The 118,773-nt window shown below is 62.3% G+C and overlaps 7 protein-coding genes across 12 annotated transcripts; 3 read left to right on the top strand and 4 right to left on the bottom strand.

Moving 5' to 3' along the window:
* Positions 1-9,806: 9,806 nt before the first annotated feature.
* Positions 9,807-29,906, bottom strand: SIGLEC1 (sialic acid binding Ig like lectin 1). Its single transcript, XM_041122993.1, is given in 25 exon segments — positions 9,807-9,818; positions 10,272-10,344; positions 10,448-10,547; positions 11,446-11,739; positions 12,175-12,432; positions 12,604-12,865; positions 12,867-12,904; positions 13,295-13,319; positions 13,321-13,547; positions 13,858-14,163; positions 15,392-15,646; positions 16,274-16,576; positions 17,309-17,613; positions 18,288-18,600; positions 19,306-19,560; positions 20,256-20,558; positions 21,334-21,588; positions 22,423-22,722; positions 23,283-23,304; positions 23,306-23,538; positions 24,334-24,597; positions 25,049-25,341; positions 25,426-25,786; positions 26,601-26,766; positions 29,820-29,906. Coding segments are annotated over 25 exon segments (5,265 nt in total). The 5' UTR covers positions 29,862-29,906.
* A 13,284-nt stretch (positions 29,907-43,190) lies between these two features.
* On the top strand, positions 43,191-59,029 carry HSPA12B (heat shock protein family A (Hsp70) member 12B). Its single transcript, XM_030021127.1, has 13 exons — positions 43,191-43,443; positions 46,401-46,462; positions 49,593-49,693; positions 50,973-51,097; positions 51,541-51,727; positions 52,199-52,303; positions 52,487-52,603; positions 53,146-53,317; positions 54,923-55,009; positions 55,600-55,704; positions 57,116-57,374; positions 57,575-57,678; positions 57,884-59,029. The coding sequence occupies exons 2-13, from the start codon at positions 46,420-46,422 to the stop codon at positions 58,525-58,527; spliced, it is 2,049 nt and encodes a 682-aa protein (XP_029876987.1). The 5' UTR covers positions 43,191-43,443; positions 46,401-46,419; the 3' UTR covers positions 58,528-59,029.
* A 440-nt stretch (positions 59,030-59,469) lies between these two features.
* On the bottom strand, positions 59,470-72,933 carry C1H20orf27 (chromosome 1 C20orf27 homolog). Of its 2 annotated transcripts, none has more exons than XM_030021140.1 (6): positions 72,863-72,933; positions 70,991-71,103; positions 67,712-67,854; positions 64,958-65,096; positions 61,331-61,453; positions 59,470-60,369 (listed from the first exon to the last, which is right to left on the bottom strand). In XM_030021140.1, the coding sequence occupies exons 2-6, from the start codon at positions 71,007-71,009 to the stop codon at positions 60,269-60,271; spliced, it is 525 nt and encodes a 174-aa protein (XP_029877000.1). In that variant the 5' UTR covers positions 71,010-71,103; positions 72,863-72,933; the 3' UTR covers positions 59,470-60,268. The 2 variants fall into 2 exon arrangements, with proteins under 2 accessions (XP_029877000.1, XP_029877001.1); XM_030021141.2 differs by lacking the exon at positions 72,863-72,933 and adding an exon at positions 71,740-71,864.
* A 1,304-nt stretch (positions 72,934-74,237) lies between these two features.
* Positions 74,238-78,228, bottom strand: SPEF1 (sperm flagellar 1). 2 transcript variants are annotated; one of them, XM_030028767.2, is made up of 7 exons: positions 78,096-78,228; positions 77,834-77,945; positions 77,491-77,647; positions 76,617-76,674; positions 76,305-76,368; positions 75,924-76,035; positions 74,238-74,708 (listed from the first exon to the last, which is right to left on the bottom strand). In XM_030028767.2, the coding sequence occupies exons 1-7, from the start codon at positions 78,202-78,204 to the stop codon at positions 74,601-74,603; spliced, it is 720 nt and encodes a 239-aa protein (XP_029884627.1). In that variant the 5' UTR covers positions 78,205-78,228; the 3' UTR covers positions 74,238-74,600. The 2 variants fall into 2 exon arrangements, with proteins under 2 accessions (XP_029884627.1, XP_029884636.1); XM_030028776.2 differs by having other exon boundaries at positions 76,626-76,674.
* Positions 78,229-85,401: 7,173 nt separating this feature from the next.
* On the top strand, positions 85,402-92,685 carry CDC25B (cell division cycle 25B). Of its 4 annotated transcripts, none has more exons than XM_030008024.2 (16): positions 85,402-85,660; positions 85,849-85,976; positions 86,667-86,718; positions 87,937-87,978; positions 88,143-88,179; positions 88,318-88,425; positions 88,506-88,625; positions 88,868-89,002; positions 89,141-89,215; positions 89,439-89,615; positions 89,733-89,828; positions 90,213-90,275; positions 90,377-90,475; positions 90,774-90,907; positions 91,038-91,149; positions 91,415-92,685. In XM_030008024.2, the coding sequence occupies exons 1-16, from the start codon at positions 85,554-85,556 to the stop codon at positions 91,553-91,555; spliced, it is 1,626 nt and encodes a 541-aa protein (XP_029863884.1). In that variant the 5' UTR covers positions 85,402-85,553; the 3' UTR covers positions 91,556-92,685. The 4 variants fall into 4 exon arrangements, with proteins under 4 accessions (XP_029863884.1, XP_040978056.1, XP_040978059.1 ...); XM_041122122.1 differs by having other exon boundaries at positions 89,117-89,215; XM_041122125.1 differs by lacking the exon at positions 87,937-87,978 and having other exon boundaries at positions 89,117-89,215.
* Positions 92,686-93,605: 920 nt separating this feature from the next.
* On the top strand, positions 93,606-94,742 carry AP5S1 (adaptor related protein complex 5 subunit sigma 1). Its single transcript, XM_030008063.2, has 2 exons — positions 93,606-93,847; positions 94,183-94,742. Exons 1-2 carry the CDS (start codon positions 93,663-93,665, stop codon positions 94,607-94,609), a joined length of 612 nt encoding a protein of 203 aa, XP_029863923.1. The 5' UTR covers positions 93,606-93,662; the 3' UTR covers positions 94,610-94,742.
* Positions 94,743-95,948: 1,206 nt separating this feature from the next.
* On the bottom strand, positions 95,949-98,449 carry LOC115338938 (C-type lectin domain family 4 member F-like). Its single transcript, XM_030008050.2, has 7 exons — positions 98,273-98,449; positions 98,013-98,129; positions 97,796-97,876; positions 97,406-97,462; positions 97,146-97,297; positions 96,422-96,534; positions 95,949-96,339 (listed from the first exon to the last, which is right to left on the bottom strand). Exons 1-7 carry the CDS (start codon positions 98,337-98,339, stop codon positions 96,183-96,185), a joined length of 744 nt encoding a protein of 247 aa, XP_029863910.1. The 5' UTR covers positions 98,340-98,449; the 3' UTR covers positions 95,949-96,182.
* Positions 98,450-118,773: the final 20,324 nt, after the last annotated feature.

Genomic DNA, 118,773 nt, shown 5'->3' with positions numbered 1-118,773 from the left:
GCCCTCCCCCGCGCCGCCGCGCTCCTCTGCGCATCCACCGGCCGCCGGCGGGGCCGGGAGCCGGTGACCGGGAGCCGGCGATCGCAGCCCCCGTGGCGGCGGGGAGCGGGTCGGGAAGGTGGAGGGGGGTGGTGGTGGTGAGGAAAAGAGGGATTTTTAAATTAACGGCCCGGTAGAGACGCAATTTCCTGCTCTCCCGGTCCGTGATACCGATTGGTAAACAAAGAATCCCTCGGCGGCGGCTGCCCGGCCCCGGGAGTGCGGGCAGGGCATGGGGGGGGAGCGGCGGTTCCCGCTCCCGCTCCCGCGGCGGGGGTGCCCTCTCCTCGGGGGGCTTCACCCTCGGGGACCCCCGCCTCGGCGGAGAAGGGCCAGCCGAGATGGAAACGAATAAAGAAATAACCCGGCCCTGGTCCCCGCCCGGCTCTGCTTACCCCCCCCCCCCGCCTCCCCGCACCCCTCCGGACCGGGCGGGGGGGCTCCGGCCCCTCTCCCCCACGTTGCCCCGCAGCCCGGTAGTCCGAGGGTCTCCGGTGCTACCGGAGTTACCGCACCGTGTCCCCAGGATGGGGCAGCGGGGGAGCCCCGAAACCCCCCCCCCCCCTCTCCGGCACAGCCGCTCCCGGCAGCCGCGGCCCCCCCCCCGGGCCGGCACCGGCTCCGGTACCGAGGCAAGGGGCTCCCCGTGCCCAGCCGGGGCGGACGGGCGGCCTCCCAGGCCGGGGGTCCCGGGCAGCCCCCCCCCACTCCCCTCACTCCACGGTGGGCTCTGTTCCGCCGCTCTCTACGACGGGGCAAAACCCGGCGGAGAAGCGGCGGCGATGCTTCAGCTGGGGGGAGCGGGCGGGGGCGGCGGCACCCCTCTTCCTCTCGCCCTGAATCCCCTCAAATCGAAGCGGTTGGAATGACGGTGGATTAAAAATAAATAAATTAACTGTTAATCCAATTGCCGAGAGCCCAGCATCCCCGAGAGCTCGATCCCCAGCGACAGGGACACACCGGGGCACCAAACCCCCCGACACCCACCCGGGCTCGGCCGCTCCCGCGGCCTGATGCTGTCCCGGAGGGGTCTCGGTCCGGCCCGGTTCCCCGGAGGGAGAGAGAACGCGGCCGAGGCAGGAGACGCCCAGCTCGGGGACGAGGAGTTCAAGGCCTCCAAATTTGTCCTTGGGCTGGGGTGGGCCCCGAGTGTCGGTGTCTGCGGCAGCCTGTGCCAGTCCCTGAACTAACCGAAAGAGCGCGGAGCAAATAAAAATAGATTAAGGAAAAAAACCCAACAAAACAAGACAATAAAAGAAAAGGAAAAAAAGAAAAGGGGAAAATGAAGAGTAAAAAAGAAGAGGAAGAAAAGAAAAGGAAGAAAGAAAAGGAAAAAAAGAAAAGGAAAAAAGAAAAGGAAAAAAGAAGAGGAAAGGAAAAAAGAAAAGGAAAGGGAAAAATAAAAGAAAAGGAAAAAATAAAAGAAGAGGAAAAAAGGAAAAAGATAAAAGAAAAGGGAAAATAAAAGAAAGGAGGAAAATAGACGAAAAAAGAAAATAAAGCAAACGAAAAAGGCAGAGCAGGGCGAGAGCGGGCAGCCGGGACGCGGAGCAAGGGCCGAGCCGGCTCGGCGGAGGGCCGGTGCCTCCCGGCCCGCACCCTCGGCTCTGGGGGGGGGCCCGGAGGGGCGAGCGGGGCCCGGCGGCGGGATGGAGCCGCCGGTTCGGGGTAGGAGCTGGCGACGGTAACCGGTTCCCCGCTCCGGGAGCTGCGGTAAGGCCGGGCCGGGGCCGAGCAGCCCGTCTCCCTTCACCCCCGCCACCGGACCCGGTTTATGTCGTGACATTGGCAAAAAAAAAAAAAAAAAAAAAATCACAACGAACACCGAGAAAAACAATCCCGACCCAAACCCGCCTTCTTCCCTCCCTCCCGGCGGAGGCGATGGCCGGCGGAAGGGCTCCGGGCCGTTCTCCAGCCGGGAAGGCGGAGGGCAGCCGCCGCCCGGGAGCTGCTGTAAGGAAATAACCCCCCCGTCCGCCGAGCACCGGCACCGGGCGGCGGCCCGGGCCCCGGTACAACCGGGCGAGGAGCGGCCCCGCAGCCCGGTCAGCCCCCAGACTCCGCCGCCCCCCCCCCCCGGCTCCTTATTCCCATTTTTCTCTTTAGTATAGATCCCTATTCCCATTTTTCTCTTTATTATACATCTCTAGTCCCATTTTTCTCTTTATTATCCACCTCTATTCCCGTTTTTCTCCTTCTCGCTACGGTTAGCATTAGTAACAACGATCCGAGGTTTACTCCGGGTGGGTCTGAGCTTGCGGCGGGAGCAGAGGAAGGGTCCGCGCTCCTCCGCGGGCTGCGCAGGGTGGAGCGGAGCCACGGCAGCCTCTGCCTGACCTGCCTTATCCTAATAAATAATAATAATAGCAGCAATAAAAAAATTATGCTGCTTTTTCTTATTATGTCTCTATTATTGTTGTTGTTGTTATTACTATTATTATTGGTATTTTTGCTATTTTTTCCCTCTCTCTGGGGCCGTGCGGAGCAGGACCCACCCGGGGAAGCCCGGCCCGGTGTGGGGGGGGGCCGCTCTCGCCCGCATCAGCCCCGTTTTCAGCGGCCCCTCGCTGGCTCCCGACACCGCCGCTCGCCCGCTGCCACCCCCGCCGAGCCCCCCCCCGAGCCGCTCCCCCCCCCCACTTTATATACCCCCCCCAATATTCCTTCATTTTGCAGTTTTCTACCCTGGCGAAGGGGCCCGATGGGCCGCCCGGAGCCCCCCGGCACCCCCGGCTCGCTGGAGATGAAGGTAACGGAGGGCCGGCTGGGTGCCCCCCCGCGACCACCCACCCCCCCGGTTCGGCAGGATTCAGCTCGGCTTAGCTGGGCTGGGCTCGGCTCCGTGCGGCCGCGTTTCTCCGGGCCCACGCCGGCCGCCTGCAGGCCCGTGGGCCCCGGCTGCGGTGAGGGGCGAGGGGGGGAAATACGGGGGTGGTGTGCGGGAACACGGGGAAGTGTGCATGGACACGGGGGGAGTGTGCAGGGACACGAGTAAGTGTGCGGGGACGTTGGTAAGCGTGCGGGGACACGGGGGGAGTGTGCAGAGACACGGGGGGAGTGTGCGGAGACACGTGTAAGCGTGCAGGGACACAGGGGGAGTGCGCACGGGCACGGGGAGCCATGTGAAAACACGGGGGGAGTGTGCAGGGACATGGATAACTGTGCACGGACACGCGGGAACTGTGCATGGACACGGGGGAGCCGTGGGTTAGCAGGGGAGAAATGTGCGTGGATATCGTGTAACTGTGCGGGGACAGCGTAGGTGTGCACGGACCCGGTGTGAGTGTGCACGGACACGCCGTAACGGTGTGCAGACACGGGTGGGTGTGCACGGGTTCATTGTAACCGTGCACAGACACGGGTGGGTGTGCATGGACACAGCGTAACCGTGCGCGGACACGGGTGGGTGTGCAAGGGCACGGGTGGTTGTGCACGGGCACATGGTAACGATGCACGGACACGGGTGGGTGTGCACGGACACGGGTGGGTGTGCATGGGCACAGCATCACCGCCAGCAGATGAAGGCGTAGGCGTGCAGGGTGCCCGGCCGGGGTGCACAGCCCGCAGGGTCCCCGCGGGGCTGCACCTCAGGGCGCACCCCTCCGCAGCGCCGCGTTTTGCCACGGCCGGGGGTGGGTCGCTGCCCCGGGGACCCCCCCGGGATTCCCCCCCCGCCGAACCTGGCCGGGCCCCGCGGCTGCTCGCCGGGACAAGGGGGGACCGGGCGGCCTCGGCGGCTGCGCCCGCCCCGGCGCTCCGGGGAAACCGCCGAGGGCGGAGGATGGCGGAGGAGCCTTGGGGGTCCCGGGGTCACCCCCTCGTCCCGGGGCCCTCCCGCGGGTGCCCAGCCCCGACGTGCATCCCCCCCCCCCGGGCCCCCGGCAGCGCTGATTTCGTTGGCGGAGCCGGCTGTCCCTGGGAGTCCGGGGGGGCCCGGGACCGGGCGGGCGGGGGACACCCTTCTGCCGGTGGGGGACACCCCTCCGAGGGCAGCGGTCACCCCCACGCCCCGCCGGGCTCCCCCGCGGGTGGATGCGCTCCCCCCGGCCCGGCCCGCCCGGCCCCACCGCGCCCGCTCGGATAAAACGAAATCAAATGAAATCAAACGAAATCAGGGCGGGCCGGTACCGCAGCCCCCCCGGCACGGCTGCTCCGATACCGCCCCAGTGACCGACCCCGCCGGGAACCGGGGGGGGGGGCCCTCCGGTACCCCGGCCCCGTCGTCAGCACCTCGTCCCCCGGGGCTCCGCAGCCAAACGAGTCCGCAGCGGCGGGGCCACCTCCACAGGGGGAACGGTGGGGTCCGGGGACCCCAGACCCTTCCCCACTCCTGGGACCCCGCTCCCGGGATCCTCTACCCCAGCATCCCACTTTCTGAGATCCCCTCTCCCCATCTCTGCAATCCTGGCTTCTGGGGTGCCCACTTCAGGGATCCCAGCTCCAGGGGACCCTGTTCCTGGGATCTCTGCCCCAGGATCCCTGCTCCCGGCATCCCTGCTCCGGGCAGTCCTGCTTTCGGCATGGTGGTGCGGTGGTGCCGGCAGAGGCCTGGCCCCAGAAAGCCCCCCAGCCCAGTGCTGCCCCGGTCCCAGCCCCAAGCACCGTGCCGAGCTCCAGCTCTGGATAATTAAAAAAATTAATTACTGGGGAGGGGGGCAAGTGAAGAGCTCAGACACGAGGCAGAGTGGGGAGTGAAAGAAATAGTGCTAGCACCCATACCACCCCCCCCACCCCAGGTCCCCACGGGGCAGGGTGGACCCCCCAGAGCAGGGCTTGGGGGAGTGGGGTGCGATGACTTGGCTGCATCCCCCAGCACCCCCAGGTCCATCACAGGCAGAGGCTGTGTTATCGGTGCCTCAGTTTACCCTCTCCAGGTGTGCACAGGACCCGTGGGGAAGGTGGCATGGCTGCAGCCGCCCCCAGCTCCAGCTGCGTCCCGCTGCTGGGGACCTTGGCACAGCCAGTGCCATCCCCTCCACGAAGGCTGGAGGCACACAGGTGTCCACAGACCAGTGTCTTCACTGGAAACGTCCACAGCAGAGCCCAGACCAACAAGGGACATGGAGCCACAAGCTGTGAAGAGCCACCTGGGCACCAGGATGGCTCTCAAAAGGGAAGGGGAGGAGGAAGAGGGCCAACAGACCTCGGGGCTCGGCTGCTCCGAAGCGCAGTCGCAGGTTATTCTGCACCATGAGATGTTGCTCGGCCTTCGCAGGCTGTGGTTTCTGGTTTGCGTGCAGCCCTGCACATCACTCCCTGCCCTCCGGCTGCTCCCAGCCTGGGGGTCTCGCCTGCCCGGCGAGGCAGGCACACAGCAAGGGCGAGCGGGGCTGACGGGACACGCGGGTGACAAGGTGTCGACGCTGTCGGCACGCCGCGTGCCACCAGGTGCGTGGAGGAGGGTGTGATCACAGCCCCGGGGACCTGCTACCATGTTTTGATAACCTTGACCTTTCCAATTTCCCCAGTTCCTGCTCTGCTGGAAACCTCCTTCCCCCCAGAGTCCCCCAGGACACTCACTGTGGATCCCCCATGACACCCACCTGGGGCCCCGCAGCCAGTGTCCCCCCTGGGCCAGTTGCTTCCCAGGAGGGGGGAACTGGCTCCAAACCATGTTTCATCCCCCAGGCACCCATCACCACCACACACAGGCAATTCCACTTAATGAGCTTTAAATTAACATAGTCGGGGGCCTTGTCACGCCTCGTCCGTGGAGCCCCGGGGTGCTCCTGGGGGTGCGGGTTCCTGCAGTGGCCCCGGCTGAGATGATGATCCCAAAAAGCAAGGGGTGCTCCAAGGGACCCCGATAAACCTCCGCTGCTGTCAGCGCTGGGGCTCTGGGCTGGGGCTGGGGATGCTCCAGTGGCCTCCATGGGACAGACACCCCCAGACTCCTGTGGCTCTATGGGGTGATGAGACCCCGGGCAGAGAAGAAGGGAGGGGGGTCCTGGGGAGCTGGGCAGGACACAGCCGACCCTCACAGCCACGGGAGGGCAGAGATCAGCCCTTCCTTCTGGTTCCCACGGCACGTGGGTGTTTGGTGTGGGTTAAGGGGACTGCAGAGGGTCTGTGGGGCTCAGCAAGGCTGGGGCCAGTGACCCCCCATCCCCTCCACCCCACGGGTCCCAGCCCAGCCCCGGCATGACCACAGCCATGAGGTGCAGCCACGTGTGGGGAACCGGGCAGCATGTGTGACACAAGGATAAGGGTGTGGGGGGGTGTCCGGTCACACAGCCACCCCTGCCCGTGTCCATCACTGCTGACTTGGGCCCAAATGGCAGCCCCGTGTGGTGTCCCACCGTAGCCACCAAACCTTGCCACCGCCAGCCCGCAGCTAGCGGCGACCTCCAGATAATTGATGACGATGAAGAAGCAGGATGGAATTAGCAGATGTTACGGAGAGCACTAAACCTCGGGGAGGGAGGACGTGAGAAGCACCAGCGCTGGGATGGAGGAGAGGTGGCCCTGGCTGGGGACACCCTCGGGGCAGGCTGGGGAGGATGTCCACTCGGAGCTGGGAGATTTGGCTGCCAACGGTTTGGGTTTAGGGGCAAACCCCGGGAAGTGCAGAGGCACAAGAAGGTGGGTAGCACGGCGTTGCCCCACATCTCTCGTTGGGGCATAGCGGTGGCACCCCCTCATTCTGCGCCACCGGGACCGACCCACTGGGCTGGCGTTGTTCAGAGCTGATCCTGCTGGCAGGCACCGGGGTCCAGGGAAGGGGTGATGGCCACATCTGCACAGGGACATCACGCCACTGCTCACACGGAGTGGGTGGGCTCGTTTCCCGACCAAACGGGGACTTTGAGCCCGGCAGGCCAGCAATAATCATCGCAAGAGCCATCAGCATCGCTGACGTGCTGAGGCCGGCCGGGCTCACGCTTGCGGACAGCTCTGCCAGCACAAAGCGAGGGCAGCGAGCCCAGCCCTGCGCGTGCCCCAAGATCACCCTCCCCGCCAGCGCCGGGTGCATTTCAGCCGTCCCCAGGATTACTGCAAACAGCAAATCAAAGCGCGCGCTAATTTATCCAAGGAGAAATGCCTAGCACATTTCTGCAAGGTCCTCTGCCCGATGGCAAATCCGTGGCCTCCAGTTCACCTTCTGACCTGCCCTTATTCCCTTGCTCTGCCTTTAAACCATGTGACGGGAGGATTTGGCTTAACGTGTGTCGCTCCAGAAGGAAAGGAGGAGAAGGAGCTCAGAGGGCCCGGAGGTAATCGCTGGCTCCCCACCCGCGGCGCAGGGGCATTCCTGCAGCTGTGGGGCTGGATTAAGGCGGACGTGCACCCCGGTCCTCTCCCAAGCCCTGCTGCTTGCTGCTCCCCACATCTCCGAACCCCTTCGTGTGGGTCAGGGCCGGTGGTTTGCAGAGATTTAGCATTACAGGAGCAATCCCTTGGCTCTCCCTTGGTGCTGCCTGGTGCTCGTCCCTTGCTCCAGGTTGGATGTACGTCCTCAAACTGGTGGGACCTTCCCCACACCCTCTCCTCTGCACCCACAGCACCAGGCTGCACCAGTTGCGCTGCTGGGAAGAGCCGGCATCTGGTGCGGCCGGCCAGTCGGCGGCAGCTCACGGTGCCCGATGTGTGCGTGCCAGCCGGCAACATCTGCCTTGGCCCTCCCAGCAAGCGGCTGGGCACGGCGGGCAGGAGGGGCCAGCTGGAGCTGCCCGGCTGCCCCGGGGGGTTTGGACAAGAATTAATTAACTTCAGGCTGAGGAGATGCAGGAGGGAGGGAATAGATGCGCACGGGGACCCTTCGCGAAGCCCGGGGGCTCGGTCGGGAGGCGGCGAGCAGCGTGGGCGCAGGTGGTGGTGGAGGAGGTGGGTTCGGCAGCGGTGGGGTCGGAGGGCTCTGCCACGGAGGTACCTTGAAAAGGTGATTTCCAGCCGGAGGGATGGACCTGCCCAGGTCACCCCAGCTCCATCCGAACTCGTCTGTCTGGGCCTGCAGTTTAGTAGCTGACGGAGGTTTAACCTCGCTGCCACCAGATGCTCGGAGGGATCTCAGCAAGGAGGCAGCAGCTGCTGCAACGGGCTGGAGAGGGGGATGCCTGTCCGCCACCCTGCCCACCACCCTGCCCACCACCCGTGGGCTCAGCGCCGCTCCCATCCCATCCCTTCCCATCCCATCCCCGTCCCCAGAGCACTCACAGACACAAGCTGAGTCCGTAGGAGCAAAGCCAGCCCCTCGCTCGGAGAGCACAGGGCCCTGCAGGGTGCTCAGGGGAGTGTACCTGGGGGTCACTCTGTGGGGCTACCCCAATGTCCCTGGAAACTGGTGTGTCCATCTCCCAGTGCAGGAAAAGGGGACCGTCCTGCCTGGCTGGCCCTGCTTACAGAAGGGAAGAGGCTGCACCGCCGGTGAGCCGCGGCACTGGGAGCCGCAGCACGGGGAGGATGCACCCGAGGAGGATGGAGGACTGTGCGATCCTGAGAGCTGAGCGAGAGGGACATTAGCTAGAAATAAGGCTGGTAGCTCGGTACGTTTGAGCACGGGGAGCTGGAAGGGTGGGGGGATGGCTGGCTGGCGTGGGTGCTGGCTGTCTCTCCCACAGCCCACAAGGGAACAGCAGCACGCTGCTTCGGTGCTCGAACCGGAGCAGCAGAACGGGGGGATAAGAGGGGATTAAGCACCCATGTGAGCGGAGCATCGCCCCCGATCTGTGCCCGGGAACCTCCAGCTCCATGCTCCGAAGCACTGTCCGGCTGCACACCCGTGGCCGAGCCCCTGTCCGTCGGTGTCCGGCGGCGAGGTGGCCGCAGAGTGACATCTAACGGCAGCGGGCCGAGAGGGGACACGGCCCAGCAGCCACCTTCCTCGCTGGGGGCTGCCACTTCTGCAAGAGAAGCCCTCCCGCGGCCCCCAGCCCCAGCTCCCCTCCGGCAGCACGGAGCTGACAGGATAGGGCTCCTCCTCATCCCCTGCCTCTTCCCAGGCACCAAGGGGACACGTTTGGCCTGGGGACACCTCTGCCCTCCTGTCCAACGGGCAGACAAGGCAGATGGCAGGAAAATGGGGTGCTGTGACCCTGGGCTGTCTCCGAGCATCACATCCCCGATCTCCCACCTGCCCCGCAACCCCGTCTGCAGACCAAGCCGTTGCTCCGCAGCGGCCACAGGCCGGCTTGGGGGGATAATGTGGAGGAGAGAGCGGGGAAGGAATCACACACCAACACGGGGGGGGGTCCCCGGGCGAACCAGCCCTGCCCAGCCCCACGCCTGTCTGGTTCCTCCCGGCTCTCCACCCTTCCCAAAGCAGGGCAATAAAACCCTTCCCAGCTCATCCCAACAGACGCCGGCTGTGCGTTGCTCCAGATTTTATTTCCAGACAGAGGAATAGCATACAGGGAGGCCCCGGCACTCGGGGGCTGCGTAGCACCGCAGCGGGCAGGACCCTGGGACGGTGGGTTTGGTGCGGGGGACAGGAGGACGGTGGTGATGGAGAGGCTGCCCCCAGGCTTGCACCGTCACCAGGAGATTTTTTTTTTTTTTTTTTTTTCTCCTGGGGTTTCACTGCTGGAGAGCAGCTCTGAGCTGTCACAGCTTGCCGGTGCCTGGCACACGCGGCGCACCACGCGCGGTGGCGAGCACAAACCGTGCCCGGCGTGAGAACAACATCCATGGCGGGGAGGGACGAGGGGCACGGCGGGACAGGAGAGGGGCAGAGGGGGCTGGGAGGGGATGGAGATGGGACTGGGTTATCCCCAGGGTGGTGGCTGCCTGGATCCAGCCAGGCCAGGGCTGTGCGCTTCCAGCACGACCTGCTACAGTTGCTCCTGGGCCAAAGAGCCACCGGCTTAGGAAGCTCCATCCATCTGGAAAAGGTTGGGGCTGGTTGGGGAAACCCTGCCCACGGTGGAGCCCGTGGGGCCAGGGGAGCACCCAGAGCATCGCCCAGAGGGGTCAGCACCCGTGTGCGCTGTGAAGCCCCTCTGGGATGAGCTTGCAAGGGGTAATTCTGCTCCTCACGAGGCTCTGCCCCTCCTGCCCTTTCCCCGGTGCCAGCAATGCCAGCCGAGGCTGCGGTGGCAGCACGTAGCAGGCTGGCTGGGCCAGATCCTGGATGGTGTGTGAGGCCGGACCAGCATCCCCCAGCCCCATGCTGGGGCAGCACTGGGATGCTCACCAGCACAGCGCACCCCACGGACCCCCCCCCCCACCGCGGGGATCCCCTGCCAGCTCAGGGTGGGGGGGGGGGTCCTCAAAGCTGGCCCCACCAAAGTCCCTACCCGCGCCTGTTCCTGTTTGCTCCTCAGCTCAAAAGTGTCCTCGGCACCGGACCAGCCCCAAAACGTCCTCATCCTGGAAGGGAGGAGAGGGAGCTGCCACCCCGGCTCCCCGCCATGGGCTGGCTCAGCCTGGGGTCCCTGTCCCCCCCCCTTCCCGTCCCAGCCAGGGACGTTACCTGGGCCACAGCTTCACAGCCAGGAGGGCCAGGGCTGCCACGCAGATCACGGCTATGAGCAGTCCGGCCAGGACGGTGAAAGCCAGGAGGAGGGTGAGAGCTGTGGGCAGAGGGGAGCCAGGGCAGATCCCCCTGGCATCGGGGCTGCCCGCTTGGCAAGACCGGAGGGGGCTCAGGGAGCCCTGATGGGGGGGGGGGGGGCTTCCCCTGGCCCTTTTCCCCATGGCTGTAGCTGCAGTATGGCCCTGGTGTGGGGTCAGTGTATGTGGGACCCCCCCCCAGACCTTGGGGTGCCCTGTGAGGGGTGAAGGGGACCCTGGGGACGAAGCTGTGACAGCCGGCTGCAGGCAAGGGACACCCTTCAGCACCAGTGCCATGTCCCCGGCGTTGGGGACAGCCAGTCGGTGGGTTGAGGACACACCACGGTGGGGGGGGGGGTCACAGGGTGGCACAGCACCAGGTTCGACCCCGCGGGGACTCTTGCTGCCCCTGCCCATGTCACCGTCCCCTGCACTAAGGGGTCAGGCAGGCTGGCACGGTTCTGTGTGTCACCCCGTGCTGGATGGTGTCCTGTCCCCTGCCAGCGCCTGGGGACAGGCAGGGAGCTGGCAGGGCGCAGGGGGAGTCACCCGGCACAGCAACAAGCATCATCATCCTGTTTTGCCATTTGTTGAAGCCAAGCCAGTTCCTCCTCACTTTTTTGATCATTCTGCAGCATCCAACTCAATTTTCTGTGTCCGTGGGCTTTTTCAGCCCTTTCATAAAAAGCAAGCTGGGCTGCTTTGGGAGAAAAACTCCTTGAAAGGAAATACCCAATTCTTGCAATAAACCCCCCCCCTCTTTTCCCATCCACCGAAAGACTCATGGTCGAATCAACCCACTTCTGCCAGTCATCCCCACCGCTCTGAAATCATCTTTCTGGCACAATTCCCCGTTCCCCGCCGAGCCCCACCGCCCCCGGCACAGCACCCCGGGGGGGGGGGGGCAGCCCCACTCACTGTGCACGTTGAAGTAGGCACCGGCCGTGGCGTTGCCCATGGGGTTGCCGGCCACGCAGGTGTACTCCCCCGAGTCCTCCGGCCCCACGGCCCTGAGCTCCACCCGGAGGGTGTTGTGGGAGGGGGACGCGTGGACCCCCGGCTCGGTGGCCGGGGCCAGGCTGGAGGCCAGGAGCTGGCCGCGGCGGTACAGGGTGATGGTAGAAGCCGGGTGGCTGTCGGCCGTGCACAGCACGATGCCCACTCGCCCGTTGTGGTTCTCCAGGAAGGTGCTGACGGAGACGTCCCGGGGGGGGGTCTGCGCGGGGGAGACAGGGCTGGCGGTGAGCCATGGTGTGGGACCCCCTCCCACGCTGGTCTGGACGCTCGCCAAGGGCTGCTTAACGCATCCCTCCTCCGGGCTGGATCAGCTCCAGCCCACCCAGCCCGATGTTGGCCGTTTCACACCCTTCCCCAGCCCTTTGCTTCCCCCTGCCCCAGCTGGAGAGTCCCCCCCCGGCTCAGAGCATCGGCAGCCGCTGCTAGACAAAGCCCCGACGTCCTCTTCCCCGGGTCTGAAGGGAGAGGAGCAGGGCAGGGAGAGGAGGAAGAAGAGGAGGAAGGCCCCCTCGCCGCAGCAGGACGGCGCGGATGGGATGCATGTGATGCTGGGCTGGGTGCACCCAGCATTTCGGGGGCTCTGCGCCCCATCCTGCCCGGTGGCCTGTCACCGTGGGGTCGGGGGCCACTCACAGAGCACGCTGAGGCTGAGCGGGGCCGAGGTGGCACTGCCCCGTGCCCCGCTCGCCCGGCAGCGGTAGGAGCCGGTGTCGGTGCTGGAGACGTGGGTGAGGACGAGGGAGCCGGCCGGTCCCTCCCGCAGCCACCGGCTGTTCTTGTACCAGGTGTAGTTGGCCTCTTCGCCCACCCAAGGGACGCCCGAGCAGGTCATGGTGGCTGTGGTGCCTTCGGGGACTTCTGGCGAGGGCTCAACCGTGACTGTGACGCCTGAGGAAGAGGAGGGAGGCTGGGAAGTCGGGGGCAGCCCAGGACTTGGGTATTCACAGGACAACACCAACCCAACCCCCCCCCCGAAAGGCTCCTGAGAGCCACAGTCCCACAGGAGGACCCACCGGGACGCCGATATGGTGCTCGCCATGGCTCGGGGCCCCCCCTCACCTCCCACGTCCAGGTGCAGGGACGAGGACGCGGTGCCGTAGCTGTTGTTGGCCGAGCAGATGTAGAGCCCCGTGTCCCGCAGCTCCAGCCCCCCCATCTCCACCCGCAGGGAGTTGGGGGCCACCTGGACAGCGAAGCGTGGCTCGGCCGGGCCCCACGTGGAGACCAGGGGTGCGAGGCCGGGACCCCGGCGCAGGGCGATGCCGGAGGGTGGGAAGCTGTCGACGGTGCAGAGCAGGACGGCCTGCCGCCCCCCCCCGGGGCTCCACCAAGGAGATGAAGGATGGCTCCTGGGGTGCATCTGCAAGGACGGGGACAGTGGGGTGTGTGTCCTAGCCCCCCCCCCCCCGCTCTGGTGGCAGGGGACCAGCCACCAGTGGGGTTTTGGGGGGTGACGGGTTTGCTGCTGGCTGAAGGTGGAGGGGGGGAGAAGGGGCGCGATGCGAGGCCCGGGAGCGTTTGGGACACCCCCCCCCCCCCCCCCCCCCGGTCCAGGGGGCCGCGGACTGTCGCCGGCCTGTCGCGGGATGTCACCAGGTGGCGACATAGACCGTCCTCCCAACGGCGCCGCGGCGACAGCGACATCCCCGCCGGGCTGCCCTGGGTCCCCTTTGCCGGCAGGACCCTGTGTGTCCGTCCCCCCCCACTCCCCATGACACCCCCCCCCCCCATGCAGCCGCCCCTCACTCACAGAGCACCCGCAGGGCGGCGGGGGGGGGCCCGGCGGCCGCGAAGCCCCTTCCCCACCTGGCAGGCGTAGGTACCCGCATCCGTGTGCCGGGCAGCGGGGAGGACGAGCGAGGCGTCGAGCCCCTCCGCCAGCCACCGCCCGTTCTTGTACCAGGTGTAGAGGGTCCCCGGGTGGGCACCCACGTCCCGGCAGGTCAGCGTCACGTCGGTCCCCTCGGGTACCTCGGCAGAGGGTCTCACCACCACCCTGACGGCTGGGGAGAGAGACCGCTGGCCCTCACCGGCACGAGGTTTGCCCTCCTCGGCTGCGGCTGGGAAAAGCCTTTCCCGGCTCCGAAGCCACCGTCCCCCTTCGGCGGGGTGCGCGCGCGGGGCGGGCGCCCACCCGAGTGGGCAGCAGCACCCCCTTGCCCTTCCATCAGCCCCACACCGTTCCCGATCCCACCCCGACGCTCTGCTGCCCAACAGCAACACTTATTTGGTCCATACCCCTCGATGCCCACACCAGCTCGCTCGGGGGTCCCCAGCCCCTTGTCCCCCCGCCCGCAGCAAAGCCGGACTCACCCTGCACACGGAGGGGCAGGGACGCGCAGGCGCTGCCGAGGGGGCTGCGTGCTCGGCACTCGTACTCGCCCTCATCCTCCTCGGAGGCCTCCGGGAGCTCCAGCCTCAGCGCGTTGGGAGCCGGGGAGATGTGGCCGCTCTGCCCAGGGTGGTGACCTCCTGCGGGGGGGCTGGAGGCCACCGGCTGCCCCCCCTTGAGCAGGGTGATCTCGGACAGGGGATTGCTCTCCACGGCACAGAGGAGGATGACTGCCATCCCCTCGCCGCTCTCCACGAAGGCCTTCATCTGCAGGTTCCTGGGGGGGTCTGCGGGAAGGAAAGGCGGGGGGGTGAGGCGAACTGTAGGATAAGCAGCGTCTCAGCAAGTCGGAGCATCCCCAGCCTGCGCTGCTCAGGAGGGGCCGGCTGCTCTCACGGTCTGGGCTGCGAGCTGGGGGGGGGGGCGATGCTCTGCTGCCAGACACCGCTGCCTGCAATACAGAACCCGTTCAGGCAGCTGCCTGCAATGCAGGACCTGCTCAGGCAGCGCTGCCTCTTTCCTCAGCGTCCACGGTCCCCTTGAACCAAACCGACACTCAAAACATGGCGCAGGGTCGTTTGCTGAGCTCATTTCTAACCTAAAGCTCCAGCCACGCTGGCTGTGTGCAGGAGCGTGGCACAGCACGTGTCACAGCACGTGGCGTTGCGCTTGGCCTGGCCCAGCTCGGTGTTCCGCTCACAACCCGACCTCAATAAAAAAATAGCCTTTGCACATCAGTGCATGGCAAATCCAACAGCGAGGCTTGTGCAAAGGCAGCACGACTGTGGGTGCAGCTCGGGCCCATAGTGCCAAGATAGTTTTAGTAGCATCCATTTAGCATTTGCCATCCAAAATCAGGAGGAGGAAGAGAAGCAATGGATTTGTTGCCGGGGTGTCAGGCGCTCTGGAGGACATTTCCAGGAGTGCTCCTCCACCCTCACTCCTCACAGCAGATTTATAGGTTAAAGCCGTCTTTTTCTAATAAAAAGGAAAAAACCCTTACATTCTGACTTGCAACTACACTTTTTTTTTTTTTTGCATGTCTTTTTTTAAACAAAGTCTGGTTTTCATCTTCCAAATCAGGAAAAAAAAAAATAAATCCTGCAGTGTTTCCCGAAAGCCAAAGATTGTTCTGTTTCAGTTTGGTACAAAGCATAAGGAAAAACTTGGGGCGCTTGGAGAAGCTTCACCAAAATCTTCTGCAGATGACATGGGGCTGGTTGGCCGGGTCTCCTTGCTGGTGGTCTAACATAGGACTGGGGTATAAAGCTTGGCTTAGTTATCACCTGGGACAAAGGCTAAGTTTTACTGAGCCCCCCAAAACTAAGCCAGGCCTTGCTACCACCCACCCCCTCCAGACCATGCCCCCAGGAGGGTTCCCAGCCGAGGGGACCGGCCAAGGGACAAGTGACACCCCAAGGGACCACCCTGCAGCGCGGCCAGGTCCCTGTCCCGGGTGGGTGCCAGGGACATCCCCCCCCCCCAGTATGAAGCCCCCTGCCCACGGGGACTCACAGAGGACGTTGAGGGTGGCGGGGGCAGAGCTGCGGGTCCGTGCCGGGGTCCGCACCGCGCAGTGGTAGGAGGCGGCGTCGGTGGCAGCCACGCTGGGGAAGGCGAGGACCGGGGCCGAGCCGCTGCTGAACCAAACCTTGTTCTTGTACCAGGTGTAGCTCAGCGCTTCCCCGCGGGCGCTTTCGACCGCACAGGTCAGGTTGACGGCGTTGCCTTCTTGGATGTCCGGGGAGGGGGAGATCCAGACCCTGGCAGCTGCGGTGGGAGGGGAGGGAGGTGATGCTCGGGGTGGGCTGGGGGCCGATGGAGGGGCGGCTGGGCCGGAGGGCGGTGGGCTGCTTGGTGGGAGAGCTGGTCCCACCTGGGATTTTTGTCTGGGGCTCTTTTCCCGTCATTCCAGACAAGAGGCGACGAAGACGCTGCAGCTCCCTCCCTGCTTCCCAACCCTCCCCACCCCTGCGGCGGCCATAGGACAGCCTGGGGTGACGCTGGCTCTGCGAGCACGGCCGGGACGGCGTCATGGATGGATGCGGCAGAGCCAGCCCTTTGCATCACCTCCCAGAGGAGCTGCAGTGCCTTCACTGTGTGCGGGGATATACATGCAGCTCTCCGGGAACACCTCTGGCGTAGCCCTCCGTCCCCATAAACACGCATCTTCCTCCGTTTCCTCTGTTTCTGTGCTGTCTGTCCTATTCCAGCTCCTCTCTGCCCTCCCTTCCCCACAAGCGTCCTCCAGGAGCGCCTGCCTTCACCTCTTCGCCATAACCCACCGTCTCCATCGCTCCCCAGTTTCAGCGCAGCCAGTTTCGGTGGCTCCATCCCACCCCCGTCCCTTGCCCGCATCCTGCCCGTCCCCAGAGGCAACCCCAGCCCCGCACTCACTGCCTGCCGTGAAGTTCGCCGCGGTGCTGGCGTTGCCGTAGGCGTTGCTGGCGGAGCACACGTACTCCCCCTCGTCCTCCAGCAGCACGGGGCGGATGCCGACCCGCAGCGTGTTGAAGGCCGAGGCGACGCTGAGCCGTGGCAGGGCGGCGGGCTGCGGCAGCGCCGTGGAGGCCACCAGCGCCTGGTCCTTGAAGAGAGCCAGCTCTGCCTGCGGGCTGCTGTCCACCGTGCACTGCAGGACACCCCGCTGCCCCTCGGGGGTCTCCAGGAAGGACGTCAGCACCGGCTCCCGTGGAGGATCTGCCCAGGACAGACGTTACACGGAGGGCGAGCAAACCCTCGGTCTGCACCCAGAGCCCCCTGAGGTCGGGATGCCTGGCTCCAGCTCCAGCCCGGGAGGGGTCCCGTCCCCCCGCCCCGGTCCTGGGTGGCATCGCCGTCCCCAGGCTCCTCGGACACCCCGAGGTGTTTGCAGTGGCTCCTGGCACCTCTCAGCCAGCGCCGGGGCGGCAGCAGCAGCCCACGCTTGCAGGAAAGCTTAAGCCAGACTTTTCCTCTCCATGATTTTTCCCTCCATTCTGGAAAGAGATTTCTTCCAAATTGAAGTCTTGAAAAATTTGGGTAATTTCAGGTCGATTGAAACATGTTGTTTCAACAGAACCCAAATATTTCTTATTGCTTTTTACCCTTTCTATGCCACACGCCAGGCAGGTGAGACATGGGGTGGCCAAACCGCTTCTTATCGGAAAGTTCTGCTTACAAGGGGACACGCAGCGTTTGGGGACAGTGCCAGCAGTGAGGGCCATGCAAGGTGCCTGCCCTGTGCCAGCCATAGCCCTGCGTGGCCAAGTGGCCTTGCTCAGCATCCCACCCCTGGCACCATCCCCGGCACCATCCCACCCCTGGCACCATCCCCAGCACCATCCCATCCCCAGCACCATCCCATCCCCAGCACCATCCCATCCCCAGCACCATCCCTTCCCCAGCACCCTGCTCCCCCCCTGCCTTGATTCCCAGGAGGGTCCCACTCACAGGAGACGTGCAGGGCGACAGCCGGGGAGATGCTGGTCCCCGAGGGGCTGCGGGCTCGGCAGTGGTAGGAGCCGGCGGCGGCACTGGCAATGCGGGGCAGTGTGAGGAGGTTTTCGGGGCTCTCCTGGAGCCATTTGCTGTTCTTGTACCAGGCGTAGACCATGTCGTCCTGCGGCTCTCCTGCCACTTGGCACGTCAGGGAGACGTCATCTCCTTCCCGCACCTCCGCAGACGGCAAGACGAGGACTCGGGCAGCTGGAGCACGGAGAGATGACGACGCCAGCTCAGAGAGCATCGCAGCGGAGCTTGGCACCGCCGGTCCCTGAGCAGCCCCAACACGGCACAGGACCGAAACAAAACCCTCATCACTTCCATAGCATGTGTCATAGCGCTGCAAGTTTTGGTGCTCTTGTTCTGACCGGGGAGGCCGCGGACCCTTGCAGCCCTGGGCTGGCACTGGACATATTTATTTTTAAGAAAACACATTGCTCCCTGTCCCCATTAGCTGAGCCCCCTGGACTCCATCAGTTGTGGTGCCCAGGGCTGAGGTGTTTGAATACAGGTGCTTGGTGCGGGGCGGGGGGGTGAGCCAGAGCCTCCGGAGCAGCAGCCGGAGCCTGGATGGGATCCAGCGGCAGTGGGTGGGAGCGCAGACACCGGCTCCCCTGTGGACACCTCCACAGAGACACATTTGGATCGATCAGTCTAAGGACCAGATCCCAACCCAAGAAATGAATTCAGCCCAGGATTCCTGCTGACCCACCGGGTAACTGGGTATGGGTGCGGAGGCGAGAGGGTCTGGGTGCTGGTTAAGCACCGATGCCCACCCACAGCCAGAAACCCCCCCGGTGCAGACCACCGGGTCCCAGCTCATCACACCCAAGCCCCTGCACAAGGACCACCCCCCCCGCCCAGCAGGGACCATCCCACCCGCTGGTGCCGGTCTAAGCACGACGCCGCGCGGCGTCAGCCGGCCGGCGCGCGGCACTCACTCTGCACGCGGAAATACAGGCGGCGGGCCGCGGTGCCGTGCGCGTTGGTGGCGGTGCAGCGGTAGCCGCCTTCGTCCGCCGGCGTCACCTCCCGGACCTCCACCCTGAGGGAGTTGGGGGCTGCCGAGGTGCTGACCCGCGGGCTGGGGCTGCTCCCCGCGTCGCTGGTGGCCACCAGCTCCTCGCCCCGGTGAAGGGCTAGCCGGGCGGGAGGGTTGCTCGCCACCGAGCACTGGAAGATGGCCAGGCGGCCTCTCTCCGTCTCCAGGAATGCCGTCAGGTGGGGGTCCCGTGGGGGGTCTGTGCGGGGCAGAGAACGGCGGTTGAGCAGCTATCGCTCCCCGACATGAGATCTCCTGGAAAGCGGCAGCTTCCCGGGGCCTCCCAGAGAGAGAGGGAAAAGCTGCATCGGGGAAGGGAAGGGAAGGGAAAGGAAGGGAAGGGAAGGGAAGGGAAGGGAAGGGAAGGGAAGGGAAGGGAAGGGAAGGGAAGGGAAGGGAAGGGAAGGGAAGGGAAGGGAAGGGAAGGGAAGGGAAGGGAAGGGAAGGGAAGGGAAGGGAAGGGAAGGGAAGGGAAGGGAAGGGAAGGGAAGGGAAGGGAAGGGAAGGTCTCTGCCGGACCCATGGGGACCACACCATCCCCAGGGTGACCACACCATCCCCACCCACAGCAGCCACCCTTTTTGGGGTGTGCTATACCACGCAGTGGCCCTCAAATGTATACGAGCTTTACATTTAGTACATTTACATTACACATTAAATGCATGCTTGCTCAATAGGAAAGCAAAGACGCTGCAGACGGTGGCACGGAGGGACGGACGCCGACGGGAGGAAGCCCAAGCATGTACGTATGTACTCCAAGGTCCACACATGCACCCACATCAGCTCTGCCCAGGCCCCAGGCACAGCCACACGTGTGTGATCAGAGCTGGGCACTCTTGCATAGACATAAGCTACAAATCCGATATACCAATAAACGGAGCGTCCCCCAGCAGCCCGTACGTACACAGCACGTCCAGGGAGACGGCGGGGGAGCTCCGGCTGCTGCCGTCGGCGGTGGCTCTGCAGCGGTAGAGACCCGTGTCCGTGCTGGCCACTTGCCGAAACACCAGGGAGGCGGCCGAGCCCTCGGCGAGCCACTGCCCGTTTCGGTACCAGGTGAAGTTGGGCAGAGCCGGGGAGTCGCTGCTCAGCCGGCAGGTCAGGTTGGCGGGGTGGCCTTCCAGCACGTGGGAGGACGGAGCCACGGCGATGCTGGCAGCTACGGGCAGGGGCAGAGGCAGGAGGCAAATAGGCTCCAGCATGAACTCAGCCAGGACAGCAAGCACCACCTCGGCAGCGTTAGGGTGAACAACCCCCTCCGAGGCCGGCCAGCTAGCAAGTGACTTTGCGGCTATTCCAGGAGAAGGCAAATGCCGGCTAATCCTGCAACGCTGTGATGGGGACAGCTCTGAGCTGGAGCGGCACCCTGCCTTACCAGCCCAGGGATGATGTACTGGCAGGAGGGGGTTCGTGGGAACTCCCTCAGCAGCGTTTTGCTCAGCATCCCTGGTCGCACATAGTCAGAGGTCAGCAGTGAATCCCTGCCAGGAGCTGGAGCCCTCGCCGTGGCCATAGGGGAGCCCTCCAAACCCACCAGGAGAGGCTGGAGGGGCTGGCACAGCCCTCTCCTGTAGCAGCCCCCACTTTAACCCCGCTCACGCTCCACCCTAGCACCAGATGACTTGTGCACGGCAGCTCTTTCAAGACAGATGCTGTTTGATACCCTGGACTTCATGGGCATGTGGCCTATTTCTGCTCGTTCTGTCCTTCTGCCACCATCACCCTTGATCTCCTGAGCTTGTCTCCTTCCCTGGCATTCCCTTCCCACCCTCCCCTCTCCCAGCATTTTCCCAGAGGCTGCGGGGACGTGTGGCACCCGGCTCTATCCTGCCCATCGCCCCTCATCACACTCACTCTCAGCCCTGAAGTCCACAGCCGCGCTGGCGTTGCCCTGCGGGTTCCCAGCCCAGCACACGTAGGTCCCCTCGTCCTCCATCACCACCTCCCGGATCTCCACCTTCAGCCTGTTGTAGGACAAGGTGGCGTGGACCCTGGGGTTGGGGGTTGTGGGGCAGCCCCACGTGCAGGCTATCGCTTCTTCTCCTCTCCATAGGGTCAGGTTGGCCTCTGGGTCACTCTCAACGGTGCACTGGACGATGCCCAGGCGCCCGCCCTGGGTCTCCACGAAGGAGCTCATCACCGGTTGCCTTGGTGGGACTGGAGGGTTAAAACACCTCTGGTGAGAATATTATGGATTCCTGAGGTTGGGAGAACCCCAAGAACCCGAGGGATTGCTGCATTCCAGTGCCACCTGAGCAGTTCTTGGGCATCCCATGACCCTCCAGCTGCTAGACCCCAGGGTCCCACATCTACCAGCTCTCTGCAAGGGACCCGCATGCCCCAGGCACCTCTGGTGGCACCTCTGTTGTCACCTGGCTTGAGCTCAGGGTCCGAGTGAGGTGCCCAGCCCTATCCCACACCCTGGGGCAGATCTGCAGAGACCCCAGTGTTTCAGGCATCTGGGGGCCAGTTGTGATCCACATTTCCTACCACAGCTACAGAAAAATGCCATTTTGTCAGGACTGAAACTTCCTAATTGTATTTTTTCTGGTTTGGTATCAGGGAAGATTTTTATTTTACAGCACAGAAAGTATTTGGAAGGCAAAATCCAACCGGAATACATTTTTCACAGGGAACGTTTCTTGTTCTGAGAAATTGAATTTAATTTCACTGGACATTTTAAAACTCTTTGGAAATTTTGGGATTCTCCAAATTTCTCCTCCCCCAAATTCACAGATTTACCTGCAAAAGGGAAGTTTCTGCCTTTCCCCCATTTCTGCTCACAAGCTCCTTGGCCATGCTCGGCGGTGATGAGGGAAACCTCGGGGTGGGAACAGCAGAGGGGCTTCCCAGCAAGACCACCCAGCCCGGACCCAGGACCCCCCTTGCTTTCCCAGGCATTAGCTGCGGGAGACCCCCCGGCAGCACTCACAGAGCACACGGAGCGGGACAGCCGCCGACGTGTCGCTGCCGTTGCTGCTGCGGATCCTGCACTGGAAAGCGCCCGCATCCTCGCCGCGGACGGAGGGGAAGCGCAGCGTCGGGGTCGAGCTCTCCCGCAGCCGCTTGCTGTTCCTATACCAGGTGTAGAGGGTCTCCTCCGCCATGCCCCGAGCCCCCAGGCAGGTCAGGGTGACGGCTGCCCCTTCCCGCACCTCCGCCGAGGGCTGGATCAGGACCTCTGTAGCTGGAGGAGGGATGGGAGAGGGATGTCAAGGAGGGAAGGGAAACAAACCTCTGCCGCAAACCTTCACCCTTCCCCTGGCCCTGTCCGGCCAAAGCCCCGCACTCGGTTTCCCTCTAAGGCAGGACCCAAACAGCCCCCTCCCTCGCAAGGACCCGTGGCATCGGTGGCTGCGTCTCTGGTGGGTGATGATCCCTGGGGACACTGGACATCAGCAGGGATGTCTCCACCTGAGCCGTTCACCCTGGATCTCTTCCACCAGCAGAGACAAACGGAGCCTTTCCTGAGCCTTCACCTGCTCTCTCGGAGCACCCGCGTTCAGCCACGTGAACGGGTCCCAGGACAGGTTCGGTCCCCTCTGCCCACTGGTGGGTGATAGGATGGGCTGGACGCATCTTGGCCAACGTGAAACGGACCCCCAGCTAACCACTGTGGCATCCCAGCTCCGGTTTATTTTCTCCGGTATTGGACCCTAAGGTCTGTTTTGGTTTCTTTGGACATCCTAAGGGAGGCTCCTCTTGGACATGGTTTTGGGGGGCTTTCCTCTCCTCCTTTCCTGTGGCTGCTGCCTCTGTCACCCCAAACCATCAAGGCCGGGGGACCCCTCAGGGTGCGGAGGGTTAGGGGATGGGGCAGGAGGAGCTGGTCCCCGCTGTGCGCCCAGATGCCACGCACCGCTGGGGGCTCGCAGGCACAGGGAAGAAACAGTTTGGACAAACTTCGCAACGGATTTTGCAGCATCAGCCCCCCAGAACCAGTCCCGGGAGTTTGTTGGCACCCAAGACCCGGAGCCAGGAGCTTGGCAGCCCCCCCGCACCGGGAGCAGCGGGGACTCACCGCGGGCGTCAAAGAGCTTGGCGGTGCTGGCGTTGCCGTAGGCGTTGCTGGCCGTGCAGCGGTACTCCCCGCTGTCCTGGGGCCCCACGCCACGGATCTCCAGCCGCAGGGCGTTGCGGGATGCGGTGACGCCGAACCGCTGGCGCGGGGCCGCCTGCGACCCGCTGGCCGCCAGCAAGGTGCCGTCGCGGTAAAGGGCCACGGCGGCCGGCGGGTGGCTGTCCACGGCGCAGCGGACGATGGCCAGCCTGCCGCCCTGCGTCTCCTGGAAGAGCGTGATGGTGGGGGTCCGGGGGGGGTCTGCGGGAGGGGAGAGGATGCTGCAGCTCGGGAGGTCCCCGCAGTGCGGCCGCTACCTGAACGGCTGCACGTGGGGCACATCCAGCCCCGATCCGCACAGCTGCTCCTCCGAGCTGCTTTCCCCCTTACGTCAGCGGGTTATATTTACTCACAGAAATGTCAAAGCCAAACCCAGGGCTATTTTATTTTTCCCCTGACTTGCAAAAGCTCCTGAGCTGTTATTATCGTAGCTGGCTCCTCTGTTAGTAACCTCCCAGCAGTTTATGGTGTGTAACAGATTAGTGGAGAAGCGGGAGATGCTGCAATGAACGGACGGATCCCTGCTGCAGCAAATACCACTTAATGGTACCTTCAAATGCAGCTCATGACCAGAAATTGTTGCATTTATAACAACTTCTACCTAGGAGGGCTGAAACCCCCCTGTCAACTGGACCCAAGGCATTTGGGGCAGAGACTTTGCTTTGACTCGAGGGGGTCTGCGCAGCCCCTGGCACAAAGGGACCCGTGTCTGGTGGGGACCCCCCTCATCCCGTCCCCTGGCAGGAGCCGTGGGTCCTCACACGTCACGGTCAGGGGTGACGGCCTGGGATGTGTCGCTGCCTCGGTCGTTGGTCACCTTGCAGGAGTAATAGCCGGCGTCGCTGGCGGCCACGTGGTGGAAGAGCAGGGTGTGCGCCGTGCCCTCCTTGAGCCAGGCGCTGTTCTTGTACCAGGTGTAGTTGAGGTCCTGGCCCTCCCTGCCGGGGACGTCGCAGGACAAGGTGGTGGCCGTCCCCTCCCGCACCTCGGCCGCGGGGCTCACCGAGATCTCTGCAGCTGATGGGGATGGAAGCGCGTTCAGGATGGCCTCGGCGGCGGGAGAGCAGCCCCCCTCCTCGCCGAGCCCCCCGACCCCTGCGGCACAGAACAGAGTCCAGGGAGAGGCAGGAGCCCCTCTACCCCCCCAGGGATGGCGGTGGAGGCGGGAGGCGTTTGGGTTTGCTCCCTGCCACCGGCACTTTCCCAGCTTGGGTTCAAGTTCAGGCTTTAATGCAAAACCCCAGAGGCAAAACTCATGGCGGGTGCAGCAGCGTCCTTCGCCTCTCGTGGTCTGCACGGGGGGCTCTGGGGGGAGCCGACCGGCCCCACCTGCTCCAGGCTGGGGGGGTGATGCTCCCCGTGGGACTCTGACACGGGCAGGCTCCTGGGTGACGCGGCGGTCTTGGGCTTGTCTCTACTGCAGGATCCGATGGAGGACCTTGGCTTCCCCTCCCTACAAACCACCCTGGCTCCGAATCCCCGAGAGCTCTGACAACCTTTCCCCGCAGCGGCAGCGAAGCCTTGCAGCCGGCTCCGCTCCCCGGACTTGGCTGGAAATCCCTCCCTGCCCTGTCTTTAGGGTTCGCCACAGCCCTGCGCCATGAAGGATGAAGGATGCAGGCATGGAGCGATGGAGGCATCACAGTCCTCCACCACGGACTTCCCAGCTCCTGGACCTCCAGCCGGTACCGGCCATCTCGGTGCCAGCCCCTGCCCACCCCAGTCTGGACTGGGTAAACTCCCTCCCACCCCCATGGCCCCACTCCTCCTCCAGCAATGCCCCAGCCTCGGGCAAGCTCCCCTGGCACTTACAGAAGATGTAGAGCGTCACGGCAGGCGCCACGCCAGCCCCGACGGCATTCTTGGCTTCGCAGCGGTACTGCCCGTAGTCCTCACGGCGAACCCCCCGGAGGGTCAGCATCCGCTCGCTGCCCACGGCCACCCCATCCTTGTACCAGCGGTACGCCGAAATGGGGGGGTAGCTGCTGCTCAGCTCGCAGGTGAGGGAGACAGTGTCACCCACGCGGATGTTCTGCGTGGAGGGGCTGACCGACACGTGGGTGTCCTTAGGGGCGTCTGCAGGGAGGACAGACAGACACGGCAGGCAGCGGTGAGGCTGGGCAGGACCCGCGGGATGCTGTCGTAGCCCGTCCTGCTGTTTATATGTGAGGGTCTGGTACGGGGAAAAGGGGAGCTGGGAAGGGGGGCAAAGCTCCCACACCAGCAGCGGAGAGGGGTGGGCGCAGCGGTGGGTGCCACGACGTGCCAGGGAGCTGGAGCTGGCACTTCAGCAGTGTTAATGGGACCAACGCTGGCTCTGGCCACGGAGAGCAGTGGGGGAACAGGAGAGGGGGAGACAAGCAGGAGGACACTCTGCTCTGGCCTTTTGCAAGGAGCCCTGGGAAGGAGGGAAGGGAGGAGGCACGATGGATGGCACGAGGGGGACCTGGGTGGTCTGACCGTGGCAGAGATGCCCCCGTCTCCCCACCCCACTCAGCCAGCCCCCGTGCAGAGCTGCCCCACGTACGTCTCACCCGGAGGACGACCTCCCCGGTCGCCTTCCTCGAGCCGTAAGAAACTTCGCAGAGCAGCTTTTTGGAGTGGTCCTTCCAGGAGAAGGAGGTGGTGAGGGTCAGGTTGTGGCCGACCCCGCTGGTGTCCAGCTGGACCCGACTGGAGACTGTCGAGACCTGGGGGTCGTAGCCCTCCCAGCGCAGGGCGACGTCGCCCAGCGGGCAGACGTAGGGTGTGGAACACTCCAAGGTGGACATTTGCCCCTCGGTTTGCTCTTCGCTGGCGGCAGTGCTCGGTGTGCTCGAGCTCTGGGGATGGAGAGCAGAGGGTGGGATGTCCGCGTGGGGCAGGCGGGCAGGGGGCCGGGGGCGGGGGTCTCGCCCCCTGTACCCACCCGAAATGCTCAGCATCACATCCCGCGCCGCCGACCACCGGTCGCCGTTGATGATCTCGAAGCGGAACCTGTAGGGCCCGCCGTCCTCCGGCGTCACCCCCTGCAGCAGCAGGGTGCAGTTGCGAGCGGCGGGGTCCCCCAGGAGCTGGGCACGGCCCTTAAAGCGAGCATCCACCTCCTGGGCTGCCGAGTGGTACACCACCGTCTTCTGGTTGTCGTAATCCTTGTACCAGATGGCCACGATGCCGTCGCTGGCCGTCACGTCGGTGGGGTAGCTCAGGGTGCAGGGAACCACCACGCAGGACCCCCGGACGCCCCGCAGGGATTCGGGGTAGGTGACCCCCCACGAGCCGAGGGCTGTGTCGGGGTGGGGGGGCAGAGGGAAGGGGGGGGGTCAGGGTGCCAGCCGTGCGGGGGGCTGCTGCGAGCTGTCCCAGCCGTATGGTCCCCAGACCCCTGCTCCCCTCCTGGGACCCACCGGGGCTGCGTCACATCTCCTGAGCTGCCTGAACAGGCAGGAGGTCGTGGCGGGCAGGGAGGGGTTCGGGGCAGAGAGGTGGGAGAGGAGGATGGTGGTGGTGGGTAACACAAGACCCCCCAGGAGAAAATTTCAAGGCGGAGAAGGGGGAGATGACAGGGAAAAGCTGGATCTGTGGGTGCTGCTTTCAGACAGTGCAAGGCAGCAGCCGGATTTGAAAAGCAGAGGCCTAAAAAAACTAGTAAAAAAGGAAAATTTGCCCTCCTGGCCCTCCAAAAGCTTGTTTCCTCACTCCCCTCTCTGGCTCCTTGTCCGTTCTGTCATGCCCTGGCTGTGCCCCTGCCACCCCATCCCGGAGCCCAGCCGCATCCCTGCCCACGCGCACCACGCGCCTGCCCGTCGGGAGCACGGGCAGAGCTGCCATGTGGGAGGACGGTGCGATGCGGCACATGCCGGCAAATCTCCCCAGAGCATCTGCTGTGCCGCGGCCTGCAGGAGAGCCAGGACCAGCCTCAGGGTCCCCAGAGCCTGTCCTGCCCATCCCTTGGGCATCATGCACAGCTCCTGGCAGGACCAGGGTATCAGCGCTCCCACTCCCACCCATCCTGGTGCAAATCCAGGCAACCAGCCCCTGCAGGGGACCGGACCGTGCCGGCGGGGCAGAAGGCAGAAAGTCTTTCCGTGGTACCTTACCTGGTGGGACGAGGCTGGCCAGGAGGACGAGCCACCAGGGCAGGGGCATGGCAGCACCCCGGGCACTGCTGGGGGTCCCTGGGGGCAGAGGCAGGGCAGGTTCACGCCGAGAGGGTGGGAGGTGGCCGGTCTTCGGGGTCCGCGTTCGGCAGAGGGGACCCTGACAACAAGAAGAGGGGGCCAAAACCCTTGAAACGCGTCATACATCAGCACAGCCCAGATTTTCCCACCATGTGCTCTCACGCTGGGCTGGCAGAGCCCGCCCCGGCGCCGGCCAAAGGCAATTCCTTCTGCACTGAATGGCAAAACCTCAATCCCAGCTCCTTCGCGTCAGTTACCCACCAGCAAAACACGTTATTGACCCACGCGGGATAAATCCTGCTTGCAGCAACACCGACATCGCTCTGGATGCACGGTGCTGCCAGCAGCAGTGGCACGGTCAGGGTGGGCAGAGGGATGGTGCGGGGTGAGGGGGAGCCCCGCTGAACTCTCATGGGAGTTTAAGGAGCTAGTCCGGGTTTTGCAGTGAGGTGACAGGATTTACGGAGCTTACTCATGTGCTCGGTGCATCCGTGCGGCACAGGGAGCAAATGAAGACTAATACTGACATGGAAAATGTGTGTACGGCATGGGATGGGGTCGTGCGAATGCCAGTTATGGGAGTCTGGGTTGAAAATAAAAATGAGGGCAAAGGAAAGCAAGCAGATACCTGAAACTAAGAGGTGAGATACTTCTAAAGAAGCACTTTCAGGGAAATCCCTGGAAAGGCAGAAATCCCCCCAACCTGCTCACAGACACCAGGCAAGCTCTGCAGGGTCTGAGCATCTGGGGGGGCACAAACATGGAGACGGAGGACACAGGGACACAGTCGGGCTCATGTTAAAGCTATCCCCGTATCGCAGCTCCGCTGGGCACACAGCATCCCGGTTGCCGAAACACCGGAGACACAAAGGTGCCGGTGCCCCACGGGAGCTGCCGGCGGGTTTGGGGATTCCCCAGCTCGCAACCGAACCGCGGGCTGCAGAGGGCTGAGGGTCAGGTCCTGGAAGTGGGACCGAAGGGCACGGATTTTTAGACTCTGAAGTTTTGATTTCAATAAGACCATCTGCGGTGAGGAGGAGCGCGGCCGCGGCTCCAAGCCTGGCGCAGCCGCTGCCCTCCCCGGGCTCTGCCTCTGCTTTTTGGTGTTGTACATTCAGGGTGGGATGGTTTTAACTAAGGATTTATCAATTTTCAGTAGGTTTAATGGCTTTTTGAAGCTCTAGACCTAAGCAAACTGATGAAATTATTTTTAAATTTAAAGAAATTATTCTGTGATAAACCAGAATTTTTTTTTCTGAATTTTTTTTCATTGTCATGGAAATAAATTAATTGATTGATTTCAATTTAGATCTTTATCAAACAACTTCGCAATCTTTCCATATTGAACGAGGCAGCGCTTTACTCCCTGAGCCAACCTTTTCCTCCTTCAATGATTTGCTGCTTTGCTAACACCTTTTCTTCCAACATATGCTTTGAATTTGCTTGCTGCTAATTTGGTTTAGGGAGGCATTTTAGAATCCAAAGCACTCGTGAGAGCTTTAGCTTTGCCTGGGATTTTTCCTGGCCAAACTGAAGCACCAAGACCAAACGAAATGGACCCTGCGTGACCGTGCACCGGTACCATCGCCCCGGCCCCCCCGGCACCACGGGGCTGGAGGGTTGCCCAAGGGCCGGGGGGAGCCGGGGACGATGCGGGGGCCAGAAATAGCCGTGGGATCGGCGGTGGCCGCCGGGCTCGGGGCAAAGGAGGAAGGAAGCGCCGGTTCAACGCCGGGGTCCACTCCCCAGCTCCCCGCTTGCGCTGACGCCAAGTTTCATTTCTTCTGCCGTGCTTCTCCCAGTTTCGGTTTCTGGGCGGCGCGGCCTCGAGAGGACCTTTGGTGCAGGATGGGGACCCCCAGCTCCCATCCGCCCACCCGCGCCGCGCTGCGGCTGGAGAACCCGGCAGCCCGTGGTGGGGCCCTGCTGCTCGTTAGCTCAACAAAATTAAAACATTTGTAAAGATTTCTCAACAAAAAAGTTTGTAATAGCCTCTGTGTGCGTGTGCACGTGCACAACGCAGTGGCGGTCTCGGCCAGAGACATTGCACACGCCAGAGCAGAACATGTTTTGCATTATCACCTAATACCAACTAGGCAAGAATATTTAGATGTCATGCACTGGAAAATAGGGAGAAAGAGGCGATTAACCAGTGAAGAACCCTGTAACCGTCTCCTCTGCACCCACAGTCACTCTCAGCCTGAGCTGCCACCAGCCCATGAGACAGCCAGCAAAATCCCCACCAGGGCTCCCGTGCATGCCAGCAAGTGCAAGGGAGATCTCTAACTTCTTCAAGCTTTAGTAAAAATCACCTGTTGGCGTAGAAATGCGGCAACCGGGGCTGAGCACAAAGAGGGGAAACTTCTAGTTGTGGTCCCATCAGCCTCCACCATGTCCCAATGCAGAGAGAGCAACGGAGATGGGGACCACGGAGCGGTCGGGCAGCGTTCCCCCGGGATGAGGGGTGGATGCGAAATCCCCGCGCCCACGGTGTCCCCACGGTGCTCCCACCCAACACACCACTCCTGGGGGCTGGGGGAGCCCACCTCCCCGCTGCCTGTCCCGTCCCTCTGCCTGCGAGACCCAGCGAGGGCAGCGAGGGCACCAGGGAGGGAAGCGGGGGGGCAGCTCCGTACCCCAGCCCTGCTCCATCGCTGCCTGCTCCGCAGCCGCCCGGCACTGATCCTGCCCCAGTCCCAAAGCCTGGGACAGCACGGCACCCTCTGCACGGGGTGGGAGGCTGCTCAGTCCCGCACCACCCTCTCGCCACCGCCCGCCGTCGCGGCTTTGCCAATCTCCGCCGCTCGGGGACTTGCACCAAGCCCTCGCCGAGGGGTGCGGGTCGGGTGCGGGTCCCTGGCTCCAAATCCAGCTCCAAGCCTGGACCCGAGACCTGAAGGTATCTGGGCAACTTCCCCGGCCCCAGCAGAAGACAGACAAGGCTCAACCCCGCGGAGATGCTCTCACCGCCGGCTGCCTTCGCCGCCGCAGCCAGCCACCCCGCGGCGAGGTGCCGTGCCACCCTGCCAGACACGGGGTGCCTCGTCCCAGCCCCACGGGGTGAACCCCAGGGCCAGTCTCTGCCCCGGCTGTCCCCGTCCCGGCACCTGCCCGGCGAGCAGCGGCGTTACCCTGGGAGTGCCTGTGCCGCCGGCGGTGTGGGCTCCCACGCCGTGGCATCGGGGACGGTGCTTGCCCCTCGCCGCTCAGGGACTGCTATTTATCTGGTGCGGGGGGTGAAGAGCCCAAAACCGCATCACTTCCCCGTTCAGGGGTTTGTCCTTCCCGCCGCTTTTGGGAAGTGGCTGACATCGTCAGCTATTTCTGGCCTTGTACTGATTCGGGGCTGTTTTGGGGCAGGGGCCGTGGTGGTCCCCACAGGAGGTTTTTGCAGCATCCCAGTGCCCCGGGCTATAAGGGACATTGGGAGGCTGCATTTTCTTTGCCCCGCTGCAGCCCAAGCAGCATCATTCTCCTGGCACCCCAGAGCCCCTCGGAGCACCCTCGGCCCTGTGCTGTGTCAGAGCCAGAGCAGGGCGATACCCCAGCCCCGGGGGCACCCACCCACCCACCCAGCATGCCCAGAGGGTCTCCAGGTTTAGGGCCCTGCTGGGATCCCCCCGCCCGGGGGCTGCTGAGCCCGCAGTGGGGAAAACCTGCAGACAGCGATGCTGTGCCACCTGCCCAAGTCCTCCCTGGGGCAACCCATCACCCAGGGACTTTATTCTCTCTGTTAATTTGTGGGTTTTCACCGCAGCATGCCCAAAGCGAGGAGAGGACTCTGCCAGCCCTCCCGAAGGGGGTTCGAGCTGTGCCAAGACACGGGGTGATGTAGAGGCTGCTGGGGCCGCCTGGCCAAGCCCAAGGGGTTTGCGCTGAGCCGGGGGCACCATCCGCTTGGGTTTTCGGGAGGAAATCCAGGGGGATTCTACACAAGAAGCAACCAGGAGCAAATCATCCCAGCAGTGTGGCTGCCCCGAGCCTGGCCCTGCAGCGTGACCTTCAGGCAGGGGCTGAGCTGATCTTTGGCTGATTTGGGGCAGGATCCAGATCCAGCCTCTGCCGCAGGTGCCTGTATCTAAAGGGACCCGGTGCTGTGGCACGAGCCCGTCTGTCCCCGGGGTAACGCTGGCACTCAAATTTGATGGCTCGGGGTCAACGCTCGACCTTGTGTAAGTGGACGGGGAGTGTGGGAAACTGCCCTCGGGGACCTCGTGCCGCTGCGCAGCACCCCACCGTCCCCTCCCCAGCCGCTCCGTACCCATGCCAGCCTTGACTCAGCTAGGTCGGGTGCTGAGCCAGCAGGGCAGCAGCGGCAGCTGCCTGCAGCCCCGGCGAGACCCTCGGGCTGTGCCGCCCGCCGCCAAGCAGCACCGCCAGAAAACTGGTCCCATCGGTGAGCAGGGAGCTGGGTTGCCGGTAAGTGGGGGCTGTGCCAAGCCCGTACCCCCCCCCCTGCGGCGGGGGCACCGTGCGTTGCCAGCTCGGTTTGGGAAGGAGCTGAGCTGCGTTTCCTGACACAGCACCGGGTGAAGAAACCCTGACTTAGGCAAACGCGGCCATATGGCATCTGGGCTCAGGCTGGCTGGTGCCAGGGCTTCTGCAAAGACCCAGAGCGGCCATCTGGCTCCGAGGCAGGAAAGCCTGAGGCAGCTTGACCCAGCTCCAGCCCTTGTTCTGCATCAGCTTCCTGACCCTCCGCTTCCCTTTCGGTCCCTCTGCACCGCTTTTGCGGCAGCAGACGCCGTCTCCGCTGTGCCCCTGCACGGCACGGTGCTGGGTGCTGCCGTCCCCACTCGAGATTTGGGTGCTGCCAGGCCTGGATGTCACCCTTTGCTCTCCAGGGACTCTCTTTGCAGCCCTGGTGCAAATGCATCCCCGCGGTGGGCAGCAGTGCGATCCCAAAGGTGCAAAGTCCGGGCTAGAGAAGCCGGCCCAGCTCCACAACACGTCAAGCTCTGCCCGAGAGGAGCCTGCTCCTGCCAGGATGGAGCGGGCTTCTCCCCTGGGGTCTCGGGAAAGATGGAGTCAGGTCCGGCTTGCGAGCAGAGCTGGAGAGCTCTCCCCAAGCACGGTGGACGGACCCCACCGAGGCTTGCCAGTGCCCGAGACGATGGGTCCTATCGAGTCCCTTTCAAAGAGCCATGGGAAACCCGCACCCATCTCCAGAACAGCCAGGCTGGGTTAGACCCTGCGGACCCTCAGCCCACCCTCCGGGCACGTCCTCAGGGCCAACAGCCCACCTCGCCCCCAGCTTCCCGAGCCCCGCAGAAGCTCAGGAGCTCGGCAGACGCGTCCGAAGCGAGGTGTTGGCTGGCAGCTCCCGTGCCCGCTCAGCATCCCCACACCCGCTCACAGCTTGTACCCTCGCTGCCCTCAGCCAGCCAAGCCGCAGGGACCTGCGGGCTTCCCCAAATTGGTGACACGGGCAGCAGCAGAGCTTGCTGTCCCCGCTGGGTCAGCCGCTCGCGGGGTGCCAGGCACGCAGGGGCTGCCTGCCTCCGTAGCCCTCTGCCCCCAGCCTTCGTGTGGGCAGTGGGCTGCATCCAGGGCAGAGCCCCATCCAGTTCCTCTTTCCAGGTCCCAAGACACATTACCCCAGGGTGGTGGCCATCTGCAAAGGGGAACCTTCTGGGGAAGCCGAAACAAATGAAGAAAAATCAGGGAAATCAGTGAAAGTGCGCAATGTGCCAACGAAACCCGTGCCCTGCGCCCAGGGAGGGAGCGGTGGCCGTCGCTGCAGCCTGGGACAAGCATCTTCTGGGGGAAAAAGCTCTCCCCACCTTGCCCCGTGGGGTTCCCCCCCAGCCCGTGACGTCCGCTGGCATGGCTCTGGGCACACCGTGAGCCTGGCCGCGCTTTCCAGAGCTGGTGGAGGGACAGGGGCCAGGACTTGGCAAAAACCAAGGGAGAAAAGTGGGAGGCAGCTCGCTCCTTGGCCAGGAGGAATGTGGGCTGGCCGGCATACCAGAGTGATAAGGGGCTGCCTGGGGGCATCCCAGGAATTTGAGGTGTGGGCTGTCAGGAGGGAGAGGAGAGGAAAACACCGATGGGAAGAGTGAGCACAAATCAGCCATCCCATCCTGGCTGGCAGGGATGTGCCAGGCACCCACCCCAGGGACCCCCCCCCCTCAAACTCGCCACAGTCCCCGCTGGCTGAGGGGACCCCAAAGCCAGCTCCGCAGCGGGAACTGGGGCAAAACCCTGCTTCCCCCTCCGAAATTTGCCTTTTGGCTTTCTGTTGGCGCTGGAAGCTGGAAGAAGCAGGCGGGAGAGGAGGTGGCGCTGGAGGATGGGGCCGAATCTCCCTGCAGCCCCCCCCCGCCTCCAATCCTCGCCTTAACCTTTCTGGGGTGAAAGGCTGAAAGAAAAGGACAAATAAAATAAATAGCCGCTCCACTGGGAGACAGGCTATAAAACTGCGGCCAAGCCCCGGCGTCACCGTGCTCAGTGCTGGCACCTGAGTCAACAGAGACTATTTTTCTTTGAGAGGGGAGACTGGGAAGCGCTGTCCCAGCTGGGGGGTGCCCGGGGGGGGCCGAGTGCTGACCAGGGCTGCCGGCCTGAAGGGAGAGGGGCTGCTCTGGGGGTTGTTGGGCAGCCCCCGGGCCCCTGTTCACCCCGCTCAGAGTCAGACAGATGTTGGGGACCGCCTGCGCGGTGGTCCGGGCGCACCCCCCCACCCCTCCAAGCCCCCCGACATCGCCCCGAGCACAGGCACCCCCGGCAGCGGCACACCCCAGGCATCCGCAGAGCCGGGCACATATGGATCCCCTCTATCTGGAATGTGCTGGGGGATGCCGAGGGGGCTGGCAGGTATCGAACTCTTTCCCTCCGTTCCCACGCAGCCGGTTCAGGCTTGCAGCGAGAGCCGGCTTCCCGACGTCCCCCCCACTCCGAGTCCCCAGCGCCGGCTGGCCGCCAAGGGTCACCCAGCCCTGGGAACCCGGCCCGGCTCATTTCAGCGCTGGGTAAATATTTTCTTTGGCAGTGGGGTAGGTGCGAGGCCCCCGGGCTCCCCCCCGGGCTCCCCCCGGGCTCTGGCTGCGGGCTGGGCTCTGCAGAGCCGGTGGGTCGGGGAGGGGGGAGACTGCGGCGGGAGGGGGTGTGAGCCGGTAAGGGGGTCTGCAGCGTGGCGGCCTGTCCTGGGGGCTGCCCCAGCCCCGCTGGTGTGTCCCCCCCCCCCCCGCCATATCTGGGGTGTTTTTTCCTCACCCCAACAGTGCGGGAAGAGAGCAGGCAACACGAGGTGGGGGGTGATGAGCCCTCACCCAGGGGGCTGGTTTACGGGTCCCTGGGATGGGATGGGATGGGATGGGATGGGATGGGATGAGCTGGGATGGCATGGCATGGCATAGGATGAAGTGGCATGGGATGGGATGGGATGGGATGAGCTGGGATGGGATGGGATGGATGGGATGGGATGGGATGGGATGAGCTGGGATGGCATGGCATGGCATAGGATGAAGTGGCATGGGATGGGATGGGATGAGCTGGGATGGGATGGGATGGGATGGGATGAGCTGGGATGGCATGGCATGGCATAGGATGAGGTGGCATAGGATGGGATGGCATGGCATGGCATGGGATGAGCTGGGATGGCATGGCATGGCATAGGATGAGGTGGCATAGGATGGGATGGCATGGCATGGCATGGCATGGCATGGGATCAGGTGGGATGGCATGGCATGGGGGCTGCTGGTGGGGTGCAGAGCTGGGGACAAGGGGCTGCGGGGCTCAGGCAGAGGCGGGGGGCAGCAGCCGGAGGGGCAGTGCAGGCAGGGCAGGGGAGACCTGCCGGGGTGAGGGGATGCTGTGAAGTTCGGGTGTGCACAAAGTGTGCAGCTAAAATAAAAAGCCCTGGCTTGGGATGGCCCTGGAAGGTACTGCTGGTTTCTGTGCTTGTGAGAGCAGAAGTTTCAGGCTGAGCTGTTGCTTGACTTGAAGGAAATGTTCTGGGTTGGGTTCAACATCTCCAGGAGATTTTAACATTCACATATGTAGAAGCAAAATAAGCTTTCAAGTGAAAAATCAATTTCAAATGCACAAATCTGACTTTTAAATTTAGGAAATGCTGGACTGAAGTGTTTTAAGCATTTCGAGCCACTGATCCCAGACGCTTCATTAGTTCAAGAGCCAGACAGGGTTTTCTGCAGTCCCAGATGAGAAAAGCGACTTAAATTATTCCTGTGACACAATGAGCAATAAAGTACAATGTAATGTGATATGACATGGCAATGCTCGTGCTGCGCTGCCAGGGAGCTGCACCGCAGCCGTCGCTTGTCCCCGCTGGTGCCGGGCAGCGGTGGAGCCAGCCCAGGCTGTGCCGGTGAGATGGGCCACGAGCCCTGAGGCCAGGTGAGGGACGCCCTTGGGAGTTGCAGGTTACCTGCAGCATCGCTCCCACCCCAGCCACCGCTGCAGCCCACCCGAGGGGGTCCTGACAAGACCGGACCCTAAGCCCACCTCAGCCTGAACCCGAGGGTTTGCTTTTCCTAAACACAGCGCCTACCTGCTCCCCTCTCCCTGAGGGACCAAAGACCCCAGACCTGAAGCCGTGACAACCCCGTCCTGGCTCAGGGCGATGATCCATCCTTGCCGCCAGCACGTGTCGCACGGGCAGAGACCGGCTCGGCAGCACTGTCCCACAGGCAGCCGGGCTGCTCCGAGGGCATCCTGGCCCAGGAACCCTCCCGGGAAGATGCTGGGTCCCACCAGCCCCAGGCTGTGCAGCAGCAGAACAGCTTCTAAATAGCGCACTGGTCCTGTGCTGACCGGCAAAGGGACTTGGGAGCTTCATGCCCTGAGGTGTGGGGTCAGTTGTGGCCTCGCTGTGTCCCCACGGGCAGGACCTGCCTCCTCTGAGCTTGGGGGGGGGCTGGATGGGATGCAGGGGGTGCTGCCTGTGCGCAAAGGAAACGCCTCCACCCTCGCCCAGCTCCAGCGTGCCAAGGTCCCGACTAGCCCAGAGCCTCCCCACGGCGCGGGATTTGTGCGCACGTGTGCACACAGGGCTGGTGACAGGGAGAGGACCCCCCCCAGCAGCCCTTTGCTGCAGCACTGGGCAAAGGGCAGGCTGCAGAGCTCCTCCGTGGAGGCAGAAGCTTTCAAGCCCCTGGGGATGCTACTGGGAGACCATCAGCTCCACAGGGAAGAAATCAGATTGTGCCGATGCTGCTGCAGCCTCCCATGGCGGGCAGCCAAGGTCCGGCTCAGCTCTCACATCCCCTCCCTCTTCCCAACCACTCGAGCATCTCCCAGGCCACGGGGGATGCTCGAGCACGGTGAGATGAGATGAGATGAGAGCACATGGATGCTCGAGCATCCCCCAGGACAGTGCAAAGCCTCGGAGGTGCCTGGCCACCCTCACCCCATCCCAACCAGGATCCTGAGGTTGCTTTTACCTTCCTGGCCATGGAGCCAGGCCAGCTCAGTGTCTTGCTGGCAGCCCCACAAAAGACACAGAGGCAAGCACCGGGCACAGCCAGCCATGAGGACAAGGATCAAACCATCGGTCCCCAGCTCCTCCAGCCGCAGGCAGCGGTTCCCACACCCTGGGGCCACCTTCTCATGCCCAGAGGATGCCTGGCACCCCTGGCACGAAAAAAATGCCCCCCTCGCTCCTATCTACGGCAATGCTGGGATGTGCTGAAAGCATTTTCCCGGTGGCAGACCCGGGCTAAAATCTTTCTTTTAGTCCCGGGCTAAAATCTTTCTTGTCCACAGCAGACATGGAGCCCTGCTCGCTGTCAGCGCTGGAGCTGCTGCTCTCCTGAAGGGCTGTAATGCGGCGGGGGACAGACGGCACCGGTCCCGGGGGGGCACAAGGCTGGGGAGGGGGGACACCAATAGGCAGCAGCTGGGAAGGATCAGAAATGATGGAGGGAGCATCAGCTCTGCTCCCGCCCTCCTCTCCCGGAGCAGGGAGCAATCCCTGACGGCTGAGGCCACAACTCTCCTTCCTTACAAGTCCCTGCACACCTCATCCTCCATTACACCCCTTTTTAAGAAGAAAAATACTCTTGGCTCTCCATGTTAGCATTAGGCATCGCTTTTCAGGAGCCATCCCACAACGAGCCGGCCCCGCCACAGCTGCCTGGGGAGCAAGTGGGACCCATCTCCCCCGGGGCTGTGGCGATGTCCCTCCCTCCTGTCCCCTCACCGCCCACCCGGACCCCCAGGAGCTGCTCGGGCTTTGCGGGATGAGCCCCTCGGCACCAGGAGATCCTGCTGCCGGTGATGCCGGCGGCCGAGGGACGGAGGGGTGCCTGCCGGGAGAGCTGCTGCAAGGCAAGAAACGGCTTTCCCGTTCACGAGGTTTTGTGAAGAACAACAACAGCTTTGGATGGAAATACTCTGATTTTGGGTTTTTCTTCAGTTTTCTGGCAGGGAAAAAGCAGTTTCTGCCAAAACTGCTGGCAGTAAAACATCGGCTTGAAAATCCAAATGTTTGCAGGGAAAGTTAAGAGAAAGCAGCTTCACGAGAAATTTTTAAGGCATCATGCCACGACACGGTTTTCCCGTGCAGGATACCCTCGCCCCAATGCTGCCCATCCCCAGGGCTGTCTGGAGAGATGGGGACCCTCCATCCAGGCACCTTTCCCCCCCCCAAAGCCCCCTCCAGCCCCAGTGCTTGAAGCTGAACCGGCGGGGCCACGTTCGGCTGCTGTGGGGGTAGGAGATGCTTTCGCCCCGCTCCTGGCCATCGCTCCCACCACGCACGGGGCAGGACGCTGAGCCCAAAGTGAAGGACGTGTTTAAAAGCTCTCAGGGACGGCTGCTGTCAAGGCGATGTCCCTGACACGGCTCTCGCCTGCATCGCATTACTAACAGCGGCCGAGATTGCGGGGAAGAGGCTAAAGATCCTTCCTACGCCGCTCAGCTCCCTTGTTCCCGGCTGCAGCCACTTTGCTACATCATTTTGCATTTTGCTCATCTTTTTTTCACTGCTCACGGTTATCAGGACCTGAAACATCAGTCTCGGGAGCTGTAGCTGGAGGACCGCAGGAGCCCCCCCTTCCCACCGCTCTGCCAGGGCCGTGCTGAGCAGGGCAGGGTTGCGGGGTCCCCAGGACGCAGGAGGGTGGAAAGATCCATTTTTGTTTCAAATCCTCCATTTCCCTTCCCAGGGAATAGCCGGGGCTGGCCAGCAGGGATATCCCGGGCAGCTGAGGATTCCGGGGGTGGGGGGGAAGCAGCTCTGCAGGGGCTTCTCCGCCCCCGGTCCCAGGCAGCCGGCCGGGAGCTGGGTGTGAGATCCTGGGGGAATTCGGAGCAGCCCAAATCCCTCTGGCCTCACCCGGCAGCGCTGCTTAAAGGGAGCCACGAGTGCGGGGTGCCTGTGGTCTGCCCCAGCTGTGCCCTGCCTGCCCCAGGCAGAGGGTGGGAAAGGCGGGCGACCACCCCGGGCAGCCTCAGCAGCACCCATGGGTGCTCCAGGATAAGGCCAGGGCTGGGCTGAGCCGCGGCAATCGGAGCAGCCCCTCCGGCCACCGGTCTGCCGGCCCCAGCCGTCAGCTCTGCCCAGGTTTCCAGCCCTGCCGTGGGGCACGGCACAGCGCCCGCCTGCAGGGTGGGTTAGTGGAGGACGGGGTCTCCCATCGGAGAGCTGGGAAACCCAGGCAGCGGCCAGGCGGGCTCTCGGCACGGGTGATGCCGTAGCGGGGTGATGCCGTGGTGGGGCGATCCCATGGCGAGGTGATGCTGCAGTGGGGCGATGCCGTAGCGGGGTGACCTACGTAGCAGAGACCTACGGCTCTGCGCAGGTCCCAGAGATGGGGGGGGACGGGGGGGGGAAATGTCACACATGCAACTGCGTGACGGGATTTTTCTGGGTTTAAGCCCGCGGTGCCCTGAGGGGTGGCAAAAATCCCAGGGAAATAGCAGCTCCCTGCTGCTGCCCGCCCCCATCCCGCCTCTTTCGTCCCCACATGCCTGCGGCCACCGGCTCCCGCTGCCCACAGAGGAAAGGGGGCCTCGGATGGGGGTCCCTGGGGGCCCAGCACAGAGACCAGGGGACAGGCAGTCCGAACACGCAGTCCATGATGGTTTTACCAGCAAATTAGGGCCACCTAGATGGGGACTGTCACTAGAGAATGATGGAGGTGGAGGCAAGGGCACAGCTGGGCACAGCTGGGCACCAGGAGGGGACCCGGGAGTCCTGACCCCCCCCCAGCTGGGACAGTGCAGAGGTCCCCAAGGGAGAGCTGCCGCACAGGTCCTCCCCCAGCCCTGTGCCCCCCGTTCGGGCCCTCTCGCTGGGTTTATTTTCCTTTCCCGGAGAACTCCAGCTGACCCAGTTCAGGAAATATTCGCTGACTGGTGGCAGGAGCCGTGGGGAGCTGGGGAGGGGAGTGCAGCGTGCCTGCCTCCGCACCCAGACCAGCACTCACGTCCTCTCTTCGTTAGTGGCTAACGCACCAGCCCGGCTGGCTAATGCTTTCCGGACACCCAGCTGGCGCGGGCTCGGGGCTGGGACAGGCGGCGTGCGGGTGTAACGCACCTCCCCGTGCATCCTCATCCTCCTTCTCCTCCGTCACGGCAGGGACCCCAGGGTTGGGACGAGGACGCGGGGGTCCGCCCGGGTCGGCAGGACTCCACTGGGCATTTGACCTCGGCTGTGCCGGCAGCCCCCCATCATTTCCTTCAGACCAAACACCCGGGGCCTGTGGGGCTCCCGGTGTCCTTTGGGGGGGGGGGGCAGACGGGACGTCGCCACATTGGGACCAGACCCAGCGGGCAGGCACGGTGACGGCACGCTGGCTGACGGCTGTCTGGGCACCCGGGAAAATGCCGGAGCCACGAGCCGGCTCATCCCCAAGCCCCGCTCAGCAGGGGGGTCAGCAGCCCCTATGGCCCCCAGAGGACATGGAGGGGTGTTTGGGGAGCAGCCGCAGGCAGCTTTGTGGGGCTCAGCTGCTGGGAGCTCGGTGTCTGCACCCCCTGCTCGGCGCAGCCCTCCCCGACACCTCTGGCAATGGGGACAGTGGGGAAACCGAGGCACGGGCTGTTTGCTGACAGCTGTTTGCTGACAGCCTGTCCCAAACCATGTGTAAAACAACCGCAGATGGCCCCTGCGCTTCGGTGCTTTCCATCTACCCGCGGTTTCCGTGGGAAGCTGGAGCAGGTGCCACCAACCCGAAAAGCCCCCCCCCCGGGGCGGCACTCGGCCATCTCAGCACAGTACAAGAGTACGGTGAGATGGGGCACGGGCTAGGGCAGAACCTCGGAGGGACCCAGGACAGCCCAAACGGGGCTCTGCAAGGAACAGCGGGGATGGGTGGGACGGCCAACAATGGGAAAATTCGTAAATTGGCTGGTACCCACCCGGCCCGGCCGTCATCACCACAGCCCCCTGCGAGCGCCGGCTGCTCTGCCCTTGGCCGGAGCCGTTCCCGCTGGCTGCAGGCAGGGGCTGTGCTGTGAGAAGGAAGCGAGCTGGCCCTTCCCAGGCTGGGTGTGCTCCGTCCTTGCTCCCGGTGTGCCGGCACAGGGAAGGGGCGGAGGGGGGGCCGCGGGCGACAGCACCCCCTTCCCCGTGGGATCCCCTTGGCGTCAAGGTTGTGCTGATCTTGGTCCGGTTCATGGCACCTTCCTTCGCCGCCGTTTGCGCCGGCCCCGCCACCCGCCTCTCCATCCCACTCCCCCAGCCCCACGCCGGGATGCCTGGCGATGGGAGGTGATGAGGATGATGATGAAGGTTGACCTCCTCACGCTGCAGGTCTCGGCACAGCAAGGACCACCTCTCTGCTTTGCTCGCCCTGGGAGATGCTGCCTGCCTTTGGAGGAGCAAACTGGGTGAACTGGGCAGGAGGGGACAAGGCTGCCCGCGTGCCCATAGGGCTGTGCCTGGCCGGCGCCTGCCCCAGCTCCCGGGGAAGGGGGCACCGGTGCCGGCCCCTGGAGCAGCACGGGATGCCGGCATGGGGGACACACCAGCCTGGCCTTTGTTTTCCCCCCCCCTGGCAGAGCACAGGCTTTGCATCCTGGCCAGGGACCGGTGCTCGCTTCCCAGCTCCAGTTCTCCGTTCTCCTCCCGGGCTTCCTGTCTCACCGAGGCATTTCCATGGGCCTTGCCTCAATTACCGGAAAGCGCTACCTCATCTCTTGACGAGGCGCCAGGGAAGAAAACACAGGCGTAGCCCCCTCCGCCCCTCTCTTCCCCTCCTCTTCCCCTCCCTCCAGAAGCTTCCCCGGCTCCAGCGCAGCGATGCAGGGCAGGGCTCCCGGGGGGGGGACTGAGACCTCCCTGCTCCGGCCACCCAGCCCATCGCCTTGACCCCCGCCAGCCCCCGTACAGCCCCAGTATGGCCCCAGTACAGCCCCAGTACAGCTGGGCACCTGCTGCCCTGCATGACCTGGAAAGTGGCTTTTTCTGTCCAGCCGGCGCAGGAAGGAGGATGCAGCATGTGCATGCACGTATGTGCGTGCCTGTACATGCCCATGCGTGTGTATGTGCACGCATGCATACGTGCACACAGCCTGCTCAGGAACCCACAGCGGCTGGCCCTAGCTCCGTACTTCGCCCAGCTCCTGCCTGACCTGCCTGCAGGAGCTGCCTGCTCAACCCCCTCCCAGCCCACCACATATCCAGGCACCATCAGGCTCTTCCCAGTTCCCAAACTGGGATCGGTGACTCAGACGCTGCTACAGAAAGAGGAGTAGGGGAGGGAGCAGGCAACAGATAGGTAGATAAATCTCTGCGTGTGTGCGGGCAGGAGGGATGCACAGGTATAGTGCGTTGGGAGATGGACAGATGCGCAAGTGCAGCGATAGGTGTGTGGGGGGACGGACAGACAACCAGTACATCACAGGCACCCCCGGCACCCCAGCCCTTTTCCACGTCTGTGAGGAGGAGTCCCCTAACACCCTCCCAGGGGACGGTCCAGGGAGGCAAACGTGGAGCGTGGCCCTCAGGCTGCACTCACCCTGCAGAGCCCATCACCGGGGTGTCTGGGCTGCCCAGCCCAGGGAGAACAGCAAAAGCCCAGCAACTTCATCTCCGCTTCAGAGACCTGAGCCCCCGGCAGGGACTCGGGCTCCACGCAGAGAGCTCAGCTCCTCGTTGCCACTTCAGCATTCGCCCTCCTGCCCTCTTCGGTGTTTCGATGTCCCCGCGGCAGAGCCGGCGCTGGCACAGGACGGTGCTGCCGCGGTGGCCCCTCTGCTCCCACCCGTGCATCCCCTGTCAGTGTCAGCCTGTCACTCGCAGCCGACCATCCGTCCCATCCTGCTCCAGGCCACCGCATCCCTGTCCGATGCCCGTTCCCAGCCATGGGGCTTCCCATGCCCGTCCTTTGATCACATCCCGCTCGCAGGCAGTCCTGCCCGTGGTCCTGTCCCTCAGCTGGGCTCCCGCAGCTTCGTGCCCCCCGGGGACTGTCCCAGCAACGATACCAAGGTTTCCCCCAGTACGACTCCAGCAGCACGGAGCCTCCACTCCCCATGACAGTTTAGGACCTGCTAGATAATCCCTTTGGGATCCAATTTACATGTACTGTGTTAATTTGGTATACCTTAATTTTATATACCTTTGCAGGTTTTTAGTAAGACCACCCCCCCAGCCTGCAGTGATCTGCAGGTCAGGGGCTTCTTGAGCTTGATGCATGATGATCCCAATGATCTCCATGATAGCAATGATCCCAATGATCTCAGTTATCTCAATGATCCCAATGATCTCAATGATCCCAATGATCTCAGTTATCTCAATGATCCCAATGATCTCAATGATCCCAATGATCTCAGTTATCTCAATGATCCCAATGATCTCAATGATCCCAATGATCTCAATTATCTCAACGATCCCAATGATCTGAACGATCCCAATGTCCCCAGTGATCCCAATGATCTGCCCATGCTTTTGAGTCCTCCACGGATGGTTTCTTCTTGGCACTGAGACCTTTGGGAGCCGCAGGACGGAGCCCTCGCCTGCCTCCTGCTCTCGGGACACCCCGGCACCGCTTCCCCGGCACGGCCCAAGCCAGGAGCCCCGTCTGGAGAGCAGCACGGCTTGGGGGGGCTGCGGGGCTGGGAGGAATGGAGCTCTGAAGTCAGGAGGTGGCTGGATGTCTGGACAGATGGACAGACAGGCGGGACAGACCGATGGGCAGAGAGCCAGCGGTAGGGAAAGATGGGCGCAGAGAGCCATGGGGCTACGTCTGATGTGTCAGCCAGGATGAAGGGAGTGACAAAAACTGGGAGAGAAATGCGCGTGGGGACAGAAAAAAGACAAATTAACGGGGTGTCAGCGCCGGCAGAAGTGGAGGATTGTCGGCGTCTCTCCCTTCTCCCCCCAGCATCCCCATTCCCGGCTGTTTTGGGAGCCTCGTTCCCCTCGGGGGTCCATCCCCCCTCGGCAGCCCGCGGTCCCCCGATTTGGGGAGTCTGCGGCGAGCCCGGGGCCGAGCGGAGAGTTTAGGTTTCGTTCCCGGCGGCGCTGGCCCTGCCTCCTCCTCCCGCTCCCACATCTGCAGCTGGAATTGCAATTTGAGGCGCTGGCTGGGCTGGGCGCCGGCCGGGAGTGGGAGTGGGAGGAAGGCGCTCGGGGAAGCCAGAGGAAGCCGGAGAGCAAGGGGGGGCTGCGCGGCGGGGCCGGCTGCGCCGACGGGCCGCTGCCGGAGCCGCTGGGCATCGCTGGCAGCCACGGGCGGGAGGGAGGGCATCGCCGGTGGCGGTGGGAGCCGGCACCCGGCCGGCACGGCTGGAGCGAGAAGGTGGTGGCTGGACTGAGGGGTCCCCAGCCTGTCCCCCCCCCCTCCCAGAGGTAAGCGGCCGTGGGGCTTCGTGGGAGCTGGGGACCAGCAGACGCTCCGCCTGAGGTGTGGGGACCCGGCATCGCCCGGCTTTTCCCTTGGCCGGGGCGAGGTTGTCACCATCCCGGCCAGCCGGGATGCCTGGGGTGTCTCCCCAGTTTGGGGGCACTGGTGAGCGAGCACACCGGCACTGGGGCGGGTGAGGGGTGTCAGGATTCCCGAGGCCTCTCCCCAGCGAGGATGCGGGCTGCGGGCACGGGTGGGAGTGGGGATTGCTGCGTTGAGCCCCTCCTGAGTTTTCGTGGGTCCTGTCCCCCCATGCACCCTGTCCTGGGGGGGATACCGCTGTGACCGGCGGGGATACCACCGCAAACCACAGGGATAGTGCCGTGACGTGCCAGCACCGCTCAGGGGCTGCAAGTGATGTGTCAGCCCGTGCCGGGGCGAGCCGTGCCAGGGACATCCCGCCGGCTCCCGTGTCCCAGCCGTGGCTAAGCGATGGCAGTGGGAAGGGAAGGACGCACGCAAACGGTCATGGAAACCCGACAGCCTTGCCCGGAGGATTTGGGGGCTCCCCAGCCCCGCAGACGTGCTCGCTCCCAGCACAAGAGGCTTGTGGGGATGAACGCCTCCTCCCGCTCCCCACACATCTGGACCCCAGCCCCACAGCTGCCCCAAGACCCGCCCCCCCCTGAGCTGGGGCAGCCCCAGCCACGGCGGCACCGTGCCATGCTCGGCGATGCCGTGCCGAGGCCCCGGTGCCCTGCCTGTCCGCCTGCCCTGAAGCCGTCCCGAACTTGTTTCCTTTCCCCGTTTCCGTGAGCCCTTGCAGAGGCGGAAATGGTGGAAAGTCCTCAAAAAACGCTGCTCCTGCACAAGCTGCCGGAGGGAGCACCGGGAACCGCCGGGACCCTCTCCCCGGCAGCATGGCGGGGCCCCCCGGAGCTGGGGGCTTCAGCCCATGTCCCTGGGAGGGGGCACGGGCGCAGGCAGCTTCACACACAGGCAGATTCACGTGCAGGCAGAGCAATCACTGCCCGGGATCTGCATGGGGACGGTGCTGGAGGACACAAGGGCTCTGCACGGGTGCCCTGCTCACACGCGTGTGCGTGGGAAGGAAGGGATCCACTTGTGTCCACCGGCCAGGATTGCGGGGGTGCTGGGCTCACTGGGTACCCCAAAGCCTCACCAGTGCTCTGCCAGCACAGGGTGCAGAAGCCGGGTCCCCAGCGCTGTACGAGGAGAGGCACGGCGGGACAAAACCCCTCGGGGGGGCTGGAGGAGACCTCAGCCCCTCTGTGTGCTGCCATGAGCTGCCAGGGTGGGCTGACCCCACTCATCTTCCTCGCCAGGACCCCAGGCAGGGGCTTGGCAGCTTGGGGACAAAGGCAGCCATCAGCCACCCCCCTGGTGAGATCTACTGTCAGAGTTTGGTTTGCTGAGATGGAGGATGTCGGCCACCCGGAGCCTGAGGGTCTGCACAGGCTCCGGACCGACTGCCCGCACCATCCCATGGCCACGGAGGGGCAGGGAACGAAACCGTCAAGTCACCAGGGCCCAAGGTCTTGCTTTTCCCTCCTGCTCGGGCTGACAGCTCCGTGCATCAACGGGATGCAGGAAGCCTCCCCTGGGAGCTCAGACCCCGGGGATGGGGGCACGGAGGATGTCCCTGCACAGACCCCATTGGGCTGGGCTCTGGGGTGACAGACTCGGAGTTACCCCTTACCTGGCTCCAGAGAAGCACGAGGGGTGTCCGACCTGCAGCCGGGACAAACAGACACCAAAAATGCAAGCTAAGCCCCAGTGAAGAGTTTCTGCCATTGAAGGGGCGATCCCCTGAGCACATCCTCGCAGGGCACTCTCACCACCTCATGGAAAGCCCAGTTGTGTTGGAGAAGCCCCTCGGCCAGCCTCAGCCTGCCAGATACCCCCTCGTGCCCTCCCAGGACCACCAGCACCACATTCCCCGCTGCGTTTTGACCCACAGCCTGCATCGGCCACAGCTCCTCCTCGCTCAGCCCCTCGCCGCACCCTCCGCCGGGGTGGCCGGAGCAGAAGTCCCCCCACTCCGGGGAAAGGCTCGCCACCTGCCATTTTTAGCACAAGGCTTTTTTTTTTTCCGGGAGGCTGCCGAGAGCAGGATCAGGCCGCCGGGCCGGCAGCGCGTGGGTGGGTTTGGCTCGGAGCAAAGCCTCTCCCCGATGAGCTAAGCCTTGTCCTGAGCCCGCAGCTCCGCAGGATGAAAGCGGTCGGCGTGGGGCAGGCAGCCTCGGAGGTGATGGGATCAGGCAGAGAGCCAAGAGCCAGTTTATTATGCTGGGAAAGCAGTTTTGAAGCTGGTCAACGCTGGGTCACAGCCCTTAGGACGAGCAGCGACGCCTTCGGCCATTCCTGCTCCTGCCGGTGCGGCCACCATGCTGCAGGGAGCCTGGCCCTGGGCAGTGACCGCTTCAATTAAGAAAATAACTTTAAAGGATTGCCTGCCCTCAGTTTCTTTCTGCGATCAAGCCTAAAAATCTGCAGCATAGACCCCACGCTGGTGGAACGGCGTTTTGCACACAACATCTGTATCACGCACGTGTCTGACCTGCTTAATGAAAGGAACGGGGCTCCCCCGCTCCCGCAGAGGCTGGGCCGGTGGCCGTGCTGGCACCTGGCCGGTGCCGAACTGGGACAGCCCCCCCGGCACAGCCCCCCACCCTCCTGCACCCTATTGCAACCTGAGTCCCCGGGCTTTGGGGGTCTCCTGCGGGGTCCCAGGGGATGCAGGGTCACAGCCAGCCCTGTCCCTGCTGGGTCTTTGAGGGGGGGCTTGAGCCTGGGCTCACCCAGTAACGCTCAGGGGGGGTGAGGGGAACCCACGGACACCCCAGCCCGTGGCACGCTGTGCACCCCGCTGCTGAGAGGGTAGCCAGCACCTCCGGGCACACGGACACTCATCCCATCGTCCATCCTCCTTCTCTTGCAGCCGGGAAGGCGAGGCCGCCATGGCGATGCTCCTGGAGCCCGGGATGCAGAGTCTCCGGATGGGTAAGGCTGCTCCCCAGGGAAGGTGCCCAGCGGGCATGGCAGTGGGGGGGTCCCCTGGCCACTACCCCCCCCCCCCCCCCCCCCAAGCAGAGACGAGCTCTCTGCAAGGGTGACACCCCTGGCCCCTCTCCCTTCCCTCCCCTGCACACCCGGGCGTCCCCCCCACCACTCCCCCAGCCGTCCGTCCCCCCCCGCAACCGTCCTCCCGTCTGCGGTGCGGAGGAGCCCCCCACGCTGCTCCTGCGCTGGGGTAACCAGAACCAGCTGCTGCGGCCGAGGAAACCTGACCCTGCGAACACAAAGCCAGGGAACAGCCTGAGCAAAGAGGCCATTGCAAGAATTAAACCCCTGCGGGTCCCCCCCAGCTCCCCCAGACCACTGGGAGCCCAGTGCCCACACGCTGGAGGGTACCAGCTCCGGCTCTGGACCTGCAGAAACGATGTTTCATGTGCACAGCCCCAGGCTGGGGTCCGGACCCCCAGGCTCGAAGCCCGGCCAAGCTACCGGCTCCCTGCCTAACCCAGGCAACGTTTCCCCCCCACGGCTGGGGGACACCGGCCTCCCCCCCGCTGCAGGGCTCTGCCGGCACACGGAGATGCCCGCAGGGACGTTCCTGTTTGTCAGGGATCAAATATTCATGGCACAGACACGGGATACAGCGAAAGGCACTTACAGAGCAAGAGTGAAGGGACCGGAGCCGTGTCGCGGCGAGGAGCGACCGAGCCCGCTGGCACATCTCCCGGGGGGCACGTGGCACAGCACCGTCCCTGACACCGCGGCACCGAGCCCGAGGCAACTCGGTTCTCAGCCGGCCAAGGAGACAAAGCAGCGGGGAGCAGCCGGGACCCCCGCTGCCAGGACGGGGGGTGCCCGCACGGCTGAACCTGGCTCCCACCCCATGGCTGCTGCTGTTGGGGGGGGGGTCCAGAGCACCCCTGCTGCAGGCTCTGGGGCTCCCGAGCTGCCAGAGGGATTTAAGGAGTTGCCCCTTGGGCGTCCTGGTGCAAACTGGTCGCAGTGGGAGCTGGGGTGGGTTCGCCTGGACACAGACACCAGCTGCCGGCACCCTCTGGCAAAGAAGAGCTAGCGTTTTACGCTTCCCTGAGGAAAGACTGAGGAGCCTCCTCCAGCCCCAAACCTCTCCAGAGTCCAGCTGGGAGCGGGTGCTGCTTGTCCCTGCTCCTGTCGTCCAGATCCCGGCAGGCTCCCGGCACGGAGCCGCAAGCCCAAAGCGTGGGTCTCGGCAGAGCCCGTGGGGCGGACGGTCCCTCCGCCTCCCCGGTGTCACCGCCTGGACCCCACGTCCCATTCCCAGCATGGCCGTACCCTCGCCAGAGCCGGAGCCGGAGCCGGCCAAGCCCCTCGGGAAAGGTGGCCCCGCTCCATCAGCTGCACCAGCCCCTTCCCGGCTGCCCCCCGCCAACAGCTGGAGCCTGTCCATCGGCCCGTGCTTTCGCAGGGCGGATGATTAATCCCCTCTGCTAATTGGAGCCATGTGGCAAGAGGAGTGCAGGCAACAGGCAGCCCCGCGCCGTCGGCATGCAGGACAGCCCCGGGGCTCGCACCGTCCCGGCGCTGGCTGGGCTGGGGGCCAGGCGTCCCACCGGGGCTTCTGCAGCGGCTCCAGCCTGGGCTGACACACCAGGATTAATGGGGATTCCCAGCACAAGGCTTCTGCTGGTGGAGGAGCTGGTGGGGGGGTCACCCGAGGAGACACAGAGCTGGCTGGTGTTTCGAGGAGGAGGAAGAGGAGGAGGAAGAGGAGGAGGCACCGCAGAGCAAGGGCAACTGCGCAAGCCACCGCAGCACGGTGCCTGGCCCCATGCGTGTCCACGGCTCGCTGTAGCACACGACAGCACGAGCCTCCCTGAGCTCCCCGCGCAGGCTAAACCTCAACGTCTCGGAGTTACCACGGGCTCACGCAGGATTTACTGGGTCTCCACCAAACTGAGTTGTTCTGCACCGTGGCCGTGGGTCTGAGCCGAGCACACCTCCCCTTGCCAAGGGCCAAGCAGCCGGGTCTCCATGGCCTCACGCTGCAGACGCTTGCTCTGCCTCGGTAGCTCACAGGCATCTCTTTCCCAAGTTTTCCCCCCATTCCCGCTGGATACAAGCGTTTCAGCTGCTTGCCCGGAGCAGCCTCTGGCATCCTTTGCAGTCGTCCCCACCAGGCGCTGCCAAGCTGAACTAGCGTGTATTTATGTGATGATGGCTGTCTTGATTTAAAAATAGGCAGCTCTGGAGAACCACTGCATCCCTTTCTGCTACAAACACGTCATGGGTTTTTAGTCCTGACTCTGCTACCGTCAGCTGCAAGGAATTAGATCCGGCTGCTCCTTTGCCAAAGACCACTGCACTTCCACTTCTCTGGTCCCCTTCAGATGTGCAAGGCAGGATCCATCCCACCTCGGCTGGCTCATCTACAGGAGAACATCTCCATCTGCAGCCACCACCAAGGGTCTCCATAGAATCAACAGGGAGAAACTGGGCTTGCAGGTTCACCTGACTTACTTTGGATACTGTCTTCAAGAGGAGATGACGTTTCCTCCGTGTGCCAGTTCCTCTCCAGCGATGGAGGAGACATTGAGCCCGTGTCTCATCACCAAAGCCTGCCCACACCAGCGAGCTGAACTCCTCCCTGAAACACCACGACCAACTGACCCTCACCCATCTTCTTGCTGAGCAAGAGCTGATGTCCCCCAGCCCCAGAGGAGAAGGTCTCTCAGTCCTGTGGCTCTTTTCTGGCCACTGTCCCCATCCTCTCCGTGGCTGTGAGCCCCATCCCCAGTGAGAGGGATCCCTGTGAGCTCACCAGCAGCTCACCAGTGCTAACACCAGGTGCAGCCAGTTCCTGCACCTCCTTATGACACCTCCAAGGGGTTCCTCATTTGCTAATTTAATCAGTGCTGATTGGATCCTTCCTTAAACACGGTTGAAAAAAGCGTGGGAAGTCCCTCAAGCCCAGAATTGCCCTGTACGGACCCCACTGGGAGCAGCCCCCGCAGCAGCTCTGAGCCCGCACCGGCTGCATCTTCACCGGGATGTCACGCGTTGCCCTCATCTTGGGGAAGGGTCTTCAGGAGGGCCCAGGGCCTGTCCCCATCCCAGCCTCACCCTGCTGTGTCCCCAGGTGCCAACGGCGAGCGGTGCCCCACGCCGTCCCCTCCCGGCTCCCCGGGGACGCCCCACGACAGCTGCAGCATCGCCCCGCTGACGCCCTCCCAGTCGCCGGTAAGGCAGTTGGGGGGGGGTCCAGTGGGGCTGCCGGGCTCTGTCTCCCCGGCATTGCCCCCTCTGATCCTTCCCTGGTCGGTGGTCACCTCCTACTACCTCCCCTCCCGGGCTGGTTCCCATCCCCGCTGCACCCCGATACCAGCTGAAGGATGGGTCAGTCTATCACTGGGGCCCAAATCCCCCCACCTTAGCTGTGGGATTGATGGGATGGAGGTTTTTTCCAGCGCAGGAGGCAGGAGAGGAGCTGGAGAAAGCACCAGCATAAGTTTAACTCCTTGCAAAGCTCCTGGCCTCAGCTCGCTCCTACCTGCATGTCCCCCAGGACTGCCCGGTGTGGAAGGACGCAGGCAGGGAGCATGCTGGAGCCAGTTCCTCCCCAGCACTCACCGTCCTTGCAGCTCCCTGAACATGCACATTTCTGAGACAACCACTTCACCCATGCTAATTGCCGGCTTTTTTCACAGCTAGCTAATGTCTGCGCTTATCAAATCTGGATACGTTAAAAGTTAATGAGGGCTTTTAGCTTTCTGTGTCTGCCCCGCGCGCCTGGGAGGCTGCGGCGGACGAGGGCGGCAGCCTGGGCTGGTGACATGGGTACAGGGCTTGCCGCGTCTTCGCTCCTCCGGCACCGCGGCTCCCTGCCACGGCCCAAAGGCAGGACCAGAAAAGCAGCAGCGGGAACCCCCTGAAGCATCTGGGCCAGGAAGGTTTTCGGTTGGATGACCTGTGGGGACACCTGGGATGAGGTCCCTTGGACCAAGGTCGGGAGCAGGGAAGGTTTTGGGGAATCTCAGCTAAAATTTGCCAGGGTTCAAGTGTGGAGGGCTCAGCACCACCCCAGCCCGGGAAGAAACAGAGACCCGACCGCAGCCCTAGGCAGCATGCAGGGACAGAGCCTCCCTCCATCCATCCATCCCTCCATCCATCCTTCTCTGGGGCTGCCCAAATCCCCTTGTCCCATGAGCCTGCCTTTGGGAACCACTGCAGGAACCCCGCAGAGCCCGGTGCAGGCAGTCCCTTTTCTTGGTGATTTGGAGCCGTGTAAGAGAAGGAATTGCCCCGTGTTTTTGGCATCATTGCAGAGAAAAACACGGCATCACTGCGTCCCTTCCCTGGGCAGAAATCGCAGTGCCAGCGGGCCTGATCCAGGAAAAATTAACCCTTTCACGAGTTGTTTGGGGTTTTTTTTTAACCCCTTTTCTGGAAGCAGCCAGCCCTGTTTTGATGCTCGCCCCCAGGACAGAGCCTATCACTAACAGCTGCCCTTGCGTTTCAGAGGAGCGAGGCTCGTTCCCAGCAAACTGCCTCCTTTGCCGTGGTGGTGGCCATTGACTTCGGCACCACATCCAGCGGCTACGCCTTCAGCTTCTCCAGCGACCCCGAGGCCATCCACATGATGAGGTGAGGAGTGGCCAGAGCCCCGAGCGCTGCTCCCAGGGCTGTTAAAGGACTTTTTTGCCCCAAGGGGCTGGAAGTCGGCTTGCCGGGAGGCAGGGATGGAGCCGGGCTGGGCAACAAACACCCACACCATCACGGGTGAGGGATGCTGCCTGGCAGCGGTGGGTGGAAGGAGCCCATGAAATGGGTCTCGCTGAGCGGGAGGACGGGGTGAGAGCACCTCTTCGTTAGCGCTCTATTCTAACCACCTGCGTGGGTGCAGAGGAGCCCTGCAGGGGTTGCACAGGGAGCAAAGCACTCTTCGCGATGGCCTTCCCAGGGACGTTGGTCCCTTCTTTGTCCCTCTTTAAGGTGCTTGAGGTTGTGCCCATATAAATAAATGAAATGGGGCAGGATCTGTTCTCTGGCCTTGACGTTCACGGGCTGCTGCTGGCTTCTGTTTGCAGGAAATGGGAAGGAGGGGACCCGGGGGTGGCCAACCAGAAGACCCCCACCAGCCTCCTGCTGACACCGGAGGGCATCTTCCACAGCTTTGGCTACACTGCCAGGGACTACTACCACGACCTGGACCCCGAGGAAGCCCGCGACTGGCTGTACTTTGAGAAATTTAAGATGAAGATTCACAGCACCAGCGTGAGTCCCTGCTCCTGCCCCGACCTCCCCAGGGGACCCACGGGGACCCTGGCCGGGCTGGATGCGAGCTGAGCTGGCCCCAGGGATTTATCCCACTTTGCAGAAAGCAAAGAGAGGGGCTCACTGCGGGGAGCAGAAATCCAGGAGGGCTGGAGAGGGGCTACAAGCAAAACCTCTGATCACCAGTGTCCCGACTGAGCACACCCAGCTCCCCGTTTGCTTTACGCATATTTTGCAATGTTTTAGCCCTCTGCAGGGCGGTGAATTTTTGGTTAGCCCCATCCGAGCCTCTTCAGGGCAGATGGATGCAGCTGCAGAGTGGTGCTTCCAGTGCCCGTGCCCCAGCTGGTCTGTTTGGCATGACGGGGGACGAGCACCCTGCCCAAGGCTCACCGACAGAGCCGGGATGGGATGCCGGCCACGTCCCAGCACCCTGCGTGATCTGTTTGCTGTTACTGCTCTTCCTGGCAGGACCTCACCATGAAAACTGAACTAGAAGCTGTCAACGGGAAGAAAATGCAAGCACTGGAGGTGTTTGCCCACGCACTCCGCTTCTTCAAGCAGCACGCCGTGCAGGTAGGGCACCCCGGCACCCGAGCCGGGTCTCCCTGCACCGTCACACGAGCACAGCCCTTCTCTCCCTCCCCAAACGGAGCACAAGTCATGCGTGTCGTCCTCTCCACGTGTTGCTTCCTCACCCTTCACCGAGAGCTCCGATGCCCCAACCGGGGGGGTCACCTGCTGCTTCTTGCCCGGCAGGAGCTGAAGGACCAGTGCCCGTCCCTGCCCGAGAGAGATGCCATCCGCTGGGTGATCACCGTGCCAGCCATCTGGAAGCAGCCGGCCAAGCAGTTCATGCGAGAGGCTGCCTACAAGGTGAGGGGGACCCCCGGGGGAGGCTGTTCTGCACGGTGACCCTCGCAGGAGGCTGTGCTTTCGGGGGGGGGGGTATCTCTTCCCCCTGCTCCCCTGTGGGTGCTGCCTCCATAACGAAGGGTCTCTGGCACGTCCTGGCAGCCTAAAGAACAAAAAAGCTGGACTCTGGCTGTTGGGCACGGGCCGGCTTTGAAAGCCAGCGTTGGTGGGGTGGGAGGATTTCAGAGCTGGGCGTGCAGCAAGGCGGGGGGCTGAGGATGGGGACGTGTGCTCCCCCAGGGATGGAGGGTCCCCCTTGGGTGCTCGGTGCCACCGCTGGGTCCCTGGGACGGGCAGGAGCTAACCCACCCCTACCGAACGGGTGATGGCCGGTGCACAGCCCTAACACGTAGGATTGCTGTGCAACATATAGTACCTATACAGGCAAAAGCGATGCACGAAGGCCAGGGCCAGGAAAGCCCTGCCCGAGCACAGCCGTAAGGCTGCGGCACGTGCCGGTGCACCGGCACCTTCTCTGCCCTGACACCCCGTCCTCTCCGCAGGCCGGTCTGGTGTCCCCAGAGAATCCGGAGCAGCTGCTGATCGCGCTGGAGCCCGAAGCCGCTTCCATTTATTGCAGGAAACTTCGCCTCCACCAGCTGATCGACCTGAGCTGCAAACCCCCGGCCAACGGGCTGGCGCCGGACCACTCCATCGACTCCAGTTTTCGGCAGGGTGAGCGGGACCGGGAGCTGGCAGAGGGTCCTGGCGGGGTGGGAGGCTGGAATAGCAGGAGATGGAGCAGGCAGGGATCCAGCCCCGTGTGCCAGGTCTGGAGGGTCCGTCGGCAGCCGTGGCTGGGGAGGGGGTTTGAGGCAACCCTGGGGCACAGCTCAGCCCGGGCTGCGGCACTGGGGTCCCTGGGCTGAGCACCACGGATAACCCTGGAGTTCCTGGCTCTTTTCCACTTTCCCATCCCCTTCCCTATAATTTTCCCTTCTCCGGTACTTTAGCAAACGAGACCGATTCTGGCAAAAGGCTTTTGGGTTTCTGCGCAGCACTGGCGTGTGCCGGAGCAAGTCCTCGGCGGGTGCTCCGCAGCCGGGAAGGGAGCGCAGCAATCCTGCACCCCCGTGCGAGGGCAGGGCTGGTTCCACCGCCACGGGCACCCCCAGCCTGCGGCATCTTCTGGTGATGGGGGAAACTGAGGCAGAGATGAGCGGGGCACTGTGCCAAGGGAGTGAGCGGAAGGCTGTGGCTGCTCCCCTCTCTGGCAGCCCCGGGGAGCCCTGCTCCCCCCTTTGCCCCCCTCCCCAAGCCCACATGGCCGGGGCAGGCGATGGCTGCTTTCCCAGGTGTGTCCCTCATGGTCGTGGCCCCTTTCATCCGCCCAGCCTGCCCTTGACCTCCACCCGCACCACCCCAGCTCCCCGGGCCGCCTCTTCCCTTCCCTCTCCCTACATTTCCATCCGGACCCATTTCTGCTGGCTCAGCCGGAGCCGCCCTGGATTCCTCCCAGCAGCTCGCTCCGCTCAGCCTCCACCACCCCGGCTCCTTGCTTCCCTTCTCCCCCATAAGGGCCAAGCCCTTGGGATTCCTAATCCCATGCCGACCTCCCCTGTCAATGCTGTAAACCTGGGACAGGGAAAGGATCTACCCTCTGGTCCGGGGCTATCCAAAACCCTCTGCTGAGCTGCCTGCAAGGATGCTCCCCCTGTGCATGGGGAGCCTGGGGGTCCCCTCTGCTCCAGCCACAGAGCTGGGGATTTACTGGGACAGAGCTGGTTTGCCCAGCCGGGACCAAGCCCCGGAGCTGGGACCTGCCAGTGGCCACAGCCCTTGTCTTGTGTTTGGCCGGAGAACCGGGGTTGCATCTGGATTTTCGGAGGGGCTTGAGCCGCATCCCAGGGCTGAAGCTAATTAAATTAGTGTGCCGTGTCCATCTTGGCATGCCAAAAATAGGCCAGGATAACCCCACCTTCTCCAAACAGCTCCCTGCCCTTCCGGGCTGCTTTGATGTCCCCCGTCCCGGGATGGGGGGAGCAGAGGAAACCCCACCCGAGCTGGGGAGAACAGGGGAAGAGGCGGCATCGCCCAGGGACACCTCTGGCGAGGTGGGATCCCGTGGGATCCTGCGGGATCCCAGGCAGAACAGTGGGATGGCTGGACCAGCTCCTCTGCGGTGCAGCTAGGGCCGTGTCAGGTGTCCCGGCTAGAGGGGAGTGGGCAACCAGTGCTCCCAGTGCAGCCACCCACTGCGGGGGGTGGGATACCAGGGATGCTCCTGGCCCCGGTGCCCCCCCCCTAGTCTGACACCGGCTCCTCTGCTCTGTCCCTCAGCCCGAGAGCAGCTCCGGCGGTCCCGGCACAGCCGTACCTTCCTGGTGGAGTCGGGAGTGGGGGAGCTCTGGTCGGAAATGCAGGCAGGTAGGAGGGGTGACGGGCAGTGCACCCCCCCGCAGCAGACCCCATTCCGGGGAAGATTCACTGGTGGGGGGGGGACAGGACAAGCAGGAGTCCCTACCGGTGCTGCCTGGCCCCTGGGGTCACCCTGGGCGAGGGGATGGGGGGCTGGACGTACCCCCTGTGGCAGAGCCCCCCAGGGACCCCCAGCGCCAGGGAAGGGTCCTGCCGTGGGGGTGACACGGCTCCGGTCTGTCACTCGGTCCCGACGCCCCAGAGGATGCCGGTGAGGGCAGGGGGGTCTGTCTGCCACCTTCCCGTCCCACTGTTCCAAGCAAACACCGCAAAGTCCCCCTCCTGCCCTCCAAAACTTCTTCGGCTGTTTTTTTTTTTTTGGGGGGGAACAAACAAAAAAACCCATATTTTGGTTAAAGCAGCTTTTTTTTCCCTGGGGAAAGCACAGCCCTGTGGCCCATGGCCGTGTCCCAGCAGCTGCCCCCAACCCACGGGATGGGTGTCCTAAGGGGTCAGCCCTGCTGCGGTGCTGGGGGACACCCCACAGCGGCTGGGGGGGGGACCCGGGACCCCCACTCGGCCCTTGTCCGTGCCCGCAGGTGACCGCTACATCGTGGCGGACTGCGGCGGCGGGACGGTGGACCTCACCGTGCACCAGATCGAGAAGCCGCAGGGGACGCTGAAGGAGCTGTACAAAGCCTCAGGTGGGCTGCGGCCCCCAGACCCATTCTGCACACCCCCCCCCCCCCCCCCCCCACCAGCGACCCCCTCCTGGGCCGGGGTCCCCTCTCAGTCCCCGGCAGGGTCGTGGCTGGGTCTGTGGCACCACCTGGTGTCAGGAGGGAGAAAGGCAGGGGAGGGCTGGGGGGGGGCAAAGTGGGGTGGGGGTGATGGGCTGGGGGTGTCGGTGGGACAGGGATGCTGGGCTGGGGGGGGGTCAGGTGGGAGAGGGGCTCAGGTGGGAGCGGGGTGCTGGGTTGTGGGGTGACAGAGGGACCGGGGTGCTGGAATGGGGGGGGAAAGGTGGGACAGGGGTGCTGGGCTGGGGGGGGTTTGGGTGGGACAGGGATGGGTTGCTGGATTGGGGGTGCTGGTGGGACAGGGGTGCGGGGTTATAGAGGGGGACAAGGTGGGACTGGGGTGCTGGGCTGGGGGGGCTCGGCTGGGACAGGGGGCCAGGTGGGACAGGGATGGGGTGCTGGTGGGACAGGGGTGCTGGGTTGGAGGGGCTCAGGTGGGACAGATATGCCAGTGGGACAGGAGTTTTGGGCTGGAGGGGTACTGGGTTGGAGGGGCTCGGGTGGGACAGGGGTGCTGGGTTGGGGGAGACCAGCTGGACAGGGTTGTGGGTGGGAGAGGGTGGGGGTGCAGGGTGGGACGGGGGCAGAAGCTAAGGCTGAGGCCGAGAGCACCGTGGTTTGGGGACATGAAACCCCACGGCTGTCCCCGTGTGCTGGGGATCGCAGCCCCCAGCGCCACCCGCCCACGCAGGGAAGGCGCAGGGTGACTTAGGGCTGTGAAGTGCCCTGGCCCGTGCCCACGGGCTGCCCACCCCGCTCCCGGGGGGCACGCGAAGCCCCCGGCCTCAGCCCATCCCGGGGGTGAGATTTGGGCACGTGATGGCCGTGCACCCCCAGACGAATAGTGGCTCGCGAGTGACAGCCACCAGCCTGGGCTTCCCTGCAGAGCTGGAAAGCCCTGGCACTGCCTGGCAGAGCCGTGCCGTGGGGGGAGGCACTGAGCCCCCCGAGCATCACCCAGGGACCCCCCGACAGGGTGCCCTTTGGTCCAGGGGACCGCTGTCCCCGCAGCCATGCTGCCTGCCTTCTCTCTGCTCCCGGGGGATGTTTCCGTGCCCCCCTGCCAATGCAGGTACCTGTCCCTGTCCCCTGGTCCAGCCCTGGGTGGGGGGCTCCCCTCCACGTCCCCCCACCCTGATCCCCCTGCAGAAGAGCCGCAGTGGGGCTGGGGGCCGTGGTCTTGCACTGAAAGTGTCCCAGGCTTTGCTAGGTGATGCTGGGGGGGGGGTCTGGGGACATGCTGATGGGGGACACGGGGATGTGTGTGCCATGGGGACATTGCCTGACCTAGCCCACCCCCCCATGCCCTCCCCAGGGGGTCCCTACGGGGCCGTGGGGGTAGACCTGGCCTTCGAGAAGCTGCTGTGCCACATTTTCGGGGAGGATTTCATCGCCACCTTCAAGGCCAAGCGTCCCGCCGCCTGGGTGGACCTGACCATCGCCTTCGAGGCCCGCAAGCGGGCGGCAGCCCCCTCCCGCGCCAGCCCCCTCAACGTCTCCCTGCCCTTCTCCTTCATCGACTTCTACCGCAAGCACCGGGGCCAGAACGTGGAGACGGCGCTCAAGAAGAGCAAGTGAGACCCCGGCTGGGGAGAGGGGGGGGGAATAATGGGGCTTGGGGACCCCTGGGGAGCATGTGGCCCCAGGGGGACCTAAATTTTGGGGAGGGGACAAGGGTAGGTGGGGTGCTCTGCTCCTGGGTCTGCCAGGCTGGGGGATCCCCAGGGGGGAGCCTTTGGCGGGGGGCAACCCCGGACCTTCTCTCCCTCCCCAGCGTCAACTTTGTGAAGTGGTCGTCCCAAGGGATGCTGCGGATGTCCTCGGAGGCCATGAGCGAGCTCTTCCAGCCCACCATCAGCCAGATCATCAAACACATCGGTAGGTCCTGGGGGTGGGAGCAGCCCGGTTGCCAAGACCCCCTGCCACCCTGCAAGGGGCCGGGGGGGTGTCCCCTCTCCCCAGGGCCCTGGCACCCTGCAGTGGCACCCCCAGCCATGCCCGGTGCCTGTTCTCACCGGGGCAGGGGTAGAGGACCATGGGCAGCCCCCAGCCCTGCCCAACGGCCCCCTCTCTCCCCCCCCAGACGACCTCCTGAAGAAGCCGGAGGTCCAAGGCATCAAGTTCCTCTTCCTGGTGGGGGGCTTCGCGGAGTCGGCCATGCTGCAGCACGCCGTCCAGGCAGCCTTCGGCCCCACCTGCCGCGTCATCATCCCCCAAGACGTGGGGCTGACCATCCTCAAAGGGGCCGTGCTCTTCGGCCTCGACCCCACCATCGTCCGCGTCCGCCGCTCCCCCCTGACCTACGGCGTGGGGGTGCTCAACAAGTTCGTGGAGGGGAAGCACCCGCGGGAGAAGCTGTTGGTGAAGGAGGGCAAGAACTGGTGCACCGACATCTTTGAGAAGTTCGTCTCCGTCGACCAGTCCGTGGCGCTGGGGGAGGTGGTCCAGCGCAGCTACTGCCCGGCCCGGCCGGGCCAGCGCAAGACCATCATCAACATCTACTGCTGTGCCACCGACGACGTGGTCTACATCACCGACCCCGGCGTGCGCAAGTGCGGCACCATCAGCCTGGAGCTGGAGGCGCTGGGCGATGCCGGCAGCCCGGCCCGCGGCCGACGCGAGATCCGTGCCAGCATGCAGTTCGGGGACACGGAGATCAAGGTCACCGCCATGGACATCCGCACCTCCAAGACGGTCCGAGCCACCATTGATTTCCTCTCCAACTGAGCCCCTCCCGCCCACGGGGCCGTGCGGGGAGGGACGGGGACCCCGGGAACCTGCCACCCGCTCTGGACCCCCACCAGCACCTCCTTTGGGCTCTGGCCCTACGGGACCCCCACGTGCACGAGCGGCTCATGGCCCTGGTTGAGCTGCAAGGCTGCCACCGGCCCCCACTGCACCCACGCTGGTGGTCCCCCCCCTGCACCTGGGGCACCCCAAAGATGCTCCCCATGTGCTGCCGGGCAGTGCTGCACCGGGGCCCGCACCTCCCATGGAAATGGGTGGGGGTCCGACTCTCAGAAGGGGTGACTGCACCCCTGGCGTGGGCGAGTGGGGCAAGGGGCACTGCTGCTGCCCGGCCAAGCCAGGGCTGGGGGCTCAGGCTGCCCCCCAGGTGTGGGTAGGGGCTACTGCTGGCTCCTGAATACCAGCACACACGCTTTCTGTAACCCCACATTTCTATTTTTTTATATATATATATATATATATAAAAATATATATAAAAATATATATATTTTTTATATATATCATGTTGCCCTCACAGCTGCCACCCCCCAAGTGGCAGAGCTTGATGGGGCCAGCACAGCCCAGTGAGGACAGGGACAGCGGCACAGGAGGAGGGGGACAGTGCCAGTAGTACTGGCGCACATTCACCCTCTCCCAGCCCCCCCTTTTAACTGGAACCCCGGGGCAATTTGCAGCATGAAGCCCCTCACTCTATTTAGGGCCACTCGGGATGATCTGTGTCCACCCCTCCAACACCCAGCCCCACGCAGGGATGGGCTCATGCAGCCACTCACACTCTGGGGTGCACAAATAAATGGATGTGACACCCCAGCCCTGGGGGTGTCCCCTGTCCCCCACTCTCCTCTGGGGGTTTTAGTCAGGTTGCAGCCACCAGTTCCAATGCTCCTGGGGGGGTTCAATGGAGGCAAACTGAGCTCCAGCCCCTTCTCAGCTGAAGTTTATTATTTACCTCTATAGATTTTTGTACTTAAAAAACCCCCACACATACACATAGATGTGTATATATATATCTATATATTTATATATATATATATAGGCACATAAAGCCTCCTGTTGGTTTCAAAACTGAGCCACTTCTCCTGGTCCTTGTACCATGGGTCTTACCGGGGAAAAAAAAAAAAAAAAAAAAGAGGAGAGGAGAGAAAAAAGCAAAATGGAAGGAGACCAAGGCAATGGCTGCGACGTGAGGACAGGGACGGGCTCTGCCACAGGGACACAGGCACCAGCCCCAGAGCTGCCGGGGACCCAGCTTCCCTCCTGCTGCCAGATCCTGCCTTGGCCCATCTCAGCTCCACACCCCAAGAGGCAAAATTCCACCCCGGGGGGGGGGCTCAGCTGAGGCTCCGTCACCCCCTGACCGTCCCCTCTCCTGGGGATAAAAGCAAGGGGAAAGCAGCAAGAGCAGCTGGAGGCATCAAGCAGGATCCCTCCCTAAGGCTCCAGCAAGAGATGCTCCAGCATTTGGGGAGTCCCTCCTGCGCTTCAGGGACCCCCCCCGGCCCTACAGCAGGGAGGGTGGGCATGCTGCGTGCACGGCAGCAGTGGTGGCCGCAGCTGGGGAAGCAGCAGCTTGCCCCCCAGCTCCATGGTGTCCACGGAGCTGCAGCCCCCAGGACCTGCTGACATGGGGTGAGGGAGTTTGGGGTTTGTTTTTTTCTTTTTTAAATTTGAGCTTCGTCCTCAGGAGCCACGCAGGCGGCGGGAGGGGCGGGGGGGGGGGCTAGTCGAAGCCATGCCAGTCGCTCTGCTCCGAGTCGTACTCCAGCTCCGCGCCGATGCAGCGCACCCCGTCCAGGAGCATCGGCGTGCCGTGGTGCCGGTCTGTGGGACAGGAGGGGACAGTGGGGATGGGGACAGAGCCGGGGGGCAGCCACATATGGCCTCAGCCTGGCTGGGGGTGGGGGGGCTCGTTTCAGCTTTTTGAAAGCCCTTTTGGGGAGTTTTCAGGCTCGCAGGTGCTTATCCTCCCTCCCGCGGTCCCCACGCAAGGGACGCTGGCACCCAGGGGACTGGGAGATGCAGGGATGCTGCACCGGGACGGTGCTCAGCCCCCAGCGAGCCAAGGCTCGGGCGCTGCAGTGCCGGGGGTGCTGGGGGCCAGGCTGGGACGTGGGGTGAGGACACAGTGAGATATAGCAGGGGGGTACTGGGGAGCGAACTGCCAGCCCTGCCAGGCCCAGGGACCCCGGGACCAGCTGCGTGGAAGATGCTGGTGAAAGCAGTCGCACGTCACACAAAGCAGAGGAAGCCGAGCTACAAAATGCTGCTCTAATTAACAAACCCAAATTAGGCAGCAAGGTGGGGGAGGAAAAAGAATAAAGACAAGCAGCTGCAGCTGGAGGAGAGGGGGACCCCAGTGGGCTTGGGCACAGCCCCCCGGCTGGGCTGGGGATGAGGAGGGGGGGCGAGCGGGTGCCCCCCAACCCACTCGCTGCAGCCCCACTCCATGTACCCCTTCACTGGGGAGGTCCCACAGCTTCATCCCCCAGGCTGGGGATTTTTGGGGTGGAAGTCGGCTGGTTTAGACAATTTCCCAGAAACGTCCACCAGGTGGGGAAAGCCTACAGCGGTGGAACCGGGCAAGGTGGAAGGAGATGGGTTGGGGATGCAGGGAGCATCCCTGGCTCCCCAGACACAGGCACAGCAGAAAGCAGGGGGTCTCCAGCCAGACCTGCCAGCGCTCCCCGTTACCGGCTGTGCCGGGGAGGAATCGCTGCTCCGAAACCCAAAGAACCGCGCCAGGTCCCCGCACCGCTGCCCACCGGTGCTGCCAGACCCTTACCCATGACACGGGCTTGGACCACCACCTTGATGCAGGCGCCTTCGCCGGCCTCGCTGGCCAGGACCATCTCTTCCTTCAGGACCCCCTCCTTGTGCGCCGTGTACTCGCACTTCACGCTGTAGCCTGGGGACAGAGACACCCTGGGAGCTGGGCTCCGGCTGCAAGAGCTGCCTGCACCTTTCCTACCCCATCCCGAAATCCCTCCTCACCGCAGGCACCCAGAGGCAGCAGAGCCTGGGGCACGGCTGATTTAGTCCCATGCCCACCACCGAAGTGCTGAGCAACACAGCACAAATCTTGCTGGGCTCCCTCCCCACCCCGTGCCTCGGTTTCCCCGCCCGTGAGGCAGAGACAAGGATGCTGAGCCTTGGTGAAAAGCAAAAAGCTCCGCAGAGATGCAGGCGAGGTGTCGGGGGAAGCTGCTCTTCCCAGCGCCAGGCTCGGGGCACTGCTGTGACGGTGCTGAGCATCCCCCAGCACCCTGAGCCGATGGCACCTCTGAGACCCACTTGTCCCCATCACCCTGCCCCAGGGGCTTTGCAGAGCCCCACAGAGAAGGAGCAGCAGAGCAGGACACCAGCAGACAGCCGCTCTGCACCCCCAGTTGCAGCTGGGGGAGAGGGGGTCCCACCACAGCCGGGAACACCTGTGCCAAAATTGCTATGTCTTCCTCCTTGCAGAGCAGAGGGAACATGGAAACACCCCTTGCAGCCCCCAGCTTGGATGGGGCAAAGGCTGGCCCCCGGCCACGTGCCCTGCCAGCACAGGGACAGAGCTGGCAGGGCCGAAGGAGGCAGTTGTTTTTGATCCAGAGGAAAAAAAGCACAATGTAAAAATAAAAGAAGAGGCAGAAAATTAAACCAGCTGCAGAAAGGCATTAGTCAAACCCTGGTGCGGGGGGCACAAGCAAGCTGTGAGCACGCGGCTGGGCAGCCCCCGCAGAGCTCACAGGGAGGCACCCTGACATGGCTGGCACAGGGCGATGCTGCAACGGCACAAAAAGAGAAATAAAAACGCGCTGAGCATCCCCCAGGCTCCAGAGCACACGCAGCAGTCGGCTCCATGAGCTCAGCCCCAGAGCTCGGAAACACCAGCCCTGCATGGGAAGCGCAGTGGGACAGAGGAGAGCAAAACACCTATGGGCACAAGGAATTTTCCCTGCCTGTTCCTCTGAGTCCCCAGCCCAGCACAGGAGCCGGAGGGGGAGCTCAGAGTAGGGAAGCGCTTTCTCTGCTTGGATCAGGCAGCTTCCACCTTAAATGGGGATGAAAGGTTGTACCTGGAGGCAGGAGGGAGAAGTGGTGGCAAAACCTCTTTCTTCCCAACTCCGGGAGCCCCCTTGTCTCCAGCCCATGCTCACCCGGGGCCTCTTTGTCTCTGTGTCCGTGCCAGATCACAGCCCTGCTCGCCAGCCCCGCCGTGGCTGTCACCGCAGCCGAGAGCCAGGCACCACGTTCTGCCCAGGCTGAGCGGCCTCAGGACCGCCGGCAGCACAGGGACTGGATTTGGCTGATGGCTGGACAAATCTGGCAAGCTCCATCCCCACCTGCAGCCGAGGACGTGGGAAGCAGAGCCTCGAGGGGAGCCCCGGCTGTCACCAGGACCCCGAGGACCTCAGGGACAGATGCCACTGAACCGCTGCGAGGCACAGGACTCCTCCGGGTCCCACCAGAGCTGCTTGCAGTCCCCGAAGGGCTCCTTTCCCCAAACCCTTGGGAGCCCTGGCCCTGAGCCCAAGCCGGGTGTGCCAGCCCGAGGTGGGAAGCTTTAAGCAAACAAAGCTTAAGTGCTTTGCTGGGCCAGAGCCAAAGCTCGTCCCTGCCAGCCACAGCCCCGCTTCCCGACCCTCGGCTGCCGGGAGGCGGCATGGGGAGAGGTGGCAAACTGCAGCCCCAGGGAGCCGGAGGGGACGGGGATGCGGGAAAGAGCATCCACCGGCTGCTTGTCAACCACAGCAGCTGGCACAGGACCAGCCGAGGTGCCCCAAGGCGCTTTGCAGCCCGCTGTGTCCTCAGAGCAGTTCCCGTGTCCCCAGGACGGCTGTCACGGAGCCCAGGGTGACGCTCAGCTGTCTCAGCCGCTGCGCCGGGGCCACCGTGCACAGCCCTGTTCCCTTTCCCCATGGACGTGCCAGCAGCAAACTGACCCCAGACCAGAGCCGGGCTGGTGCCTGAGCCTGGTGCATCTTGGAGCAAACCCTCTCTCTGTCCTTGTCCCCGTTCCCACCAGCCTGTGGGCCCTGCTCCACAAACCCATGGCCACTCTTCACCTCCCACCTCCCAGACTGATCTGAACCCACAAGAAACAGCAGCTGATTGATGCACATTTGGGATAAAAGAGTATTTAACTGCCCAACTGCAGACGGTAAGTTATGGAGAGATGCAGTTCTGCAGGGGACGGAGCAACAGCCACGGTGCCGGGTGTCTGCTGCGGCCGAACCTGCACTGCCGGAGGGGATGGGGCAGACCGAGCAGGACTGAGGGCTGGGGGAGCCAGGAAGGGGATGCGGAAGGATGGGGCAGAGCAGCCAGCAGGACCCCCAGCCCTGCAGCTGGGATCCCGGGGGGCTGCCACGTGCCCGGCCCCTGGCGTGGACTCAGACGGCGCTGAGCTGCCGCAGACACGGCACAAAGCAAAGCCCAGGTATCTCCTCCGCGCAGACCCGTGCCAAGCGCTTACGTTTCAGGACATTATTCTCCTTTCCTCTACAACAAGAGAATTAGCAAGAAGCCTGGAGACAGACAGAGAGACGACCCCCCCTTGGCTCCAGCCTGTTCTTTAGGCAGACCCTCGGTGCAGGCAAAGAGCAGACAGAGCAAGTGCTAAAAATACCAGCACGTCTGGACTTTGTTCAGCAGGTTTCTGGATTAAAATGCCACAAAAGCCGCTCTTCAAGCACGCAGGTCGGGGTCGGGCGTCTCCCGGGAGGCACAGTGGAAACACGGATTCCTTCTCCATGGGGTAAAGCTCTCCAGTGCAGTGCTGCAGGGATGGGCGCTGGGATGCCGCCCCGGCAGAGGCACAACCACCCTGGGCAGAGCCAGGACCAAATGCCACCCTCAATGCTAGCAGCTGCAGTGGAACTTGTCCCCAAAGCCATACAGGTCAGGGACAGCCTGATCAGCCTGCCACCCCCCCACCGTGCTCAGGGGAAGGACGAGGCTCGGGGTTTGGGAAATGCTTTGGAGGACGCTCACCCACCGAGTTCCCACAAGGCAGGAAACCCCACGGCAATAGAAGCCGCCCCACAGGCTCCCAGGGGGGGCCTCTGGGCTCCCCAAGCGAGAGGGATCATCCCCCACGCCTGGCGAGGGCTCAATCCGGACAGCCACGGGTACACCCAGGACCAGGGGGCTGCCGGCTGCCTCCTGCCCCACGGGAGCGCTTGGTTCGTGCTCCCCACGGGGCTCCAGCATGAGGCAGACACCCCTGCCACCCCCACGGGCACTACAGGGGTACGTCTGGGTCTGGCAGCCCCCCCCCGGCCCAGGCAGTGCCCCCGTTGCTGCTCACCCCTCGCCGGCTGCGTTGAAGCAAGGGCAGGATCCAGGAGCCGGCGCAGCAGCTGCCGTGGGGACAAAGCGGGGACAAAGGGGGGACAAAGGGGGGACAAAGGGGGGACCTTACCTTCTGGCAAGGAGGTGATGCCGATGACTCGGAGGTTGATATTGGGGAGGGGAACGGCACAGACATCCTTCCCCAGCCTCTGCACCGGGGGCAGGAGGAACGTGATCTCGTACTTGTGGAGGATCTTCAGGAATCCCACCTGCAAGGAGGAAGGGGGGGACACGGTGGGGGTCACACCATGCCTCGGGCAGGCACCGAGTCGCATGGGAGGTGGTCCCACGCTGCTATCATCCTGTCTCATCCCGTCCTCCTCCGCAGCCCACCCTGGGGACAGGGACACACCAGGCACCAGGCACCCAAAAGCCCACGGGAAGGTGGGGGGCAGCAGCTGGAGGGGCTATTTCCTAAACAATTGGGAAAAATGTAACAAACACGTCTATTTTGGCAGCACAAAGCAAGCAGCAAAAATAACCAGATCTGAGCAAAGCCTTGGGAACAACCACCCTTTGGTGTCATGGGAGCAGCGACCAATTTTCCCAGCGTAAGCCAAACGTGTTCGGCTGCCGTTTCTTGTCTCTAAAAGCCAAGACGTTTCCAAGAGCACGCCTTCAAATGTCATTTATCCACTGCCACGATGAAAACCAGAGCACTTTCAGAGCCGGCTGCCTCCAGAGCGGGCTCCGTCTCCATTGCACTCAGAAAAACCCATTCTGGGAAGGGAGCGGTGGGCTCCCCGCCTGCTGCAAAGCTCCAGACGCGCCTGCAAACCCTCCTTGCAGCAGAGCCCGGAGCACAGCCAGGATCCAACCCGGCCAAGGGGGCAATCCCTTCCCAGGGACACAGGGTACCCATTGCTCACCGACTGCCGCAAACCCTGCCAGCAGCAGCGGGCAAGCCCTGCTGTGGGCACAACTCAGCCAGGCACTCTCCACCTTCCAGGCAGACATGTACAGCCTGCTCCAAGCTGCACCTCAACCGCCACATAAATACATATTAATACACACACACAGAGATATAAAATGCACACCATATGCTTGCACATTCCTGGCTACGAGCAGCTCCGAAGCATCACTGCAACGCAGAAACCAACAGAAACATCGACGTGCAGCTTCAGGGATTTAAGGACATAGAAAGGCATTTGGTGACCAGCCCTAAAGAGCGTTTTCTCCATAGGGGAGAGGATGAGGGTGGTCTCCTGCCTCCAAGACACATAGCGGGTTGTAGGGTGCGCCCCAAACCTGCTCAGAAGGAAGAGCTGCGTGGTTAAATGCGGCCCCAGCATGCTGAGCTGGGCACGGTGGCTGCCAGCGCCGGGCCGGTCCTGCTCTGCCGTCGGGGCTGGCAGCACTGAGGGCAGCAGGCAGCTGCCCCCCTTCCCCGGAGAGGCACGTGCAGTGCCGGTGCGCCCACGGCACGCTGCACGGCACGGGTGGGAAAAAATAATAACAACCACCTACAGATTGGCAATTGCTAAGCAATTCACTGCCATTTTTAGGGCAATAACCCATCATCCGCCCGATACAAATAACTGACTCAGAGCTGAAAGGGAGTTTCAGATTGCTCTGCCGCACGCAATGCTGGAGCAACCCCAACGCTCTCCGAGGGGTTTATTTCTTGGGAGAAAAAGGCCTCCAAAGGAGAGGCTGGGACGGAGGGGCCGGCTTCACGCCAGGTGAAAGCGGCCACAGGAAAGCGGCTCTGGGCAGAGGACTGGTGACCTGCACCTCCAAGTCGCTGCCAAGGTGCCCACCTCACACCCAGACCCCGCTGCCACCAAAGCCCACGGCGTGCCAGCACCAAAGCCTCCGCTCCCGGCACTCAGCCCTGCTGTGCGGGGTGAGGAGCTGTGGGACGGGGCAGGTAGCGAGCGCTCAGGTCTGCAAACCTGCCAGGATGAAATACAAGGTGTCATTAAAGATGGCTTGCTGTCCCCACTGCCATGACTGGCCCCCGGCATGGTTTGGGAGCCACTGTCAAACCTGAACCCACGCTAACACCCACCCACGGCCACAGCCACGTGGCCGGAGGGAAGCGAGAAGCCACAGCACCGCTGGCACACAGGGCGAGACCCAGCTCAGCCCCGTCCCCCCCAAACAGGGGCAGAGGAGACAGTGCCATGTCCGTCCCGTGTCCCCCCCCAACGCCAACGTCCAGGGCACAGCAGGGTCCCCCAGCCCACCCTGCCAGGACTGGGCTCCGCTGCTCGTGACGCCACCAGACCCTGATTTCCAGAGGGGGTCTGCATCCCACCCCCAGCCTGTCAGATCTGGTCTGACAACCCCACAAACACTGCCCAGATCGGGCAGCAGCAACACAGGCCGGGGGCCGTCCCCATCCAGCCCCGAACCTGCCCCCGTCGCTGCCAGAGGCTGGATGCAGCCACAGGAATCGGGTGCTAAATGGGTGAATACGGAGCAAAGCACCCACGTTTATACCTGTGCCCTCAGGAGTATCACAGCCCCCCGTGGGGAAGGACCTGGGTTCTCAGGGTGCTCCCAGGCCCCCCCCCAGGTACACCAGGGAGCTAACAGGGCCAGAAACACCCCCAAATCTGAGAACTGTAACAGAGACGGAGCAATGTCCAGAGGTGCAGCGTTGGAAACCTCCCCGCAGCAGACAGAGCTGCAGGCAGCAGAAGCCACAGGTCCCAGGAGCCCCACAGTTCAGACGGCTACAATGGGCAGCACTGGGGGGTAGACCCACCCCACAGGGCCCCCAGGATGGACCCAGCCCCGCTGCCGCGTGAAGGGACAGGCCAAGGTGGCACTGGGACCCCCCCCCCCCCACCGCCATCCCCCAGGTCACAGCTCCCACCTTGACGAGGAAGCTGCCGTCCTTCTCCTGCGTCACCATCACCGCCGAGTCGTGGAGCTTCTCGTCGAAGTGCACGTGGCCATGGGCCCCCTCGGCGAGCTGGCTGGGGGCGAAGCGCACGCCCCCGCCCTTCACCTTGCTGCCTGCATAGGAAGGAGAGGACAGAGCCCAGGCATCACTCCCTGCCCGCCTGGGATGCATCCACTCCATCCCCAGTCCCCAGCTCCGCGTCCCCCCGCAGCCCCTGGGGACAGACCGAGGCTGGAGCATCATCAGACACGGAGGGGCTTCCCCAGTGTCCCCGCTCTCCCATTTCAGAAATGCCCCATGCCACAGGCTAGGGAGGTGGCACACGGACACCGGTGACCAGCAGCCACAGAGAGCTCACCCTCCGAGCAGGGGGGAGCACATGGACCTGCTGCCAGCCGATGTCCAGAGGCTGTGAGGGTCCCGTCTGTCCCCTGGGCTCAGGAGCATTTGCTCACTCCTGTGATTTTCTCGGCGCAGAGGAACGTGATGAGCAGAGACACGTGCTGTGCCGGGAAGGGGACACAGGTGGGACAAGGACAGGAAGGAAGGACAGCTTCCCTCGGGAAGGGCTCCCACACATCCCAGGGTGTTGGGCAGGGCTCTCCAAGGCTGCAAAGCTGGCCAGTATGTTGGGGAGCAAACCCCACGGTGCCCTGGGGAAACCCAAAAATGCACCTGCTCTGTGAGGACAGGCACCTGCCTGGGGACACCGAGGTCCCCACAGCGGGCAGGAGCTTTCACTGCAGCCCTTTCACTTGCACCTTTGCAATAGGCTCTCTGTGAGCTTCCAAGAAAAAACACTCTCTCCTCTTCCTCCTCCTCCCCAGTATACCCCAAGAAACCCCCCAGTCCGGCCGCCGATTGCATCCATCTGGCAGCGGCTGGGAGCAGATTGCCGCCTCCTTAAAGAAAAGGCTCTTTGTGCCTCGGCAGGCTGGAAACGCCGGAGATTTAATAACTCAGCATTGTTCAGCCGGAACAGCTCGGCAGAAATCCCTTCCCCGCACGCAGGGGAAAACAAGAGACTCAGCCGCTTGCAGAGCGATGCAGCTGCACGTGGCTGCGGTGGGGAAGGGGACGCAGATGGGACCCTCCCTGCCGAAACGCAGGCAGCCCCCGGCCCACCGTGACAGGGCACAGCAACCCTCTGCCCCGCAGAGCCCTTATGGGTGCCATCCTCTGGGTGCCATAGGGCAGGACGAGCCCTGGGACCTGCATGGAACCCACGCACCAGCCAGAAGCTGCGGTGACGGGCAAGGTCTCAGCCCGTGGTTGCCATCAGGAATCCTGATGCCAGCTCCGGGCTCGGAGGAGCTGAGCTCTGATGCCTGCCAGGAGACCGGCAGGGAAAATCCCAAATATGCGTCTCCGTCACACGGCACTTGGAGGCAGCACAGCCGATGCCCGGCACGGAGCCCGGGAAGCCAAGCGGCCCCCGGGGACGAGCGTGTCCAGAGGCCACTTAGCCATCATTGGCCGGGCAGCCACGGCGCTCAGCTAGCCCCCTGACACGGTGTGTCTGAAGACCCTCTGGAGAGAGGGAGGTCTGAGGAAGGCGAAGATGGCAGCCGGGCACCGCGGGCAGCTGTCCCAGGAACTGGCTGTCCCAGGAACCAGGTCACCCGCCGGCACGCACCCCAGTGACCTTGAGAGGCTGCACCGCACGGTGCCCCTGTCCCGGCTCAGGAGGGGCTGACAGGGACTGCCCTCGCCCTGGCAGGAGGGGACAGCCCCTGGCAGAGCCTGGACGGGTGACAGTGGCACCTCGACAGCCCCGGGCGCGTGGGGCAGGGTGGAAGGGGCAGGGGCACCCACTCACGCAGGACCTGCCGTGAGTCAGCCAGCACGGAAATCTCATTAGGGGCAAAATGCAGTTGTGAGTCCTGCACGCACCCGGCAGCGAGGGGAAGTAGAGGCAGAGGTACAGGCAGAGGCTCCATCAGGCAGGGGCTGGGCAGAAAAATCACCTGGAGCTGGTGTGTTTTATCTCGACTCCCTGAGTCCCGCCGCAGTCACGGCAGGAGGGTCACCGGGACCTGCCGGACCCCGCACGGTCGGTGTGCCGGCAGCCGGCCTGGTGCCACGCTCCCCAGGCACCCAGGGGGTGGGTTTGGGGGTCCGACCCACACCCTATGGTGGGGGGGGTGGCCCTCGGTGGGGGACGCCTGCCTCGCACGTGTCGGCAGCAATCGTAAGCCCTGGAAGCAGATGCCAGCTTCAGAGTCAGTGCGTCCCTCCCAAAACAAGGGTGTCCGGGCCCAGCATCCCTGGGGAGGCAGGGCTGGGAGCGGGGAAGCACGGGGGGCTCAGGGCTCCCCCAGCACACTGTTCCCCCCAGCAGGGACCCCCAACCCCTATCCCCCACGCTGCCAGGAACAAGACAGCCCAGAGCAGGCAACCTGCCTGTCCTTTGGCGTCACCACCAACAGACCGCTCGCCTGGCCCTTGTCCTGCCAGGAAGCCAAAGGAGGCTTCACCGCCAGCGGGAGGAAAGCCCCCGGGATGGAGCCGTCCCACGGCCCCGCTCGCCGGCAGTGGGGAAGGAGCCGCGGAGGCCAGAGCCGTGACCAGGCACACAAAGGAAGACAAAATCACGCCCAGCAGCAGCACAAAGAGCCTCTTCGGTCTTTGTCTCAGGCACGGCAGAAAGCCGGGTGCTGCCGCCATAGGGCGCCTCGTGCCAGCGACCTTTTGGGGTCCCCTCCTGGCACCGACAAAGCACCCAGCTCCCCAAGCCCGGCACTGCCAGAGCTTTTCAGGGAGGCAGCCGGGGTCTGGGAGAGGCCGGGAGCACCCATCTGGCACCCATTGCCTCCTGCACAAGCCCTGCCTGGGGCGGGGGGTGCCGAGGGTTGTGCCGATCACTAGAGGGGGACTGCAGCTGAGTGGTGCCGGCAGCACACCACCGGAGCCCCCACCCCACCACAAGCCCCCTCAGTGGGTGCTCACTCACAACTCACGGCAGAAAAACAGCCATAATGTTCCCCCAGTACCCCATAGCCTCTGACTTGCTCAGCGGCTCCCCGGGCATGGAGAGGGCAGCTCCAGGCAGCCCTTGCATCCCTGGCTGCAGGCAGAGGGACCCCCCCCCACCAGGGTCGTGGGCAGAGGGACCCCCCAGCAGGGCCGCGGGCAGAGGGGCTTTCGCCAGGAAGGAGCATCAAACTTGGAGACTGGCCCCGTATCAGGGCAAGGAGCCCCGGAGGGGGCAAGGGGCAGGCAGGCAGGAGGGGGACACCGGGGACTCACCCTTGCTAGCCGTAGCCATGTGTCCCCACAGCAGTCGTCCTTGCGCAAAACTTCAAAGGCACAGGCAGGAGGCCATCCTCCAGGGCCACTGCCGCTGCTCCCGAGCACCGGAGCTGGGGAAGGAACGGGCAGGGTTAGGCAGGGGCAGGCAGAGCCGGGGAGGGCATCTGCTGAATCCGGCCAGGTGCCAGAGCCAGCCGAGCACCACGGACACGACGGCAACGCACGGCTGCGACTCCGGCACTGCTCCGGCACAGACTTGCCGGGGAGGAGTCTGCCTGCAGCTCAGGGGCGTCAGGGAGCCCGGCTTTGGGCAGCAGCAGGCAGCGTGCCAGGGCCTGCACCCAGCCCTACCCCAAGGCGTGATGGGCACAGGCAGGAGCAGCAGCAGGACGGGCAGCTCCTCTGCCCCGCTCCACCATGAGTCTGCGGCGTGAGCCGGCCAGCCCGGGCTCCTGCTCTGCCGGCTCTCAGGGATGACCCCCCCAGCACCCCCAGCCCCAGGGTGGGCACTGTCCCTGCATTAAGGCAGGAAGAGCCACCAGAGACAGGCTGGGGGTGACAGGGCTCATGCCCCCCACCTCCCACCCAGGGGTTCAGGATCTGACACCCCAAAGACCAATTTGATGGAAGCTCAAGCTGAAACCTCCTCCCTGGGGCTCACCCAGCCCCGCTGCCCCACGGGAGGCTGTGGGAGCCCAAACACGGGCTGGTAACATCACCGGGCACCCGGTCCCACCACCGGTAACCCGGTCCCACCACCGAGCACCCGAGGAATCCGGCAGTAGGAGGCAGGTGCCTGAAACAGTGCTGTCAGCAGCCGGGCCTGCCGAGCACAGGGAAATTCATGAAAAAAGCATTAACAGCATCAGCCCTGGAGGAAAATAAGATAAAAAAAAAAAGCAGAGCTGAAAGGGCAGGAAGCCTCTCCAGGGGCCAGGGGGGTGGCAGACCCTCACCGTAGCCCCCGCACCCCACCGTGCTGCTGCCCAAAGACGAGATGATCCAGCCTGGAAAAGAGCTGGGAGGGAAAAGCCCAGGATTTGGGGATGCCTAGAGAGATGCACGGGGGGACACCAAAATGCATCCACGGGCAGCACAGGGTGGGAGGAGACCCCAGGACTGGACAAAGGGAGGGGGGGGACACAGGGCAAGCGGCCCCTGAGCAGGGGCAAAGCATGGGGCCAGCGGCAGGGGGCTCGGCAACCAGGGTGGGCACCGTGCCTGGGCTCACAGCAGGGGCAAACGCGGGGCCCACGGGCTCCCCGTGCCCTTGAGGGGGTCAAGACTCGCCCCCCCCCCGCGGCTGCAGTCCCGGGCTAGTCGGCACTCCACGGACCCCACCGACAGTCCCACGCCGTTGCCCCCCCAGCAGACCGGGCAGTGGGTTCCCAGCGCTCAGCCCCTTCCCGGGGCTCCCCGGCCCCCCCAGGCCGGGGGTGAGCGGCAGTAAGGAGGCGGCGGAGCTGACGCACGCCTCCCCGCCCGAGCCACGCCGGGTGGCCCCAATCTGCCTCCGCCATCACCGGCGCGGCCCCGGTCCCCGTCACGCGTGGGTGTGAGTATCCCCCCCCCCACACCGTGTTTTCACCCTCCGCCGGCTCAGCCCCAGTGCTGCAAAGGGGGTCCCGGGGATGCGCCCCCGGCCTCGGTGCTCCCCTCTGCAGCATGACGGGCCAGCGACCGGCCCGGGCGAGCATCCTACTCCAGCCGACCGGGACCGGGAGAGCGAGGACCCCACCGGAGCGGTCATGTCGAGAGGGAACAATACGGGGAGGGGAAAGCCCGGGGGTCCCTCCCCCTCCCCCTCCCCGTCCCCGTCCCCGTCCCCGTCCCCGTCCCCGTCCCCGTCCCCGTCCCTTCCTCACTCACCCCCGGCCGGTGCGTCCCGGACGCCGCCGTGCTCCCCGCTCCCCGCTTCCCACTACCGGGACACGCCCCCCTCCCTCCCATTGGCCCCGACACACCCTCCGCCGTTCCTATTGGTCCACCCCCTCGTCGGTCACGCCTCCCCACCACGCCCATCGGCTGCCGTTCCGACGGCGCCGCTTCCCGAAGAGCGGTCCGGCGGGGGTAGGGTCGTCTCCAAGGGGCGGGACTGTCGCTAGGGGGCGTGGCGAAGGGGCTGGGGCAGCCAATAGCGGGCGGGAGCGCACGGCTGTAGGGCGCCACATGTGGGCGGCGGGGTGCGCGGCGGCGCGGAGGGGAGGGGGGGCACCCCTCCGGCGTCCCCCCCCCCATCCCCGGGCGATACGGTTGCCACGGCAACCTATCATCGCCTGGCAATTTTTATTGCTCAGACCCCAATGTCCGAGCCCGGGCCCCTTCGGCGGTGGGAGGGAGCACGGGGGAAAAGGGCCACGGCTCGGCTCACCGGCGGGAGCCGGCCGTCAGGGGCGTCGAGGGTGGGAACGGCAACTGGGACACGTCCCTGGCTGGGAAAAGGCAGCCGGTTCCCTTCCAAAAAGCACGTCCGCCCTCCTGGGAATGAGCGGGGGGGGGGAGGCAGCGGCCCCCCCCCGCCACACACACACACACACCGTGCAGGCAAGAACCGTCCCCCCGGGGCGGGGGGGCAGCGGGGTCAGGGCTCGCAGGCAGGGCTGGATCTCACAGGCAGGGACAGGGGACACGGCACACCCCAGGGGCTAATCTGTTCCCCCCCCCAAAAAAAAAACCCTCTTCCTGTGGCCTCCAGATGCCAGAACGCTTAAAAAGCCGGGGGATTCGTTCCCAGGGAGCTGCTGGGGCCCCAGCCGCGTCCTCGCCTCCGGCACGCATGACACCACGCACGGCTCGGCCCTGTGTTGGAAAAAACAACCGTGTTTGACCATAAAAAAGGCCGCAGGTGACTCCGGTGCAGTGAAGGTTGTGGCCAGAGCCACCCCCAGGCATCTCCCCACTGGTGGGGATGGCCCCCGGACCAGCCAAGGGCAGGCAGAGGAGCGGGGGGTACTACCGGGTACCCCCACCCCATGGCTGGGTTGCCCACGCGGTCAGTGCCAGACCCACGAGCAGGTCTGTGTGCCGAAGCACGGATTTTCTCAGAGATTACAAAACCAAACAGCTTTGGGTAAGGGATTAAATCTCAGCCTCCGCCAGCGCACATCTCCTCAGCCCGGGGCAGCCTAGTGGCGTCCCCAGGCTGCTGACAGCCCCTTGACGCTGGATCAGCTGGGAAATAAATAAATACCCCCAGGCTGGAGCAGGCGGGACCCCCGCAGCGACTCAGCCTCGAAGGGAGGTCTCCAAGCGATGACCCGGCTTTTTAATTACCGACGTGCAAGACAAAGGAAGGAGGAACGGCTGCTGTCGGCGGGCGATGGCTGGAGGGCTGAGCGAAACCCATGTGGTAGCGATGCCGCTGCCTCACTGCCCGCTGGCAGGCATGGCGGAGGAACCCAGAGGTGGGCACGGGGGTCCCTGCTTCTGCATCTGCCTTTGCCACCTCTGGCTTTTGTCCTTGAGAGTCTGTCCTGGGAACTGGGGCAACTGGGAGGCACTGGGATGGCTCTTCCAGCTCAGCGGGAGATCCCACGGGTGGGAGAGGTGGGGCAGGCGGCGGGGGGGCAGCCCCAGGCAAGGGGCTGCCAGGCAGGCGAGGGTCCGCTCACCGCTGTTGGCACTGGGCTTCCTGCAGACGCCGGCTGAGGTCGTCTATCCGCACATTCTTGAGGTGCAGCAGCTGCTCCAGCCTCCCCACCTTCAGCTGCAGGATCTGAGCAGAGACACCGACACCCCCTCAGCTTGGTTTCGGGGAGCAGGAGGCACATCCATCCACCCCAGACAGGCTCCATGGGGGGGGGCCGGGGCTTGCCTGACAGCCAGCAGCAAGGACGAGGGGGACGGCGGGACAGGGAACTCAGGGCCGGGCTGATGTGGCTGCTGTGGTCACTGAGCGGCATCAGCCACCTTTAACCACAAGGGAAGCTGAGGCAGGTGAGCACCACTGCCAGATTTGGGGTCCCAATTCCGGCTCCTACAACAACCCACCTCAAGTTCGCACTCCTGCAAAACATGACCCGGGAGTCCCAGCTCCCCACCAGGACCTGGTGACAGCTCTTCCCATCCGAGATGCCCCACAGCATTCCTTCCCTTCTTTCAAAATTTTACATCTTAGGAGATGTTTTCCAGCAGAAAAGCCCCGGTTTTAGACAAGACAGAGCCACTGCCCTGGCTCGGTGCTGAATGAAGCTCCGTTTCAAAAATCACCCACTGCCCAGGGGCGAATAAGGGATATCCAGAGCCTGGTCTGCAGCTGCAAGGGTGGTCCAGGGGCCACAGCGAGCCACGAGCAGAGGGTCTGTGCAGCTGCCATGCCCATTCTGCATCACCCTCATTACTGTGGGGTGGAAGACAGACCAGAAAGGATGAGGATCGGGAACATTTTGGGAATCACAGATTGCTGTGACTGATGTGGGTGCGTGCGTGCCACAGAGATTGAGGGCACGCCCAGGCAGGAAGGATTGAAAGAGAAAGCTGTTCACCCCCGGGGGAGATCTGCAGGCTGAGGCTTTACAAAGGCTTTTACCCGATAAATGCCAGAAAAACACCTGCTGCAGGAGACGGCTGCAGGGACAGAACCACGTCTCCAGGCCAGGCTGAGGCATTGCTGCCTTTCTAGCCTGGCTTGACCAGACCTTTTAGAAGCCCGGCCCTGCCCGGGAGCAGCCAGAGGAGCGTCAGAGCCAGACGTTGGCCAGCTGGACCACGGCAAAGCCAGTGCCAGGCTGGCCCATGCCCGAGGGTGCCACCAGAGCCTGGGTACAGAGACAGGAGCAGCCCCGGAGGTTGATGGCACCGAGCAAATGCCTGTTTGGGCTGTCGTGTACACCACTGTCGCAGGACGGTTGGGAAGGCAAAGGGAGGCTGTCCCTGCCTCGGTGCCGCCACGGGGACAGCGCTTGGCTGGGCTGATGGAGGGTGGGCTCACCTGGATGGTCTCCTGCGCCAGGAGCAGGGCCTGCTCCCTCTCTGCCAGCTGCAGGCGGATGGCAGCGTCCCCTGGGGGAGCCTGGGCACAGCCATGGCAGCTCTTCTTCACCCTGGACCAGGAAAGGAAATGCCGGGACAATAACTGACCCCTCCTGGAGCAATGCTCACAGCCCACGGAGCCGTACAGGCCACGGGGCTCAGGCACATGCCCAGCTCCTCCACATCCTGCCCCACATACCACTGCCTCTGCAGCACTGGGCTCACCTGACCCCCGCGGGGACCCCCAAAGCCTCTTTCCTCGAGAAGCCCCCAGGAGGGGCACCTCACCAGCACCCAGCACATGCCTGCGGTGTCCCTGCACAGCACCAGCAGCCCTTACCCGGCAGCTCTGGGAGACTCCTGGGCATAGCCTCCTCCCACGCTGCTCTTTGCCTTTGAGTAGCCTGCAAAACACAGCAGTTAGCACATGATCTGCCCAAACAGCTCTGTTGCCCCACCACCACCACCACGGGGATGCACCCTTCCAGCAGTGTCTCCTATCCCCCTAGGGCTGGCCAGGCTCATTATTTGGGTGCCCCAACACAAGGCAGGGCTGTGTATGCCCCCCCTCCAAGGTCACGGTTTGGGGTCTGGACCCAGGGAGCCCATAGTACGGCCGGGATGGGACCTTCCTTCCCGATGTGCCACGCACCGGCCCTACCTGTCTCCAGGTAGCTGATATCTTCTAGCGCTGCCTGTACGCCCGGCTTCTGCACAGAGAGGCAGGAAAACACCCGTCACGCCTGGCCATGAGCAGTGGATTGCCCTGTGGGTGAGCCCACAAACAGCCCCTGTGCAGGCAGGGGGCCTGGCCAGGCCCCAGTGTCAGGAGAAGGGAGGACAGGTACCCCAGCCTGCCCGGCTGCTCGTGCCACCCCTCTCTGAGCGGTGCTGGGGCTCGAGGTCCTGGGGAACACTGGGGTGGGGGGTTTGCTCCCACAGCAGTGGGAGAGGCCAGTTCAGAGCAGGGTGTTCCCAGCGTGGCTGCGGTGCCTGCTGTGCCGGCGTTACAGCCCGAAGGCAGGGCTGGGATCCATCTGCCTGAATTCCTGTCTGCTTCAGGGCCACAGCCCTTCCCTAGCGAATTCCTCCTCTGACCTGAGCACCAGAGTCACTGGCAGAGACAGCCCGGGCCAAGTCAAGGCTTCAGAGCGAGCAGGACCGCAGCACTTCCCACGACAGCGCACGGCTGCCATCTGCGGCCGTGCCGCCTGCATCGCTCCCGGTGGGGTGCTCCTACCCTGGCTCTGCCCACGCGAGGGGCTCCCCTGCCTCTGAACACCCCACTGCACTTCTCCATGGAGCTGCAGACAGGGAGATGGCAGCGGGATCCTTGTGATGAGATGGGATAGTGACACCCACAAGGATGTCTAGAGCTCAGCCCAGCTCCCCTGGCCCTGCCCTGATTATACTGACCTCTCTGTGGGGTGGCCACTCGCCCTCATTGCCCTCCAGCCCGTGGCACATGGCACCTACAAGCAAGACATGGCACACCGGGTGCTCCCCTTCCCCCAGGCCCCGCTGACCTGGCCTGGGCCAGACACCGCCTTGCTCTGTTGCTGCTTCTCCTCAATCTTTTGCTGCAGCACGAGCAGCACCTGCTCCACCGTGCCAGGCCGGCACTGCACAACCTGCCGGATCATGTCACCCGGGATGGAGAAGTTCAGCTTACTCAGCACTTTCCTAAAAGAGGAGTCAAACGAGCACCCAGGAGGGCAGGGAGGCAGGCACCCCCGCTGCCCGCAGGACCCTTAGCTGTGTCCCAGCTGGCCAGGTCCCCAGCCAGGACAAACAGGGACACTCTGTACAGCAGGGGGGGGGGGGGGGGGGACAGGAGGGAGGGAACTGGGGGGCCGCTCGCCCCGCTACCTATTGAGATGGCCCCAGTTGGCGAGCTTCTGCGGCGTGGAGCTGGCAGGCACGTAGCTGTGCAGCTGCACCATGGCGGGGAAGAAGAACTTCACCACCTCGGCTGCCAGCACTGGGGGAGGAGAGGAGGAGAGGGGCTGGGGGCGGCGGGGGACCCCCTGCCCCGGGCCCGCAAGGCCCGGTGGCCACTCCGGCCTAGGCCCAGCCGCAGGCCCGGCCCCCCCCCGCCCCGTCCCCGTCCCCCCGGGCCCCCCCGTCCCACCCCCGTCGCTGAAATCCCGGGCGATGTTCCTGCGTGGCCGGGAGAGCGGCACGGCGTCCAACCAGCGGTAAAGACCCCGCAGATCGCCCACCGCTCCGCCGCCCGCCATGCGGCCGCCCGCCCTCCCCGGGCCGCGCCGCGTCCCGCCGCCATGGCAACGGCCCCGCGGGGCATGCCGGGAGCGCGCGGCCGTCGCCTAGCAACGGGCGGCCCGGGGCGGGGGGGGGCTCTGAGCAATGGCGGAGGGCTGGGGGTCCTGGGCGAGGGGGGACGGGGGGTCTGGGGGGGCTCTGAAGAAGGGAGAGGGCTGGGGGTTCTAGGCAAGGGGGGTCTGGGGGGGTCTGAGCTGGAGGGGAGGGGGTCTAGGGGGTGCGGGGCCGGGTTGAGGGATCCTGTGAGCAATGGGGGGCCCAAGACCACAGTGAGGGGGGGGGCCTTGAGCAAGGGGGGAGGCTCTAGGGGGGCCAGGACCGGGTCAAGGGGGGGCAACAAGCAGTGGGGGAGGCTGGGGGGGGGCACCTGGCACCCAGCAGCGAGGAGGACCCCCGGCAAGGGGGGGGTCCCCGCTCTGGGAAGGTGCGGGGAGGAGGAGCCCAAGATGGGCCCGTGGTGGACCCCGATGTGGCGGGCGGCTCCGGCTCCCAGTGATCCCGGGCTAAAACCAGCTCGGGATGTTGCTCTTGGCAATGGGCACCCCGAGCCTGTGCCGGAGGCCTGCCACCACCACCTGGGGGGGCAGCCGCTGGGGGGGCACTTCCCGGGGGTGGACACCATGGCTGGAACGGGCATCTTAGCTGGGATGGATACCTTAGCTGGGATGGACACCATGGCTGGGACAGACATCTTACTGGGATGGACACCACAGCTGGGACGGACACCATAGCTGGGATGGACACCACAGCTGGGATGGACATCTTAGCTGGGACAGACATCTTACTGGGATGGACACCATAGCTGGGATGGACATCTTAGCTGGGATGGACACCATAGCTGGGATGGACACCATGGCTGGGACAGACATCTTACTGGGATGGACACCACAGCTGGGATGGACACCTTAGCTGGGATGGATACCTTAGCTGGGATGGACACCATGGCTGGGACAGACATCATACTGGGATGGACACCATGGCTGGGATGGACATCTTAGCTGGGATGGACACCACAGCTGGGATGGACATCTTAGCTGGGACGGACATCTTACTGGGATGGACACCACAGCTGGGATGGACACCACAGCTGGGATGGACACCTTAGCTGGAATGGACATCTTAGCTGGGATGAACGTCTTAGCTGGAATGGACACCATGGCTGGGATGGACATCTTAGCTGGGATGGACACCATGGCTGGGACAGACATCTTACTGGGATGGACACCACAGCTGGGATGGACATCTTAGCTGGGACGGATACCTTAGCTGGGATGGACACCATGGCTGGGACAGATATCTTAGCTGGGATGGACACCATGGCTGGGATGGACATCTTAGTTGGGATGGACACCATAGCTGGGATGGACACCATGGCTGGGACGGACATCTTACTGGGATGGACACCACAGCTGGGATGGACACCACAGCTGGGATGGACATCTTAGCTGGGACGGACATCTTACTGGGATGGACACCACAGCTGGGATGGACACCACAGCTGGGATGGACACTGTTACCGAAATCCGGAATAAAACTCCTTAACAGCAATGAGAAGTTAAGCAGCAGGCACTCCTTTATTGCAGCACTGGGCACACGGCGGATCGCTCCACCTATCGTGTGCACCTGTCTAGTCTAACTGTGCAGGTTAAATACACACCTGTTATACATATTCACTAAATTTCTAGAAAATGTTATACATAATCATTAACTTTCCGATAAATCATTAGCATATGTAAATGTCTCTTCACGCAGGCGCAGTGAAGGTCTCTGGTGATCTTCAGAAGCCCTCTGATGGTCTTCCATAGTCTTCCTCACTTGTCCGCTTCTTGACCTCTCTTAGGTGATTCTGCGCAGTACAATTCTCACCATCATCTATATTAATTTACATAAAAATGCATACTATGTCTATTCTTAAATGTAACCTTTCTAATAATTGGTCCTTCAGTCACACCATCGTATTAATATTCTTATGTTAAAACAATCGTTGGTTAATCTCACTTAACTCTACTGATTAGAATCCTCGATAATTAGATCGAGGTGGGAAGGGTAAGGGGTTTCCAAGCAGCAAACTGGTGTCCATAACCGTTTCCTTAGTTTCCTAAAACAAAACACTACAAATCAACAAATCTTTGTCAAAGTTTCTGTGGTTAACTGATTTTAGACAATACTTGAATTCTTATGGTTACACATAGTACATTTTCTAAAGTTCCTAAGTTCCTATGACTACATTTCAAACTTAACGCTCCCATACCTATGCTTCACAATTTTCTACTTCTTAATCAAACCAAACTCTTTTAGGTGACTAAATTTTTATTTCTTTACCAGAATATGTGCAACAACACCATGGCTGGGATGGACATCTTAGCTGGGATGGACACCTTAGCTGGAATGGACACCATAGCTGGGATGAACACCATAGCTGGGACAGACATCTTACTGGGATGGACACCATAGCTGGGATGGACACCACAGCTGGGATGGACACCATAGCTGGAATGGACACCACAGCTGGGACGGACATCTTAGCTGGGATGGACACCACAGCTGGGACAGACATCTTAGCTGGGACGGACACCACAGCTGGGACAGACATCTTAGCTGGGATGGACACCACAGCTTGGACGGACATCTTAGCTGGGACGGACACCACAGCTGGGACAGACATCTTAGCTGGGACGGACACCACAGCTGGGACAGACATCTTAGCTGGGATGGACACCACAGCTGGGACGGACATCATAGCTGGAATGGACACCACAGCTGGGACGGACATCATAGCTGGGACGGACACCACAGCTGGGACAGACATCTTAGCTGGGATGGACACCACAGCTTGGACGGACATCTTAGCTGGGACGGACACCACAGCTAGGACAGTCATCTTAGCTGGGACGGACACCACAGCTGGGATGGACACCACAGCTTGCACGGACACTTCCTGGGGTTGGACACCCTCCCTGGGATGGACACAATGGCTAGGATGGACCCTTTCCTGGGATGGACACCATAGCTGGGGCGGACATCTTAGTGGAGAAGGACATCTTAGCTGGGACAGACAGCTGGGATGGACATCTTAGTGGAGAAGGACCTCTTAGCTGGGACGGACATCTTAGCGGAGAAGGACGTCTTAGCTGGGACAGACACCATAGCTGGGATGGACACTTCTCTGGGATGGACACCTTAGCTGGGACAGACACTTCCCCCAAATACCGTTGGCACAGCCATGTCTCCCTGGCTGGTACAGGGGTACCAGTAGAACCAGCCACGTTTGTGGGTGGGCAGCGAGGACTCCCCAGGATGCCAGCATCACAGTCGCCCCGGCAGTAGCCCACGAGCCTGGCTGCCTCCCAGGCGACCACGCCGCGGGCTCCCGCCTGACGAAGCCAAGCAGCGTTGCTGGCTGAAAGCGCGGCACGAACCAAGCCGGGAGGTGCAGGGTCGGTGCCACGGCTCAGGCACCCAGTGGGGCTGCTCCGCCGCCCGGGCACACAGGCAGGAATAGGCAGATTACGGCGCTGCGGGCAGCGATACTGGGGCTGAGCGAGACGCTGGGAATGCCGATAAGCCCCATCTGTGGCTCGGTCCCCAGCGAGGTGGGATGAGGACAGCGCGGGGACGGCTCTCATCGGTGGGGTGGTTTATCTGCCAGTGCCGCCTGCTCGGTCCCTGCTGCTCCCTCACCACGGCAGGGCCTGGACCCAGGAGCTCCGGCTCTGCCGCCAGCAGTCCTGCTGGATGCGTGCCTCAGTTTCCCCACCCTGTCCCTCTTCTGGCCACAGCAGATGCAAAAGGGGGGGCCAACAGGGTTTCACTCCTGGTTTGCTTCTCGCTGCAGACAAAAGCGGCCTAAAAGGGTTTATTTTTGGCCAAATCACAACCAAATTCAGCGTGTTGAACCAGAAACCCCCTCGACGTGGCAGGGCAGGGCTCATTGCAGCAGCCGCCGTCCCTGGGGCCCCCAGTCGCAGGAGTGGGTGGCAGCCGCAGCCTCCCCTGGGTGCACGGAGCAAAAAGCAGCAAAACAGGAAGGGGGGGACGGAGACGCCCTTTTGCCGCCCCCCCCCGCAACTTCCTCCCCGCCACCGCCAAGGATGCTTCGAGGTGGGGAGGTTTTGCTCCAGGAGCCCTAGGAACCTCTGGCCACAGCTCCCAAAATTGCAGCCTCGCCCAGAGCCTCCACCACGGCCATGGGTCCCGGCTGTGCCGGCAGAGCCATGTCGCGTGTCACCGTCACTGCCGGCCCCTTGGCATCTCGCTGGCACCCTCCTCCTCCTGTGTCCCTCCAGCTCGCCGACATCTGCAGTCTTTAAAAATCTCTCAAATCCTGTATTTTGGTGCTAAGGTGCTCCGGAGCCCCACACACGCCGTGGCTTGGGAGGAGGGTGACCACCACCCCCCCCCCCCCCCCCCCCCCGCTCACCACCTGCACCGTTGTGTGGCCGCGGTCCCCACCCAGAGATGCCACATTTCCAAGCCGGTGGCTTCGCAGTGCCCGCGGTGACACCGGCCGTGTCGGTGTGTGTGCTGCCCATGAGCTGGACCGCGGGGACCCCTCCATCCCTCTACCGCCGGGCACCAGCAGGGACGGAGCCAGACGCTGGTCCCCTCCTCCTGCATCCCCTGCCGCCACGCCACGCCACGCCACGCCACGCCACGTGTGGGGCTGAGGCCAGCCCTGCCCCACAGATCCCCTGGGGCCAGTGCCGAGGACCCAGCACCCATAAAAGGCTCCTGCTTCCCGCTTCCCTGCATCATCCCATTCCCGGTGCCAGCACCAAGAGCACCAGGGTCCTGCTGCGGCCACCCTGTGCACAGCAGTAAGCCCCCCCCCCCCGCGAATAACCAGCCATGGCTATAAAGAATTTGGGGAAAAAACAGCTGGATGGGCATGCTCTGCCATGAAAGCCTCTTGGAGCAGAAAACAGGTTTTCCATGGCCAGGCGAAAGCTCTTGTGGAAAATGTCGGCATTTTTGGTGCAAATCCCTGCCCAGAACACCCAGGCTGGGAGGGAAAGCAGAGGGAAAAGGGGATGCTGTGGGATTATTTCCTGAATGGTGGGGGGGACCTTGTCCCCCACGTGAGGGTCCCCTCCTGGGGCAGCCCAGACTGTGTGAGGGGCTCAGCGAGGTGGTGGGACACCCGCAGCCATCCATTGGGGTGGGACATCATGGGGCTGTGGGGCAGGGGGACCCCCCCCCCCAACCCAGCCCTGGCACTGCAAACAGCCCCCCACCCCGTCCTCATTAATTAGAGTAATCTTTATGGCAGCTCTTGCTGTGTGGCCATTAAAGCGAGCCAGCCTCCTCCAGCCCCCGAAGCCCCCCCACATTGAGCCCCTGCTGCAGCCCGGAGCCCCTGCACCACGGCAGGCAGCAGCACCCTGGAGAGGTGGGGGGCTCTGGGGGGCCTGCATCCCACCACGGAGAGGAGCAGACAGGGCTTGTGGGGGTCCTGCTGCGGGCAAGGGGCTCTGCAGCCCCCCTGGGAGGCCCCCATTCCCCTCTCCCGCTTGCAGCCCCGCTCCCCAAAACTCCCTGTTTGGGGGCGGGGGGGGGGGAGAGCTAAGCATGTGGCCCCTTCCCCAACAGCGCAGCCACTTGCAGAGCCCCATGAGCTGGCCAGAGACCCCCCCCCCTTCCCTCCCCGAGGCCCCCAGCGCAGGCTCGGGTCAGCCACCGGAGCTGGGTCCCCCCTCGGCCCCCCCGGCTCAGCCACGTGTGGCTGGAAGCAATTAAAGCCCTTGGTGGCCAGGGAGAATGTCCCGCAGCCACCCAGGAGCGCTGCGGGGCCAGGGAGCCCCCCACCACCACCCCGGGGCCACCTCTCCTCCTCCCTGGGGCACCCTGGGGTGCTGCAGCCCTGCTCCCCACACCCCGGGGACCCCCAGCCCTGCTGCCTGCGCTGGGACCTGCCTGGCGTCCCTGGGGGGGGGGGGGGGGATGTGGGACCCCCATGCCTCGCACGGGCTCAGGGAGAGCAGGATCTGGCCATTATGGGGATGTCAGTGGGGCCGAACACCCCCCAGCTGGGAGAGCTGCCCCCTCGCCTGCCCCTGCCCCGGCTGGAGAGGGGGTCTCCACCCCGGCCACCCCCTCCTCTTTTCTTTTCCCCTCTGAAAGGAAAGAATGGGGCTGGGGACAATGGATGACAGACCGGGACGGCCACCCAGGCCGCAGCCGTCCAGCGCATTCCTGCCCGGTTTGCCATCAGAAAGCCCCCGGCCGCCACGCTGGAGACCCCCTCCCCAGGCAGGGGTGTGGCCGGCCGCCCTTCCCAGACAGATGGCCGGACAGACGGACAGGGTGGGGGAGCAGGCTGGGGGGACAGGGCAGCAGGTTTGGGTTTCGGGCAGCACCGTGGCCCGGTGGCACGTGGCACATGGCTTTGGCACCGGTGGATGTCTAAGCCGGGAGGAGCCGGGGGGGGGGGGCACCCGGCTGGGACCCCCAGGGGGACAGCGGGGCGAGGGGCAGCCGTGTGGTGGGGGGGCAGTGGTGGTCCCTGCAGGCTGGGGAGCCGGTCTGGGTGGGATGGGGTGTTTTGACTTTCCGGCTTGTTCCCTGGGGCTGGGGGGGGGGGGGGGCAGCGTGGCGCCCTTCCCTTCCCAACGTGGGGCTGGCCCCCAGTCTGACCCCAGCTCGCACTGGGGCTGAGCCCAGCACCCTCCAGCACCCCCCCCAGCACCCGCTCCGGCCCTGGGAGCTGGCCTGCGGCTGGGGGCTGGGGGGGGGGCGCCAGGAGGGGCCCGTGTCCGAACACTGGGACCCCCCCGCCAGGGCTGCACCATCGCTCACAGACACCCATCAGTGTCTGCCCTCGCACACCCACCGTTCACCCGCCCCAGCTGTGTGCCCCACCATGCACCCCCCCGTGTGCCCCCCCCCCGGACATGCCCCTCTCCACGTCGCTCCCAGCTATGTCCCCCCCAGCCATGTCCCCTCCAGCCATGCACCCTTCTGTATGTCCCCCCAGCCATGTCCCCCCCCCCAGCCACGCACCTCTCCATGTGCCCCCCCAGCCATGCCCCCCCCCGCTCCGCCGACTCCGTGGCCCCGCCCCCCGGCCCGGCCCGGCCCCGCCCCTCCCCGCCCCATTGGCTGCCGCCCCGCCGCTCCCCTGTTATTTTTCGAATATAAATAGGGGCGGTGGCAGGCGCGCGCCTGGCTGCTTCCCTTCGAACGGACCGCGGAGCGGGCACGGCGCGGCTTCGCTCCCCTCCGCGGAGGAGAACCGGGGGGAGAGAGACCCCCCCCGCAAGGATTTAATATTTTAATATTGCTCTCTGATTTGCTTTCCTCTACCCGCATGGCGGCGCGGGGCCGTGGGCTGCCGGGGTTGGCGGCGGGACGGGCGGGCATGTCCCCGGTCACCACCCTGGCGCTGGATATGGACAACCTGGTGGGGCTGGGCAGGTGAGAGGGGCCGGGGGCGTGGGTTGGGACCCTGCCTGGGGGAAGGGAAGGGAGGGTTAGATGGATTTGGGTGTCGTCGTCCCCCATTAACCACCCCTCCTGGGGGAGGGGGCGAGGGGCACCCCCGGGCTGCCGGGGGGTCCCCGCGGGCTGACCCCCCCCCCCCTCCGCTTTCACCCTGCCTGCAGCCACTGCGACACCCCGAAGCGGAGGGTGGCAGAGCTGCCCTTCCAGAGCCAGCGGTCCAGCCCGTCCCCGGAGTCGGTGGCCTCGGTCTCCTCCCGGGACTCCATCTCTTCCGAGTCCTCGGACATGGGTGAGTGATGGGTGCTGCTGCTGCGGGCCCCCCCACCCCTCCCCATTCCTCTCCATCCCTCCCCATCCCGGACTGGGACTATGCAGAGGGAGCTCTGGCGTGGCGGGGCTGGACGAGCGGCTGGGGAGGCAGGGAAGGGAGGTTGAGGCGGGGGGCTTCTTGGGGTACATGTGGGTGCCGGGGCTCTGCTCCCAGCTCCTGGCCCTGCTCTGAGTCAGTCCCGCCGGGTGCTCAGCCCGCGCCTGCTTCAAACTGGGACTTCCTCCCTGGCGCTTCTGACTGCGGCCCCATCCCTGTGGGGGACGATGGGTGAGAGCCCCCAGCCCCGCTCCCCAGGGGCTTGGCCATGGACCACCTCAGTGGGGTCCCTGGTTGGGGTGACATCCTGGCTGGGATGGGTGCTCCAGGGTCAGTGCCATTCCCCCTTGCCATGCTGGGGGGGGGGCCTGGGTGAGGGCCCCCCGTGAGCACCCAGTAGGTACCACCAGCTGTGGCCTCCTCCCCAGTGCTGGCTGGAGCAGTGGGGAAGCACAGCTGGGATGTGGGGGGCTCCTTGGCCTGGCCACATCCTGCAAAGGACCCTGCAGGAGCGGTGCTGTGCCGGAGCGGGTCCCAGAGCAGAACATGGCTCTGTCCCCAGTGGGGCCCGATTCCCCCCACACTGTGCTACCCAGCCCCTTGTTTCCCCAGGAGTGGGGCTGGACTCCCCCACGCAGGAGGACCCTGCAGCGCTGGAGGAAGTGTGAGTGCCCCTTGCCCCATCGTCCCCCCCCGGGGGCTCCCCCATTTGTCCTCCCCTGCCTCCCGCAGGCAGCATGGGCCCTGCCTGCCCTGGTCTGCCTGCAGTGCCCGGTCTCAGCCTTGCTGGGGGGCTGTGCCCCGTCCCCCCCCCCAAATCTGCTTCTGGGGAGGTGAGAAACCACCCTGCACCGGGGAGAGCGGGGATGTCAGCGCTGGGGATCAGCACAGCCCTGCTGCGGGCAGGGGTCTGGCAGCGGGTGCAGGCAGGAAGCCTTCATGGTGCTGCCTTGCCGCGCCTGGGCCAAATCTTCTTCCGGGCTTTGCCGGCAGGGACGGCTGGCTGCCGGCTCGCCGCCTCGCCACGCAGCGGGGCAAGGGTGCTGAGCACCCCCCTGGGCTCCCAACACCTCCGGCATCCCCGGAGAGCCTTGGGGTGCTGCTGCATGGGCCCCAAGGGGTGGGGGGGGTGCAGGGTGGGGGGTGTCGGCTTCAGCTGAGAGCGAAGCTCTGTGGTGCTGCCCTGTGCAGGGGTGAGGGGCTCTGCCTGCTGTGCCTGCTGCCTGCCCCCCCCCCCACTGGAGAGCTGCAGTCGAGGCCCCCCATGCCGGTGCCATGCCGGTGGCTTCGCCATCCCCCTCCCCTGCCGCTTGCCCGGCCGTTGGCAGAGCCTGGCCCCGGCAGATGTGCTGGGTGAATGAGTAACTAACTGGGGGCAGATGGTGGGGCTGGGGTAGCCGTGGGGCTGGGTGTGCTCGGCCGCGGGGGACACGTCGGTCCCCGTCCTGCCGCGGCGTGCCGCCGGCATGGCCATATGGCTGCCGGCCAACATCCCCGGCATCCCCGCCGCGGATGGATTTACATACAGGTGGAGAGCGGGCGCTGCTGCCGCCCCGTGCGGGGCCCTGCCGCCGGCTTTGTCTGGGCATGGAGTGAGGTCAGCGGGGTGCCCCGGACCACCCTGGCGTGCCGCTCCCCTACCCCAGCCAGGGATTGGGGTCCCCCAGCCTGAAACCAGTGGTGTCCAGATGGGGCTTTAACCCTTTGTGGGGCTGAAAGCCCTGGCTGCTCGGTTGCTTTCCCCCCACTGGGGGGCTGCCAGCCTCTGTGTGGGGTGGGAGCACTGTAAGGGCTGGGGCTGCCCATCCCTGGGGCTCCTGGGCTGCCCAGGCTGGGGTGTGGGGTGCCATCCCCCCTAACCCTGGCTGTCCTCTCCCCACAGCTTCGAGAAAGCGATCCCGGAGTCCGGGAGGGTTCTCAAGGAGTAAGTGAAGGGCCTCTGTCCCTGTGGTGAGACCTGACAAGCCTGGCTGTCCCTGTGCCAGGGGATGGGGGGGCCATGCCAGCCTCTGGGGGGCGTGTTGTGGGACACTGCCGGTCCAGGGCACCTTCTCTCATTCAGTCCTTTTCTTTCCCTGCTTCTTGCAGCAATAAGCTCCTTATCCGGAGGATCCACTCACTGCCGGTAAGTCCCGGGGGCTCTGCAGGTCTGAGCCAGGGGGGAGGCCAGATCCTGCTGAGCCCCTGGCTGAGCTGGGAGGAAGATGGAGCTGGGGAGAGCAGGGGCTGGGCAGCACCTCTGACCCCTCTGCCTGCCCCACAGCCGCGGCTCCTGGGGGCCAGCCCGGTCCTGAAGAACATCTCCCACTCCCGGGAGTTCAATCACCGCAGGGCCAGTGAGCAGAGGGGCTGGAGGGAGCCCGAGGACAAGGTGAGGGGGGCAGCGAGGCCGGGGAGGGGGCTGGGAAAGGGGCAGGGGGATGCTAATGCTGTGCGTCCGCCCTGCCACAGGAGGGGTTTGTCTTCAAGAAGCCACAGAGGCCGAGTCAGCGCAGCCAGCTGCCCACTGGTAATGGAGCTGTGGGAAGGGACCCCTTCGCCCAGAGACCCGGCTCCGCACCTGACCTGCTGGTGAGAGGGGCTGGGGGGGCTCCGGGGAGGGGGGTGGCACCGGGGACGGATGGTCCTGCTGCAGGGGTTGCTGAGCTGGGACCTGCTGGTCCAACCTCCACATTTGCCCTGGAGACCTGTGGATGTGGGAGCTGAAGGGGCTGTGGGGTCACAGCCTGGGGGGGTGTGGGGACACCCTGTCTTCAAACTGGCCTGGCGTGGGGCTGGCCCCACTCCTGAGCCGTGGGCTGTGTCCTCCCCAGTTTGACACCCCTGAGAAGGAAAATGTCCCCGAAGGCCAGAGCCCCATCATACTGCGCCAGGGCTCCTTGACCTCCTCCATGTCTGAGGAGGAAGATGATGGCTTCATGGAGATCCTGGATGAGGAGGAGATGAAGGTAGGGAGGGCTCCTCCACCTGCGGAGTCCATGGGGTCCATCCCTGCCTGGAGGGGTGGGAAGCAGCTGGTGGGACTTGTCACCTTCATGTTCTCCTCTGCCTCTCCCCCGTGGCCCTCCCGGCTGCTGCCCTGGCAGAGTGATGCCGATGTGCCACAGGGGATGGAGAACCTGCTGACCGCGCCGCTGGTGAGGAAGGAGGAGGCAGAGCCGGTATGTGGGAGCCTTGAGGGGTGGAGGGGTCTCGAAGTGGGGGTCTGGGGGCGAGGGTGAAAGGGCTGGTTGGTGAGCAGCACCAGCCCCAGGGGCTGTGGGCTCATCCTGGGCGGTGTGTGGCTACCGGAATGGGACCGTTGTCTCCCCACCCTCATGGTGCTGGCAGGGATGCAGGGGGATGCCAGACCCCCAGGCAGCAGCACAGGCTCTCCCTGCACAGCATCCCGTGAAGCGCAGCAAGTGCCGGCAGCTTTTCCGCTCGCCCTCGATGCCCACCAGTGTCATCAGACCCATCCTGAAGCGGATAGACCGGCCGCAGGACAGGGACACCCCTGTCAAAACCAAGCGACGGAGGAGTGTGGCTGGTACCCCCAGCGAGGAGGCGGCGGCAGAGCCGGTGGGTGATGGGGAAACCTCTGGGTGAGGCGTCCTTGCTGGGGTCCAGCCTGTCCCTGGTGGGACCGACCCGGCTCTGCTGGAGCCCTTGCTAACACCGGGGGAGATGTCTCCGCAGAAACCGTGGCTGCTGCGCTCCAGGTCCTTCTGCCATGAGGAGATTGAGAACCTGCTGGCCAACGACCACCGGGAACTCATTGGGGACTACTCCAAGGTAGGGCCACGGGGATGCTGCAGGCCTGGGGGTGCTGCCTCCCCCCCGCCCTTCCCCTGAAAGAGAGGGACCATCAGCAGAGCCCTGCACTGGTACAAGAGCCCAAACCCAGCTGGTGGCCCTTGCTTGGGGACGAGGGGACTTGGGGCTGTGACTTTCTAGCCTGCAGCCCCCATAGGACATGAAGAGCCTGACCGCTGCTCCTCCAGTGCCGGCACCGTGCAGCAGCCATATCTCTCCTGAGCAGACTGCCCACCCCCCCCCTGCAGGGAGCAGACATTGCAGAGGGGGGGGTCTTCTGGGCTGGGGGAGCGGGGTGACAGCCCCTGCTCCAGGAGGTCTCCCCAGGATGGATCCTGACCCAGCACCTCGCCTCTCCTCCAGGCATACCTCCTGCAGACAGTGGAGGGGAAGCACCAGGACCTTAAGTACATTTCCCCCAAAATGGTAAGGGAGCAGCAACCTCTCCCCAAAAAGCCCCCATGGGGCTGTCTGCCTGGCCCCCCCCATGTCTCCCCCCCCGCCTTGGTGACGGGCTCCCCCTGCAGATGGCAGCAGTGCTGACGGGGCAGTTCAGCAGCCTCATCGAGAGCTGCGTGATTGTGGACTGCAGGTACCCCTACGAGTACGAGGGAGGCCACATCAAGGTCAGAACCGCCGCCGTGCCCCTCGGGGCTGGGGCTTGGAGGGTCCTGTGAGGTGGGGGGGTCTCAAACCCATCAAACTTCAGAGGGGCTGAGCCCCCCGCCCTCCCCCCGAGGAGTTGAGCAGCCTCCCCAAAGGTGCTGAGCCCCAACTGGAAGGAGGAAAGGTGATGGTGCCCCAGTAGATGGGGTGATGCTGGGCGGCAGGGGGAGGCTGGGGGCAGCGTACTGACACCCCCCCTCCCTCGGATGAAATGGGAAGCAGCAGTGGGGATGAAAGCTGCCTATTCTTCCTCCCCAGGGTGCCGTCAACCTGCCGATGGAGCAGGACATGGAGGAGTTCCTGCTGAAGAAGCCCATCGTGCCCTTTGACACCAGCAAGAGGGTGATAGTCATCTTCCACTGCGAGTTCTCCTCTGAGAGGGGGCCCAGGATGTGAGTTGGCGGGGGGGGGGGGGGGGAGGATGGATGCTGGGGTCTGCTGGACCCCCCGGGCATGGCTGGATCCTGACTCGGTGACAAACCCTGCCGCAGCCCCTTCCCATCACCTTCCCCTATTCCGCAGGTGCCGGTTCCTCAGGGAGAAGGACCGAGCCTGTAACGAGTACCCCCACCTCCACTACCCTGAGCTCTATGTCTTGAAGGGGGGGTACCGGGAGTTCTTCCCCCAGTACCAGGTGAGCCCCCCACCTTTTCCCCCTGTGTGGGAGGGGGATCCCTGGCAGGAGGGCAAGGACTGGGGGGGAAAACACCCTCTCCCCTCCCCAAACCCGGCTCTGCAGGGTGGAAGGAGGGGTCAGGCTCTGAGCATCCTCCATGAGGATGGTACCTCCAGGGGCAGGGGGCTGCGCTGGGGGCCCTGGGGTGCTGGGTTTGCCCCTGGGTGGGTGGGTGGGGGCTGCGGGCTGCGCTGCAGGCACTGACAGGGCCGTGGGTGCCCAGACACACTGCGAGCCCCAGGACTATCGCCCGATGCACCACGAGGACTTCAAGGAGGACCTGCGCAAGTTCCGCCTGAAGAGCCGTACGTGGGCGGGCGAGCGCAGCAAGCGGGAGCTCTACAGCCGCCTCAAGAACTTCTGATGGCTCTGGGGGACCCCTGCAGCCCCCCACCCACCCCGGGGCTGCCATCAGGCAACATCTCCCAGCCCAAAACCTGCTCCCCCCCCCCCTCCCCCAGCCCTGCTCTGCTGGGTGCCCTGTACAGCATCACTGACTGTCAGCAGCAGGGTGGAGGGGGTGGGGGGGCATGGTTGTGGTTTTACACCTTTTTACCCTCAAAAGGGTTTAGGGTAAAACCTAAAGGGTGGTTGGGGGCTGTCGCAGGGGGATGCCTGGGCCTGTTCCCTCCACCCCAGGCTCTAAGTCACTGCCAGATTCAACCTTCCTCTGGGGCTTGGGGGGGGGGGGGGGGCAGAGCTGTGGTAAGTACAGGCTGCCCCCCCCCTGCCCCAGCTCTGTGGGGCAGCCCCCCAAGCCATTGCTCCAGCCCCTTCCCCTCACACCCTGGGCTTGGAGGGTGCCTGCCCTGGGAAAGCCACTGGGCTGCAGGAGATGCCCCCTGAGCCCTGGGGGGGGGGGGGCATGGAGCTGAGCAGCCCCTCTCTGGGACTGGGTGCCCCCGGGGAAGGTGGGGAGCCCCTGAGGAGGGCTGGGAGCCCTCAGTAGAGCTTAATTGGCAGAACTGTTGCAGAAAAGCACTTAAACCCCCTTTGTAGCTGGTGGGTGCAGCAGGGCCCCAGCCCTGGCCCTTCATGGGGGGGGGGCAGATGCCTGGGGGTGGGCACCCTGTGTGCCCCCTGTAACAGTCACTGACTGCATCAGCCTGGGTTTGTTCAGTGTTTCGGTTTTTTTGTCTGTCTGTCTGTTGTTGGGTTTTTTTGCCGCCCCCCCCCCCATCTTATTTAAAGTTTGTTCTCCACTTCCAAGCCAGCTGTGGTGAACTTCAGGGGGTAGGAGGGGCTTCACTACTCCCCCCCCCCCGGATCGGGGCAGCGTTTTGGGCTGCAGCACCCGTGGGGATGCCGTGGGGCCCAGCACTTGCCTACGAACTGGCTGCTGAAGCACCATGAACTGGGGAGGGCAAGAAGCGTTTCCTCGGCCAGGAGCTGCCGCTGTTGGGCTGTACCCTTGTGTCTTGTTTACTTTTATGTTTTGGTTTTGTTTTAAAAAAAAATAATTCATTAACAAGTCATTCAGGAGGCAGAACAAACCCTGGGCGTGTGGCTGTGGCTGCGCCGCAAAGCAAAGGGGGGGGGCTGCATGGGGTGACTGGGCTGGGCTGGAGGGGCTTGGGAGAGCTGTTTGAAGGGGAGAGGGTGGGGGTGACAGCATCCCTGTGGGGCTGGGGGCTTCCCCAGGGGGCTGGGGCAGGGTCGAATATCCCATTTAATGCTGTTCCTGCGGGGGGGGGGCGCCAGCTGGGGCAGGGGAGCCTAAAATCTCTGTCCCACTCCTGCCTGCCGCCCCCCCCACCCCGGCGGTGGCCCTGTGCCCGTGTGGGGCAGCCTGGCCCTGCTCCCAGGGCCACCACGGGGGGGGGACATGCGGCAGGGGCTGCGGGTCACGGATGGACGCCCCCAATCCCAAGGGCTGTGTGTGGGGCGGGAGGAGGAATGGCGGCAGAGGGGTGACTGGGGGGGGTCCCAGGGCCAGGACACGGCTGCCTGGGGGGGGGGGGGCAACCCCACTCTGGCCCTGTCACACACACACCCCCCCCCCCGGGTGATCCTGCCCGGCCATGCCGTCCCCCGCTGCCCCAGCCTTGTCACCCCCGCAGGCTGATCCTGCCCCCCCCAATCCCGGCCATGTTGTTCCCCTTGGCCGCGTTCCCCCCGCCCCCGGTGATCCTGCCCCCCCGCCGGCCATGCCATCCCTCTCAGGGCCGTACTTCCTATCCCGCCCACTAGCCCCTCTCCGCCAATCGGCGCGCCGCCCGCCTAGCCTTGGCCAATCGCGACCCGGCAGAAGGGTGGGCGCTAAGCTCCCCGCGCCCCCCGCCCCACACTTCCCGGTTTCCACCAATCCCCGCCGCCGTTCCTTTCCTCGCCCTTTCCCGCGGTACGCCAATCCGAACGAGGTTCCCGCCGGCCAATAGCAACCGGCGGAGTGGAGGAAGAGGGACGGACTCCGCCTTCCCCCCCCGCCACGTGACCTGGGCGGCGGGCCGGGGGTCGCGAGCGGCGTTGCCATGGTGCGGGCGTTCGTCCTGCTGGCGCTGGGCGGGGCGGACCCCCCCGCCGCGCCCGGCCACGCCCCCTCTAGCCCCGCCCCTTGCCGCCTCCTCTACGCCCGGACTTTCGGGACCCCCCCGCGACCCGGGGGACCCCCCCGGCAGCGCCTCCGCCGCAAGGAGGAGTTGCTGGCCGTGGCCAGGTACCCGGGACCCCCACACCCCCCTCCTCACCCTTCCCCGCGGGGGGGGGGGGGCTTGGGTTCGGTGGGACCCCCGGGGTTGGTGACCCCCCCCTCTATGGGACCCCCCGCCCTCTCCTTTTAAGGGGTCTGGGCTCTACGGGACCCCTGGGGCTGTGACACCCCTTCTCTGTGGGTGTCCGTGTGTCCCCCCTCTCCTTCCTGGGGGGGGGGGGCTGGGCTCAGTGGGACCCCCAGAATTGTAACAGTGCCCCAATAGAGGGGGTCACCCTATCCCTGGATTGGGGGGGGGGGGTCTTAACACGAAGGTGTCCCCCCCCCTTCTTCTCTCCCAGGCAAGTGGCCTCCCAGTGCCGGCTGCTTCAATCGTCTTTGGGGCGTCCGTCTTCCCCCCAGCTCCCCCAGCTCCCCGACGAACCGATCTCGCTCCAAGACGCCCCGGGGGGACTTTTCCAGCTGCCCCCCGGGGACCCCTTCCCCGAACGAACGACGGTAGCCTGGCTGTCGGTTTTGGCCCTCGCCTTCGCCTTGGTTTGTGACCCCCAAGAGAATCTATCGTTGGCCGAAATCACCCTACGCCGCCTGGCCCCCCGCCTGCTCGTCTCCCTCCGACTCCTCGGCCCCGGCGCAGACGTCCTGCTCCGACCCGAGACCGCCGACCTCCTCCTCGATCGTCTCCTGCCCCACGGGCAGATGCTTTTCCTCAACGAACGTTTCCTTCAGGCGACGGACCGGGAGATGGGCATCAAAGCATCCCGCTGAGCTTACGGGTGGCACCCCCTCCGATATTTCGGAGGTGAGGGGAGAGAGAAGGGAGGGATCCGAGGTGGTCGCCAAGCCCAGGCGGGATGGACAGGAAAATCGGCTCAGGAATAAAGAGCAAGGAGCCAGCAAAGAGCAGGTTTTTAATCCGTTTATCCCACCCCCCCCCCCCCGATGCCGTTGCGGGAGGGTTGGGTAGCGCTAATAGCCGTCCCCATAAAAATCCATCCGGAGCTGGGACGGCGCCCCGTTCCTGAACCGCTTCATCCGCACAGGACAGCGGGGTGGTGGCTCTGCGGGGCCATAAATGGACATTAAAAAAGAGGTGGTTCTCCCATGGGGGCTTCTGCAAACCTCTCACCCGCCAGCCCGAAGGACGGATGAGTGCTGGGCACCTCCATCCCCTCCACACGAGGGACCCCGGGTTGGGGTTTCCCCGTCTGGGTGCTACAGGGAAGGTGGGGGGTCCCCAGTGGGGAGCAGTGGCCAAGGGCAGCGCAGGTCCCCTCTGCTGTGGGACGGGATGGCCGGAGACAGGGGGTCCGTCACCTCGGGACGGGAGGGAACCCGGGGGGGGACAGGACAGCCAGGGTGGGTACAACCGGCCCTGGTGCATCGGGATCACCGGGGTGGAGGATTAAATAAATGGGTAGCGGGGCAGGACGTGGCCGTGTGCCCGGCACGGGGGGTTGGTTGTCCCCAAATGATGCCGCTCGGGGCCAGGGGACACGCGTGACGCCCTGGGAGGTGGCAGGAGCCGGCACCCCCCTGCCCAGCTCCGCAGGGCGCAGCGGTGAGCAGGATCCTGCCCCGGCAGTTTCTGGGTGCCGGAAAAGCCGGGAAGCCAGGAGACATCATGCCCGGTTCTCCTGCCACCGCTGGCATGCCGGTGTGCCAGGGATGTGCCTGACCCTGTGGAGGGGCTGCGGGCGGGGACAGACCCCAAAACGTTTCCCCCCATAACCACACCGGTAAAGCTGAAGTGCCCAGGGAGCGGTGCTGGGCATCGGCAGTGCCAGGCTTCAGCTCTGGTGGGTCTCTCTGTCCATGATACTGAGTGGGATCTGACCAGGCACACCGGTGGGCGCTGCAGGCGCGGAGGGGTCCCAGTACCCCCTCCCACCGCGCTCGCAGGGCAAGGGGATGGATCTGTCCCTCCCGCGGCACTCGTGGGACCCCCACAACGTAAGAGCTGTGGCACCGCGGTTGATGCCAGCAAAGGTCCCCAAGGTGAGCAGGGCAGAGGGGCTGGGGGGGGACCTCACCGCATGCTGGGGGCTGTAGGGGCAATGGAGTCAACCCCCCCTCGATGGGGAAGGCAAGAGGCAGCCGGAGGAGGTGCAGCAGGAGCAGTTTAATCAGAGCTGAGCAAAGTGGTCTCGGTGCGGCGGGGGCAGCACCGGGATGGCACCGGCATCAGCGTCGTGGCACGGGCGCTCGCCTGGGAGCTGCCCTGCTTCAGGGAGGAGCAGAGGTCCCTGGGGGGCTCATCCCGGCACACGTGCCATGGGGCTGGCAGCACGCCGGCAGCGTGGCCGGTGGTGGATCCGGCAGCGTAGCCGGCAGCGTGGCATCAGGGCCCGCTCAGGTCCCTCTTGCAGATCCAGGGGAAGCTGAAGTTGCAGTTATGGTCGTTCCAGAGACCGTTGCCCACGGGGTGGATCTGGGCACAGTTCTCCCGGCCCCAGGGCCCATAATCGGTGCTGTCCGGCTGCCCAGGTGCCCAGAAACTGCTGGGGCAGAGTGGGGTCAGCGGGGGGGGGGGGGTGCTGGGGCTGCTGGTCTTCCCCCCCCCACCACCCCCAAGCTCACCTCTGGGCCTGGGAATAGGCAGCCCCATCCACCCAGCGCCAGGAGCCCCCCGGGCCCGTGGCCGCCAGTCCGATCCAGAAAGATTTTCCCCTCGTCTCCTGCGCCAGGTAGTCCTGCAGGACAGGGCAGGGGTGCGGGCAGAGGGGGCATGGGCAGGCGGCACGGGCAGGGGGGCACGGGTAGGAGAGGGGGTGGGCAGGGGGGTGCATGTGCAGGAGGGGGTGCAGGCAGGAGGGAATGTGGGCAGGAGGAGGCACGGGCAGGAGGGAATGCGGGCAGGAGGATGCAGTGGCAGGAGGAGGCACAGGCAGGAGGCAATGCGGGCAGGAGGACGCAGTGGCAGGAGGAGGCACGGGCAGGAGGCAATGCGGGCAGGAGGACGCAGTGGCAGGAGGAGGCACGGGCAGGAGGCAATGCGGGCAGGAGGACGCAGGGGCAGGAGGAGGCACGGGCAGGAGGCAATGCGGGCAGGAGGATGCAGTGGCAGGAGGACGCAGTGGCGGGAGGACGCACGGGCAGGAGGAGGCACAGGCAGGAGGAGACACAGGCAGGAGGATGCACGGGCAGGATGGATTCTGGGCAGGAGAGATTGTGGGCAGGAGGAGGCACAGGCAGGAGGGAGTGTTGGCCAAAAAGGTGCACGGGCAGGAGGGAGCGCGGGAGCAGGCAGCGGCGGGGCAGGCAGGAGAAGGCGGCGATGGGTGCTGCAGCCCCGAGCACCCACCTGCTCCTCGGGGCTGGTGACGGAGGTGAGGTGGGAGCGCGTGGAGCGGCAGGCGGCCTCCGCGTCGCCCCAGGGCTTCTGCTCCCCCGAGAAGTAGTAGATCTTCCCCCGGTGGTACCGCCAGCCCAGGGACAGTCCCTGCAGCCACCGCCCTGGGGAGCGGGCAGCCGTGGGGACGGGGTGCCAGCTGCCGGGGCGAGGGCGGCCCAGGGATGGGTGTCATCCCAGACATGATTCCCCCCCCAGACCAGGGACATTACCGAGCTGCTCCTTCCGCCTCTGCGCCGCTGCCGGGCTCTCACTGGGGCTCCAAGGACCTGCCATGGGGTCAGGGAGAGGAGCCAGCAGTGGCCTGCCCACCACCCCAGGGAGGGGATGCGGGCAGGGGATGCGGGCAAGGGCTGGAGACAGGGGCTGGGGACAGGGGCTGCGGGCAGGGGCTGGGGACAGCGGCTGTGGGCAAGGGGCTGTGGTGGCAGGCAGGGGCTGGAGGGCAGGGGCTGCGGGCAGGGGGCTGCGGGCAGGGGCTGGGGACAGCGGCTGTGGGCAAGGGGCTGTGGTGGCAGGCAGGGGCTGGAGGGCAGGGGCTGCGGGCAGGGGGCTGCGGGCAGGGGCTGGGGTACTGAGGGCAGCCCCAGGGTCCCACTCACCATCGGGGTCAGGCAGCAGAGGGGCCCTGACTGCCGCCAGCTCTGCCCGTGCTGCCCACAGCTCCGCCTGGCCCTGCACGTCTGGGAAGGGAAGGGCAGCGGGTCAGTGCCCTGACAGGGCTGCCTGCGGGCTCCTGCCTGCTCCCGGCCCCTGCCTGCTCCCGGCCCCTGCCAGGCATCACCGCCGCACCCCCCCCCCGGCCCCGGCGGCACTTACGCAGGGTGATGAGGACTGCCAGGGCAGCCCCCAGCACCAGGACCACCCCCGTGCCCACGGCCAGGACGGTGCCCAGCGTCCTGCGGGATGCGGCCAGAGGGGACCCAAGCGCCGGCGCTGCGGGAGAGAAGCCGGAGGTGCCCTGAGCCGGGGCTGAGCCACCCCGGGGACCCCGGCGCTGCTGGCAGAGGGCTGGGGAAGGAAGGGGATCAGCCAGCTGCCTGCTCCTGCCCGCAGCATCCCAGCAAGGCTGGGTTTACCTCGAGCGGGGCTGGGTGGGTAGCGGATCTGCAGGCTCTCGTACAGGTCCGGTCCTGCCGCGGCCATCCCCGGTGACTGGCACGGCACGGGGAGCCGCTTCCTGACGAAGCCTTGGCGCACGCCGGCGAGGGCAACCCAAAGCGCCAGGAAAGGGAAACTGGCAGCCAGGCACCCGCAGCAGCTTGTGGGTGCCGGTTCCTGCCACTGGCCGGAGCGTCACACGTGTCGCCCCACCCCGAGTGGCATCGTCTGCTGACGAGTGGCACTCGACCCTGACCCTGTGGTTTTTGTCCCAAAGCACATCTCAATTGCAGTTTGTGTTTCCCACCCTCAGGCGCAGAAATGTTGGGGGAACCCCTGAATCCCGGGAGGGAACTGGCTCCCCGGTCCCGGTGAGCGGTGGCAGAGAAGGGGGGGATGCACCCAGCCCGGCGTGCCCGGCGTGGTGCCGGACTCCGAGCCATCGTCCTTATCTGCCAGGACGGCAGGCAGGCTTCAAAGAGGGCTGGCAGCACGCTGTTATCAACAAGGAGAAGGGCTGGTGGTGGTATTATTATTATCATCATATTCATATTCATATTCATCACCGTTACATTGGCGATGTGTGCGGGCAGTGCTCTGCCCGGCTGGGAAGCCACGCGGAGGGCATGGGGAGGGATGCCCAGGACAGGCGCTATCCTGGCAGGATCCGTGCCATGCGGGGAGTGGGGAGCTGCCGTCTGGCACCAGGGGAAGCCGCCTGTCACAGGACCGTGCTGCGGGCTGTGACGGGCACTTGCCGGCAGCCCCGTGCGGGCTGGAGATCCCCGCTGGCGGTGAACCCCAAAGCGGGGGTCTGTGCCTGCTGCCACAGGATCTGCTTGGGGACGCCCAGCTCCTCCCAGCACCGACCCTGGGCGCTGTGGCGGGACACCTGGCACCACCACCCATGGCACAGACCTCGCCGGTGCCGGCACCACACTCTCCCCAGGCCCCCAGCTGGCCATGCTCTGCTCTGGTAACACCAGGATGTGGTATTTCAGGACTTCTGGTTTTTGTTTTTTTTCCCCATTTTGTCCCAAACCACCATCGTGTTTGACACAGGCACTGGAAATATCTTCAAATGTGCAGAAACTGCTTTTCTGACAAATGGACAAATAGCTAAAAAGCCTGGAGGCACGTTTCCCCCCAGCCCCCCCTGCACCCCTCGGCATGGGCCAGTGGCCCTGCGGTGGGCAGACCTTCATCCTCCTCCTCCCCTGCTCTTCTCCTTCCCTGCTCCCCTCCCCAGGGCATGGACCCCCCCCATCTTGGCCACCACCAGCTGCAGTGACGGTGCTGTCCCCATCCCCAGCACCCCCTGAGCTCCAGCCGAGTTGCCGGCCGGCTCGGAGCCAGCTGCCAGCACCGAATTGGAGGCAGCCCTGGGTGCACTGGGACAGCGAGGGGCCACCACCAAGGGTCCCTGCAGGTCCACATAGCACTCCTCCAAGTTCTCCACCTCACCTGCAAGCCCTCCCCTTTTAGCTGCTCCATTTAACTTCCTTTTAACATGGGGGTTTTCTCCCCATTTAAGACTTTTTTCTCTAGTTAAGTGTTAGCATAATGGACATTTTTTTGTGGGGCTTTTGTGTTCAGAATTCTCTTGGTTTTGGCTGCAGGGTGGGCTCTACAGCAGAGCTGGGTTTTGCTGGTTATCTCTTGAGCCACATCATCGAATCAGAATCATAGAATAATTTAGGTTGGAAAAGACCTTCAAGATCATCAAGTCCAACCATCATCCATGCCCACTAAACCATGTTCTGGAGTACCTTGTCTACGTGCTTTTTGAGTACCTCCAGGGATGGTGACTCAACCACTTCCCTGGGCAGCCTGTTCCAATGTTTGACAGCCCTCTCAGTAAAAAAATTTTTCCTAATATCTAACCTAAATCTCCCTTGCCTCAACTTGAGGCCATTTCCTCTCGTCCTATCTCCGGCCACCTGACAGAAGAGACCAGCACCCACCTCACTACAACCCCCTTTCAGGTAGTTGTAGAGAGCGATGAGGTCTCCCCTCAGCCTCCTCTTTTCTAGACTGAACAGCCCCAGTTCCCTCAGCCGTTCCTCATAAGACTTGTGCTCCAGGCCCCTCACCAGCTTCGTTGCCCTTCTCTGGACACGTTCCCACACCTCAATGTCTTTCCTGTAGTGAGGGGCCCAAAACCGAACACAGGACTCGAGGTGCGGCCTCACCAGTGCCCAGTACAGGGGGATGATCACCTCACTGCTCCTGCCGGCCACACTGTTTCTGACACAAGCCAGGATGCCGTCGGCCTTCTTGGCCACCTGGGCACGCTGCTGGCTCACGTTCAGCCGGCTGTCGACCAGCACCCCCAGGTCTTTCTCTGCCGGGCAGCTTTCCAGCCCCTCTCCCCCAGGCCTGTAGCGCCGCACGGGGTTGCTGTGACCCAAGCGCAGGACCCGGCACTTGGCCTCGTTGAACCTCATACAATCGGCCTTGGCCCATCGATCCAGCCTGTCCAGATCCCTCTGTAGAGCCTGCCTGCCCTTGAGCAGATCGGCCCTGCCTCCCAGCTTGGTGTCGTCTGCTTTACTTGCTGAGGGTGCACTCGATCCCCTCACCCAAATCATCGATAAAGATATTAAACAGAACAGGGCCCAACACCGAGCCCTGGGGAACACCACTTGTGACCCGCCGCCAGCTGTATTTCACCCCATTCACCACAACCCTCTGGGCTCGGCCATCCAGCCAGTTTTTCACCCAGCGAAGAGTGCACTTATCCAGGCCACGAGACGCCAGTTTCTCAAGGAGTGTGCCATGAGAGACAGTGTCAAAGGCCTTGCTGAAGTCAAGGAAGACAACATCCACAGCCTTTCCCTCATCCACTAGGCGGGTCACCTGGTCATAGAAGGAGATCAGGTTGGTCAAGCAGGACCTGCCTTTCGTAAACCCATGCTGACTGGGCCTGATCCCCTTCTTATCCCGGACTTGCCATGTGAGTGCTCTCAAGACAAACCGTCCCATAATCTTCCCCGGTACTGAGGTCAGGCTGAGAGGCGTGTAGTTCCCCGGATCCTCCCTCCGACCCTTCTTATAAATGGGCGTCACGTTGGCAAGCCTCCAGTCCTCTGGGACCTCCCCTGTTGACCAGGATCGCTGATAGATGATAGAGAGTGGCTTGGCAAGGACCTCTGCCAGTTCCCTCAGTACTCTTGGATGGATCCCATCAGGTCCCATAGATTTGTGAGTGTCCAGATGGCGTAGTAGGTCCCTAACTATTTCCTCCTGGATGAAGGGGGGTATGTTCTGCTCTTCATCCTTACCTTCCAGCTCAAGGGGTGGAGTACCCTGGGGATAACTGGACTCACTATTAAAGACTGAGGCAAAGAAGGCATTAAGTACCTCGGCCTTTTCCTCTTCACTGGTTGCTACGTTCCCTTCTGTATCCATTAAAGGAAAGATATCCTCCTTGGGATTCTTTTTACTGTGAACATATTTGTAAAAACATCTTTTGTTGTCCCTTACGATAGTGGCCAGATTTAGTTCTAGCTGAGCTTTTGCCTTTCTCATTTTCTCTCTGTATGATCTGACAAGATCCCTGTACCCCTCCCACGTTGCCCGCCCTTTCCTCCAGAGATGATAAACTCTCCTTTTTTTCTTGATTCCTAGCAAAAGCTCCCCGTTCAGCCAGGCCGGTCGTTTTCCTCGGCGGTTCGACTCGCGGCACATGGGAGTAGCCTGGTCCTGAGCCATTAAGATTTCCTTCTCAAAGAATGTCCATCCCTCCTGGACCCCTTTGTCCTTCAGGACTGTCTCCCAAGGGACTCTCTCAACCAGTGCCTCGAAGAGGCCAAAGTTAGCCCTCCGGAAGTCCATAGTGGTGGTTTTGCTGACCCCCTTCCTTGCCTCACCAAGAATTGAAAATTCTGTCATTTCGTGGTCACTAAGCCCCAGACGGCCTCCGACCATCCCACCTCCCACCAGTCCTTCCCTGTTCGTAAACAACAGAGCTAGCAAGGCTCCTCCCCTGGTTGGCTCACCCATCAGCTGTGTCAGGAAGTTATCTTCCACACACCCCAGGAACCTCCTAGGTTGTTTACTCACTGCTGTGTTGTATTTCCAGCAGATGTCTGGAAAGTTAAAGTCCCCCACGAGGACAAGGGCACACGATTCTGAGACTACTGCCAGCCGCTTGTAGAACGATTCATCCGTCTCTTCAACCTGGTCGGGCGGTCTACAACAGACTCCCAGCACAATACCTGTCTTATCGGCTTTCCCTCTCATCCTCACCCATAAGCGCTCCACCTTGCCATCAGAATCGTGTAGCTCTGTACAGTCAAAACATTCCCTAACATAGAGAGCCACCCCACCACCTCTTCTACCTTGTCTATCCCTTCTGAAGAGCTTGTAGCCATCCATTGCAGCACTCCAGTCACGGGAGTCATCCCACCATGTTTCCCTGATGGCAACTAAGTCATATCTATCCTGCTGCACGATGGCTTCCCGCTCCTCCTGTTTATTGCCCATGCTGCGTGCGTTGGCATAGATCCATTTGAGCTGGGTTATCGAATCCACCCCTAACATGGGCATGCTGCCCCCAGGCTCATCTCTGGCGCACCTAGTTTTATCCCTTACCCCCTTCAAACCTAGTTTAAAGCCCTCTCTATGAGCCCTGCCATCTCATGAGCGAGGATTCTCTTACCCCTTTGAGATAGCTGGACACCATCTGTCGCTTGCAAGCCCGGTGCTGTGTAAACCTCCCCACGATCAAAAACCCCAAAATTCCAGCGATGGCACCAGCCTCTGAGCCACGTATTAACCAGGTGTGTTTTCCTGTTCCTTTCAGTCTATTTCCCTGCCACCGAAGGGATTGAGGAAGACACTACCTGTGCTCCCGATCTTTCTACTAATCATCCCAGTGCCCCGAAATCCCTTTTGATTGCCTTTGGATTCCTCTCTGCAATCTCATCACTGCCAACCTGCACACATCTACATGTCCAGCCCCAGAAGGGAGAGGAACAGCAGGGCTGAGCGCGGTTGAAGGGCTCCGCAGAGCCCAGACCCCCATCCCTGGCAATCCCCGGTTTCCTCCTGCTTGTGCTGAGGCTCGTTGTCCAGGAACGGCGGAGCAGGACTCACGGATAGCCGTGTTTCCTGGCTGAGGACATGGCACGGAGAGAGGTCCCATGTGGGACCTCGAGCATCATTTCTGCATCGAACCTGGTTTCACATTGGTGAGTCTCTGGAGGAATGACTGAATTCTCCTGTTACTGTGATTGTATTTGCTGCCCTGGCAGAGACCTGCGACCTCTTGGGTTTTCCTTAGCATTTTGTAGATGCTGTCAGCATCCTTCTCCGCTCACTGGTGCTGTACCTCCACTCTGCCTTTCTCAGTTGGGCTTCCCATCCACAAAGGTTCTCTGCTTAGATTGAACATTAGGAAAAGGCTCTTCACTGAGAGGGTGGTCGGACACTGGAACAGGCTCCCCTGGGAAGTGGTCACGGCACCAAACCAGTCAGCGTTCAAGGAGCATCTGGAGGACGCTCTGAGTCATATGGTTTAGTTTTTACGTAGTCCTGTGAGGAGCAGGGAGTTGGACTCGATGATCCTGATGGGTCCCTTCCAACTCACGATATTCTATGATTCTACATATTGGCATAATAATAACATTTAATTTATTGGGCTGCGCTTTGCTTTTCTGTCAACACAACTCCATCATTCCTACATAATGTGGATATGGACTATAATGCCTGGAGTCTTTTGTTTCCTACCTGAATTTTTATAAAGTTTTCCAGGGGTACAGCACCACCAAATCCATGAGCAGCATCGGACAGAGGCGCTCGCCCATTTGGAGCTGCCAGGACTTTGAGGTGTGAGAGGATGCTGCCGGGGTTTTCAGCATTGTGAAACGGGGTGAGTCAGGGCTGATGTTCCCCAACATCCGTCAACAAGAGGATGGACGATGCTGGAGGAAGACAAAACAGCCGAGGAGGAGGAAGGAAGCTGGCTTGGCTGTGAGTCGCACAAGCGATGAATCATAGAGTCATAGAATATCTCGAGTCGGAAGGGACCCATCTGGAACATCAAGTTCATCGCACTGCAAGGAGCAGGGAGTTGGAGTCGATGATCCTGATGGGTCCCTTCCAACTCGAGATATTCTATGATCGACTACCTAAAACTAAACCAGATGACTAAGAGCATCATCCAGATGCTCCTCGAAATCTGTCAGGCTTGGTGTCGTGACTACTTCCCTGGGGAGCCTGTTCAACTCTAACAGTTTGATGTCCTTCTTCTATTGAGGTGCTCCAAACTGCACCCAGTACTTGAGGTGGGGCCGCACCACTGTGGTGTAGAGTGGGACAATCACCCCCTTAATGGGCTAGCCATGCTGTGCTGGATGCACCCCAGGACCCAGTTGGCCCTTTGGGCTGTCAGGGCACACTGTTGACTCCTATTCAACTTGCCATGAACCCAAACCCCCAGATCTCTTTCTGCGGGGCTGCTCTCCAGCCTCGCGTCCCCCAGTTTGTATGTATAACCAGGATTGCCCTGTCCCAGGTGGAGAATCTCACAATTCCTCTTGATAAATCATTTAGATCATTTAGAAAAACATTAAAGAGATCCGGCCCTAAAATTGAGCCCTGGGGAAGCCCACTGGTGACTGGCCGCCAGCCTGATGTCACCCCATTTACTATAACCCTTTGGGCCTGACCCATCAGCCAGTTGCTCACCCAACTGTTACGGATGCACGACTAACCAAATCCAACAGGTGTTAAAACTCAGATTTATTCTTCAGCGAAAGTTAGTTAGAAGTCCGGTAACATGTTGTAAAGCCACCGGCTCAATGATGTAAAGAGAATTAATACTACACGGCCGACTTAAGAATCCCCAAGATTGAAAGCGATGGCTCAAAACGCGCGTATCGCTCCCCTAAAAGCTGAGGGCTCTCTCCCTCGAGGAGTTACCTCGGGCGATTGCCCCGGCCCGAGGGGGAGTCCCCGACTGCAGACCCACAGGTACAGCAGGAGCCGGCGCCGGCGCACACTGTGACACACAGGGTGACCCACTGCTCCCTCGGGGAGGGCACCACTGCCCGGAGGGCATGGGCATGGGCTGGGACATGGAGATGGGCTGGGACATGGAGGTGGCCTGGGGACATGGAGATGGACTGGGACGTGGAGATGGACTGGGACATGCAGACAGGGGTCAGACCCAGCACAGGAGCCGGCAGGCTGGGGCATCTCCAGCCCTGGAGACACGTGCTGGTCCTGCACAGGCGCACCCACGGGACACACACCCCCCCCCCTCCCATCAGACGCGGACGCCCAGCCACGGGACACGACGGCGGGGGACACGCAGCCGGCGCACAGGGAGACACACAGCCAGAACACACACAGCCCATGCCAGCATTCCAGCTTTATTGGTGGAGCCAGGGCCTCCGTAGTCCGGCAGCATGGAGTCAGGGGTGGCCGGGCTCCTCGGGACACTGGCTCCGCAGACGCCCAGTGCTGGGGTCTGCTCAGCAGCGTCGCCTGCGTGGCTGAAACCCACCACTGCACCCTGTACCGGTGGCAGCGTGCTGCAGGTCTGCGTCGCCTCATTCCGAACCGGCAGCGAAGGCGGCTGCGGACGCAATGCGTGGTGTGGAGTGTCCCGAGAAGACAGTCCTCCTTGGAGCAACAGGTCTGCAGTCGGGGCCTCTCCCCTTGGGTCGGGACGCCGCCCCAGGTAGCTCCCCGAGGTTGAGAAGCCCTCAGCTTTCAGGTGAGCGATACGCGCATCTGGAGTCATCGTTTTCAATCTGAAGAATAAGTACTTAAGCCGGCTGCGTAGTACCGATTCCCCTTACATCATTGAACCTGTGGTTCACAAATGTCACCAGAGTTGTATCTAACTTTTTACTGAAGAATAAGTCTGAGTTTTAACACCCGTTGGGTTTGGTTGTGAGAGCCTCCGTAACATTTTAAATTGGCGTAGTCGGCAGGATGGTGTTAATAGAGGAATTGTTGCGGAGGCAGGGCTGTAGCCCTTTTCCCCCAGAGGTGGAACGGGCAAAGGAGAAGTGGTCCAACCCAGCAGTGGTCGTGGCGAGAGTAGAACAATGCCGCGGAAGTAGTCGAGACGGCAAAGGTAAAGGCATTCTGTGTGCCCTCCTAGGCGCCTGCTTGATTCAAGCGCAAAACTGAAAGAGTGATTCTGACAGACTGGCAAAGGATAATTCTAAAAAGCCAGGGGAAATAGATTCTGTTTGCGTCTGTTGGAAGGAAGGACTGAAATTACGCTAGCGCAAGCAAAAAAGCCCCCCAGCGTTACGCAAATCCACAAGGTAATCACGGGTACGGACCCTGAGGATTGGGACGGGGACATCTGGGGAGACTCTGATGAAAACAGCTCCGAAGAGGTAGAGGAATTGGAGGAAAGGGACGTGCGACCCCGTATTAAAACAGAAAGGCACACGGGTCCGCACGGTGGGAACCCCCGAACTGTTACCAAAAAAGCCGGTCAAAGAAACTCTCTAAGACTCGTTTTTGGAGTTTTAGAAAGCAGGCATCCTTTATTGCAGCGCTGGGTGCACGGGGCATCGCTCCACCTATTGTGCACACCGTTACCTACAACAAGCAGAAATGTATATTATTCCAGTCATACATATTCCTATTATCATGTACATAGTGTCCACCCTTTGGTCAATCTGTATGGAAGGGTTAAAAGATGGAATTTTGGTCCGTGGATGAACACTGAGTAAGAAATAGATAACTAAAAAACGTAGTGAGCACAGGGAACATACAGTTTATTGTCTATTGTTTGAAATGCTGACCATGGGGATAAGAAAGTAGAGCAAGGTTAGGGGAGGTAGTACGTGCAGTAATGGAGGAACACAAGGCACCACACATAATTTTGCTTACCTTGCAAAAGCCCTGCTATTGGTTAGAGCATAGTGGACGTGACTGATGGATTATGGTAATTTGCTGCGTGCACAGAGCCCATGAACCAATAGAAGGGATGACTATGGCATGTGCAGCGTGCCTGGCCAGTGGGCGCATGTGCCATAGGCTTCCTATCTTGCAATCGAGGCGTGTTTCAGCACTCATTGGCCACGAGCGTTGACACCCGTTCCTCCACAAATGCATAAAATACCGGGGCTTCCCGAAGAGCAGTGGGCTGGTGTACAGCAAGGTGACCATTGCCTCCATGGGGACACCCATGTAAAGCTGGCACCTACTGACTGCTGGGCTGGGCTTGCAGCGGGAGAAGGCGGCGCAGGGGCAGAGGTGCTCCTTTTGCACCGCTGGCGGCATGTCCCACGCCACCGCCGGCTCCTTCGGTACCGGCGGCAGAAGTTCCCATGCCACTGGTGGCTCCTTCGGTACCGGTGGGTGCAGGTCCAGGTACAGCAGGAGCCGGCGCTAGCACAGGCATACCATGCGTCGCGTCTACTGCTGCCCTCGCCGATGGTACAGAATGAGGCGACGCAGACCTGCGGCACGCCGCCAGCGGCACAGGGTGCGGTGGTGGGATGGGAAACGCAGCGGGCGCTGCTGAGCAGACCCCAGCACTGGGCGTCTGCGGAGCCAGTGTCCCGAGGAGCCCGGCCACCCCTGACTCCATGCTGCCGGACTACGGAGGCCCTGGCTCCACCAATAAAGCTGGAATGCTGGCATGAGCTGTGTGTGTTCTGGCTGTGTGTCTCCCTGTGCGCCGGCTGCGTGTCCCCCGCCGTCGTGTCCCGTGGCTGGGCGTCCGCGTCTGATGGGGGGGGGGGGGGTGTGTCCCGTGGGTGCGCCTGTGCAGGACCAGCACGTGTCTCCAGGGCTGGAGATGCCCCAGCCTGCCGGCTCCTGTGCTGGGTCTGACCCCTGTCTGCATGTCCCAGCCCATCTCCACGTTCCCAGCCTGTCTCCACGTCCCCAGGCCACTTCCATGTCCCAGCCCATCTCCATGTCCCCATGTGGCAGGTACACCCCCCGCCCCCGACAGCAAACGAAACTTCTCCGGGCAGGGAGGAGAGGAAAACAAACCCCAAACCCTAGAGGCCGCAGGGTGAAAATTGAACTGGCCGTTCGAGATGTGCCAGGTACGCTGAAGTGACCTTTTGGCCAACAGGGATTAAAATGACCCCAGGTCAGATTCAACAAGGGTATAAACGGGGCCCCGCCGGAGGACATTTTCAGCCAGTCCTCCTCGGAGCAGCGGGTCTGCAGTCGGGGCCTCTCCCCTTGGGTCGGGACGCCGCCCCAGGTAGCTCCCCGAGGTTGAGAAGCCCTCAGCTTTCAGGTGAGCGATACGCGCATCTTGAGTCATCGTTTTCAATCTGAAGAATAAGTACTTAAGCCGGCTGCGTAGTACCGATTCCCCTTACATCATTGAACCTGTGGTTCACAAATGTCACCAGAGTTGTATCTAACTTTTTACTGAAGAATAAGTCTGAGTTTTAACAACCGTTGGGTTTGGTTGTGAGAGCCTCCGTAACATTTTAAATTGGCGTAGTCGGCAGGATGGTGTTAATAGAGGAATTGTTGCGGAGGCAGGGCTGTAGCCCTTTTCCCCCAGAGGTGGAACGGGCAAAGGAGAAGTGGTCTGACCCAGCAGTGGTCGTGGCGAGAGTAGAACAATGCCGCGGAAGTAGTCGAGACGGCAAAGGTAAAGGCATTCTGTGTGCCCTCCTAGGCACCTGCTTCATTCAAGCGCAAAACCGAAAGAGTGACTCTGACAGTCTGGCAAAGGATAATTCTAAAAAGCCAGGGGAAATAGATTCTGTTTGCGTCTGTTGGAAGGAAGGACTGAAATTACGCTAGCGCAAGCAAAAAAGCCCCCCAGCGTTACGCAAGGTAATCACGGGTACGGACCCTGAGGATTGGGATGGGGACATCTGGGGAGACTCTGATGAAAACAGCTCCGAAGAGGTAGAGGAATTGGAGGAAAGGGACGTGCGACCCCGTATAAAAACAGAAAGGCACACGGGTCCGCACGGTGGGAACCCCCGAACTGTTACCGAAAAAGCCGGTCAAAGAAACTCTCTAAGACTCGTTTTTGGAGTTTTAGAAAGCAGGCATCCTTTATTGCAGCGCTTGGTGCACGGGGCATCGCTCCACCTATTGTGCACACCGTTACCTACAACAAGCAGAAATGTATATTATTCCAGTCATACATATTCCTATTATCATGTACATAGTGTCCACCCTTTGGTCAATCTGTATGGAAGGGTTAAAAGATGGAATTTTGGTCCGTGGATGAACACTGAGTAAGAAATAGATAACTAAAAAACGTAGTCAGCACAGGGAACATACAGTTTATTGTCTATTGTTTGAAATGCTGACCATGGGGATAAGAAAGTAGAGCAAGGTTAGGGGAGGTAGTACGTGCAGTAATGGAGGAACACAAGGCACCACACATAATTTTGCTTACCTTGCAAAAGCCCTGCTATTGGTTAGAGCATAGTGGACGTGACTGATGGATTATGGTAATTTGCTGCGTGCACAGAGCCCATGAACCAATAGAAGGGATGACTATGGCATGTGCAGCGTGCCTGGCCAGTGGGCGCATGTGCCATAGGCTTCCTATCTTGCAATCGAGGCGTGTTTCGGCACTCATTGGCCACGAGCGTTGACACCCGTTCCTCCACAAATGCATAAAATACCGGGGCTTCCCGAAGAGCAGTGGGCTGGTGTATGGCAAGGTCACTGTTGCCTCCGTGGGGACGCCCACATAAAGCTGGCACCTACTGACTGCTGGACTGGCCTTGCAGCACAAGATGACACAAGAATGTACGGAATGTACGGATGGTTCATCTTCTTCTTCACAGTCCTTGGGTCGGTATGTTAATAGGTTTTTTTTCGCTTTGTAAAATACCCTTAGCATAATGCATGTGTGTAGTTAAAAAAAAAGCTTGCTTTTTTTCCCTTATAGTCAGTGTATGTGTGTTTGCCTTCTCGGGAATCCTTGAAACCACCCTAAAACATAAATTGGCGACGAGGATGGTATTCCCGTAAAGAAGGAGACACACAGACACAAGTGGGTGGGATGCGGATGGTGGAGTCCATAGCTATCCATCGGTTGCGCCACTCGGGCACACAGACATAAGCGGGTGGGATGCAGATAGTGGAGCCGGTAGCTATCTGTTGGTTGTGCCACTTGGTTGCGGAGGGAGTGAACGGGAGGCTCTCTGCATGAAGGATTAAAGAGAAATCCGATAACAAGTTCTACCGCGGGACAGAGTCCTTGTTGCTTGTGTAGGAGTTGTTTGTGTTTTGTTAATATAGATTGTGGTTGGTGTGGATGGCACATTTTATCTACTGTTGAATAAATCCTTAGAGTTCTTTTGTATCCGTTGTGGGTGTACTACACCTCTGACACACGGTGGAGTAGTTTACTTTTTGTGTAAGATATAGGAAAGGGGTTTTTGCTTACTCGATATAATGGCTCTAAAAATGCCCTGGAAATCTGAGACAGGTACTGGTGGGTTGGCACCCCCAATTGAGAGACCAGATTGGACCCTGGAACCCTGGAATACCCTTTGGGAAGAAGTGGGAAACCTGTACTCAGGTATGCCCAGAACCGTGGACTAATGAATCCCCTTTAGAGGTTTTAAAATATTGGGAAGGTTTTGTAGAAACATCACATACAAAGGGGAAGGACCGTCTTAAGCATGCTGGGTGGATGGGGGGGTGCCCTCCTATCTGCTTATAAAATGCAATGGGGACGAACACAGGAATTGGAGGCAAAAGTTGAACAGCTGGAGAATCATTTGCGGGACCTTAGAGCGGCTACAGTCTTACAACAACAAGCCCTCCTTAGTGAAACAAAACAGCGGGAGGAACTGGTGCAGAAAAGTGTCAATCTCGCTACCTGATTTGCGGTGCGAGCAGCCCGTCGGAGGCAAAAGGGCTCCCGAAAGCCGAAGGGTGGTCATCATGTCTGGGCAATTGTAACTGACCCTGGGTGGGATCCCGATACATGGGACGGTAATATATGGGAAAGTGGTGACAACGATTCCACCGAGACGGAGGGGGAGGAGGCAGCACCCCTGACCTCTGCAGTGCCTGAGTCAGGGAAGCGAGCCAGTCCCATAGTAAAGTGAAAGGCAGTGCAGGATCCCAATGGCATATTTATCCGACAGGACCAGATGGAAGATTATTCCCCTGAGGACATTAAAAACCTTTTAGCGAAATATAGCCAAAACCCGGGGGAAAAGCCACAACATTGGCTGGTACGGCTTATGGAAGAAGGAGGGGATACAGTGTTGATAGACAGTGTAGATGCTAGTAAATTCCTGGGACTTAAAACAAACCCATATGTTCATTCAGCCTTGCGGCGGATGTCTCCGGGTGTAAACCGCACCTTAGTTGCCATAATAGATGAAGGACTTGCAGATCGACCTACAAATGACGGGGTGTGGCCACCGAGTGCAAAAAGTTGGGCTTTACAGCAGGCTATCGCCCTCCTGAAGTCAGAGGGTATGAAATTAGCAGTGGGTATGGGAGAGCCCAGTCTTTATCTTGAGCAGCGACTCCTACCTGGGAGTTGTAACCTGCTCCTTGAGGGCTGTCCAGAGGGTTGGAGACCATATTTGATTCCCCTTTTTATGGCGGAGCAGGGGAACCCCATATCTTGGGTAATTGAAAAGCTGGGTCAAATGGGGGACCTTCCAGGTGTCACAACAACAGAAAATAACACTCCCCGATCCCAAATCACAAAAGAGACACTGTTTAAGCAAGGACAGTCCGGAGAGTGAAATCGCTTGTTTAAACAGCTGTTGGAGCAAGGTATCTGTCGTGGTTTCGGCCCAGCCGGTAACAAAGGACCACGCAGCCGCTCGCTCACTCCTCCCGCCCCCTCCGGTGGGATAGCGGGGAGACAGAGGAGAGAAAAGAAAAAAAACTGGAACCTCAAGGGCTGAGATAAGGGCAGTTTACTGGGACAACGCAAAAAAAGTTACAACAACAACGACGGTACTAATGAAAGAGTATACAGAAAAGAGTGATGCACAGTGGAACTGCTCACCACCCGGGACCCGACGCTCCACCACTTCCCCACCGAAAGTCGAGAGCAGGAGCCCCCTCCCCCCGGCCCACTCCCCATGTATATACTGAGCATGATGTCACATGGTATGGAATAGCTCCTTGGCTAGTTCAGGTCAGCTGCCCCGGCTATGCCCCCCCACCTCCCAGGTTCCTGTAAAAATTAACTCTATCCCAGCTGAACCCAGGACATTATCCACCCCTTATTCTATACCATTTACATCATGCCCAGATCTTACATTTTCCAATCAACCACTACCACTTTCCTTGTCTTATATATATATATATATATATATATATATATATGTATGTATGTATATGGACCCCCCCCCCCCCCCCCACGTACAAATAGTATTCCCTTAGTCAATGGGTTATCCCTCCAATGTGTCCATCAATTTTATTTAGTCCATGACTTTGAGGCTCCATCTGTTGTAACACTTCTTCAGGATAAGAGAGATGGTGTGAAGTGTTGGGCTGTTGTATGCTGTCTCTGGAACTTCTGGCTGGTACATTTGATGCAACCCACACCCTTGGTCTACAGGTCGAAGATGTTGATCTTGAGGAAATTGCTGGGCGCCAGTTCAAGTTCTATCACTGTTGTTCTTGGCTCAGTTTCAAAGTCCATTCTTCAGTCATTTGGGTAATTCTTACAGTAATACCCTTGATATGGCATATAGACACTATAGATACAATGACATACATTGGCAGGTTATTTAGCAGTTAAATATCATACAGCCTAGTTCACTGGCTATTCTCTCCCAAAATCAAATCTCCCTGAGGTACACATCGAACTTCCCCATCCTTCTGCATCACCCACCAGGTGTACCCAGGTCCCTGAGCAAAAACAACCCCTTGGATGGGTTTGTCTCTGCGTGAGGGAGGACTAACCCAGACTGTCTTTCCTAACATACTCCTCATGTGCACTACAGGAACTTTATCCCCTTCTACAGTATGTGGAAGTCTTGGTTGGGCGGGGCCCGCCCGATTGGTGGATCCTCTAGTATTAACTAACCAGGTGGCTTTTGTTAAATGTGTATCCCAATGTTTGAAAGTTCCACCCCCCATTGCTCAATGTAGTTTTCAGCAGTCCATTGTATCGTTCGATTTTTCCGGAGGCTGGTGCGTGATAAGGGATGTGATATACCCACTCAATGCCATGTTCTTTGGCCCAGGTGTCTATGAGGTTGTTTCGGAAGTGAGTCCCGTTGTCTGACTCGATTCTTTCTGGGGTACCGTGTTGCCATAAGACTTTCTCTTCAAGGCCCAGGATAGTGTTCTGGGCAGTGGCGTGGGACACAGGATATGTTTCCAGCCATCCAGTGGTTGCTTCCACCATTGTAAGCACATGGCACTTGCCTTGGCGGGTTCGTGGGAGTGTGATATAGTCAATCTGCCAGGCCTCCCACTGTTTATATTTCAGCCATCGCCCTCCATACGACAGGGGTTTCAGTCGCTTGGCTTGCTTAATTGCAGCACGTTTCACATTCATGGATAACCTGTGCGATAGTGTCCATGGTTAAGTCCACCCCTCGATCGCGAGCCCATCTATATGTTGCATCTCTTCCCTGATGGCCCAAGGTATCATGGGCCCACTGAGCCATAAATAGCTCGCCCCTACGTTGCCAGTCCAGGTCCACCTGAGACACTTCAATCTTGGCGGCCTGATCTGCCTGCTGGTTGTTTTGATGTTCTTCAGTGGCCCGACTCTTGGGTACATGAGCATCTACGTGGCGTACTTTTACCACTAGCTTCTCTATCTGAACAGCAATATCTTGCCACAGTGCGGCAGCCCAGATGAGTTTACCTCTGCGCTGCCAATTGCTCTTCTTCCATTGCTGTAGCCACCCCCATAGGGCATTTGCCACCATCCATGAGTCGGTATAGAGATAGAGCACTGGCCACTTCTCTCTTTCAGCAATGTCTAACGCTAGCTGGATGGCTTTCACCTCTGCAAACTGACTCGATTCACCTTCTCCTTCAGCAGTTTCTGCGACTTGTCGTGTAGGACTCCATACAGCAGCCTTCCACCTCCGATGTTTTCCCACAATGCGACAGGACCCATCAGTGAACAGGGCATATTGCCTCTCATTTTCTGGCAGTTTATTATACAGCGGGGCTTCTTCAGCCCGTGTCACCTCCTCCTCTGGCGACATTCCAAAATCTTTGCCTTCTGGCCAGTCCATGATCACTTCCACAATTCCTGGGTGACTGGGGTTTCCTATGCGAGCCCGTTGTGTGATCAGTGCGGCCCACTTACTCCACGTGGCATCAGTTGCATGATGTGTAGAGGAGACCTTCCCTTTGAACATCCAGCCCAGCACTGGCAGTCGGGGTGCTAAGAGGAGCTGTGTTTCAGTACCAACCACTTCTGAGGCGGCTCGAACTCCTTCATATGCTGCCAATAGCTCTTTTTCAGTTGGAGTATAGCGAGCCTCGGATCCTCTGTATCCCTGACTCCAAAACCCCAGGGGTCGGCCTCGGGTCTCCCCGGGTGCTTTCTGCCAGAGGCTCCAGGTAGGGCCATTCTCCCCAGCTGCAGTGTAGAGCACTTTTATAACATCTTGTCCTGCCCGGACTGGCCCAAGAGCTACTGCATGAACAATCTCCCGCTTAATTTGTTCAAAAGCTTGTCGTTGCTCAGGCCCCCATTTAAAATCATTCTTCTTCCGGGTAACTTGGTAGAGAGGACTTACAATTTGACTGTAATTTGGAATATGCATTCTCCAAAAGCCCACAACACCTAAGAAAGCTTGTGTTTCCTTTTTATTAGTCGGTGGGGACATAGCTGCTATTTTGTTGATCACATCCATAGGGATCTGACGACGCCCGTCTTGCCACTTTACTCCTAAGAACTGGATCTCCTGTGCAGGTCCCTTGACCTTACTTTCTTTTATGGCAAAACCAGCCTTCAAAAGGATTTGGATTATTTTCTTCCCTTTCTCAAAAACTTCTTCTGCCGCGTTGCCCCATACGATGATGTCATCAATGTATTGCAGGTGCTCTGGAGGTTCACCTTTTTCCCGTGCAGCCTGGATCAGTCCATGGCAAATAGTGGGGCTGTGTTTCCACCCCTGGGGCAGTCAATTCCAGGTGTACTGGACACCCCTCCAAGTACAGGCAAACTGTGGCCTGCACTCCGCTGCCAAAGGAATGGAAAAAAATGCATTAGCAATGTCAATTGTGGCATACCGCTTAGCTGCCTTTGATTCCAGTTCATATTGAAGCTCTAACATATCTGGCACAGCAGCGCTCAGCGGTGGCGTGACTTCATTCAGCCCATGATAATCTACTGTTAGTCTCCATTCCCCATTAGATTTCCGCACAGGCCATATGGGACTATTAAAGGGTGAGTGAGTGTTGCTGATCACTCCTTGACTCTCCAATTGGCAAATCAGCTTATGGATGGGGATCAGGGAATCTCGGTTGGTGCGATATTGCCGCCGGTGCACCGTCGTGGTAGCAATTGGCACCTGTTGTTCTTCAACCTTCAGCAACCCCACAACCAAAGGGTCTTGAGAGAGACCAGGCAGGGTAGACAGCTGTTCAATCTCCTCCGTCTCCAATGCAGCTATACCAAAAGCCCAACGGTACCCTTTTGGGTCCTTGAAATACCCCCTCCTGAGATAATCTATACCAAGGATGCACGGGGCCTCTGGGCCAGTTGCAACGGGGTGTTTATGCCAGTCATTCCCGGTTAGACTCATTTCAGCTTCTAATACGGTTAGCTCTTGGGATCCCCCTGTCACACCAGAGATACAGATGGGTTCTGCCCCTTTATAACTTGATGGCATTAGGGTGCATTGTGCACCAGTGTCTACTAGAGCCTTATATTCCTGTGGGTCTGATGTGCCAGGCCATCGAATCCACACTGTCCAGTAGACTCGGTTGTCCCTCTCCTCCACCTGGCTGGAGGCAGGGCCCCTCTAATCCTGCTTAGAATATTCGTTACTCACTTTTCGCACACGTGAATCAGAAGTCCCTTCAAGAGGATCAGAAATGTGATCAGCCCATCTACTGCATCTAGGGGACTGCTCACAGGAAACTGGAGCAGCAGTTTTCCAAGAAGAATCCTCTTTTCTGGTTGCTTTTTCTTGCAACTCCCGTACCCGTGCATCCAGGACTGAGGTAGGTTTTCCATCCCACCTCCTCATGTCCTCTCCATGGTCACGCAGGTAAAACCACAGGTTAGCCCGTCGTGTGTACTTTCTCTCTTCTCTCTCTTGGGCAGAGGAATGCTTACTCCCAATAGCTGTGATGCGGGCCTGTACAGGTGGTGAGGAAGACATATCCACTTTGAATTGCTGGAACTCTCGGGACAATTCCTCTACAGCCGAGACACAGGCCCGTAGGGAGGAAGAGAGACTTCCTTCGTATTGCCGGAGTTGGACAGCCAATTCATCCACCGTTTGTCCATGGCCTTCTTTCCAGGACATTACTGCCAATGAGTTGGCATAGGTTGGTGGTGCACTTCGTAGAAACTTCCGCCACATGGGTTGTGTGCATTGGACTTCATCTGGGTCTATGGGTGACTGCGCATTTTCTGGATCATTATAAATCACCTCCAGCACGGCTAATTCCCTCAGGTACTGGATGCCTCTCTCCATGGTGGTCCACTTGCCTTGGTGACATGTAACTTCATCCGTGAAGGGGTATCTTTCCTTTACACCTAACAGAAGTCGCCTCCAGAGGCTGAGGACTTGTATTTTTCTCCCAATCGCCTTGTCGATGCCCCCTTCCCTAGATAGAGATCCCAACTGCTTGGCTTCCTTACTCTCTAATTCCACACTACTAGCCCCATTATCCCAGCATCGGAGCAGCCAGGTAACAATGTGCTCACCTGGGTGGCGGCTAAAATCTTTTCACATGTCACGCAACTCACTCAGGGATAGAGATCGGGTGATTATTTCAGGTTCTGCCTCTTCCTCCTGTTCTCGTGATGACCCTGGTTCATCTTCATCTCTCACTGAGCGAACTGATTTCTTTGTATGTTTCTTTTTCTGTACAGGAGCGACTGATACTGGCACAGGTTGGTTCTCTGGTTGAGCTGCAGTATCTGTCACTGGGGTTGGGGTAGCCGCGCTGCCTGTTGCCGGGGTAGGGGTAGCCACGGTGCCTGTTGTCCTGTTTTCCATCTTTTCCCCCTTTTCTCCCTGAGGGTGCTGCCTAATATCAAGCAGTGCTTGGTAGATACTGGCCAGGGCCCAGCACAGTGCAGCAAGTTGTACGTCTTTGGAATAGCCACAGCATTTTTCTTTCAAATATTCTACCACTTCATGAGGGTTCTGTAGTTGTTCGGGAGTGAACTTCCAAGCCACTGGGGGTGAGAAGTTCTCTAGATACCTGCCCATATCCTCCCACATGCCGTGCCACCCATGAATATCCAGCTTTGGGGCAGATCTCTGGGTGGTACTCTTAAAGAGCCTTTTTGTAGCCCTAAACAAGACCTGAAACATATTCAGGAGGCATAGCACTAACAGCACACTGGCTTGTGCATCCCAAGGATATTCAAAGTTCTCAAAAGCTGTTGTAATTAGTCGGAAGGAGAGAAGGGAGGCGAACGGACGGGGGGAAGTATCCCCCCCTAACTTCCCCATGGATTGGCTGTAATTACCAATAAAATCTGACAGAAGGTGCCCAAAGTATGGAAATGATATCACTGCCTCATACAGATACCAGCTTAACCTCATGACCAGTGATGTAATCATTTCACAAGTCGACATTGCCCAGTACAGCAAAATGATAATCCCAATCACTCTCCCAGAGGTGAGAAACGTAACTACAGGCAATACATAGAGCATATAAAGACTTACAAAACGCCACCATGTAAACAAATTAATCAACATTGTGACTAACATCTATTTATCTAATATAAGGAATGCGTATGACAAATGTGTTTCAACACGCTCTAGCCAGATCTGTCGTTATCTCAACCCTTCGTGCCCCACGTTGGGCGCCAAAAAGGACTGTCGTGGTTTCGGCCCAGCCGGTAACAAAGGACCACGCAGCCGCTCGCTCACTCCTCCCGCCCTCCTCCGGTGGGATAGTGGGGAGACGGAGGAGAGAAAAGAAAAAAAACTGGAACCTCGAGGGTTGGGATAAGGGCAGTTTACTGGGACAACACAAAAAAAGTTACAACGACAACGACGGTACTAATGAAAGAGTATACAAAAAGAGTGATGCACAGTGCAACTGCTCACCACCCGGGACCCGACGCTCCGCCACTTCCCCCACCGAAAGTCGAAAGAGAGAGAGAGAGCAGGAGAGCCCTCCCCCCAGCCCCACTCCCCATGTATATACTGAGCATGATGTCACATGGTATGGAATAGCTCCTTGGCTAGTTCAGGTCAGCTGCCCCGGCTATGCCCCCCCACCTCCCAGGTTCCTGTAAAAATTAACTCTATCCCAGCTGAACCCAGGACAGTATCCCAAAACCAGAGATAGACGGGCAGCCCCTATCGGGGCTGCGCTGTTTAGCCCAACAGGGGAACAAGAATCAAGTTCG

This window comes from Aquila chrysaetos, chromosome 1, assembly GCF_900496995.4.
Source record: "Aquila chrysaetos chrysaetos chromosome 1, bAquChr1.4, whole genome shotgun sequence".
NCBI classification, from domain to species: Eukaryota; Metazoa; Chordata; class Aves; order Accipitriformes; family Accipitridae; genus Aquila; species Aquila chrysaetos.
This window is presented reverse-complemented; position numbering and strand designations above follow the sequence as displayed.

What these genes read in the sequence shown, in the direction of transcription:
- HSPA12B (XM_030021127.1), top strand. Translation starts at nt 46,420, where the DNA reads ATGGCGATGCTCCTGGAGCCCGGGATGCAGAGTCTCCGGATGG. An exon ending in CGACTCCAGTTTTCGGCAGG is followed by an intron (nt 53,318 to 54,922) that starts GTGAGCGGGACC and finishes TCTGTCCCTCAG; the next exon opens with CCCGAGAGCAGCTCCGGCGG. An exon ending in CTGGTCGGAAATGCAGGCAG is followed by an intron (nt 55,010 to 55,599) that starts GTAGGAGGGGTG and finishes CCGTGCCCGCAG; the next exon opens with GTGACCGCTACATCGTGGCG.
- C1H20orf27 (XM_030021140.1), bottom strand. An exon ending in ACGGCAGCTTCCTCGTCAAG is followed by an intron (nt 65,097 to 67,711) that starts GTGGGAGCTGTG and finishes TCCTCCTTGCAG; the next exon opens with GTGGGATTCCTGAAGATCCT. An exon ending in CATCACCTCCTTGCCAGAAG is followed by an intron (nt 61,454 to 64,957) that starts GTAAGGTCCCCC and finishes CTCTGTCCCCAG; the next exon opens with GCTACAGCGTGAAGTGCGAG.
- SPEF1 (XM_030028767.2), bottom strand. Translation starts at nt 78,204, where the DNA reads ATGGCGGGCGGCGGAGCGGTGGGCGATCTGCGGGGTCTTTACCGCTGG. An exon ending in CGGTGTCTGGCCCAGGCCAG is followed by an intron (nt 76,675 to 77,490) that starts GTCAGCGGGGCC and finishes CTCTCTGTGCAG; the next exon opens with AAGCCGGGCGTACAGGCAGC. An exon ending in GAGTCTCCCAGAGCTGCCGG is followed by an intron (nt 76,036 to 76,304) that starts GTAAGGGCTGCT and finishes TTCCTGGTCCAG; the next exon opens with GGTGAAGAAGAGCTGCCATG.
- CDC25B (XM_041122122.1), top strand. Translation starts at nt 85,554, where the DNA reads ATGGCGGCGCGGGGCCGTGGGCTGCCGGGGTTGGCGGCGGGACGGGCG. An exon ending in AACCTGGTGGGGCTGGGCAG is followed by an intron (nt 85,661 to 85,848) that starts GTGAGAGGGGCC and finishes CCCTGCCTGCAG; the next exon opens with CCACTGCGACACCCCGAAGC. An exon ending in AGGAGGCGGCGGCAGAGCCG is followed by an intron (nt 89,616 to 89,732) that starts GTGGGTGATGGG and finishes ATGTCTCCGCAG; the next exon opens with AAACCGTGGCTGCTGCGCTC.
- AP5S1 (XM_030008063.2), top strand. Translation starts at nt 93,663, where the DNA reads ATGGTGCGGGCGTTCGTCCTGCTGGCGCTGGGCGGGGCGGACCCCCCC. An exon ending in GAGTTGCTGGCCGTGGCCAG is followed by an intron (nt 93,848 to 94,182) that starts GTACCCGGGACC and finishes CTTCTCTCCCAG; the next exon opens with GCAAGTGGCCTCCCAGTGCC.
- LOC115338938 (XM_030008050.2), bottom strand. Translation starts at nt 98,339, where the DNA reads ATGGCCGCGGCAGGACCGGACCTGTACGAGAGCCTGCAGATCCGCTAC. An exon ending in CCCACCCAGCCCCGCTCGAG is followed by an intron (nt 98,130 to 98,272) that starts GTAAACCCAGCC and finishes TCTCTCCCGCAG; the next exon opens with CGCCGGCGCTTGGGTCCCCT. An exon ending in GAGGCGGAAGGAGCAGCTCG is followed by an intron (nt 97,298 to 97,405) that starts GTAATGTCCCTG and finishes CCCGCTCCCCAG; the next exon opens with GGCGGTGGCTGCAGGGACTG.